We start from the raw sequence: 121,896 nt of genomic DNA, 5'->3' as shown, positions 1-121,896 counted from the left end.
GCCTTAGGAAAATAAATCCGTGGGCTCTGGGCTCACTTAAGTGGGGCCACATGTGCTTTCCACCTGAACTGTAAACTCCAAAGGGTAGGAAAGTTTCTTCAATTTTGTTCACTGCTGCATCTCCAGGATACAAACCAGTGCCGACCACACAGTGCGCTCTGAGTATTCTGGAACAAAAGCAAGGAGAGAAAGTGGAAGATACTACAGGGTTAAGGCAGTAAAAACCTGTCTTCTCTCCTTAGATTTGGGGAATGTAGCAGTATTAGTGTATATGTATAGTGTGTATGTGGGCTGCCCAGGAGGCGCTAGTGGTAAAGACCCCTCCTGCCAATGGAGGTTAGACATAAGAGATGTGAGTTCGATCCCTGGGTCAGGAAGATTCCTTGAAGGAGGGCATGGCAACCCACTCCAGTATTCTTGTCTGGAGAATCCCATGGACAGAAAAGCCTGGCAGGTGATGGCCCATACGGTCGCAAAGAGTAGGACATGACTGAGGCAACTTAGTACACATGCACAGATAATGTGTAGTTAGTAGTAGTTGTAGAGTACTCACATGTAGTACTAACACGTGTGAATACTACACAATAATACAAAGTATGTAGTACAATACTATAGTGTGATGCCAGAGCACTAAACAGTTGTAATTCAGTGAATTTAATTTAGAACCAGCATTTGTGACATCATTTGATTCTTCTTCTTTAAATTCTCAAATTAATTGCTGCCAAAATCTGAGCTCCTTCTCAAGCTTGATTCTTATGTCCTTTGTAGATTAGGACTCTATTATAGATTATTGATATTGTCATGGATTATTATTACTAATTTTATGATGTGAATAGATGGTATATAATTGATATATTAATTAACTATATTAATATTATCACAAAAGCAGAGTAAAGATGATAGGAAAGTATTTATTCTCAAACAGGTTGATAGGGTTGACAATATACTGGTTTATTTTGATAGTCATGCAAAAGACAAGTACATTGATTACTTTCAAGTAACCGCTCCATTGTACTGATCGTGAAGGAGAAAATAGATAGAGCTGGACTCCATCTTAGGCCAGGCTGCGAACATTAGGCTACACGCATGGTCACCCTCCCAATGGACTCTGAACTTTGTGCCTGGTGTCTATAGACATGGCATACCAATGGAAAACCAGACCCCCCCCCGGATAAAAGAGCCTCAGGACTTATACTTGGACTCTCTGTTGCCTAAAAGAATATGCTAATTATCTCTGTAACAGAACAAAGTGGTAGATTCCATTATGTTTATTGGGACATGACCATAGGCCTATTGATAAATATCCACTGTTTGTTTATCTAGTCTTGTGACACATGAATCATGGGTTAACTTTGATCGAATCTTTTACCTTGTCCAGACTAGTTTCAAGGAATTTGGGGAGGTGGGTTTGAGCAAGTACACTTAGGGTATATAAGGTTTTCACAAAAACTGGTCGGGGTCCTTGGCTAAGAGGAGACTCTGCCTTGGGCCCACCAGTGTAATAGACAGCACTCCACTATCTGCACTGTCCTTCTGAGTGAGTTTGTTTCCCAGAACGCATGGCTACAACAATCTAATTAAAGATTTCGGTTCTCAAAGTCTGTAATTTTATAGCTAAAAAACACTTCCTCTTCAGTGATTTGAAAATGACTAACTGTAACAAATGCTGAATTCATTACAATTCAGTGACATTGTATTCTTATTTTAAAATGTATGTAATTTTAAATTAATATAATTGTATTCTCTTGACACTTTAAAATGTATATCTATAATTAAGGAATTATGTTCGGAAGAAAATGTTGAATAGAATTCTTTGAAAATGTTTCAGTAAATAATGCAAAACATAAATGCTCAGGCACTTGGGAAGAGTTGAGGTTTGAAAATTAAATAATCATTTATTTTATCAAACATTATTAGTCCCTCTTAAAGGCTTAAATCAATACCAATGTTTGTAGAAGATGTTGACATTGTTTGAGATGCTTGACTCTGGTTTAGGGAGTTTTGCCTACGCCCCCCAGTTTCCTTTGAATAAGCAGCAAAATATTTTACTCTGAATCCCAAAGGAGAAACTTATTCCTGGCCCCTTCAGCATTAAGTGAATTAATATTTTTGAGGACTGAATTATTAAGAGGCTAAAAGAAGTCTCTATCTCCATTTCACAGAAATAGGTGAAGCTGAGAAAACATAACTGTCAGTACACTTGTCAGAACTCTACAAATCTGCACAAGCCTGTTTTCTGCGTACACTGAGAGCTTCTGCATACCTTCTCTGACCTGTCAGCAAGTGGAAGGAGAGGGAAAAGACTGTTCTATTGGAACCAACTGCAACAGAAGGAAGAAATGAAAGCCATCAGGCGTGTGCTGACAGCTGATCTAGTCATCAGTCCTTTCACAGTAAAGCTCCAGCTCACCCTACTGCCAGGGAACCGAGAAGTCTCAAGGTGTTCGGGGACCACTCTGGGAAGGCACTTTTATTAAAGTGGATCTTCTCTCCCACTAGGGCATCCTTGGTGGCTTGGATGGTAAAGAATCTGCCTACAGTGCAGGACACCAGGGCTTGATCTTTGGGTTGGGAAGATCCCCTGGAGGAGGAAATGGCAACCCACTTGAGTATTCTTGCCTGGAGAATTCCATGGACAGTGGAGCCTGGTGAGCTACAGTCCATGGGGTCACAAAGAGTCGGATGTGACTGAGTGACTAACACTTTCACTTTTTCTCTCCCACTAACACATGGTAAATTGGGCCACCCCTGGCAGCAGCGGCTTCTCCATAGTCTCCTATGGTCCCTGAAACTAGAAGCAACCTTTCCTCCATTTGGATCTCTTGGTAATTTTGCCTTTCTTACACTAATAATAACACTATTAGGAACTAACACTCATCAGGAAATGACTATGTATCAGATTCTGTGTAACACATCCTTTCCATGAATTACCTATACCTTCATAACAAGCATAGAAGGTACATTCTGTTAACATCTTTTTACAGATCAAACTAAAAGTTCAGAGAAACTAAGTAAGTGCTCCATGCCCACCTACTTAATGGTTGTGGAGCCACAATTCAACTCCCAGAATCCATGCTATGACCCCATAGATTATATTGACTGCCTAGGTTCTCTAGGGGACAGGACCCATATGCTATCCATCTCTACATCCTAAGTCTTCCTTTTCTCATGCTGCTGCAAAGATAGAGACTTGCCCAAATGTCAATACATAGTTTTGGAATTAAAACCCAGAAGTGAATTGGTCTTTGGTTTCACTCTGGGTGGGAGAACAGGCTGGCTTGTTGTGACTTCCTCATTGAGGGACATGAAGAGGTCACATAGCAATGTGAGTTAATTGAGAACAGAATTGAAGGTAGAAAGGTTTTCTCCCTATGCCTTCAGAATTATAAACTACGTGAAAGGCAAACCATGGCTGATTGTCAGGGTAACCTAGAAAGTTCCTCTTCTCCCTCACCCTGTTTAATAAACCAAATCTATTTTCACTTGGCCACCCCATTGAATACACCCAGAATTCTACCATCTTCCATAAGACAACAGTAAAGAAAGATCTTTAATACAAGTCAGCCTTTGAAAGTAGTTAGCATGGGAAAATGTGGTTTCTATGGACAAAAGGCTCAGTCCTGAGAACGTGATGGCACCCGACTATCTCCCAGAACAGAACTGAGGACACAGTATTTTCCCTGTCCTGATGTACATCTACACTACTCCACCTGTCCTTATGTCTCCTCTGCTTAATGGAGAAAAAGTAGGATGACCAGAGGTGGAGTAAAGAGAAGGATAAAATGTGCATCCAAAAAATGGGCACTGGTGAGGGGAAAAAAAAATGCTATTTTATGTTTAGGAACATGGTCCACTGTCTAAACCCCTGGAAAACAGAGAAAAACAAACACAATTCAAGTGATAGATTCTTTAGCTGTTATTAAGCCAGTTTTAATGGGATGCACTGATGTGTGTGCAGGGGGAGGGGTGGAGAGAGAGGGAGATGAGAGCTGAGAATAAAGGGAAGAAAAAAAAAATGGGGTCAGTGAATTTCCAGGCTCTGCAGCAGGGAGGTTTGGCAGCTCTGGCTCCTAAGGAAGCCAGGCCTTGTGATTCATCACAGACCAGATTCCTGCTGACTTCAAAGGGAGATGTTCAGGAGGAGAAGATGCCAGCATCCAGGAGGGAGGCAAGTCTGGCCAAGTAATTGTCATGACCCCTGAAAACGTATGCTACTCAGCTAGAGATGATACTAAACTCTGGTTTGTGTAGTAGTCATCACCCTAGCAAAGAATGGGAAAGAGAACTTAATGGTCTCAAGCTGAGGCATCTCTCTTCCTCTCTGTCCCTCTGCATTTCTTTTGTGGATGATGACATTGTTGTTTATCTTAACATGTCTCAAAGCCCTGAACTTTGGGGAAGGACAGCATGGATATAGTTCTTTTGATCTTTTTATCAAAAATCAGAGCAAAATTAAAACCTCATCAATCAGAAAAGATTATAGGTGTTTGGCCTTATAATTTGCTAGCCATCTGGTCCTGACTCCACAATCAAGTGACAGGTGAGTCTGTACTACTGCTGCTGCTGCTGCTAAGTCACTTCAGTCGTGTCTGACTCTGTGAGACCCCATAGACGGTAGCCCACTAGGCTCCCCCGTCCCTGGGATTCTCCAGGCAAGAACACTGGAGTGGGTTGCCATTTCCTCCTCCAATGCGTGAAAGTGAAAAGTGAAAGTGAAGTCGCTCAGTCGTGTCCGACTCTAGCGACCCCATGGACTGCAGCCCACCAAGGCTCCTCCGTCCATGGGATTTTCCCAGCAAGAGTACTGGAGTGGGTGTCATTGCCTTTTCTGGTGAGTCTGTACAGAAACAGCTAAAGCCATTTCCAGTGTCTGCATCTTCACCACATACCTCCTCAAATGGTAGAAAGTGCCTAGGAGACTTTGAGGGTAGACCCTGACAATATGGAATAGTAAAAGTTACACTTCCTACTTTTAAGGAGCTTCCAATCTAATTACAGACATTAACAGACAGAAGAAGCAAAACACAGCTGCAAAGTCTGTGGGTTCTGAGCACGGCCAGATGGGCCTGAAGACTAATTGTGGGCTTGTTTCCACTTGAAATTTGACTTTTTTATTTTGTTCACTGCTTTCAATTTCCTCACCTTTGTGGTCTGGATGAAAATCAAAGAGTTCAATTTTAGACAAATGAACAGTTTGAGGTGATGAGTGGAAAATGAGAAGGAATTAAAATAGTGCAATGGGAAGGTAAACCTTAGTGGGAGAAAGAGGGGGAGATCTGAAAGTCATCTGGAAAGAGGGGATGGGCAAAGCTTTAGGGCATCTTTGAGAAAGTGAGGGGAAGAAATGCTGAGGAGAGTAGCAGGAGGTCAAGCATAATCAGGGTGAAGACGGACGGCAGGGAAGGAGGAGGACCAGAAGAGAGATGTCTGGTGAACCGAAGGAGATAAGTGTTTCTCAAGCAAGGGGAGTCAGGGTTGACAATTACAATCATTCTGTAAAATCTGTTAAGGCAAGGACCACACCTGTTCAACTCACTGTTATTCCCAGGACTTAGTACAGCCCATGCCACAAAGCAGATACTCATAGATATTCATCTAATTAAGGAGATTGTTGGGATCCAGACTTAAGTTCAAAGCCTCCATTCAAACACAGGAGTAAAGGATGCCCTTCTCTCAAGTAACTTGTTTTCTGATTTAGCAATGTATCTGGTGCTAAATAAAATCAAGTCCATTTTTAAGGCAAAGGTGAATCAGGATGGGGTAGAGTTCCACGTTGATAAAGATTTATCCAAAATGTGGTTTTGTTTTGCTTTTTTTTTAAAGATGATTTTCACAGATTCCAAATATGAAACTCAATATCATTCACTCTTCAAAAGTGGTGAGAAAGTTCTATGTTCTGAAAGGTCACAGTGGGTAAAGAAAGTCAGGGAAGGCTAGAGTTTTAAATTCTGCCTTCTGTGAGAAGCGGGATTTGGTGGATCAAAGTGGAGGAACTTTCACTTTCACAGTGCAGTTAACTCTTGACTAAAGGTTAGTAATGTGTCAATCATTTGGGCTGAGAGAGGAAATACTTTTTCTGAAGAAATTGGTCAATGCTTTACCCTTTGTCATTGTGGTCTATGAACTTTCGCTATATTCACAACATGAAAAGTAGATAGGAAACTGTTTTGAAGGAGGGTTAGATTGGTATCTAAAGAAAAGAAAGAAAAATGAAGAGATGCAATCCTAGAGCGTGGGAAAGCCCCAAGGGAGGGTAAGGGAGGGACATTTCCCAATTCCCATCCAATGTCGCCATTGTTAGTAAGAACACAAAGAAGGAGACGGATGGGTGTGGCAGGCATGAGGTTACAGGAAGAGGGGACTATGAGAAAGGTCAGGTGAGATGGGGAAAAGACTAGGGAAAAGTTACGCCAGGTATTTCAGACCCTTCCAGAAAGAGCTCCAGAGCCAGAGAATATACATCCTAGTCTATGCTCTGGTATATGAAAAGGTTTCAGATTGGTGCTGTATCAAAAGAAAGCAAAAGACAAACTCTCATTCACAAAAAAAGGTAGGAAATATCAAGGTATTGGGCAAAGACAGAGCACAGACTTTAGAGTCAGACAAACCTGAATTCAGTGGACATGAACTTGAGCAAACTCCAGGAGACAGTGGAGGACAGGGAAGCTTAGCATGCTGCAATCCAAGGGATCACAGAGAGTCAGACATGACTTAGCAATTGAACAACAGACTTGAGTTCCTTACTTACCTCAGGAACTTGATCAAGGTACCTGTTTATGTGAATAAGAAAAGTTAGTCTTTCCTCATAGATGTGGGTAGGAGAATTAAATGAGATAATATATGTAAAAGGATCTAATGCATAGTGAATGCTCAACTAAGTAATCTATGCTGGTTCAGGAAGAAGGCAGCACATGGTTAAATGCAAGAAACAATTGTTTGGTTCACATCCCAGCCCTACAATTTACTTCCTGTGTGACTACAGCAAGATTTTTAACCACTTGGGGCCTCACATTATTGCATCTATATAATGGGTATGAGAAGATCTATCTCTCAGGATTTTTATGGGCATTAAATGACATGATATTTATAGCCCTTAGCATACTACCTGGCTTATATTAAATGCTCTAAATAAATGTGTTAGATACTATCATTGAAAGATAATCAAAAGCTGTACATGCACTAAGTTTAACATAAAAAAAATTCTACATGAGAGATCCACTGTGGGTTATTTATTTATTTATTTATTTTGGAGAAGGGGAAAGTAAGACATAAAAGGCAGAGTATGTGCACAGAACTGTAAGATACATGTCCCCACGACAGAAATAAAGAAGGCAGAGATTCACTGAGGGGGGAATTCATGGACATTTATGGTCACATTATTCTGATTGGCTGAGGGGATCAGCAGGCTTCTGGCCAGTTTTCTTTCCGTTCAAGGAAATAAAAGTTCAGTATGTTTGAAAATGAACTAAGTTTATTCCTCCTTATTTTTCTTGATAGGAAGGATTTATTTATGTGGTCAGAGAAGGCTCGTTTCTGCTAAGTGAAAATTTGGCCTAGGGAGTATAATAGTAAGCTAAATGGAAACTGGATAAAAATATGCTTATTATGACATTATTTAATCTGTTGATATCCCTACATTCCCTACCTAATACCATGAAATAAATTCTCAAATAATAATACAGTTGGTCAAACTGTTAAAAGTGGGGTCAGCTTGTCTGCATCTGTCTGAGCTGGATCAATGGCTAGTTTCTCTGAGCTGGTTACCTTGACAACCCAACAACTCCTCTCCAGATGTGCCATCCACATCAGGGGTGTGCATATGAGAAATGCAGAATCTCGTGCTTCTCTTCAGACCTACTGCATCAAACCCTGAATTTTAATAAAATCACCAGGTGATTTATCTCTAATATTAAGATTTGGAAAGCACTGAGAGTGTGGAGTTATGGCCACATAATCTTAATCATTACAGTCATCACTTCAATCCAATTAACATGGACAAGAGCTATGATAATTAGGAGTGAGTGGATATAAACAGCAACATTTCATACTTGATAGATTTCGCTCGGTGCAATAAAGAGTTCCCTTAGCTCATGAAATCTTAGGAAATAAACCTGAAATTTAAGAAAATAAAATGATGAAAGTATGACAGTAATCAACCAGAAACCATGTGCTCAACAGAACAACAAAACAATCAGGTTCTGTACTCCCTTAGAGTAGATTCAGCCTGGACTTTAGAACTTCACCTCAGCCACTTTATAACCAGGTGACTTTGGGTAAGTTGCTGCAACAAGTTTCTTATATCTGAAACGAGATGCTAACGGAACCTACTTCATGGACCTACAGGGTCTACTTTAAGTTACGAGGCTTAAATGAGTTAGTATGAATGCAAAGGACACAAAATGTCTGTGTCAAGATTAGTTATTATTAAGCATTAGACATTTTAATATTATTAGATATTATTATGAATAATGCCTTAGTTTTGTTGGATTTCACAGTTACCTTCTCTTTAAACAATTTTTCCCAACATGTTTCCATGGTTTAAATAAAAATAAATTTGAAGAACAATCTTAGAGTATTGATAAGCCCCTTGGATGACTTGGAATTTCCAAGACTTCACAGCCAGGTGAGTGGAAGATGCCTGCTTTGAGTCTGTGCTCAGTCCCAGCCTCTCCAAACCCCAGCAGACTCATAACCACTACAACACAGGAGTCTTCTAAAGAACCATCCTTCCCAGAGGGCAGTGTGTGTATGGGAGGAGAGGATGCTTAGAAATTTAAAACTATTTTAAATAGTTTATCTATGACATCCTCCCTTTTGGGGCATGTCTCATTACGGGTTTGAACAACTTGATCATAATCATTGAGGCACACACAAAGCAAATTACTAAGATCTTTGTTCTTCGTCAATACCCATCTGATAGACTTGAACCAGCAAATGAACTATGGATATGGCACAAACTAGGCATGTAATTTGCATTTGGTTCTTAATGAAACCTTTGGGCCAGTCTAAGTAGTCAAGTCACATATGAAGAGATCTGATCAGAGCCAACAACAGATGATCATGGGATCAAAAATCTGAGCCAATGACTTCTTTTTAGTTCTTTTCCAGAAGGTTTAAAATATACCTTCCTTTGTGGAGAAGCCATGAGGAGGGGCTGCAGGCCACACTTATGCTCCAACCTAGTGAAGAAGGAAAAGCAGTACAGGTAAGTATAAGGACGCTGATGGTGATAACTTTGGGACCAGTCTGTGTATGTTGTCATCCATAAAAGGTGCTAGCAATCCAAGAGGTTTTGAGAGGACATTTGCACAACGCGAAAGTTAAAATAAAGTTGCAAAATTCAAGACTGGCTTCCAAGCAAAGCATTATGCTGAAAGTGCTTAGGTTTACCAGGTGAGAAAACTGAGGCTGAAAGAGGTTAAAACTTCTCACAGCTGGTGAAGGAATTCATTTAAATCCATGGGCCTATCGTCCTCACTCTTCTGTATTAGTTGACGAAGGCCATCTTCTACAGAAAACCATCTACGTCCTTCTTTTCATGTGCTCTGTGCTCTAAATTAGCCTACTGTTCCCCTACCGTCTCTTTTCTAATGGCTTACTCCGCGTTCTATCTCTAGCTTTACAAGACTCTCTGTAACCCTCCTTTATCTCTCATCCGTCATCTCCCTTGAGCTCTCACTTAGCCTGTTCTAATGCGAAAGGCTTGGGCCTTTCCCAGGGCTTCCCCCAATCTCATCCCTCCAGCATTAGGTGGGGCTTAAAGGGCAATGACTGCCCCGGACTCCATACCTCTCTGACATCTCTTGATGTTGATATTATTACCCAGGTTTGCTGGTCTTTTTTCTGGTGGTCATTTTGGAGGCAGAGAGGAAGGCTAAAACAGAAAGACTTTCATGCCTTATGTCAGCCTTTTCAGTATCCTTACCACTGGTGGTTTGGGAAACATTTTTAGTGGTATGAGGGCAACTATTTTGTTTCAATAGTTATTTTTACAGATACCTTCTATCTTTGGTAATGAATGCTGATTTTCCATTTACGGTTACAATGTAATGCTCTTTTTTTTTTTTTCTATTTCTATAACATCTATTTTTTAATTTATTTTTTAATTGGAGTATAATTGCTCTACAATTTTGTGTTAGTTTCTTCTGTACAACAACGTGAATCAGCTCTCTGTACACATAAACCCCACCTTCTTGAGCGTTCCTCCCACCCCACCCCTCTTCGAGCGCCCAACTAAGCTCCATGTAAGCTTACTGTAAGCTACAGTAACTTCCCAGTAGCTATTTTGCACATGGTATTATATATATGTCAATCCCCATCTCCTAATTCATTACACACACAGACACACCCTCGCTGTGTCCAGAAGTCCATTCTCTACATCGTCCTTGTACAGAGAGACGTAAGTCAGAAAGAGAAAAACAAATACCATGTATTGACACATACATATGGAAGGTAGAAAAATTGGTACTGATGAATCTATCTGCAGGGCAGGAATACAATGTAACATGTTATTTTAAAAATAAATTGCTTAAGAAACAATGCAAGTTGACTTTATATATATATATTAGTTAAATGAAAGTACAAGTGGACCACAGAAATAGCAAAAGGTAGACTGAGGTTTAAGAAATACTGCCTCAAGATAAGCCTTAAATCTCATATGCCCCAGATTAGCTCTTCTTGAAAAGTGGCCCCTATCTTTGCATGTGTGGTTTGGAACACCTTGGATGGGCCCACTTCTGGTGTGCGGATTCATAGAAAATCTGTGCTTTCAGGGCACTCAGGGAAGGAGTGTCCAATTGGATTACAAAACCAGGACCTACAGAAGAACTGTTTTCTGCAACCACTTGCTGCTCAGAGTGCACTCTGCATCTTACCCACTACCGTCTTTAGATCGTCCCTGTTGGCTCAGTGGTGAAGAATCCATCTGCCAATGCAGGAGATGAGAGTTAAATCCCTGGGTTGGGAAGATCCCCTGGAGAAAGAAATGGCATCCCACTCCAGTATTCCTGCCTAGGAAATCCCATGGACAGAGGAACCTGGTGGGCTCTAGTTCATGGGGTCACAAAGAGTCAGATACAACTTAGCAACTGAGCATGCACACCGGGAACTAAGATCCTACAAGCTTTAGGCTCACTGAGCCTGCATGCCGCAACTACTAAGCGTTCTCTGCAGTCCGTGTGCCACAACTGGAGAAGCCTGCATGCCGCAACAAAGATCCTGTGGGCTGCAACTGAAGACCTGACTCTATCAAATCAGTCAATAAATATTAAACAAATAAATGCTCTTTAATCCATTGTCTTTTTCAAGTTCTTGCTCAAGAGGTAGGCTGATATATCAGGTTTCAAGGCAGAAGACATTGGGAGATTGAGGAACTTGCTCCATATCCCAGTGGCCAAGCTTTCCAGTCTCTGTCTGTCAGGCTCCCAAGTATTTGCCTCGGGCTGGACCTTCAGGCCACGATCACACTAATACCGGAAGTAGCACAGGAAAGCAGTTGTAAGCTACTAAACTTGTCTTTCTTTCCACCTGAACTGTGACCCCAATTAGCAACCTGTCCTGTGAACACACCTCATTTAGGAAGAGCAATGATAAAGTAGTATTTATTGAATGTGCTAGGTGCTTTGAATACATTGTGTCTTTAATCCTGGAAGAATGTTCTCATATAGATGAAAATGCCTAGATAATCAGTTCACAGATTCTCTCTCTTCTTTCCTCCATTTCCCAAGAACCCAAATATATTTTTATTTGAATGAATCGAAACCTTGTTCAAGTTGCTCCATCGTTTGGCTGATGTGGTATCTGGCACCCTCTAGTGACAGAAAGATTCTTTGGTAGAAGTGATGTTCCTAGATCTTCAGCCATCTCTACAGGCTTGTTTAAGACCCATCCTCCTTACGGAAACTCTAACAGTCTATTTGTAACAACTAATTTTGATAACAGAGAATTTCTTATACCAACTATAAGCTCTGATGACCTACTTGTTAAGGCTCTTTTTAGCTGTAAGACTGTGGCTTAAACAAACATTGAGACTGTATTGAGATGGATAACTGTGGGTAGTCTAACTTTCGATTTCAGGACTAAGTCGATTCCGGACTCAGGCGACACTATCAGGCTTGGCCCTTCGGTGTGGTTTCTTCTCATCATGGGTTGACTCTGCCTTCAGCTCTGGCAGGAGCAACCTCATCAGTTCTGTACCGCAAATATTTCCACTTCAAATAGAGTGGAAAAAAGACAAAGAAGAGCGTGTGTCCCACTGTTTCCTGGAAAGCTCACAACAGAATGTGATGTGCTGGTTGCATTAACCAAGTAGGGTTCCTTGTCCTCCTCTCCCCCGCTTTACATACACACATAGACGCTAGGATCGGTGTCACTGCTGTGGTAATGATTAATCTTATGTGTCACCTTGACTAGGCCACAGGATCCAAAGACTTGGTACTTCTCTAGGTGTTTCTTAGATGAGATTGATATTTAAATCAGGAGACTCTGAGTAAAGCAGTTGCCCTCCATAGTATGGGTGGGCCTCGTCCTATCAGTTGAAGGCCCCAAGAAAAGGACTGACCTCTCTTGAAAGACAGGGAATTTTGCCAGCAGATGGCCTTTGCAATTCTCCCTTGGGTCTCCAGCCTGCTAGCCTACCTGGCACATTTTGGAGTCGTCAGCCTACATAATCACATAAAACAATCCCTTACAACACATCTTTCTCTCTCTCTCTGTTTATATATAGGTCTATGTAAAAATAGATAGATAGATATAGTTATATAAATCTTGGTATCTATGGCTAATCTGTATGTATCCTACTGGCTTTGTTTTTCTAGAGAACCCTGACTAATGTAACCACGTCAATAGCTAAGAAGACGGAAGAGGAACAAAGGCAACTTGGAAGATGTTGTTACCAGGAAGAAGGGGAGAAGATGTAGAATAAACAATCATGAATGTGCACTACAGATGGGGGTTATTAAAATCAATTTGCTGCTATTTAGTAAGAGAAATTTTGTTGACAAAAATTTTAAAACATTAGGGGATAAGAAATAAAAAGTCTTGGTGGTAAAAGGGTATTGGGGGTTTTCTTCCTCCCAGCTTTTTAAAATAAGTAGACATATGTTTGATTGTTATTCAGAATGAAAAGTTCAATGGCAAGGATTTCTTTAGAGTAAAGCAGCAGGCTTTAACTTACACTGTATGGACTGAGTAAAATCAGGATGGTTGTCCAAAGTGTCTCCCACATCTGGTGGAGTGCCCAAAACTCTATTATTAAAATTGTATTTCTTTGCCCTTGAAGGCCTGTAAAAATGTGTTATTAAAATAAACTGTTAAAGATGTCTGAACTGTTTCTTCCAGAATACCAGCATTCATCAGGTGTTCATTCAGGAGGTGTTCCTCAAAGAACTCCATAAAGAAGACAAAGAAGGCCGTGGAGCAGTCCCATCTTAGACAGTCAGAATGCATATTAGCATATTGAGGGCTCAGAGAACTCTTAGATTAGGAGATCTGTTTAAATTAACCCAGAATTTTCTAAAATCATTTGATCATGTAACACGTCTCTTCCCACAAAGTACCTATTACTATTTCATTAAACTTAAGGGTTAGGTGTGTGTGTGGAGTGGGGGAGATTTGAGGGGAGTTAGAAAGAGCAATGACTCAGGAGCAAGAATATCTAAGTTTAATTCCTGGATCTACTATTTACTAATTAAACTGTCAATGTTGCTTAAACTTTTATGGTTACAATTCTTTATAAAGCAAATATAACAATTAGCCACCTCACTGGGCTAAAGTGGCAAACATTAGGTATGGAAGAACCATTTGTGAAATGGTTGTTTCACAACCATTTGTGAAAGTTGTTGACTTATGATTCACTCTCAAGAGATGTTGATTTTGTCAACTGTCTCGCTCTCCTCTGTTCCTTCCTCCCTCCTTTCTTGCCTTTCTTCTTATGATTTTTTTTATTTCAATAAACTTCTAATTTCAGAATAGTTTTAAACTTACAGAAAAGTTGCAAAGATAATAGAGTCTCCATATGCCAGCCCCTCTAGACCCCTCCCCCCAACCTCCCACCATTCACTTCTTTTTGTGTCTGTTTTGGGTTGGGAACTGTAGGAGCAGGACTGGTCAGCTGGGATCTTCTTCAGGGCACTAACAATCTGCTGGGCAGTGAAGCAGGGGACAGATAAATCCACACCTGTAAGACAGGGCCATGAGTGCGGAGCAGAAAACAAGGAGAGTGAAAGCAGTTAGGAGGAAAGCATTCAGCTCCTAACCTTGAGTTGGGAGTCAGGAAGATCACCCAGACGAAAATGTCTTGAAAATGTCTTCAGAGAGGGATCCGGATGGATGAGGGATGAGCCAGGCAAAGGCGGGGGGCGGGGGGGGGGGGTAAGGAGAGTGTTCCTAACGGGATACAGCCAAAGGGCAGATGGGCAACACAGCGCAGGTGCAGAGCTTCGTGGAGTATGCCGGAGAAATACTGACCATTTCACCGGTTCCCAGCTTACCACCTAATTCAGAATCACGCTCATGAAGGATGTCATTATACAAACCTTCTTCCGTAAAACTGTTGCAAAACTGGCTAACCGGAATGATCAACTTTTCCAAAACAATAGTGACTTCGAGCTGTTAACCAAAGCACTAAAGAATACTTTTTTTTTTTTTTTACTATAAAGAAAATTGGCCAGGAAATAATGAGTAACAAAGGAGGGGAAGTAATTGTAAGTTTTTAATCATATAGCGGGAGCTGTGTGATTTGTCTTAGGAGTTAGCTTTGTACTCCTCCTGAGAATAAAATATAAAGGGTCCTCCCTCTTCGGAATCCCCACAGCACAACATCTGAACCTCTGCCTTGGAGAACTGCCACTTACAGACACTCGTCCGGGGTTCCTGTGAGCCTCTAACGTCGACACCACGGCACACGGAGCCGAGCCAAGGCTGGGTCTGCTCTGAGAATCCCAGCAGTCAGCCGAGGCTCCTGCTCCGAGCAAGACGTGTGCGCTCCGCACTTCAGTCCTCCCCAGCTGAAACTGCAGAAGAGTTTAGAGAGGACACGGGGCCCATTCTCAGGATCCTCACCTGAACCCCAGCATTCCAGTCGATCGCGGAAACGCTCCCAACGGGGAATGCCCGCTTGTGCAAAAAACGCTGGCTCTTTCCCCGCTCCCCGTGCAACACCCCGGCCCTCACCCCACCCCCCACTCCAGGCTCCGGGTTGCAGAATCAAAGGCGCCCTCCCCTACCCGGGCGTTCCCCAGCTAAGCTTCCTCCTCCAACCCCCACCCCCTGGCTCCGGGGACGTTTCTTTTGGTCTTTTCAAATGAGCCACCAACAGGTGTTCAGACACGCTGCTGGAGAAAGAGGAAAGCGTCCCGAGAGTAACAGTGCGTGAGCCCCCGGGGCGGACCCGGGAGGGGCGCACTCTTCCAGGCCGGCTGGAGCGCGGGGTGGGGCCAGTCGGGGCTCACTTCTCACCGGGTGCGTAACTCGCCCTGGTGCCGGTTGGAAAGACTCCTTCACTTCGGCGATTGCTCCACAGCCATGTCCGGGAACTGGGTTCTCTTGTCACTGGTGAGTCGTCTCTGCTCGGCCACTGGGCTGGCGGGGGACGCGCTCTGGGGGCGGCCGGGGGGGTGCGCGCGTGGGCGGCGGACTTGGCCGGCTAGCTCCGCATGACTGCTAGGATTTCTCTTGAGGGCGAGGTCTCAGGAAACCAGGCTACTCGTTTTTCTTGGGGCTGGATGCGAAGCTGCGAGCCCGCGAGGCAGGCGGAACATCCCTGGGAACGCGGTTTGCGGCGCCGAGGGGGCCGGCGCCGGGGAGGTTTGGGGGTCGCTGCAGGGAGAGCCCCGTCTGAGGCAGGAAGGGGTCTTTTGGACAAGTCCTTGCAAGTCTCGCTAAGGCTGTGCTATGAACATTTGCGCCCCGGCGCGGTGAGAACTTGCACTCTCGAAATTGATAATAACAAGTTTTTCCAACACTTCCCAACTTTAGGGAATAAATCAGCCTCGAGGCAGTGGTTACACCGGAGGCTTTGGACCGCACCGTTTCTTTCTTGAAAACGTTATCTTGGGGCTGAATGCGCCTTAAAGAGACTTGTTTACCTTTTTACCGCTACACAGAAAAAGAAACTGTTTTGTTTCCCTTCCGGGAATCCCTCTCCTTGAGAGTGTGAGTCACTATCTCAGGTTTGCCCTTTTTTTTTCCCCCTCTCTCTCTCTTCCGTTTTTGTTTTTTTTTTTTAATTTTTATTTTTAAATCTTTCATTGTTTGCCGGACGGGAGGCAACCCTGGCCCCGTTGCCCAGGCGGTGGTACCTGATGCCACCGCGCACGCGCTGAGCAGCCTGTCTTTGGCCTAGAAGCCTAAGCCGCATCCACCTCTTTTGGAGAGTCCCTACTTCAGGCTTCGTGATGGTGATCGAAGAGCCTGGCCTCAAGGGGTTCGTGTGGGTTCCGAACTCTCTGAAAACCAGTGGATTCTTATTTGCTGTGCCTCATCGATGCGCCAGGCAGTGTGATAGGAATGTTTATGAGTATGATCTCAGTCATTTCTCGCAGCAGCTGCGCAGTATCTCCATCTTACATATGGCAAAATGGGGTTCAGACAGCTTACGTAAGTCGAGTCCAAACAGTAAGAGGCAGGACTGAATTTAAATCCAATTTAGATCCCTTTCCAAAGCCTGGGGGGTGGGGATGGGGGTATCGACCACACCTATGTCCAGAGGACACCAAGAGTTGGGGAAAAAAAAAAAAATCGATGTCTGGAACCGTCTTATGGTTGGAAAAAAAATTCTTCCTGGTCCTTTTGGAAGTGATGTACGATATTTGGGCTCCTTTAGAAATTTTCTTTGAGAAAATTTGAGATTCAAAGTTGGGAAACCATTTATACAGCCTCAGATCACATTCTTCCTTACACATGAACCACTGCCTTATTGCAGTCTTGGTTGCTTTGACAATCTCTTAGGTCTTGGAACAACAATTCTAACAAGTATAGCAAAATTATCAAAGCCCAGAGCTACACTTTACTTTTATAGTAATACTATAGCGTCTCTACCAGGGGTGCCTGTTTAAAGCACCAGGGAAACTGCTTTTCTGAAAGAACGCACACGTATTCATACACACATATGTGCAAATAGACAGACTTATATTTATTTGTATATGCATATTATAATATCTATGATATATATTAATCATTTATTATTGTTATATGATATAGAGCCTCAGAAGTGAATGTTTATTGAATAAAATGTGTCAATACAGATGTGTAGAAAGAAAAAAATCTGATATAACTGTATCACCTAGATAGTCCTGTTTACACTTTGTAGTATATCCTCTATTTCCCTTTTCTTGGGTTTAGTTACACAGAATCCTGCCCTGCCCCCATCAGGCCCAGCATCACGCCTCTGTTCTTAAAGTTTCCACACCATTCTGTCACCTTGTGTGTCTCCAGAAAATGCTTGCTTTTATGACTTAGCACTTAGTGGGGCTTACTTACTAGTCGCAAATAAATTAAACCAATTAAACTGAGGCGTGAGTGCTAACTACATGGAACACAGAAGCAAATTTAGTTCAGCCATGTCAGTGGACTGTAAGTGGATGGGAGGGAGCGGCCAGGCTTTCTTTTTTCTTCTTTCTTTCTCTAGTCCTCTCATCTCTAGTGTGATCTGTCATCAGCAAATAGTCCATCCTTTACCTCTTTGCTTCTCTTTCCATCTTTCTTCCCTCTTGAAGTTAGCTTTCTCTCTCTTTAGTTTCTGGGCATCGTTCAGATACAGAAGAAAAGGCACAGTTACTTTAGAAATTTGTGTAAGAAATAGCTGTGAGCACTGCTGCTGCTTCTTTTAATAGCACATAGTTCTGATAGCTTTTGTTTTGTACTATTTAGGTCTATGGTTAGGCAATTACTAGATAGCCATTTTCCTGTCCTTTATTTCTTGGAGTTTTCAAAATTATGGGCAAGGGAAAGGAGAGGGCAGCTGAAAAAGAAGCCGGTGTATTTAAAGGAGAGCTTTGAGAAGAAAATAAAGGACAGTTGTTCAATTTGTAATTTAATAATTTTCCCATAAACCAGGCTAAGAAGCAAGAAATAGGTTGCGGTGTGTTTCTGTTTATTGTTGTTTTTAGCAGGTTTTCCTTATCTCATGGTGGACTTGAAAATTCTTTTGAATAAAATAATATTATGAAATGTAATTTAAAACATTAACAACCAGGATGTAAAAACACACATTGATAAAAGATGGCAAGATTTGGAGGCAAAAATGAAATTGATATTTGAAGATCCTCAGGACTTTCACTGCTAGCTTCAATTAGATGAATGAAAACTCTTCTATTGTCCAGCTCCATAATACAATTACCACCCTTAGTGGCAAAACTAGAGTTTAATTTAGCAAAGCAGTTTTTACTCTTGCAATGAGTTTATAGAAGGAGAAAAGTGAGATAGAGGCAAAGAGGACTCAGGATTTTGATGTTGTCTCTAAGTAAGTTTCTTTGGAACACTAAACAAGTAAGTTACTTCTAAATAGTTCCTAAGAGTGGACATGTCTGCATTTCAAAGGAACCTCTCTGAAGGCTACTAGCACTATACCACAACTGCTAAGGAGTAATCACTTTCTAAGAGATGATCAAAAACCTGAATAAGGAAATCCCCCACTTGAAAACCCCTAATGAGTTAAGTGCCTTTTGGTAAATTATCTTGGGTTCCAAAAGTCCCTTAAATGAGCACATGTTTTGTAATAGGTACTAAAGACTTATTGACTTATGATGAAAAGTAACAATATAAAGGTAATAACATGTATAGCTTGTTACCAAAAAATTATTTGCAGAATCACTGTAAGTACCTTAATGGACAGTAGTGAATTCTTTTTGCTATGTGCTTGGATCTGTTTACAAAAGTGGGAAAACAGCATTTAACTACTTAATAAGTCCTTTCATTTCCTGGAAGACCTTTGCTTTGAAATGAAATAGATAAAATGAATAAACAAAAATGAAATAAAGTAGTGTATCTTTTGTTTTGTATGTAATTGGATTCCTAACACCAATTGAGTATCTTCCATTCAGTCTTAATCAGGAACAAATAATTCAAATGTACTTGCCTACTTTTATTTTCTTTGATGTGAGAGTATGAGTAGTAAGACCCAAATTAGAAAGTTGATCATTGTAAGACTGTTAACTTCACCTTCCTCAGAAGGAAACGGGCTGGTTCTCCTCTTTGATCACAGTTCCCTTCTTGATTTGGAATGAGCTTTTGTGCAACTGAGCCATCCCCATCTATGGACCAGTTAGAATCAGCAGCCATTGCTCTACTGGACACCTGGCTAGAGACCCACTATGTGGGGGGTGATAGTAACTTTTGTATGAAATTATGCATTTTGATTAAGGCTAGTCTTATAAATTAGCAGTCTGACTACAAACTCGTTCGGCGGATGTACTCAGCCCAGCAAAGCAAGCAAACCTGCTAGATGTAGGTATTGTTAAGCTGTGAACTGGGATGAACTTGGGAAATTAGAATAAACTTTTTTTGGAGTCATTAATGTCAGGCTGTCCTATAGTTGAGTGATACTGCATTGTAGATTTAGTCTCCTCTGTGTTCTGGGACACCATAAAAATATAACCTGTGAGAATCGTCAATACTTTTGATTTCTGAGATCAGAGATCTTGGGGAAAAGAGAGAGGGATAGAAAGAGAGAGAAAATGTAATCAGAACATGTGGCATAAGGTTCCCACCCCTTGCTGAGGTTTGAGCTTTGGTTTTTAGCCATCTTCACAAAAGGATCTTTGTACCTCATAGACTGTTTTTTCATATGAATGTCTGTCTTAGGCGTGATTTCAAAAATTGGGCTTACATTGCCCCAGACTATGTTTTTATTTTTTAATATTTATTTATTTGGCTGCACTGGGTCTTAGCTGCAGCATGCAAGATCTTTAGTTGGAGCATGTGGGATCTAGTTCCCTGACCAAGGATCGAACCGAGGATCCAATCCAGGCCCCTTGCATTGGGAGCATGGAGTCTTAGCCACTGGACCACGAGGGAAGTCCCCACCCCAGACTGCATTATGTCTATGCTGCACTGTCTTGACACATACAGAATGTATATAGGCAGGTATGTATTTTTAATATTAGTTGCCCCATTTAAATGTTGGAGGATGTTGGTTTCTCTTGAAAAATGAAAGGTCTGGACCCACATGCCACCTGGTCCCCACCCTCCTGGATCAGGAGGCTGCCCCTTGGGTCCAGGTGTACCTCTCCACTTTGACAGCCCTGCCTACGCTTTGTTGTCTGTTCCGCCTGGATGCTTTATTCCTGTGACCCCTCTGGGCATTTGAGATTTCTTGGGCTCTAGTTTAGGATTCGGTAATCCTCCCATTTCCTCCACCAAAGATGACTTCTCTTCCTTTCAGGCTTATTTTTAGAAGGGTCATTATTTCTCCATGAAAAGTCAAATTCTGATTGGCAAGTGCAGAGCACAGAGGCAGTTGGTCTGTAATACTCTTCTCACATGTCAATGTACTCATTTGCTAACCTCAGATTTCGCTTCCTCCAGCCTTGAAGACCTTCCCAGGTCTTCAGCTGGGAGGAGCAGCAAAATAACCAGGGTTATTAGATACTAAATAACAAGGTTGAGCATAACCATGAGGAAGCCCCATTCTCAGAGATCCTGATTCTGTAGGTCTGTGTTGGTACTGAAGCATTTCTTATTTTTAATGTATCACTGTGTATGTGTGTGCTGAGTTTTGTCCAACTCTTTGTGACCCCATGGACTGTAACCCACCAGGCTCCTCTGTCCTTGGGATTTCCCAGGCAAGAATACTGAAGTGGGTTGCCATATCCTTCTACAGGGGATCTTCCTGACCCAGGGATCGAACCCGCATCTCTGTGTCTCCTGCATTTCAGGTGGATTCTTTACCCGCTGAGCCGTTGGAGAAACCATCACTACATGATTCTAATGTTTTTCAGGGTTTTGAGGACAGTTTTTCTAACTCTAGCACAAAACCCCAAATCTAATCCCAAATAGAATTCTCTAGGTTTCCTCATTCTATTTTATTTATGACTTGATTCAGTCAGGAGTCTAACTAATCACTTAATCTACTGACTTTACTATCTCTCTCCTGGTCTTCCCAGAAACCAGCCTTAAGAATGAAGACCTTACTGGAACAAGATTACCTTGTGTGTTTTTATTTACACACAAAAAATAAGAACGAATGAAATCTTCACTTATCTCTTTAATACTGAAAATTTTTTCTGTGTTTAGAAAATTTAGAATACTTGTTTTTATTTCAGTTTTCCAATAATGCACCTACTACAAAATACCATCACTATTAATATTATCTCACTTTCTATACAAATATATTAGAGATGCATTGAACAATCAGAAATGGTGGACTATTAATGGTTTTTTAGAAGTTCTTTTTCCTAAAGTGTTGATAAGTAACTAGAAGTCTGAAAAGGGAATGACCAGTACTCATCTGTTGTTATATTTATGTCCTGGACAGTAGGGGACAGCGAGATTTCAACTTCATAGTGGAGGTCTATAAGACTGGGAAGTTCAGGTTCTTACTGGCCCCTGAGGATTCCAGTTCTGAAGACCATTTTCAGTCTCTAATCTGTTCAGCACAGTGATGGTTGAAGATGGGAAATCCTAATACTCAGCTGCAAGGGATTCCTAAATGTGTGTGCACCACGTACCTCCCTCAAATCCAGACTCAGGGAATCAAGAGGTGGTGGTGTGGGCCGATAGGCACTCATTTCCTGTGGCTGCCGTAACAAAGCACCGCAGACTTGGTGGCTTAAACAACAGAAATGTATTTTCTCTCAGTTCTGGAGGCTAGACGTCTGAGATCAAGATGTCGACAAGTTTGGCTCCTTCTGAAGACCCCGAGGTGACGATCTGTTCCATGCTTCTCTCCTTGGCTTGTGAATGGCATTCTCCCTGTGTCCTCACATCCTCTTCCCCTTGTCTCTGTGCCCAAATTTCCTCCTCTGAGAGGGACACCAGTCATATTGGGTTAGGGTGCACCCAATGACCTCATTTTAATTTCCTCTTTAAAGACCCTATCTCTAAATATGGTGACATTCTGGGTCACTTGGGATTAAGACTTAAACAGAAGAATTTGGAGGTGAGGGAGAGACAACTCAGCCCATGAGTCTGACTCTCTTGATCCAGCTGTATGACATGGACCAGTCACCCGACCGCCAGTTTGGGGCAGAGCTTCTTCTAACAGATGAAGGGCTTGGGTTGGTCATCTCTAAAACTCTTCCCCATGATTACTGGAGAGCTTGTAGTCAGTCTGAAGTATGTGCTCAGTATGAAAACTTCTCACTGACCATTCTAAGCATCTGTCTTCTTACTCTTGTCATTTGAAGGACTGTCATTTTTCACCTTCTGACACCTTTTTTTTTTCTCCTCTGCTTTTAAAAATTCTTTTCCTGTTGTTTTGAACTTCACTGAGAACAGAAAAAAAGATGATTTTTTTTTTAAACTTCCTTTTCAAACCCTGGCTCATCTCTTAGGGCTAATTGCCACACTGATTCTTTGAAGTAACCCTAATGGGATTCTCAGTTTTTTCCAGTAGTTTGTATAATTCAGTCACTGTGAGGCTACTCTATTTTTAATTGCCATGTTAGATCTTGAGTGTTTACAATTCCTGGGAAAGCATGGTGAGCTTGTCAAAGGGGAGTGATATGCCTCAAGGGTGGTCATCGATTTCTGGATCTGGCCCTTCCTTTGTTTCTTCTATGTAGTAACCAAGTTGGCTATGAAAAGTGATCTATCATATGAGGCAATTAATTAATATAAAGTCAACCGTCATCTGATACAAGGGACAAACTCTCATGTCAACCTGTTTTTGAGAGTTTCAAAGGGAGCAAACGCAAAGATCAATGGTAGGCTAGGAGGATTCCTGGTTCCTAGCTATTCATTGCAAATCCCTGCCCCCACAAGGGACTCACAGTGCCTTTGATGGCAGTGCTCAGAAACTCAGCTCCCAGATGGGAGGAAGGGAAACCCAAACTCCCCTTCTTTTCAAGACAGAGATCAGGGCTAGGAAGTTTCCCCCTCCCTGCCAGCCAGAACCCCAGCCTGGATAGCCCTGTCACAGTTTTCCCAGACTAGAGGGCTTGGGATGGACTTCTGGTTTTCAGAAGGTTCCTGCTAACTTCCTCCACCCTCAACATGCATTTGCTTTGAAGGTTCATTGTAAAACTAACACTCAGGCATCTTGCCCACAATTGTCTGAAAACAAACTGCATTGTTTGCATGCCTAAATGGAGAAAGCAATTAGGAAACTGATTTATAAACCAGAACTAGAGTCCAGATTTGCACCAGAGGTGCTGAATCTTCTCTTAGCCCGTCCTAATGGGGGTTATCCAATGAGTCATTTCACATACTCTGTTCAGCTTCCTCAGCTATAAAATAAGAAAGTAATAATTCCTCATGTGTAGGTTTATTGTGGCGATCATGAGGTGATATATATGAATGAACTTTGTAAAACCCCAGGCAAATGTCAAGGGAGAATAGGTAAATGACTCTAGGGTTTGGTTTCCTGACAACACTTTCATGAATGATTCAGAAGGACTCTATCCATTCCTCCTAATGACATTTTGGTCATAACATTCTCCTCACTTGGGATGCTAGATATGAATTGCCACTTCATTGTCAGAACTCTCAATATTCTGAATTTAATAGACTAATATTTTTATGTGCCATTTCTCAAAATGAATTTCACCAGGTTTTAGGCTTTATGCTGTTAATGCATCTACTAGGCATGCTAAATAACAAATCTTACCTTTCTTCATCATTTCATAAGAAATTTTGTGATTTGCAGAAAATATTAAAATCTTGTAGATAATGAAAGACTCAAGGAGATCCATTTTTTTAAATCTATGTAGAAGTTGAGCAGATGGCTACATGGTCCCTTTCTGCTCTGATGTTTCAGGATTCTACAGGATTGCATTATCTGTGGTTATGATTGGCTCTATCATCTCACGACACTATGTCTTTATTAGTCAACATGTTAATTACCTGTGTGGTTCAGGAGACATTGATCTTTATCTCTGTTAATAGCTAACTGCTAATAATATTTTTGCTGAGGACCTCAGGTATGTCCCCATTTGGGTTAAGCCAAGTTTCTCTGGGTGTGACTTGCCTGGAAAGCCCTTTCAGCTAATCATCTACTTGCAACAAGTCAGTTTTCTTATTCAGTGGCCTTCACAGACAAGTCTTCCTAAACGAGCACTGCCTCACACCTCAAATTCTGCATGCCCCCAAGCTTGCCTGATTCCTTTAAATAGTCTTACCCCTCCTGGTTATGTCGCCTGTTTCTTTGTTTCTTCATCATTTCCCTCCATGTGATGCCTAATATTATTTGTCTACATGACTGGACCATGGCACCCAGATATTTGTTCCAACAGTACTCTGGATAATTCTGTGATGGCTTTGTTTGTTTGCTTTGTATGAGTTGAACATTTAAAGTGCTAAACTTTGAGTAAATTAGATACCTTCTGCAATGTGTGTGAGTCTCATTCAATCAGTTGAAGGCCTTAGTAGGACGAAGACTGAGACCCCTTAAGGTAGAAAGAATTCTGCCAGACTGCCTTTGAACTTCAGCTGCTACTCCCCTCTGACTCTCCAACATACTGACCTACCCCATCAGCAGAATCTGGACTTGCCAAGCCTTTACAGTTGTATGAGCCAATTCCTGAAAATCAATCAGTCTCTGTCTCTTCATACACACACACACACACACACACACACTCACTACTGGGTCTGTTTCTCTTGAGAAGCCTGACCAATACACTTCACGTACATATAAATGCTATAAGAGCTCAGAGAAGGCAATGGACTCCACTCCAGTACTCCTGCTGGAAGATCCCATGGACGGAGGAGCCTGTTGGGCTGCAGTCCATGGGGTCGCTGGGAGTCCGGACACGACTGAGCGATTTCACTTTCACGCATTGGAGAAGGAAATGGCAACTCACTCCAGGGTTCTTGCCTGGAGAATCCCAGGGATGGGGGAGCCTGGTGGGCTGCCATCTATGGGGTCACACAGAGTCAGACACGACTGAAGCGACTTAGCAGCAGCAGCAGCTATAAGAGCTGAGTCTTTATCTGTATACTGCTCTGTTCCCGGAGTCTGTCTGGCACAGAGCAGGCACTCAACTGGAGAAGGAAATGGCAGCCCTCTCCAGTATTTTTGCCTGGAAAATCCCATATAAGGACAGAGGATCCTGGTAGGCCATAGTCCATGGGGTCACAAACAATCGGACATGGCTGAGTGACTAAACAGCAACAAAGGTACTCAGCAAAGTATTTGCTCATTTAAATAATTGATTAATGTATCAGCTAATATTATTCCCAGCAGAATCTAAAACTAGGTCCTTTTGACTTTTTAACCTTTGTTATGATGTTTAATTTTATTTCTTTTCTCCCCATGTGGTTATCATTTTCCTTAGTTTATCTGCTTTTCAAATCTTTAACTAATTTTCTGGCCTTTTCAGCTTTTTTGAAAAACAATTTTTGAGCATTCTGATCATTTAGTTCTTTGTGGGTTTCCTGCCTCGTCACAATTAAAAACACCCCAGTTTCTGCTAGGAAAGTTTGGGTTAAATCTTTGCATACTGCAAACTTGAGCTAATTTAAAAACTTAAAAAAATGCAAGCTGTGTGGAAACTGCTTACATCGTATCATGTAATAGTTGAATATGCTCTTTAGACCCATCTTTCTTTTTTTAATCCTTGACATAATTGTTTGATACTGAAGTAAGTAGGAAATGTTTCCAGAAATTGAACTCTCTGAAGCTGGTGTGATCAAATATGAGGTGAGTTTGGTGGTGCCGGTGTCTGCTTCAGGGCCAATGTGACTGTCTTTCACCGCTCTACTCCAAGATTCACATTTCTCAAATTCTGAATGTATTTTGGACAGAGACTTTTGATTTCCAGTCAAAAACTTCAAAACTGAAGCAAAATGTATTAGCAAGGACATTTCTTTCAGACAGTTCTAGAAAGTTGAGTATATGCACAGTGTTTTTAGAAATAACACTAATATAACAATTCATAAATGCAAAATGTGCTGCTCCTCTGAGCACTTGATCATTTAAACCAGGAATTGTGGACCTGCTCATAATATTGTCACATGATTATTGAATGAAATTAGCATACCAAGGAAGATGGGCCCTATAGCTGTAGGGTACACACACACACACTACTGTGCATCAACTTTGAACACCTTTGAGCTGTCAGTTTTGACTAGTCCAGTTTTGACTCAAATTTCTTTGAGTTTAAATCTGTGGCATTTTCTTCAGTTTCTGGTGAGAAACCAGAATTGAAAGAGGAGAGCAAGTGGTATCTCACTGTTAACTCCCTCTTTCCAGGCCTTGAGGTGGCTGATAACAGAAAGAAATTGTTCCTACTCAATTTGGTTGCTTAGATTCAGTTTTCCATTATCTGTTTTAAGGGGTTTACTGATTTCTTCTAGCTACAGAGATTTGTACATTTGTGCAAGAATTGTCATGTGCGGGCATTGTCTGGAGTGTTATATGGTTAGTATATTTCATTCCTGACTGTCACATAGAGCAAAGTTTGTGATAGAATGAGGATCCTAAAACATGAGTGATTTTCATTTGAAAGCCCTTCCCATCTTAACAGTGAATGCTTTGGTGTGATTTCAATCACATTATTTCCTAAAGTGTCCAATTCAGTTACTGTTCATTAGCTATTGATTCTATGATTTAGAAGAGGGACTAATATTAACAGGGTGATCTTCTGTAGAGAAGGTAAGAATTGGGGAACTGTCATCTTGAAAAGAGACATTAATACTGATAAATATCTTTAGTTCAGAGATGCTTTAGAAAAAGACCATAGGTTCAAATGTGTTTTAAAAAGTAAAAGTCAGGCAAGTAGAATGTTAAAAAAAAATTCCCAAATGATTAATATATTACAAATAACATGTCCCTGTGCAAGTCTGCTTTTGGAAACTTAACGTTCATTTTCTATTATAATCAGTGTTACACAGCTCTCTATTCACAGAACCTGGCACAGAGTATGTGCTAAAGAAATGTCTGTTGGGTTGAAAAGGCAGTGGTTTGATAGTGAAGCCAGCACACTGAGGCATAATTCCTCTGATCTGTTTACCAGCTCCAGTTATTCTCTAAATAGAATCGTTGACATAGAAAAAGTAAGCTACATTTTACGGTGAGTTGGGTGTAGCAAGAAAAACACTGTAATATGAGTAAGGTGACTTAGACAAGTCCTGGCTCTCTGCTTTTTGCTCATGAGTGACCCTGGATAAGTCAGGTATTTTCTTGATATTCTGGTGTGATTTTTCCTCCTGGAGTCTGGATGTTAGTAATGGATCTTTGTTTTTTTATTTATTTTTAAAATATTTTTCTTCCTTTCTTTGACTGACTGTGAATCTTTGTTGCTGCACACAGACTGTCTCTCTCGTTATAGCATGTGGGCTCCAGAGCTTGTGGGCTGCAGTAGTTGTGGCATGTGGGCTTCGTTGCTCCATGGCATGTGGATCTTAGTTTCTCCAACCAGGGATCGAATTCATGTCCTCTGCATTGCAAGGTGGGTTCTTAAGCACTGGACTACCAGGGAAGTCCCTGGAAATGCATTTTTAAATCAGCCATCCCAGAAGGAAAAGATGGCAACCACAACTCCTTCATCCTTCCTTCCTTGGAGGTCCCATGGTATCTTGTGACTTAGAGGGGAATGCAGGCTTTGGTGACAAAGGTGGAAGGGCTAAAAGGGAAGATTTGGGGACTCCTGTGACAGTGACTTATACACAAAGAATGTTTAGTTCCCTTAACCCAGGAGATGCCATGAAGTAGAAAAAAATAATGTATGCCATGAAAACTGTGAAAAATGACCTTGAGGGACAAAACCCTCAGAACTAGTAGTTTAAAAAATTTTGATGCTTGGCAATGAATTTACATATTCCACATAGAATGAAAGATTATTTAAATTTGTGTTTAGAGAGACACACAATAAATGTTTAGAAAACCTGAGAAAGGAATCAAATAGACATTAACCCCCAATGTTTCTATACATTTTAGGAGCTCATTTTTCTGAGGAACTCAAGCCTACAACTGACTCTAAGATAAATCTGACACAGTGTCCCTTATGGGTTTTGTCTCCCAAACAGAGGAACCAGTATTAAAAGAAGTTCATTTTTCCTGAGTAAAAGTGAAAAAAATCCTGTGGGATTTATTGTGAAAGCCACCAGGCTCTTCTGTCCATGATTGTCCAGGCAAGAATACTGGAGTGGGTTGCCATTTCCTTCGCCAGCAGATCTTCCCCACCCAGGGATTGAACTTGAGTCTTCTGCACTGTTGGCAGATTATTCACTGTCTGAGCCATCTATTAGTGCTGGTTAACCAGGAAGGATTTCATCAGCAGTGAAGATTCTGTCACTATGTATAAAAAAGGAAGAAATAGAACATGCTGTAAGCTAAGTACCAGGTTTGGGAGAAATTACCACTTTTTATCCTCACAGCCCTTCAAACAGAAAGTACTATTGTCCCTTACAGATCAGGACATTGAGGATCACTGAGGTTATCTAACTTGCCCAAAGTCAATGTCGACAGCAGAGCTACGATTCAAACCACAACTGTATTTAAATTTCATGTTTTTCCCAGTCTGCTATGTTGTCCCTTGCTGGAACTTTATGATAATGCAACAATAAAAATCATAATAATATTGTTTACCAGACACCTATTTGTGGTGTGTCTGGAATTGTGCTAAGAGCTTTAAATGCATTATTTTATTTATCACACCAAACCTGTGAAGAAGAGATTATTTCCACCTTACAGATAACAGAACAGAGACTTGGAAAAATTAAGTGACTTTTCCCTCAATCATGTGGCTGGTAAGTGGGAGCCATGACTTTTGAGGCAGGAGCTACCATCGGTGATGCTGTTTTTCTGGGGTGGTTTGGAGAACCTGAGGTTTGGACTGTTAGGCGGTTGACCTGCTCCTTGTTTGGAGATGGGTCAGTGGAAGGATGGAGCCTATGTCGATCTGTGTGCAGCAAATAAACACAGCCGTTTGGGGTGAGTTAACATCTTTTTGCCAAGTTGCTTAGTTCAAAAGTCAGTAGAATTCTCTTCATGCTTTTTTTCTACAGATATTTATCTCTGTTGCTGGACCATTGTCTAAAGGTGAAAAGGCCCAAGTGGCTGGTATCGACTCTGAGGTGCTGAAATTGACTAAGAATATTACTGAAGTGAGTTCCTGCCCAGAAGGCCTACATCGTGAGCACCAGTTTTGTTGTCTGCCTTGTCCGCCTGGTATGTTATACACACGCAAACAAAAAAATCCAGTAATCAGAGTGAAAATCAGGGTGAGGAGTAGCATGTAGTAATACTGAAGAGTGTTTTTACAGCATTTAGTTCTCCTGCATTATGGCATGACTGAGAAGAAAAAACACTATGACATTATTTTCCCAAGACTAGCTTAACTTTTACATTTATTTACTTTTTAATTGAAGGATAATTGCTTTACAGAATTTTGTTGTTTTCTGCCAAACATCAACATGAATCAGCCATAGGTGTACATATGTCCCCTCCCTCTTGAATCTCCTCCCCATCCCACCCTTCTAGCTTGTCACAGGGCCCCTGTTTGAGTTTCTTGAGATACACAGCAAATTCCTGTTGGCTATCTATTTTATACGGTAATGTAAGTTTCCATGTTACTCTCCCCATATATCTCACCTTCTCCCCCCTCTCCTCACGTCCATAAATCTATTCTCTATGTCTGTTTCTCCATTGCTGTCTTGCTAATAAATTCATCAGTACCATCTTTCTAGATTCCATATATATGCATTAGTATATGATATTTATCTTTCTCTTTTTGACTTACTTCACTCTGTATAATAGGCTCTAGGTTCATCCACCTCATTAGAACTGACTCAAATGTGTTCCTTTTTATGACTGAGTAATATTTCATTGTGTATATGTACCACAACTTCTTCATTCATTCATCTGTTGATGGGCATCTAGGTTGCTTCCATGTTCTAGCTATCGTAAATAGTGCTGCAATGAACATTGGGGTACATGTGTCTTTTTCAATTTTGGTTTCCTCAGGGTATATGCCTAGGAGTGGGACTGCTGGGTCATATGGTGGTTTTATTCCTCCAAGACTAGCTTATTTTATCTTTGTCACACTAGTTTGATGTGAGCATGAGTAAATATAATTTGTAAATGACATGTACCTCAGAAGTGAGAGGATTTATTTGTTTAGCTCCATTTTTCAATACCCAAAAAAGACTAATTTGTGGATATTAAAACTGACCACATCAGAACTGGTTAGAATGTATCATAATAATTGTGGAGCTCTAAAAGCAAGAAACTTCTACACTTAAGAGATATGTCTCAACACTTCCCTTCAATCAGAAAGTCTCTAAGAAAAATGTTTGTCCTAGCACTGAAGCCTGCAAAATGCATTTGCATTTTGCAACCGAATAACTAGATGAGCTAGAAAAGCAATGGATAAAAACCAACCATTTTTTAAAATCAGTATTTTTGAAATGAAAACCCAATTTCAGATCGGAAATCCTCTGAACACTAGCAAATTAAAAGCTAAGCGAAATGCAATTGTGCAGACTTTTATTTTCAACACGGAGTAGAGTTGACTACTATGTTATACAGACAAGCATTTCCCAGCTGCATCATGAAGGAAGACAGGAAGATAAAGGAAAACAGCACATGGGCATATGCAATAGATTAATAGAACCATAAAGGATGGTAATAGGTTTCATGTTTGGCTTTCCAGGCCTCCAGTACTTAAGCTGCTAAACAGATGTGGGCCCTGTTTATGAAGATTCTAACCGTCTTACTTGGCCTTCTCTCCAGGTTTTAACAACCCTTATGGAAAATCTGTCATAATCCAACCCATTTATATTTAGTCTTCTCCAAATGAGAATAAAGAATGGCTTCCTGGCTTTTTGTAATCTGCTGGTAAAGAATCTGCCTGCAATGCGGGATACCTGGGTTTGATCCCTGGTTTGGAAAGATCCCCTGGAAAGAAGGAAATGGCAACCCACTCCAGTACTCTTGCCTGGAAAATCCCATGGACAGAGGAGCCTGATAGGCTCCAGTCCATGGGGTTGCAAAGAGTTGGACACGACTGAGCGACTTCACGCTCACTCACAAACACCATCTACTTGTCTTATGAAGTGAGATCTTTACTCATATTTTTAAACCCTAAAATGCAAATTAAAATGAACGTAATATGCTTTGCATATCAAGCTGTTAAGGACTTTTGTTTCCTTGCTTTTTTTGTTTTGCTTTGTTTTATTTTCATTTTCAAAGTGATCTCAGTCCTAGTGAGATCCTAGTGAGTCCTAGTGAGGATCCTAAAGTCCTAGTGAGATTTCTTTTTAAGAAAGAAATTCTGATATGTGGGTCAAAAATTTGAAAATCTACTGATACTATAATAGATTTGTAGAAAAATGTCTTATGAAAATAGTTAAAAAATAAAAGAAATATATACATAACATTTCACTGTGATACCCAATGATGTGAGATTAAGTAAATTTCAAAGTATTCAAAGATGGGAAGACTCTGTATCAATCAAAATCATGTCTTCTGATATAATTCTGATATAAACCTCAATGTATATAAATTTCCTTAAGAGATTTCTAACTGATCTGCTGGCTGGATTAATTGATTCTCTCTGCTCCATCTCTAAAACATCCTGGATGGTGTTCAATATGTACTAAAAATCTTCCCACTTCTATTCCTTTTTGAAAAAAAATTTAAGCTTATCAATATCCAAATTGTTTCCAAAAATTTTTGCAATAGTAATATATAATTTAACATTACATAAATCAGTAAACAAATACACAGAAAAAACATTTAATTTTTGTGAAAATTATTTTTAATGCTTTGGAGAACTTCAGTAAAATTGAGTTACTAAAAAAATTATTAATGAATTAGGTGGAGGCAAAATACATGGGAAAAATAACGAAACTATGAAAGCCTTTCATACAGATTATTGAAGTCTTTAACTTTTCTTTCCATCAAAAAGAAAGGAAGAAGGAGAAAGAAAAAAGAAATTATAAGTGATACATTTTGGATGTGACTTAAGTGAGAAAGAAGCTGGAATTCTAATAACTTGTTTCTATATCACAAGAGTGGCAAATAATTATACAGGTATACTTTATAAACTGAATTATTTGTAGTAATTTTTCTGTGATCCCCTATGTGAACTGACATTTTTTTAATAAAAAAAGTCCTTATCACATCACCATATCCAATAAGAAGGATTCTATGGTACACTGCATACATTGCATATATGTGTTTATATATATATATATATACACACACACACATATACACATAGGTATGTATTTACTCACATGTATATATGTGTGTATTTATATGTGTAGGAATGCACCAAAATAATATCTCAGAGTGGTTGATATATAGGTGCTTTTTACACTTTCCTAAAATTTATACAGTGAGCATATGTAGTAGTATACTCAGAAACAAATATATTTTAAAATATTATTTTCAAGAAAACAACTTCTTTTTTAATATTTTGATAAATTTAGGTTTTATACATTGGAAGAAAGAAAAAACTTGTGATATTATATCCCTGTCATGCCTTAAGCATTCTGCAAGGTAATTCATTAAAGAGGTCAGTCCATTTAGAAAGCAGTATAATTCTACTAGCAAGCAATTAAAGTTGTATTTTGACTTGGTTTTCTTAAACATACTGCTGCAATGATATAGAACCCTGATACCCTGTATTTAAATTTGGTTCTGAGTTTCCACAATTTGTTTATTTTTTTCTATTGACGTATCATTGCCTTTGTTTACTAAAGTATTGTATATGTTTAAATTTCATGACTTGTTTATGTATTGAGTAGTATTTTGTTTTATCAAAAGGAATGCTGTGAAAAGAAATTATTAAGAAAGTCATGTTCCTAGGAAAGATGGTATACATAATTTTTGCTGTTCATGCGAATAGGGCAAATTAAACTTTAAAGTGCATACCAGCTATCTTCAGGAAACATCCTGGAAGATATTACTGGACACTTTACTAACATCCCATTGGCCAGAATTTAGTTACATGGCTATGCAAAGGAGGCTGGGAGATGTAGTCTTGACTCAGGACAGCCATGTCTCCTAGTAAATACTCTTTTCTTATGAGAGAAGGAAAAATGGATATTAGGTAAATCAGGGATCTCTGCAACATTGATTGGTCTTTTACAAAGTTCTAAATTAAGAAAAATGTAAAGACATTGTAATGTGTTGAACTGTGTAGTAATCACCATTTGCAGTTAGGTTTTTGGCACCTATAGTGGGCATACCAAGTAAATTGTTCCCCAGTAAAGCGATCCCAGGAAGGCAAACAAGGAAGCTTTGACTTCAGAGAGAGAGTTATGGAACAGTGTTAAGAAGGAAAAGGAAAGCAAGTGAAGAATCATGCTCTGGTACACACGTTTTCCAGTGCAGCAGATAAGCCACTGGGACTGTGAAATGAAGGCAGAGAAATAGGACAGATCCCCTGACCTGTTTTATCAGAGCCCCTGAAAAGTTTTGTCGTATTAATAGTTTGTAATATGATAGCTGACATCTTTACCAAGCAGATATTAAATTGTGTTTCAGTTTAAGTTCGGGCATCAGACACTGCTTTCAAATCCTCCGTCTGACGCTTACAGGATGATCAGCGTATTTGGGTTTGCCCAAGACTTCCCCAATTTTAGCTCTAAAAGTCTCACATCCTAAGCAAACAGGGATGATTGGTCCTCCTAGCTATTTACAAGCTTCCTGTCCTTGGGCAAGATACTTGATTTCTTTGAGTCTGGTTCTTTAACTGTAAAATGGAAGTAATAATAGTTCTGACCTTTTGTGGATTATTGTGAACAATAAATGGAATGTGTTAATAGTGTGTAGCAGAGTGCTTGGCTCAATAAGTGTTAATATTATTATTTATTGTTACCATTGTAAGAATTATAACAGGTTCATGTACATTTGAATGGGTTCATTTGAATGGATCTGATGAGTTCATGTACATTTTACCTGCATTCTTCTGAATAGAACTACATGCTATATTGGAATAAGTGAAACTGAGAGTTTGTGATGGTCCTATAACATATTGCTCATGAATGACAATGAGCTACTGTAACTGAGGAATTTTCTTTTAAAATTTAACATAAATCTCAAATGTTCCTTCTCTCACTTTCTCTGTATACTAATCCACTAATCTTTTGTTGTTGCTGCCATGGAATCTGAAATGAGAATATTTTCTGAACAATTATGTAGAGTAATTGTCTGAAATGTTAGAATAAATTAGAGTAGCACTGTCATATATACATCCTGGTTCTGGGCCCTAGCTTGAAAGAGCTGAAATCACCTAATGGAATTTTAAGTCGACAGACAAGCCAGCAACTGAGACAATCCCACCTGTACTTCAAATGGCTCCCCTGTTCTCATCTAGAGCCTGTCTACTCCAAGTATGCTTTATAAGCCAGCAAAATCCACATTACCCAGGAGTTTGTTAGAAATGCAGAATGTCAGGCTCTGCCCCAGACCTACTCAATCAGACCAATGCCAAAACCCTCACTTAGAGATTCTGATTTAATTGCTCTGAGATGGGACCTGAGTGAGAGAGTGAGTGAAAATCGCTCAGTGGTGTCCAACTCTTTGCAACCCCAGGGACTGTAGCCCACCAGGCTCTTCTGTCCATGGGATTCTCCAGGCAATAATACTGGAGTGGGTTGCCGTTTTCTCCACCAGGGGATCTTCCTGAGCCTGGGATTGAACCTGTGTCTCTTGCATCTCCTGCACTGGGAGGCGGATCCTTATGTATACATAAAGCTGATTTGCTTTGTTATATAGAAGAAACTAACACAACATTGTAAAGCAATTATACTCCAATAATAAATTTTTTTAAAAAACTAAGAAAAAGACAAATAATGCTATGAAGTTATAAAGAAAGTCATATACCTGAGAAAAACAGAATAAATTATTTTTGCCGTTCATACGAGGGGGGCAGATTAGATTTTGCCTATTCTTTTTATTTAGTGATAACAAGTTTAGTCACTACTTAGGCTTTTCTCTTAAACTTCCCTTTATATTTTCTCTTTCATCTTTCTCTGTTCCCTTGCTATTCCCCTTTAATTTTCTCTTCTTTCACTGTTCCTTTGCTATAACCTAACTTCCCCCACAGCAATTATCACCACTTGCCATCTGTATTTATTTGTGCATGGCCTGCTTCTACCTTGAAAATGTGAAGTCTTTGGAGACCAAGGACTTGTCTTCCAAGGGTATCTCCAGCTCCTAGAAAGTGCCTGGCACACAATAGGTACTAATAAACACTTCTTAAGGAAATGAATTTTCCAGAAGACAGTGTTGTATGAAAAAGAAAGTGAAAGTCGCTCAGTTGTGTCCAACTCTGTGACCCCTTGAACTATACAGTCCCTGGAATTCTCCAGGCCAGAATACTGGAGTGGGTAGCCTTTCCCTGCTCCAGGGGATCTTCCCAACCCAGGAATCAAACCAGGGTCTCCCGCATTGTAGGCAAACCAGAGTCTCCCACATTGCAGGCAGATTCTTTACCAACTGAGCTATCAGGGAAGGCCATTGTTGTATAATACTTACTAATAGCAATCCAATGATTCATTTTATTTTTAAAGTAAAGGAAAGCAAACATGAATATGATTTAAAATGTTGTGTATTAAGATAGCAAACCTGGTAATAAACTTCATTCCTACACATCATAACAAACTATGTCACTTAGTGGCAAAGGAATAGAAAGAAAGAGGAGTGAAAAGGAAACTGTGAGCACTTACTGGGCAGGTTCCTTGCAGTTCTTTTAGCTGTGCAAGTGAAGTGTGATTATCTCCATCACATGCATGAAGAAATTCGGTTCAGAGAGATTAAGCAGCTTGTTAGAGATATTATTGCTGTTAAAAATTTAACCAGTCTTTAGAACTCCAAATGTTCTTTTCCTGAAACAATACTATTCTTGCCAGGATTTGTGGACTTTGGAAAGTCAAATGAGAAGTCAGAGCAAGGAGAATTGGGTCATCTCAGTGGCCAGTGGCAGTCATCTCTTAATAAGAATATATACTTAGCAACCTTCTTCCCTCCTCCCCACAAAGCTGGTAAAGGCATCTCTTCCAGTGCTTTTGGTCATTCTGACCTCTTTTTCATATGTTCCTATTGCTAATCATCCTATAGATGTAGGCATAGGAACTTCCCTGGTGGGCCAGTGGTTAGAAATCTGCCAATGCAAGGGACGTGAGTTAGATCCCTGGTCCAGGAAGATTCCACATGCTGTTGAGCAGCTAAGCCCATGTGCCACAACTACTGAAGCCTGAGTGCCCTAGAACCTGTGCTTTACTGCAAGAGAAGCCACCGCAGTGAGAGGCCTGCACACCACAACTCGAGAGTAGCACCTCCTCGCTGCAACTAGAGAAAGCCCGCGTGCAGCAGTGAAGATCCGGCACAGCCAAAAATCAATCAGTCAATCAATAAAAATTTTTTAAAAATGAAGTAGGCATAGCTCTCAGTAACTCTTTTAGCTTTTGTCTTGGGAGAAATTCAGTCTCTTGATATGATTTTTCAACAACCTTCTCCACTAATATATTTATATTTCATTAGCTTAGACCTTCCACTCCTGTTTCAGCAGTGTTTTATTATCATCCCTGCAGACTTCCCTTGCTGTTGCATGACCACCTAAACACTTGCTCCATTTTTTCCCACGGGCAGGCAAACGGAAAACCAGTGATTGCAAACACGACGGAGGTATACCAGAATGTGTGTTCTGCTCAGAGGGGAACGAGTACACAGACACGAGCCATCATTCTGACAAATGCATAAGATGTAGTGCCTGTGATGAAGAACACGGTAAGTGTCTTAAAAAAACATTCAAAAGGGACAAATCATGGTACTGCAAGTAGCACCATGTATAATACAGTCAGAAACTGGGACCTAAGCTGGTGCTATGTCAGCATACAGGAGGGAGAGGGTGGGGCTGATGGGGATGAAGCAGGATCAGGTACTGAGTGAATGACTGGTCTAGACATTTATGGGTCAAGTCTAGGCAGTTCTTCCAGATGTAAGAGAATGACTAAATGTAAGCATGGTGAACAGGACCCGTCAGCTCTAATCAGAATTGCAGAGACTTTTTTCCCTGCCTTGATTTATGCTTGTAAAATGGCTTTTGTTCTTAGCCAGAAAGAGCTCAGAAGCCTGCAGATACAAGGACAGGGAAACCCAAGAGGTGGGTGGACTGCTCCCCCTTTCTCTGAGGATCTGGCTTGTCCTGATAATTACTGTCGAGGACCTGAATTTTCATGGATATTCCAGTCTATCTTGAGGGTTCAGATTAAAATAAAGCAGAAGTACTCCCCGTTTTGTTAGACATCAAGAACTCTCTGGACATAAAGCTTTTCTTGCCCCTGTTCAGTCTCTAAAGCAGTGTTTCTCAACCCTGACTGTATAGTAGAATCAAACAGGAAGCTATGAAAATTGCCAACATTTAGGTCCAATTTCAAGGGCTTCCTAGTGGCTCATATGGTAAAGAATTTGCCTGCAGTTCAGGAGACTCAGGTTCGATCCCTGGGCTGGGAAGATTCCCTGGAGAAAAGAATGGCTACGCACTACAGTATTGTTGCCTGGAGAATTCCTTGGACAGAGGAGCCTGGCAGGCTACAGTCCATGGGGTCACAAAGAGTTGGACACCACTGAGTGACTTTCACTCTCTCACTCAGGTCCCATCTCAGAGTAATTAAATCAGAATCTCCAAGTAAGGGTTTTGGCACTGGTCTGATTGAGTAGGTCTGGGGCAGGGCCTGACATTCTGCATTGCTAACAAGCTCCTGGGTGATGCTGATGTTACTGATCTATAAGCCATACTTTGAGTAGCCAGACTCTAGATGAGAACAGGGGAGCCATTTTAAGTACAGGTGGGATTGTCTAGGTTGATGGATTGTCTGTCTGCTTAAAACACTGCTAGATGATTTCAGCTCTTTCAACCTGGGGTTATCTATTTGGCATTTAAACACTAGTTACGTTACTAAAGGTTTAATAGTTTGACTGCTGATGTCAGCGCTGGATCTCAAAAACCCATGCTGCTCCTGCCCATCCTTTTCATTGTTCATTCATCAAATTGGTTTTCTAGGGCTAGAAGTGGAACAAAACTGTACCCGGACCCAGAATACCAAGTGCAGATGCAAATCAAACTTTTTTTGTAACAGTTCTCCGTGCGAACACTGTAACCCTTGTACCACGTAAGTTTTAGTCTTTCTCTGGTTAAAACAGTAGGCATATCTTGAGAGAAAATGATCTCCTGAAAGGGAAGCAACACTGGCTGAGAGTGAAGAATTTGGGTTTTAATCTTGCTTTGCCTCCAAGAAACTAGATAACCATTTTTTCCCCCAAACATCCTGTGTCTAAATATTTATTGAACACCTCCTGCGTGCTTGATTCTGTGCTGGCTGCTCAAGCCATTGATGTATGCAGACACATGCCTGGTCTTGAAGATCTAAGGCTAGAGGCAGAGAGTGTCAAGGAAGATGATGGTTATTATATTCAGACCATATGATAAGACTTGTGCTTCAGATTTTGAGTTATATAGGAAAACCTTTCAACTCTGGGGGATGGGTAAAGATATGACACATGGCTTGAGTCTTGAAAAAAGGAAGGAAAGACATTTACCTGGTATATATAGAGAGAAAGGACATTTCAGGCAGGGGAACAGCAACTGCAACCAGGCAAAAGGAAGCTCTGGAGAACAAAGGACCTGGCTGGAGTTTAGGAAAGACTGAGAAGGAACCAGGTCAGATCATGAAGGACCTGTCTTTCATGCTAAAGTGCTTGATTTTAACCCAAAGATAGGACACCTGATTCTAGGTTTCACTTTTCTTCCGATTAATCAGGTCATTTTGAACAGATCACTTAACCTCTCTGCACTTTGGTTTCCACACTCATTTTGTTGTTGTTCAGTCGCTAAGTCATGTCCAACTGTTTGCGACCCCATGGACTGCAGCATGCCAGGCTTCCCTGTCCTTTACTATCCCCCAGAGTTTGTTCAAACTCATGTCCATTGAATTGATGATACCATCCAACCATCTCATCCTCTGTCACCCTTTTCTCCTCCTGCCCTCAATGTTTCCCAGCATCAGGGTCTTTTCCAGTGAGCTGGCTGTTTGCATCAGGTGGCCAAACTATTAGAGCTTCATTTTCAGTATCAGTCCTTCCAATGAATATTCAGGGTTGATTTCCTTTAGGATTGACTGGTTTGATCTCTTTGCTGTCCAAGGGACTCCCAAGAGTCTTATCTAGCACCAGAGCTCAAAAGCATCAATTCTTTGGTACTCATCCTTCTTTATGGTCCAACTCTCACATCCATACATAACTAGTGGAAAAACCATAGCTTTGACTATGTGGTCCTTTGTCAGCAAAGTATTGTCTCTGCTTTTTAATACATTGTCTAGTTTTGTCATAGCTTTTCTTCCAAGGAGCAAGTGTCTTTTAATTTCATGGCTGCAGTCACCATCCACAATGATTTTGTGGCCCAAGAAAATAAAGTCTGTCACTTTCCATTTTTTTCCCCATCTATTTGCCATGAAGTGATGGGACTGGATTCCATGATCATAGTTTTTTGAATGTGGATGCAAATAATACTCACTTGTCTTATCAACATCTTTTCTGTGACAATCAGATTGGGTAATATGTGCTGTAAAAATTTGTCAAAGCTCACCTAGTTAGGGAATGGGCAGAGCCAGGTTATAATTCAGATAATTTGTCAGTATTTGGCTGTCTGAAGAAAATCCTACAGGGACTTCTTGAGTGCCCTAATCACTAGTTGATATAAAAAAGGAGGCCTTTAGGGGCTAGCTAGGTAGACTCCATAAGCAGCAGCCTGGACAGTGGGCTATTGTCTGAGCATTTTATTGCTCCATGACTGTTTTGAAACTGCTTTTGGCAATTTATGATTTTAAGTTTATTAGCTAATTAAACTTTATTTTTATGTCTATTCTTTTTTCTCACATGTTGATATTTTAATGCCTTTGTTTTTTCCTCAAGGTATTTTTAACCCATAGTCATTCTTTAGGATATTTTTCATCCAAACACCCAAATTATGTTACGAATTTGCACCAAGTAGATGCTAAAAGAAACTAAGATCGTGTCATCCAATCTCATTAGGCATGCATGCTTAGTCGCTCAGTCATGTCTGTGTCTTTGCGACCTCATGGACTGTAGCCCACCAGACTTCTCTGTCCATGGGTTTCTCCAGGCAAGAACACTGGAGTGGGTTGCCATTTCCTTCTCCAATCTGGTCCTATCACTTCATGGCAAATAGATGGGGAAAAAATGGAAACAGTGACAGACTTTATTTTCTTGGACTCCAAAAATCACTGTGGATGGTGACTGTAGCCATGAAATTAAAAGACACTTGCTCCTTGGAAGAAAAGCTATGACAAACCTAGACAGTGTTTTAAAAAACAGAGACATTACTTTGCTGACAAAGGACCATATAGTCAAAGCTATGGTTTTTCCATTAGTTATGTATGGATGTGAGAGTTGGACCACAAAGAAGGCTGGGTGCCGAAGAATTGATGCTTTCGAACTGTGGTGTTGGAGAAGACTCTTGAGAGCCACTTGGACAGCAGGGAGATCAAACCAGTCAGTCCTAAAGGAAATCAACCCTGAATATTCATTGGAAGGACTGATGCTGAAGCTGAAGCTCTGATACTTCGACTGCCTGATGTGAAGAGCCAACTCATTGCAAAAGACCCTGATGCTGGGAAAGATTGATTGCAGGAGGAGACAGGGATGACAGAGGATTAGATGGTTGGTTGGCATCACCGAATCAATGGACATGAGTTTGAGCAAACTCTGGGAGATGGTGAAGGACAGGGAAGCCTAGCGTGCTGCAGTCTATGAGGTCGCAAAGAGTTGGACACGACCAAGTGAGTGTACAACAACAACAGAAAGCTAATCTAGAAATATTTGAGGGAATATGTTTGCCCGAGATGCAAAAATGGATAAAATGTCCCTGGATTTACAGTATGTTATTGAAAATGATCAAGGACTCAGTCCATCAGACTTTTTTAATTCCCTCTATATTTTTTTCTAGGTGTGAACATGGAATCATTGAGAAATGCTCACCAACTAGCAACACCAAATGCAAAGGTTATTATTTCTTTTTATGATTATACTCTTCTTTCTCCCAAACTCACTGTAAAATATGAAGAAAAGGCAATCCATTTTGATTCTATGAGTACTTTGTTTTCATCCTTTTTTTTTAAATCTTAAGAAGTATGTACTTTCATATACCATGTACAATGTTCCTATCTACAGGATCCAGATCTCACTCAAACAGTTTATGGGCCCTGCTGATCCTCCTCATCCCAATAGTTCTAATAATATACAAAGGTAAGCTCTTCATTCAAATGGCAGGTTGAAGTGACTTGGGAAGTCATTGTTCACAAGAATTCCCTTCTGTCTTTTACTTGTAAGAAAGCTCCTACCAGGTAGCAACTCTGGTATAGAGTTAAATTCCTACTTCTAAATGCACCCCTGAGAGCTGATAAGAATAGATGATATTATCCTTCAGCTACTGTTTTTGAGCAACCATTCTGGGGCACTGATTGAGTATTCCCATCCTCCCCATGAACAAGGGTATTTTCATTTAGACAGCAGCCAAGTTGGCCAAGAATTGGAAGTAGTCCTTCACTCTACATTGAGATAATCCCCTGTATAAAGAGAACTCCAAGAGCAAAGGGATTGCAGCAGACACTTGAGAAATTCATCCCTCTCTGTGCCTCTTCTCCCTTGTCCAGACCCCATGTTTTTAAATTATTTAACCACTTTAACCTTAAAGACTGTGGCATACCTTTTATGCAAGAGTTACTTAGTAAAATCATCAGGTAAACCAAAATTTGGAATACTTGTAATTGTACTCTGGGCTTCTCAGGTGGCTCAGTGGTAAAGAATTTGTTTGCCAATGCAGAAAACACAGGTTCGATCCCTGGGTCAGGAAGATTGCCTGGAGAAGGAAATGGCAACCCGCTCTGGTATTCTTGCCTGGGAAACCCCCATAGACAGAGGAGCCTGGTGGGCTACAGTCCATGGGGTCACAAGAGTCGGACACAACTTAGCGACTAAAGCAACAGCAATAATTATTCTAACTCCCATTAGATCATTCATACAACACATAGCAGAGCCAACTTTTGCACTGATACATCCAATTTTTCTTTTCTGTTGGAACAAACCACTGTTTCTCCAGGTCAACTGAAGATAAAAAAATTATCTTGCCTTGAGAGGTTGTTCAGCTGAAAATATAAACTCAATGTTTAAACACGTTAAATGCCACTTCATGGCAAACCGATGTCAACTTTCTGTAGCCTATGGCTTCTCTGCCCTGCTGTAGCCATGTTACCCAGCTTCAAGCCAGCGAGACGGAGTGGTGATGGCCACACAATAAGGCAAAAGCCAGCTTCAGGCTAGGCCAGTGTGTGGTAACTGGATGGCTCCATTAAGATGTGGCATATCAGGACATTCCAAATGGTCCAGTGGTTAAGATTTCATCTTCCAGTGCATGGGGCATGGGGTGTAGGTTCGATCCCTGGTTGGGGAGCTAAGAGCCTACATGCCTTATGGCCAGAAAACCAAAACGTAAAATGGAAGCAATATTGTAACAAATTCAGTGTGTTTGTTAGTTGCTCAGTCGTGACCCAGCTCTTTGTGACCCTAATGGACCGTAGCTTGCTGGGCTCTTCTGTCCATGGAATTCTCCAGGCAAGAATACTGGAGTGGGTTGCCATTCTCTTCTCCAGGGGATCTTCCTGACCCAGGGATTGAACCCAGTCTCCCACATTGCAGGCATGTTCTTTACCATCTGAGCCACCAGGGAAGCCTTAACAAACCCAATAAAAGACTTTAAAAATGGTCCACATTAAAAAAATATTTTAAAAAATTTTAAAGAAAGATGTGGCATATCTCTGTACCACTTGAATCAGTGGGATGGAATTTTCAAAATCAGGACAAAATCTGCCTTTTCTGGTGCTTGGTTGCTGTAAATTTTAGTGAATGAATTTCTCCTTTCTTCTGACGCTTCTCTTAGTATGAGACTTTATTCTCTCTTGCTTCCTACAAAGCTGAGACCTGAGTCTGATAGATATTTCTTGGATCTTTCAGTGGTGAAAAGTCAACACAGGAATAAAAAGAATGATTATCACAACTCTGAAGCCTCAAATGATGTAAGTGTTGACTAGAAAAATAAGTCATTCAGCTTTTTACTTGTTACTTTTTAAAAATTAATTAATTTATTTTAATTGGAGGCTAATTACAATATTGTGGTGGTTTTTGCCATACATTGACGTGAACCAGCCATGGGTGTACATGTGTCGCCCTACTTGTTACTTTTTAAAAAGCAAACCTTTATGGTGCTTGTGTGTGCATGGATTAGAGGGACATCAAAAATGAATTAAAATATGGTGCCCAGTTTATAAGAAACTTCTATACAAATAACATACAAATAAGTTCTTATTAATAAGTTCTCACTTACACAAAGGGAGCTGACAAAAGGATATGGCCAAGCTTCCATGTTCCATGTTGGTATTATTCATGAACAGAAATGCAGAGAGATATCCTTTACTAGAGCATGGATTCAACATGCCCAAGCAAAGAGATTACTCTGAAAGCCCACACTAAAGGCCCAACTCAGCTCTCTCCAGTCACTTGTTACCTTATGTGTCACCATATCTTTTTCCAACATGGAATCAAAGCATGTCACATCTCTAAAAAAAGGAGTTCCCTGGTGGCCTAGTGGCTTTCAGTGCCGTAGCCTGGGTTCAGTCCCTATCAGGGAACTGAGATCCTGCAGGCCGTGCTCAAAGGAGAAAAAAAAACAGCCAAAGGCACACTGGGGAGAGTAACCAGCTCACCTGATGAATATTGATTTTTCTCACTTGGGGCCAGTGGGATTTAGGGTTCTTTAAATCAATATAGTACAAAATCATTTCAACTTAAACTACATTCTTGTGTCAAAAATTCAAATTGTTACAGTAAAGAAAGTGTTAGAATGATGTGTACTATGTTTATTTTCATGTGTCTATACAAAGAATGATCTCAGCACATTTCACAAATCCCTTAGGTTTCTTGCTTCTGTAAAAAATGAACCACTATTCCCTTCGTTTCTGGTTCAGCTGGAACGTTTCAGAATAAAAATTTGAATGGTGAAAAAACCCTCCTTAGTCATTTAGTCTAATTTTATACATCAAGTAAGTGTACTTCCTTGAGTATTAAGGAAGAATTAGAAGATTGCATTTGGAGTATTCTAAATATATTTTTATTTCCCTCTCTCCTTCCCTCTGTTTTTTTTTTTTTTTTCTCCCCAGGAAGGGAGGCAACTGAATTTAACAGGTAAGATTTTTATCATTTTGTTTCATAGAGATGGCTTCCTTGGGAGTAACAGGCTAATTTTACAGTTAAAATAATGTTGGGAATTTCAGTGACACATTGTGGGGTCTTGCTATTCCTTGAGGCTGCGTTTCTTCCTGCTCACTAACAAGGGTTTATTAGGCAGTGTGTTTAAATGTATAACTAATACTCATTATTAAAAATAAGTCAGGTAACATAAGATGCTCTATTCTTAAAGCTTTGTTTTCCTTCACAAGCAGTTGGGTATAGTATAGAACTCTGCCTAAACTCCTAGGTAATCTGAATTGTAGACTCAGTTGTATACTTACTCTTGGTGTATCCTAGTTCCAGTGAGTCAGTGATAAGATGGTCATAAACCCTTTGCCTGCCTTTTAGATTTGTGGATCATTGATCATCAGATCCATGAGGGCATTAGAAATGAGTTTTTCTAGCTCTCTTATTATATAGATGAGAAAAGAAGACACAGAGATGTTACGTATCGTTTCCAGGGTATAGAGCAAATTACTGGGGACGTAAGAGGAGCTGGGATAAGAACTCAAGGTTGTTTCTATTTTTATTTTTCCACAGTTGGCTCTTTAGATCTCTAGGACTTACCCATATTCATAAGTACTGTAAGAAGAGAAACAACTATGGTTTTTCAGAAGTGGGAATTTTGTTTAGAAAAACAAATTTTCAGAGACTCTTCTTTATTTTTCAGATGTTGACTTGGGTAAATATATCCCTATTATTGCTGAACTAATGAAAATAACTCAAGTTAAAGAATTTGTTCGGAAGAATGGTATAGAGGAAGCCAAAATAGATGATATCATGCATGACAATCTCCATGAAACAGCTGAACAGAAGGTCCAACTGCTCCGCAGTTGGTATCAAAGTCATGGAAAGAAAAATGCATATTGCACTTTGACTAAAAATCTCCCAAAAACTCTTGCAGAGAAAATTTGTGACATAGTCACAAAGGACATTACTAATGAACGTGAAAATGCAAACTTGCAAAATGAAAATGAAAACTTGGTTTAAAGTGAAAAACAACTAACTCAGTTCTGAGAATATACTAAATGTTCTAAATATGTTCAAATAAGTTCTGAGTAGCTATAGATATTGCTTGGCTTAGCTTTTTACTGGGTGTGTTTTCTTTTTTCATTTATTAGATTTGTAGAGCTAATATATTTGCTCAAAGCTATTTGTAGAGCTAATAGCTTTGAGCATTTCATGATTCTGCCTTCAAGGATTTTTAAAGTCTAGTTGGGTAGATGAACGCTGGTGAGAGTAAATACCCATGTTCATCTTCTTGCCTATTAAGTGTGTAAAAAAGCATGCATTCAAAGATTGAGATCATGTTCAAGTGTGTAACATATGATTCTGTCAGTGTGAATGTAATTAATGTATGTGAACACAAATGCCTATCCACAGGTTGACCCCATTCCACGAATTAGTAGATGTGATCATTGTTGCCATGTGACAATCAACTGCCTCTAAATTACCTCCCCAGCTCTACTGATAATTCTAGAGATTTTTCCATATTTACAAATTTTGTTTACACCTTTGAGAGGAGTATATTCAGGGAAAACTTGCACATATCCTCTGAATATAAAATTTAATAAGGTTCTACCTCAAAGATCTTTGCACAGATTATTGGCCTTTCATAGTGAACTATTTCCATTTTGGATTCACATAGAAAATGCAGACTCAATTATAATGCTTGAATATTTTGTATTTGTCACTGTAGATCAAATAACCTACTTCTTTCTCAGGTGTCAAACATTTTGGTCAGGAAAGAATTACTAGATCACTGTCATCTCCCTGTTTTCACCTTGATGTGCATCTAGGTAGACTGAACCCCCAGACTTGAAAGGACTTCCTAAGAAACACTGAATGATTGATGAAAAACTGGGGCTGCCCTTAGAAACATCTAGCTTGATTTGGAGAGACCAGCTGCTCTTATGGAAGGTAGCTTTGTGGCATATCATGAACCCATGTCTATCACCAAAGCTGATAAGATAGATTCTTATTTTGTCCCATCCCTCACAAAGTGCTCAGTAACTTGCCATGTATTCTCTGTTGGTGTAAAGGCAGCTTATACACAGCAGAAGTGAAATCATACTGCTGCTGCTGCTAAGTCGCTTTAGTCATGTCCGACTCTGTGCGACCCCATAGACGGCAGCCCACCAGGCTCCCCCATCCCTGGCATTCTCCAGGCAAGAACACGAGTGGGCTGCCATTTCTTTCTCCAAGGCATGAAAGTGAAAAGTGAAAGTGAAGTCACTCAGTCGTGTCCAACTCAGCGACCCCATGGACTGCAGCCCACCAGGCTCCTCCGTCCATGGGATTTTCCAGCCAAGAGTACTGGAGAAGGGTGCCACTGCCTTCTCCAGAAATCATTCTAAGTGTTAAGAATTGCCTGTTTTCTGTAGCTTCTTAGACAAGACCCTCTCCCCACTATCACTTCCTTGCTTTTACATTTAAACACTTTTGAAAGTTTGTATTAACTGTGAATGTTAATAAATACTATTTATATTTATATAGTTGTAAATGGAACACAGTTATAAGCTGAAGCAGATGCTCAGAACTACCTAAAGAGCGTCCATTGATGGAAGATGTTTTTCCCTTATGTTTGGAAATAGAAAATATAAACAAAAATATTTTATTAAAATCATGTTTTTGGTATTTCAGGTTATCTCTTTTTTGGTGGGACTTTGCTTTTTATTTTCCCTTTTTCTATTTATTACTAACTGTAACCTGTTCATTAATCTTTCATCCATTCTCTGATCTCTCAGGAGGTATCTTCTTTTTAAAGGCTTTTAGTGGTTAAATCATTTCCTCTATAGGCTGGTACTCTAAAGCATATATCTCCTAAACAACACATGATTACTTATTATGTGAGGACTTACCATGACAGGATTATATATTAGGCACTAGAAGTGTTGTATACTGACACATGTAAATGAAATCTAGCAAAATGGTACAGATGAATGTATTTGCAGAGCAGAAATAGAGATGCAGACGTAGAGAACAGACATGTAGACATAGGCAGGGAAAGGAGGGTGGGACAAATCTGGAGAGGAGCATTGATACATATGCAGTGCATGCATGCTGCGTCACTTCAGTCACGTCCAACTCTGCAACCCTGTGGACCGTCGTCTTCCAGGCTCCTCTGTCCATGAATTCTCCAGGCAAGAATACTAGAGTGAGTTGCCATTTCCTCCTCCAGGGTATCTTCCCAACCCAGGGAGCAAAGCTGCATCTCTTATGTCTCTTGCATTGACAGGCGGGTTCCTTACCACTAGCACTACCTGGGAATCCCATATTCCAGTACCATGTGTAAATAGACAGCTAGTGGGAACCTGCCACATAGCACAGGTAGCTCAGCTGAGTGCTCTGAGATGACCTAGAGGGGTGGGATGGAGGCTCATGAGGGAGGGGATACATGTGTATGTATAACTGATTTACTTTGTTATATAGCAGAAACCAACACAACATTGTAAAACAATTATATTTCAATAATAAAATTTCTTAACAATATGAATAACTGGACATACATAAGAAAAAAAAAGTAATTAGTTCAAAGGATTGGTTTTATTGGTAAGAAAGCTAAATGGGGATTTTGAAATATTCCTTCCTGCGTACTTTTTATTTCTGGCTCCATAATGACCACTGGACTATCTCTCTTTTTTAAAATTTAATTTTAACAGTACATTTTGTTTAGCCCATTATTTCCCAAATGTTATCATTTCAACATGTAAGCAATATAAAAACCATTAATGAGATCATTTGCATTCTTTTTTGTTTTCCTAGTAAAGCCTTCAAAATCTGGTTTGTATTTTAGTTACCGTTTTAAGCACATCTCAGTTTGGACTGGCTGCATTTCAAAGATTCAACAGCTGGTGGCTAGTGGCTATGGTACTAATAGTTCAGGTCTCTTTATTAGGGCAGGTGTGCAAATTTAACTCTAAAGCTGGTTTAGCCCTGCTACTAAAGTCCAGTACTTTCACCATCTTTTCAAGGGGTTCTCTTCACTCTGGTTGGTTGGAGTGTCATCTCCCACCCTCATGTCACCGCTGGGAACTGTTCTGCTTGCAGCACCCATAGCTGTCCTTTGCTGGCTCTCAGAGTCTGATCTCTGCACATGCACACAGTAACAGCCCAAAGATTTCAAAGAATCTCTGCACAGATTTCTGGAACTTTTTTTCTGTGTAACTGCCTTCTTTTCAGTACTCTGTTCTGAGAAGTCTGGCAGCCTCAGCCTCCTAAATGCTACCCTCTGCCCCTCAACTTGATAAGAAGACTATTCTCTGCTTAGAGTTCCTCCTGTACCAGGGTCTGAAAAGAGCTTGTGGGCAGAAGGTCTGAGTGATCATAGGGGTCACCTCATTAGTTTCTCTCCTCTAAGGGACAATCTGTAATCTCTATTATCTGGTTTTCTAGTTCTAGACAACAGTGGGGCAAGATGATACTAGTTCGTCTTCATGGCCAGAAGCAGAGGTCCTACAGACACATCTCAGTTTATTGTGCTTCACTTTATTGAATTTTGCAGATGTTGTGATTTTTACCAACAGGTTTTGTGGCAACCCTACATCGAGCAAGACTATTGGCGTCATATTTTTCTAACAGCATTTGCTCACTTCGTGCTCCTTTTGGTAATTCTTGCAGTATCAGTATCTTGGACTTTCTCATGATGATTATATTTATTATGGTGATCTGTGATTAGAATCAAATCCCATACCCACCAGAGATGCTCAGGGCTCAAACCAACCTTGTGCGCACCAGGACCCAGAGACTCCACAGAGACTGAGACAGAACTGTGTTTGAGTGTCTCCTGAGGAGGTATGGGTCAGCAGTGGGCTGCTGCAGGGGCAGGGGCTCTGGGTGCAGTAGACCTGGGCATGGCATAAGCCCTCTTGGAGGAGGTCACCATTAACCCCACCATAGAGCCGCCAGAACTTACACAGGACTGGGGAAACAGACTCTGGGAGGGCACAAAGAGAAACATGTGTGCATGAGGACCCAGGAGAAAGGAGCAGTGACCCCACAAGAGACTGACCCAGACTTGCCCATGAGTGTCCATATGTCTCTGGCAGAGGCGTGGGTCAGCAGTGGCCTACTGCAGAGTCGGGGGCACTGAGTGCAGCAGTGTGTGCATGGGACCTTTTGAAGGAGGTCCCATTATCTTCATTATCTCCACCATAGTTTGGCCTCAGGTCAAATAACAGGGAGGGAACACAGCCCCGCCCTTCAACAAAAAATTGGATTAAAGATTTACTGGTCATGACCCATCAGAGCAAGATCTGGTTTCCCCCTCAGTCAGTCTCTCCCATCAGGAAGCTTCCATAAGCCACTTACCCTTTTCCATCAGAAGGCAGACAGACTGAAAATCACAATCCAGGAAAACTAACCAATCTAATCACATGGATCACAGCCTTGTCTAACTCAGTGAAACTATGAGCAATGCCATGTAGGGCACCCAAGATGGATGGGTCATCGTGGAGAGTTCTGACAAAACTTCTCCAGTGGTCCACTGGAGAAGGGAATGGCAAACCATTTCATCATTCTTGCCTTGAGAACCCCATGAACAGTATGAAAAGGCAAAAAGATAGGACACTGAAAGATGAACTCCCCAGGTTGGGAGGTGCCCAATATGCTACTGGAAATCAGTGAACTAACTACAGAAAGAATGAAGAGATGGAGCCAAAGCAAAAACAACACGGAGCTGTGGATGTGACTGGTGATGGAAGTAAAGTCCGATGCTGTAAAGAACAATATTGCATAGGAACCTGGAATGTTAGGTCCATGAGTCAAGGCAAATTGGAAGTGGTCAAACGGGAAATGACAAGAGTGAACGTCGACATTTTAGCAATCAGCAAACTAAAACGGACTGGAATGGGTGAATTTAACTCAGAGGACCATTATATCTACTACTGTGGGCAAGAATCCCTTGGAAGAAATGGAGTAGCCATCATAGTCAACAGAAAAATCCAAAATGCAGTACTTGGATGCAATCACAAAAACAACAGAATGATCTCTGTTCGTTTCCAAGGCAAACCATTCGATATCACAGTAATCCAAGGCTATGCCCTGACAGTAATGCTGAAGAAGTTGAAGTTGAACGGTTCTATGAAGATCTACAAGACCTTCTAGAACTAACACCCAAAAAAAGATGTCCTTTTCATCTTAGGACTGGAATGCAAAAGTAGGAAGTCAAGAGATACCTGGAGTAACCGGAAAATTCAGCCTTGGAGTACAGAATGAAGCAGGGCAAAGGCTAATAGAGTTTTGCCAAGAGAACGCACTGGTCATAGCAAGCACCCTCTTCCAACAATACAAGAGAAGACTCTACACATGGACATCACCAGATGGTCAATACTGAAATCAGATTGATTATGCTCTTTGCAGCCAAAGATGGAAAGCTCTATAAAGTCAGCAAAATCAAGACCAGGAGCTGATTGTGTCTCAGATCATGAACTCCTTATTGCCAAATTCAGACTTAAATTGAAGAAAGTAGGGCAAACCACTAGACTATTCAGGTATGACCTAAATCAAATTCCTTATGACTATACAGTGGAAGTGAGAAATAGATTCAAGGGATTAGATCTGATAGACAGAGTGCCTGAAGAGCTATGGACGGAGGTTCATGACATTGTACAGGAGGCGGTGATCAAGACCATCCCCAGGAAAAAGAAATGCAAACAGGCAAATGGTTGTCAGAGGAGGCTTTACAAGCAGCTATGAAAAGAAAAGAAGAGAAAGGCAAAGGAGAAAAGAAAAGATATACCCATTTGAATGCAGAGTTCCAAAGAATAACAAGGAGAGATAAGAAAGCCTTCCTTGGTGATAAATGCAAAAAAATAGAGGAAAGCAATAAAATGGGAAAGACTAGAGATTTCTTCAAGAAAATGAGAGATACCAAGGGAACTTTTCATGCAAAGATGAGCACAGAAATGACAGAAATGGTATGGGCCTAACAGAAGCAGAAGATATTAAGAAGAGGTGGCAGGAATACACAGAAGAACTGCACAAAAAAGATCTTCACGACCCAGATAATCATGATGGTGTGATCACTCACCTAGAGCCAGAAATCCTGGAATGCAAAGTCAAGTGGAAGCATCACTATGAACAAAGCTAGTGGAGGTGATGGAATTCCAGTGGAGGTATTTCAAATCCTAAAAGATGATAATGGAAAAGTGCTGCACTCAATATGCCCGCAAATTTGGAAAACACATCAGTGGCCACAGGACAAAGGACAGTTTTCATTCCAATCCCAAAGAAAGGCAAAGCCAAAGAATGCTCAGACTACCACACAATTGCACTCATCTCACATGCTAGCAAAGTAATGCTCAAAATTCTCCAAACCAGGTTTCAACAGTACGTGAACTGTGAACTTCCAGATGTTCAAGCTGGACTTAGAAAAGGCAGAGGAACCAGAGATTAGATTGCCAACATTTATTGGATCATCGAAAAAGCAAGAGAGCTCCAAGAAAAACATCTACTTCTGCTTTATTGACTACACCAAAGCCTTTGACTGTGTGGATCACAATTAACACAATGGAATATATAGGAAAATTTTGAAAGAGATGGGAATACCAGACCACCTGATCTGCCTCTTGAGAAATCTGTATGCAGGTCAGGAAGCAACAGTTAGAACTGGACATGGAACAGCAGACTGGTTCCAAATCGGGAAAGGAGTACATCACGGCTGTATATTGTCATCCTGTTTATTTAACTCATATGCAGAGTACATCATGAGAAAGGCTGGGCTGGATGAAGCACAAGCTGGAATCAAGATTGCCAGGAGAATAGCAATAACCTCAGTTATGCAGATGACACCTTAAGGCAGAAAGTGAAGAAGAACCAAAGAGCCTTTTGATGAAAGTGAAAGAGGAAAGTGAAAAAGTTGGCTTAAAACTCAACATTCAGAAAACTAAGATCACAACATCTGGTCCCATCACTTCATGGCAAATAGATGGGAAAACAGTGACAGACTTTATTCTTTTGAGCTCCAAAATCACTACAGATGGTGACCACAGCCATGAAATTAAAAGACACTTGCACCTTGGAAGAAAAGTTATGACCAACCTAGACAGCTTATTAAAAAGCAGAAACATTACTTTGCCAACAAAGGTCTGTCTAGTCAAGACTATGGTTTTTCCAGTAGTCATGTATGGATGTGAGAGTTGGACTATAAAGAAAGCTGAGCACCAAAGAATTGATGCTTTTGAACTGTGGTGTTGGAGAAGACTCTTGAGAGTTCCTTGGACTGCAAGGAGATCCAACCAATCCATCCTAAAGGAAATCAGTTCTGAATATTCATTGGAAGGACTGATGCTGAAGCTGAAGCTCCAATACTTTGGCCACCTGATGTGAAGAACTGACTCATTTGAAAAGATCCTATAAATCCATGGCTGATTCATGTCAATGTATGACAAAAACCACTACAATATTGTAAAGTAATTAGCCTCCAACTAATAAGAATAAATGGGAAAAAAAAATCCTGATGCTGGGAAAGATTGAAGGCGGGAGGAGAAGGGGACGACAGGGGATGAGATGGTTGAATGGCTTCACTGACTCAATAGACATGAGTTTGAGTAAACTCCAGGACTTGATGGACAGGGAGACCTGGCATGCTGCAGGGGTTGCAAAGAGTCGGACACAACTGAGTGACTGAACTGAACTGAAATGTGATCGGTGATCTCTGATGTTGTGAAGAGTAAAAGTGAAAGTGTTAATCACTCAGTCATGTCCAACTCTTTGCGACACCATGGACTGTAAAGCCTGCCAGGCTTTTCTGTCCATGGAATTTTCCAGGCAAGCATACTATAGTGTGTTGCCATTCCCTTCACCAGGGGATCTTCCTGACTCAGGGATTAAACTTGGGTCTCCTGCATTGCAGGTCTTCCCTAATAGCTCAGTCAGTAAAGAATCTGCCTGCATTGCAGGAGACCTGGGTTCAATTCCCGGGTTGGGAAGATCCTCTGGAGAAGGAAATGGCAACCCACTCCAGCATTCTTGCCTGGAGGATCCCATGGACAAAGGAGCCTAGCAGGCTACAGTCCATGGGTTTGCAAAAGTTGGACATGACTTAGCAACTAAACCACTACCACTCCTGCATTGCAAGCAGATTCTTTACCGTCTGAGCCATCTGCTGCCTGTATATATATATACACACATTTTTTAGTAATAGAATGTTTTAAAATTAGTGTCTGTAAATTTTTTTAGACATAATGCTAATGCACACTAAATAGACTAAAGTGTAGTATAAACATAACTTTAACATGCACTGGGTGACCCCATAATTTGTGCGACTTGCCTTTTTTTGCAATATTTGCTTTATTGCAGTAATCTAAAACAGAGTCCACAATATCTCTGAGGTATGCTTTGTACTTCGCAAGGTGAACTTGAGTCATAGAACACCCTGTACACGCTCTGGTGAGCTCCAGTCAAACAATTTCAGGTTCCTTTTGGAGGACGAGGGAAGTTGAGAAGGTCTTTGGACTTGGTGACATGGCTCTTTCCCTCATAGTTGCACTTGAGTGTGACTGTTCCTAATAGTTACAACCATGTTCCAGAGTCTGAGGTGGCCCTTGGTTCAAGATCACCCTTACTGTGGTGAACATGGTCTGGTCCTCTTGGTGGTAGACATCATGGGGAAGAGTATCACTCGTGAGCTGTAGGGAAAAGGTTATTTATAGAAGGAGGTCGTAGATCACACAGTGAGACTTGCTTACACGAACAGCTTGGTCTTCCTCATTGGCTTGCACATGGAGCTCTCCTAACTGATTTGATCAGAAATTTTTAGTTATCGAATCAGTTCCTGCACAGCTGTCTAGATAAGTTATAGAATCAATACAATTAAAAATTTTTTCCACACTCGCTCCTGAATGGTATTTTATCTGAGTACAGAATTTTATGTTAGGATACTTGCAATTTTCCCTCATCTCTTTGAAAATGTTAATGTTGTCTTCTTACATTTATTGCTGCTGAGGGAATGTCTACTGTTGGTCTAAATATCATTCCTTCAAAGATAATATTTATTTTTTAACTCTGATAAGTTTTAAAGTTTCCCCTACCTTTTCCTTGGTGTTCTGCTGTTTCACTATAATGAGCTTCAATGAAGATTTAGTTTTACTTAACCTATGTAATAATCGCAAAATTTTTATCAGAAAGATAGGGCTGTAGTTTTTGTCCTATCTGGAAAATTCTCAGCTATTTTCTCTTTCATAAGAGTTTCTTTTGAAACTCTTAGTATTATCCAGTGAAGTTTCTTGAGTATCTAACTTATACTTTTTAATTTTTAATATATTTTTCTCTAAATGTTGCATTTTGGGGAAATTCCTCATCATTCTCTTTAAATTAACTATTTTTTTCTTACTAATCAGGTTGGAGTATTCTATCCACTTAGGTATATATTTTATTCTCTACATTTTTCTTTCTTAACATTTCTAAGTGCTTCTTTCACATTTTCTCTTGTACTTACCTCGTTTATACTTGATTTTCATTGATGATGTATTAGAGTTTAATAGATTTTATTCCATCATCTATCTCCTTATAGAGAAGAAGATCTTATAGTTATTTTTAAGTCTTTTTTAGAATTGCTTTGTTAAACTTTAACTGAAGCAATTTCATACTGATTTTGAAGTAAGGCAGGATTTTCTTCTTATATTTTTGAGCTCTGTAGTTTCATCTTGAATAACAGATTCCCCCCTCCCCCCTCCCATTTCTCTGCAGTCTCATCTGTCTAGTGGTTTGTGGCTTCTTTTACTAGGGCTTCCAGAGTCCTCAGTTCTGAGACTGGATTTATAGATGTGTTATGCAACTCACAGTCCTTGGTGACATTAGAGCTGTTGCATATTCAGTCAGACAGAGGAGCCTGGTATAAGCAGTCCATGAGGTCACAAAGAGTTGGACACAGCCTAGCGACTGAACAACAACAATATCCAGTCATGCATCTAGCGGCAGCTTGGCTCAGCTCCATGTCACGTGGCTGTTGTACCTAGGACTTCCTAGCTCTCAGACTCCAGAACTTCATATGAGCCATAGACCCAGGCCATGTTTGGCAGAAGTTCTGTTTAGCTTTCTTTCACCAGTCAGAAAGCTCTGCCTCATTCCCCAATTTTAAGAAGAGAGGCTGGCCCTTGTCCTCTGCCTCAAGTGGGGCATATTTATTGTTGACTAAACCCATGAGCAAACCCTGCTTTCCTTCCAGGCATTGATCTCACAAGGCTTTGGCTTGTGTCCAGGTCATTAATTATCTAGCAGTTGTTTTCCATTCTTCTAGGAAGGAAGGGTTTCTTATTCTTTAGCCTGGCCGTGCCTTTTCATTTTCCTTTTAAAGTGTGTTATGGATCACTGCTATTTGTTCAGATTGGGAGGGGGTGGCCCTCCAGAAGCGCACTTACAATTCTAGATTAACCCTAAGGCCCCAATATTGTCATTAGGTGATCAGAAACAATGCTTTGTTTTACGTTTTTAAGCTACAACTAACACTGTAGTTGCTTTCAGTTTCACAGAGTCCTTTGATAAGAATAGAAGAACAGGGACTGTAGGATTTCCCAAGTGGACCTGAGTTTTGTTATTGTGATACATCTAGAGACCTACAGATCTGGGATTAAATATTTATTTTCTCCATAAGAGTAGAAGTGCATATTTTAATGTCTTTGAGACTTAGTTTCCCCATCTATAAAATGGGAAAATTGTTTCAATATTTTGGAGTTTTATGACGAATAAATAAAACATGTATGAAGTATATGCCATGGTACCTGACTCTATACCTTGGCAGATAGCAATAAAAAAATCCAACTGAGATGCATAAGCAAAATGTAAATTGACTGGCATATTTTACTAGCAGTTCAGAGATAGGGTGAGTTTAAGCACTAATCTATTCTAGTGCCTCCAGTCATGATTTCCTATGATTCTCTTGGATTTACCATCTTCATATGGATCTACTTGTCAGACTGGTAGCGACAAGCTGCTTGGACCTATCTGTGTATCACGACATCCAGGAAGGACAACAGTTATGTAGGGAGGCAAGACGTGCTGGTTGGCTAAATCCATGGGGCTCAATCTTGAGCCTGGGGTAGGATCAGGTTTCCCTGAGTTGCCAAAGATATAGTTGGGAGGAGGACCCTTGCTAAGAGGGCAAAAGGGGGGTTCTCAGTAGGAGTGCTAGGATGTTTTGGGTACCCAACTCAAACTGACAATAGAAAAATACAGTATCAGGTTGGCCAAAAATTTCATTTGGGTTTTTCATAAAATGCTATGAACTTTTTGGCCAACCCAATACATTACAGGACAGGCAGTCCAAAGGCATGGCTCAGCGATACCATGAAGACTGCTTGGACCAGCTCACAAGCATTAATTGTTCAATACTCAGGAATTTTGTAAGACAACTGTTAAATTGTTGGCAGCTTTATATTACTGTAGTGGGAGTAATTACTTTGCTTTCTAAGTAGAAGAAATCAATCTACTATGAAACCCAGTGAATGTCAGGAGACTTGCAAGTTTTGCTTAAAAGTCCTACATTTAATTTCTAGCCACCATTCCAAGCATCTGTCTGGTAACGCTTACACTGATAAAGATAGGACCAAGCTAAAGAGTGGGACACGTCTGAGGGACTAAGCAGAGCAGAGAGAAGCTCTATCTTCTTCTCTTCCATGAGCAAGTTTGAAGGGGACTTTCCTGGTGGTCCAGTGGTTAAGAGTCTGCTCCCAATGAGGGGAGCCCAGGTTCAACCCCTGGTCAGGGAATTAGATCCCACATGCCACAATTAAGAGTTTGCATGCTGCAATGAAGAGTGAAGATCCCACATGCCACAACTCAAGACCTGGCACAGTCAAATAAATGAATAAAATAGTGTTAAAAAAAAATGTTTGAAGAGAGGGGTTAGCTTTCTGACACCAACAGTAATCCTTTTTTTAAAAATTTTTTAATGGGAGGGGACTAATCTAGTGGTAACATTAACCACCTGGTGAGACATCTCCAGTCATCAACCATCAGCTCCTATTGGAGCCACAAACCCATAAACGCGGAGACTGGGTGCCACCAGTGGCCACAGAACCAAGAAAGCAGAGCCTTCCCTTTCCTTCCTGCTCACCTCATTTTCTCAGCTTTCTCCTCTTCCCCTTCTTCTCTAGCAACAACTTGAAATCACCTCTCTCTTTCCCTTCCCTCTTCCCCATCCTTGTTCTTCTTTCCCTCCATCCCATGCTTTTGCTGTATTCTTTCCCTTCACCTTCTCTCACTTTCACATTGGATTCATCAGGAAAGTTGTGTAACCATAGCAAAAAATATTTTTAATTAAAAACAAAGCCTAAGAATCTAGAGATTCAGGATATGTTGGCCCCAGAAAACATTTTCATCAATGTACCTTGGATCTACTGTGTGTATGGCACTCATAATCTTGTGGTGTCTGTCCTCCTAGACGAATAAGCTAACTTCAGCTACGAGGGAAGAAATCTCAACTGCAAAATTAAAGACCAAAGGTCTGGTCCACTGGTCCTTCAAATGCATCTATGGTGAGTGAGGATGGCTCAGAACATTTCCATCAATGAAAGGAGCATCAGGGTCAGCAAGAGAAAATGATCAGTAAAATAACAAGGTTACACTTTGCTTTCAGGTGGCCAGAAGATGGCAGTGTCTCTCCTGGTACTAACTGCCCTGCTTGTATCAAAGACACGCCTACAGAAACAAAGCAGTCATTTTGTGTTTTAATTCATTTTTAAAAATTTTTTTCTAGTACAGGTGCAGCACAGAATGGAGTAGTAGGTCAAGTACTCAATCTGAAATCAGATAAATCCAAGTTCAGATTCTAGTTCTGCCACTAACTAACTTACAATCTTGAATTTAACATCTCCAAGTTTCCGTTCCCTTGCTCTTCTTGTGACGGAGAAGAACAAGACGAAAATACATGGGCAAGTGTAATAAATTATAATGCACTATGGAACAGGTTCTTAACCATTAATGTGCATAGAATCACCTGAGGAAATTCTTTAAATGCATATTCCCCAGGTCTTTCTCCCAGAGATGTTCAGTAAGTCCAGGGCTGTGCCTGGGAAGGTGCATATTACCAAGCATCCTTGATAAATAATCATGATGCTGAAGGCTCTTGGACCACAATTTAAGAAACTGCGTTATGCAAATATATACTAATAGAAAGAGATATTAAGGCACAGAAGTTATTAACTTCCTTTGTAATAGCACTAATTATTTTCTATTTTAAATAAAAATTTTATGAAATCCCCTTTACTCGTGGATTAATTAAATCAGAGAATTGTATTTTGTTCATCCTTTGGTGTTCACAGCAAATATTTGGAAATATTTACTGTGTGGTAGTCAGATATGGGGGAGGGGGGGAAGATCCCCTGGAGAAGGGCATGACAACCCACTCCAGTATTCTTGCCTGGAGAATTCCATGGACAAATGGGCCTGGCAGGCTACAGTTCATAGGGTCTCAAAGAGTCAGACATGACTGAAGTGACTCAGCACACATGCAGTCAGATCTAGGATAGTCTATAGAGCGTCCTTGAAGGTTTTACCTGATTTATGGGTATATTTGGGTAACAGGACTTGGCAGACTCAACAGAATCATCTTGAGCTCTGCCTCTGGACTCCCATGGGCTTCTCTTTGCTTTCAAATAAGTGACCCAGTGCCTTCTGATAGTGGCTTCACCCTGCAGAAAGAGGTAGATGTGCAGGAAGTTTAGCATTGAAGTTTCGGGAATCTCCTTAAGTTCTCTGTCACTGTGGCTATCACAGACCTCCAGGACTTTCCGACCAGTACTGGCAAATATCAAAGCAAAGATTTGCCGCCCCCAACTCTTCAGAGGGTGCTCCTCCACTGGGTTGTTGCCCCAGCAGAGAAGGTCCAGTTCAAAGCATGCAAGTGCTATGCAGTCTGGCCCCTGGGGAGCAGGGCTCGGGTAGAATAGCTCCATGTGACAACCCCAGAACCTGAACATGAGTATTTCTACTCTTATTTTAGGCATCAGAAGACAACAAAGCTTCCCAAAGGAGCTACAGAAACTTGCTTTGCTGGGACTATGTTCAGACTTCACACTAATATGGCAAGGAAGGTGCTTAATGGAATCACAGAAATTTTAGTCTTTGAGAAAATCCTTGTTGAACTATTCTTTTTGAGCCAGGCACCATTTTAAACTTGCCACTAAAATGTTAATAAAATATCCAAAGACTACTACTTGTGGAGCAAAGATTCTAGCAGCAGGAGACACATTACATAGTAAATGGACTTGATTGCAGTTGATCTTTGTAAATACCATTTGTTGAATTGGTGGAAACCTGAATCAGTAAATGAGAGGTGATCTCAATGCAGCACTTCCTTTTTTTATTTTGGTAGTTTTATTCATCCAGCTCTTGCTCTTAGCAGTTGCTTAGAAAAAAAGATTGAATACAGAAATGTGAAGATCATGGAAGAACTGTAAATCTGATTTAAATGTAGTATAGCAAATAAAGGAATGTGATACTGTCTTTGCTTGACCTAAAATGTGACTCACTAATGCAGCACTTTTTGCACCCCATCCTGCCAAGTCCTTCTTTTGCAAAGCACACTCTGTCCTTGGGCATTTTCCTGACTCCACTACTTTTTCTAGGGATGACCTATGCCTCACACCTTAGTCATCTTTTCACTGAGAAAGGACTTTCTTAAGAACATCGAATTTGGAAAGTCCCTTTCTGCACCCCTCTTTTTTTGTTTTCAACTGAGATGAAATTCACATAAGATTATCCACTTGAAAGTGTACAGTTCAGTGGCATTTAGTATATTCACAAAGTTGTGCAATCGCCATCTCTCTCTAGTTCCAAAACATTTCCATCACTCCTAAAGAAAACCCTCTATCCATGAAGGGATCATTTCTCCCCCTCCCCCACTCCAGCTCCTGGAAACCACCAATTTGCTTTCTGTCTCTAAGGGTTTAACTCTTCTGGACATTTCATATAAATGAAATCACATAATATGTAGTCTTTTGTGTCTGCTTTCTTTCATGGAACTGTATGTCTAAGAATATTCAAGTGAAGCAGCAGATTTTAATTCTGCAGTGAAAAAAGGAAATGTAATACTTGCTAGTTCTTATCTGATAGTTATAATCAGATTCTGATTGCTTCAGCTTCAGGTGACACATACAATGCTTATCAGATTTATATTTCCTAGGGCAAGTTTTCTTTGGATAAAGATACAGAATAACACCTGAAACTAACACAACATTGTAAATCAACTATACTCCAATAAAAATTTTTAAAAAAGATCCAGAACACACGTGGCAACAATAATAGCTTTGATAAGTCCTTGCGTAGTCTTTCCTCAGTTTCTGCCCTTACTGTCAATAAAAGCAAGCATTTCAATAGAGGTTTAGTGAGATTGTTTCCTGCAAGATGTGAGACTGGAGGGTCTCAGATGTGGAGAGATTTGAGGTATTCTTACTTTTTTCATTTATGGAGAAATATTTCTGGTTCTGAGTATTCATTGAAAGGATTAATGCTGAAGCTGAAGCGCCAGTACTTTGACCACCTGATGCAAAGAATTGACTCATTGGAAAAGACCCTGATCCTAGGAAAGATTGAAGTCAGGAGGAGAAGGGGACAACAGAGGACAAGATGGCTGGATGGCATCACTGACTCAATGGCCATGAGTTTGAGCAAGCTCTGGGAGTTAGCAATGGACAGGGAGGCCTGGTGTGCTGCAGTCCATGGGGTTTCGAAGAGTCAGACATGACTGAGCCACTGAACTGACTGATTGACTGATTATTGGTTCACTCAAGAATCCTTTTAAATTTTAATTCCATCAATGCACTTTATTCCCAGACTTTGAGGTAGGTATTATTACCCCCGTTTTAAGGATGAAGAAACCAAGGCTTTAAGAAGATAAAGCCTTATACATATTTATACATCTTTCAGCTGACAACTCAGACTGAGTTTTTACATTCTACAGAAAGTTCTAAAATAATGAGCAGTGTCATTTGCAGGAACTCTTATTCATACCCACATCTCACTGGTAGCCTAATGAACTTTCACTGAAAACCAACATGGGTCTGACATGAGATTTAGAGTTAGATGAAGAGGTGCCTGCCCTCACCTAGAGAAGACTGTCTCAGCTGACACTCAATAAAGATGACCAGACCAGGCTCAAACTTTGCCAGGTATCCTTTATGCCTCATACTGCTTCTCACAAACTCTGTGTATGTGTATGTGAATTTCCTATTCTGTTTTTTTTAATTGGAGGATAATTGCTTTACAGTGTTATGTTGGCATCTGCCACAAACAAGGTGAATCAGCCATAAATAAACAGGCAAACAAGCAAATATATATATATCCCTCCTTCTTGAGCATCCCTGCCTCCTCCCATACCCTACTTCTCTTGGTCATCAACTCTATTCTGTTTCAAGTCCACAAAATGTATTAGTTCCTAATGAGAGCTATAGAAGCATTCTTGTTTCTATATGATGCTTTCAAGACTGCACTTGACAAAATGTTTGAAAAGGAAGCTAACTGACTTTACAACACACACACAGACCTTTAATGTTAAACTTTGTTAATTCAATAAACATATGTTGAATATACAACAATATACTTAGCACTCAGTTAAATGCTGGGGATATAGCAATGAATGAGATAAACATTGTTCTTACCTCACTAGTAAGAACTTATTTCATAGTGGAAATATATAGCAGAAAGCATCTCCAGTAATTAACTAAATAATTTCTTCTCTAATAAGGAATATCAAGAAAAAGTACAGGTGCTATGAACTGATTTAACAGGGGAAACTATTCTAGACTGGGATGAGGGTAGAAGACTAGGGAAGAGCTTCTCAAGGACATGATATCAAACTGTATTCTTCCATATCTAAATGTATCTCTAATGCAAATGAACAGATATTCATGAAAAATTAAAACATAATTATCTCCAAGCAGTAAGCATTGGAATTATGTAGAATTATTCCTTTCAACACACACACACACACACACATACATGAAATGAGTTATTTTTAAGGTATTTCCTATGTAAAGTACATACACATTTATTGAAAGTTAGATTTAAATGTAATCAAATGAAAAACAGATAATCTCTGCTGGTTTTGTATCCTTGACTCTGCGGTTTTTACTAAATAAGGAGTTATTTGATATCCATAGAGGCACTTAGGAACTCTTAGATGTTTTGTTTTTCCAAGAATTGGATTGCAAAATACCTATTACAAACTCAAACAATGACGGTGTCTGCTGGACCCTAATGAAAGCCATTGCACGAGGCTGGTCTTTCTGTAACACCAGGCAGAGAACCTCCTTTGTGATGTGCTCGCCCAGGTCAGAGCACCTTTGCTGGATGAGTATGTCAAGGAGGCTCCTGGGCAGTTTGCATGCCGTCTTGAGGGAAAGGCAAGCCAAGCATGTAAAAGCACATTCTGAGTGTACTGAGGCTGCATCCTCTTACTCCTGCGAATAACCCAGAATGTCAGGCAGGACATGACTGGGGTCATTTAACCTCTGTGGTAGTGAATGCACATCAATCGCCTTGTGGGGTAAGTTTAAAACGAAGAGAATGTTCTCATATGCAGATTCCAATGCACAGGGGTAATAGCTGATTTTCTAACATGGTTCTCCATTAGTGAATTCCAGTGATGATCCCCTGAGAAATACAGACCTAGAGAACCTGTAGATGTGCTTCCAGGAGCCTTGAGTCCTCTAGAATTATGTATTAAATTGAGCTCGTGTGTAAATTTTTCTAGGAAACAGCCCATCCTTTTCATCAGCTTTTCTAAAATCCAGGTTGGAAATGAATTACAAATCACCTCCTTGAAGAGTATTGATTGATGTGTGCTTCTTAAGGGCTAGGTGCTCATTGGACACTTCATTTCAACAAAAGCCTGTGAACTAAGTAATTAACAAATGATAAAACTGAATCTCAGAGAAGTTATATAGTCCCTCCACCTGCCGCTTCAACAGCCCTGAATGAATTCATCTATTTAAAGTGTACAGTTCAGGAGACTTCCCTGGTGGCTCAGTGGTAAAGAATCTGCCTGCCAATGCAGGGCATACAGGTTCCATCCCTGAGCCAGGAAGATCCCACATGAGCAACCAAGCTCATGCAGTGCAACTACTGAGCCTGTGCTCTAGAGCTGGAGAACAACAGCTACTGAAGCCATGCACCCTAGAGCCCATGCTCTGCAATGAGAAGCCATGGAAATGAGAAGTCTGCACACCTAAACTAGACAGAAGTCCCCCCTCTCCACAACTAGAGAAAAGCCCATGCAGCAATGAAGAACCAGCATAGCCAAAAAGTAATTTATTAAAAAAATTAAGTGTACGGTTCAATGGTTTTTGGTATATTCAAAGAATTGTGCAGTCATCACTATAATCTAAATTTACAGCATTTTCATCACCTCACCAAAAAACTCATACTCATTAGCAATGAGTCCCCATGTCCAACTCTAGGTAGGCACTGATCTACTTTCTATCCCTGTATCCTGGACATTGGATATCAATGGAGTCATGCAATATGTTGCCTTTTGTGATTGGCTTTTTTCCACTTAGCACAGTATTTTCAAGTTTCATCCATGTTATACCATGTATAGTACTTCATTCCTTTTTGTGGATAAATACTGTATACAATTACATTGTATAGATATATCACATTTTATGTATCAGTTGATGGATATTTGGGTGGCTTACACTTCTTGGCTATTAGAAATAATGCTGTTTTGCACATTCATGTACTAGTTTTTGTGTGGACATATGTTTTCATTTCTCTTGGGTATATACCTAGAAATAGGTAGACTTGCTGGATCATATGTTAACTCTAGGGTTTACATTTTGATGAACTATCCAACTTTCCTGGGAAGTGACTACACCACTTTACATTTCCAGTAGCAATCAATGTGGGTTCCAGTTTCTCCACATTCTCCTAATACTTATTACTGTCTGTCTTTTTGATGATATTCATCTTATGGGATGTGAAATGATATTGCATTATAGTTTTGATTTTCAATTCCATAATGACTAATGATGTCTATCAAAATTTAGATCCTATTGTCTATTTGCACAACTATGGAGATATGACTATTCATATCGATTACCCACTTTTGACTTGTCTTTTTATTATTGAATTATTAATGTTCTTTATAAATTCTAGACTTAAGTCACTTATCAGATACATGATTTGCAATATTTCTCCTATTCTTTGGGTTTTCTTTTCACTTTCTTAATATCATTTGCAGTCCATAAATTTTTAATTTTAATACAGTCCGTTTTATCTATTTTCTTATCTTGTCACTTGTGCTTTTGGTATTATATCTAAGAACCCATGGTTTAAACCCAAGGTTACAAAGATTTATTCTTATGTTTTCCACTAACAATTTCATAGTTTTGTACCTTTAGGTTTATGTCTATTTTGAGATCATTTTGATATATGGTGTGTGATAGGAGCCCAGCTTGATTTATTGGTATGTGGATGTGCCCAGTTGTCCCAGAACCATTTGTTGTTCTTTCCCCATTGAGGCACCTTGGCACCCTTGTCAAAAATCAATTGACAATATAAATGTAAGGGTTTATTTATGAACTCTTAATTCTATTCTATCAATCTATGTATCTATCCTTATGGCAGTACCACACCGTCTTGATTACAGTATGTTTTGAAACAGGAAAATATGAGTGCTCTTGCTTTATTCTTTTTGCCAAAGCAAAGATTGCTTTGGCTTTTGAGGTCTCTTGGAGTTTAGTTCGGTTCAGTCGTTCAGTCGTGTCCGACTCTCTGTGATCCCATGAATCGCAGCACACCAGGCCTCCCTGTCCATCACCAATTCCTGGAGTTTATTCAAACTCATGTCCATAGCATCGGTGATGCCATCCAGCCATCCCATCCTCTGTTGTCCCCTTCTCCTCCTGCCCCCAATCCCTCCCAGCATCAGGGTCTTTTCCAATGAGTCAACTCTTCACATCAGGTGGCCAAAGTATTGGAGTTTCAGCTTCAGCATCAGTCCTTCCAATGAACACCCAGGACTGATCTCCTTTAGGATGGACTGCTTGGATCTCCTTGCAGTCCAAGGGACTCTGAAGAGTCTTCTCCAACACCACAGTTCAAAAACATCAATTTTTTGGTGCTCAGCTTTCTTCACAGTCCAACTCCTACATCCATACATGACCACTGGAAAAACCATAGCCTTGACCAGATGGATCTTTGTTGGCAAAGTAATATCTCTTGCTTTTCCACATAAATTTTAGGATCAGTTTTGTACATTTGTGAAAAAAAAATCCATGTAACTGCAAGCCACATTTTATACTTTATCTCCCTCTTCTTTCTCGATATATATTAAACTCAGAATGTATATGTTATTGGCAGACATAAATGCTATTCAATGTGCTGTGTTATTGAATAATGTTTCCATATTCAATTTTAACCAGACTGTCATCAAACATAAATCTAATTATGACTGTCAAAGAAAGAAAAACAAAATATCTGTATTATGGTCTTTCAAAGCTATTGGAGCTTAATAATTTACAAAGTGTTGTGCTTCAAAGGCTTTCACATTGTTGATGACTTGTTATGGAATAGCAAGCTGTTAAGCTTACATGCTTAAAGTCTAACATTTGAGATAAAAACTCAGGGGATTTATTGTTAAATTTTAATGATTTATTTCTGAATGATGAGATGGGCGTTGCATTCTGCTCTCAGGGAGCACTTTTTCATAAATAATATATCATAGTGAGAAAAGTATGTCTACCAACAAGAATTCATATTGTACATAATTGAGACTCTTTTTTTCTTCTAAACTATATTTTTCAGCATTCCAAAGGGACCCAGAGTCCTATGATTTTGAAAAATTACACAATAGGAAAGTTAAGGAGAAAGAATGCAAATAAAATATTTTTTCAAGTAATGGAGTGTCTTGTTTATTAAATTCATTCAAGCAGTGCTAATGGAATGCATACTTTCTGTGGCAATAAGACAGCCAGGGTCTCAACTTCATGATGTCGATGGTCAACTGCAGGAGACTTTCCTCCAAGTCTGCCACTTTAGTACTGTGGCCAAGAAATTCCTTCCAAATTGTTCTGCATTTCTAGCAGTGTGGACTTGGCCAACACATTAACCTCTCTGGATATTAATTTCCTCACATGTAAAATGTCTACAAGGTTATAATGATTAGATGATCTGAACAGAGCATCTGGTGTGCAGCAGTGACATAGTAAAGAAGAAGAGGTTATGTATGGGGCACACATCTTATACACCCTTTCATCTTCCTTCAACTCCACAGGTCTCCCAGGACCCCAGCCACTACTCCACTTGTCAAGTACACTCCCCTAAACTCTGCTTGTCCCTGTCACTCTGCTGTCTGAGGCTGCCCAGTAATTCGCGCTGAGTGCGTTGACTCAACCTTGACTACCTGCCCTGTTGGTGTTCCAAGTTCTGGTCATCGTTTTTAGATTTAGACAGAACACCATGTATCAGGGTTTGGGGCCAATCACCCCATGAGGTTACTGAAAAGACTGGATGACACAACCCAGGAGCATTTTCTCCTTGTGGGAAAAAATGCTGAATATGGCAAAACATCCACTGGGAGGAATCTGGGCAGATAAATCTTCTCTCCCTCCTCTTTCCTCAAAAGATAGTCTCTCTTTGCCATTCAGTTAGAGAACTTCCAAGTAGATAGATACTGCTCTGCTGAGCAACCCTCTGTGTCTTTTTATGACTTGTCATGGAGCAGTAGGCAGCATCATTTCTGATGGTTTCACATCCTTCCTCGCCCAAAATTCCCAGACACACACTTCAACAAAGAGTTCAAGTTTAAACTTTATTGCCATTATTTTTTTCTTGGTCTAAGAATAATTTTCATGTAGCTTTTGGGTAAGAAGCATCTAAGACATGTGACACAAACATTGATAAACTAATAGAACACTCCTGTCTTAAATAAAAGTCCTATGTTCCTGGAAGTCGCTTGGGTTTTTTTTTTTTTTTTTTTTGGTTTGTTTTTTTTTTGCAAATTAGGCTCTCTTCTCTGGAAAGTTGGAAATGATAACATAAGAAAGGAAACATGCCAATTGTTCTATCTTAATGAGAAATTATTTAAACTGGAAAACTCAAGCATCCCCGTTTTTCTCTCTCTCACTTCCCATATCCTATTTATCACTTGTGCTAGTCAATGAAATTTATTAACAATTTTAAACCATGTCCTTGGCCTTTGTCCCATTATGAACTTATTCAGACCCTAGTCACTACACTTCTAGACAAAATGCTGAGTTGCTGGTTAACTGGTCTCCAGTTTCATCCTATCTGAACCCATTTTCCAAACTGCTACCAGATCAGTCTTTCTAAAATATAAGGTAGATTGCTTTGCCCTTCTACTCACAAATCCTCAATAACTCCTTACTGTCTTTTAGAGATAGCATTGAGATTAAATTCATTTACCCACTAGTATGATGTGTTACAAGAATATGATAAATATTGAGGAGGAAAATGCTAAGTACTATGAGAACAGGGAACAGGGAGAGTGGGCAATGTTTTACAAGAGGTATTGGTATTTGAGCAATTTTTTTTCGGGAACTAGATTTAGTAAGGGTCCAAACCATTGACTCTTTCCTGTCCTTTTTCCTACAAAAGGATGTTCCCTCCGGCAGATCACAACATTGTCCAGCAAGTTCCCCACTCCTCCCTGTGAGAGGGTGATGCATGCATGCCCCAGTATGGCTGGTCATGTTGCTTCTGCTCCTTTATTTTATTTACAGCTGTGCTGGGTATCTGTTGCTTTGTATGGGCTTTCTCTAGTTGCGGTGAGTGAGGATGTGCAGGCTTCTCATTGTGGTGGCTTCTCTTTTTGCAGAACACAGTCTCTAGGCACATGAGCTTCAGTAGTTGCAGCTCATGGGCTCTAGAGCACAAGCTCAGTAGTTGAGGCACGCAGGCTATAGTTGCTCCATGGCATGTGGAATCTTCTTGGACCAGGGATTGAACTCCTGTCCTCTGCATTGGCAGGTAGATTCCTATCCACTGAACCACCAAGGAAGTCCAACTTCTGCTGTTTCTTGCAGGAGGCCATCCTTTCCTGCCCCATTTGAAATGTAATCATCTTGGCCATATGATTTGTCTAATGAAGTGTGAGTGGAAATGTATGAATCTTCCAAGTAGAAGCTGTAAGGGCCAAAGTGTAGTTACCTCATTTCCTTTTGACCCTTTGCTGTGACATCACTAAGCTGCAGATTGAGGCTGCCCTTTCATTCTGGGTCCAGAGCAAAGATTATTTGTAGTAGAACGGCAGCTGACCCACAATGGGCAAGTGATAGGAACAAGAAATAAACTTTTGATGTTATTAAGTCTCTGAGATTTGGCGGGTTGATAGTTATTGTAATTAAAGCTAGTCTAAGCTGATCCATATGTTTACTTACAAGGTGTTTCAGTTATTGCTGTTTATAATCCACCCTAAAACTAGTGGCTTAAAATGGCAATGATCATTTTGTTTGCTTACAAACCTGCAACTTAGGCAGAGCTGGGGTTGGGGAGAGTTGAAGGTAGCATCTTTCCGTTCCCTGCAGTATATATAGTGCAGCTCAGTGGCTGAGGGCTGGACCACAAGATGGCTCCCTCCCTCTCTCCTTTCCTCCTTCATGTGTCTGGCTGCCATCTGGGATCTGAGCTGGACTGTGGTCAGAACACCAACATGCAGTTTTTTCATTCCCCTTCCTCCCAGAGCGATCACTGGCTCTCACCAGCAAGCAAATCCAAAAGAAGTAAGTAGAAGCTCCATCACTTTTAAAACCTATTGCCTTAGCAATCACAGAATCACTACTACATCTATACTACACACCCCACATCCTAAACAAAACAACAACAACAAAAAGAGCAAAAAGTTGTATTAGAGTTCGCCAGAGAAACAGAGCTTATATGGTGATCTATTTGATGAGAGACAGAGTTTTGAGGTATTGGCTTACCAGACATGGGGCTGACAAGTTTGCAATCTGCAGTACAGGTAGGCAGGAATCTACACTGCAGCTTTGAGTCTAAAGGTGGTCCAGAGAAGAATTCTTTCAGATTTAAATCAGAAGTTGCAAATTCCCCAGGAGAAACATAGCTCTAGCCACATGAGAGAGATTATCAGTTCTTTTTGTGATACAATGGTAATGCTATCCGTTCATGGACACTAGTGAAAAGTGGCTATTTTACAAAAAAACCTTTATAACACAAATGGGACAGAGGAGGTATAGAAAGGACATTCAATTTAAGACACTCTGATTACCCAGTAAGAAAAATCAAATCAATTTAATGGGAAAGGAGAAATTTTCTCAGAATGTAGAGGTAAAAATGTAATTTGAGAATTAAAAGGAGAAGGTTGCAAACATTTGTCATTAAAATGACTTTAGAGTTGTGGATAGATTTAATCTAATTAATTAATAAAACAATCTAGGAAGGGATTACAGAATGTCATCGAACCATGTCATGAGACAAAAGTGAAAGAACTCAGAGGTCAAGATTTTAAATCTAATCTCATAAAATGAGTATTAACTTGGAATCTCCCACTGCCATCATAAAAACTCAAAAAGAGTGTGTGTGTGGGGGTGTGGGGGAGAGTATTAGTGCTTCTATCTAGGACTCAAGAAGATTCAAGTTAGAATTATGTAGCTTCCAGTTCTTTATACTGGTACACAATTGCATTAAAGTTATCAGTTGTCAACCCAGAAACTGAAACTTGTTGCAAATTTTGATATATTTAACAAGAAAATTGAATATAAAAATTATAAATGCAGTTAAATATTTCCATAACTACATAGTTTAATTTAAGCTTGTAAACAATTTGATATGTTTGAAATGAGGTCATCAAACATTAATCAAAGCCTCTCCTGGAAATAATAGTTCTTGTTTTATATAACATGTACTCCATTGGTAAATATATAAGATTGACAAAAGATATATAAAGACAAAGAAAATTAGATTTCTAAATTTTTGCTTTATAAATTAACTATTACAACTGGATTCAAGGTAACATCACACATTACTCAATTAAACTTTCTCAAGTTGGATAAATAGCTAAAACGTAGGACTAGCAGTATTAAGAAGACTCTCTTCTATTTCTACTTTATGCTCAATACTGAAAATGTGTTGCTGGCACAAAATTCTTCATTCCATTAATTGGTTGAAATTCCTTACCATTGTTTGAGTAAAATTTACAACAGTCCTGGGCAGAAGCGCAGCTACCCCTCGCCCAAGGTCAGGGGCGGCAACCGAGAGCGCCAGGCTGAGACAGCGCAGGAGCAGCGCAGAGGAGCTTCCCCACGTCCGAGGTCAGGGGCGGCGGCCGAGAGGAGCAACCCCATCTCCAAGGAGCCGCAGCTGCGTGGGCGCAGGAGGGCCAAGAGGAGCTACTCCACGTTCAAGGTCAGGAGGGGCGCCCGTGAGAAGATACCCCTCGTCCAAGCTAAGGAGCAGCGGCTGCGCTTTGCTGGAGCAGCCGTGAAGAGATACCCCACGTCCAAGGTAAAAGAAACCCAAGTAAGACAGTAGGTGTTGCGAGAGGGCATCAGAGGGCAGACACACTAAAACCATAATCACAGAAAACTAGCCAATCTGATCACATGGACCACAGTCTTGTCTAACTCAGTGAAACTAAGCCATGCTGTGTGGGCCCACCCAAGACTGTCGGGTCATGGTGGAGAGGTCTGACAGAATGGGGTCCACTGGAGAAGGGAATGGCAAACCACTTCGGTATTCTTGCCTTGAGAACCCCATGAACAGTATGAAAAGGCAAAATGATAGGATACTGAAAGAGGAACTCCCCAGGTCGGTCGGTGCCCAATATGCTACTGCAGATCAGTGGAGAAATAACTCCAGAAAGAATGAAGGGATAGGGCCAAAGCAAAAACAATACCCAGTTGTGGATGTGACTGGTGATAGCAGCAAGGTCCAATGCTATAAAGAGCAATATTGCATAGGAACCTGGAATGTTAGGTCCATGAATCAAGGCAAATTGGAAGTGGTCAAACAGGAGATGGCAAGAGTGAATGTCGACATTCTAGGACTCAGCAAACTAAAATGGACTGGAATGTGTGAATTTAACTCAGGTGACCATTATATCTACTGCTGTGGGCAGGAATCCCTTAGAAGAAATGGAGTAGCCATCAGAGTCAACAAGAGAGTCCGAAATGCGGTACTTGGATGCAGTCTCAAAAATGACAGAATGATCTCTTCATTTCCAAGGCAAACCATTCAATATCACAGTAATCCAAGCCTATGCTCCAACCAGTAACACTGAAGAAGCTGAACGGTTCTATGAAGACCTACAAGACCTTTTAGAACTAACACCCAAAAAAGATGTCCTTTTCATTACAGGGGACTGGAATGCAAAAGTAGGAAGTCAGGAAACACCTGGAGTAACAGGCAAATTTGGCCTTGGAGTACGGAATGAAGCAGGGCAAAGGCTAATAGAGTTTTGCCAAGAGAACACACTGGTCATAGCAAACACCCTCTTCCAACAACACAAGAAAAGACTCTACACATGGACATCACCAGATGGTCAACACCGAAATCAGATTGATTATATTCTTTGCAGCCAAAGATGGAGAAGCTCTATACAGTCAGCAAAAACAAGACCGGGAGCTGACTATGGCTCAGACCATGAACTCCTTATTGCCAAATTCAGACTTAAACTGAAGAAAGTAGGGCAAACCACTAGACCATTCAGGTATGATCTAAATCAAGTCCCTTATGACTATACAGTGGAAGTGAGAAATAGATTTAAGGGACTAGATCTAATAGAGAGCCTGATGAACTATGGATGGAGGTTCGTGACATTGTACAGAAGACAGGGATCAAGACCATCCCCATGGAAAAGAAATGCAAAAAGGCAAAATGGTTGTCTGAGGATGCCTTACAAATAGCTGTGAAAAGAAGGGAAGCAAAAAGCAAAGGAGAAAAGGAAAGATAGTCCCATTTGAATGCAGAGTTCCAAAGAATAGCCAGGAGAGATAAGAAAGCCTTCCTCAGCGATCAATGCAAAGAAATAGAGGAAAACAACAGAATGGGAAAGACTAGAGATCTCTTCAAGAAAATTAGAGATACCAAGGGGACATTTCAGGCAAAGATGGGATCGATAAAAGACAGAAATGGTATGGACCTAACAGAAGCAGAAGATATTAAGAAGCGGTGGTGGCAAGAATACACAGAAGAACTGTACAAAACAGATCTTCACAACCCAGATAATCATGATGGTGTGATCACTCACCTAGAGCCAGACATCCTGGAATGTGAAGTCAAGTGGGCCTTAGAAAAGCATCACTATGAACAAAGCTAGTGGAGGTGATGGAATTCCAGTTGAGCTATTTCAAATCCTGAAAGATGATGCTGTGAAAGTGGTGCACTCAATATGCCAGCAAATTTGGAAAACTCAGCAGTGGCCATAGGACTGGAAAAGGTCAGTTCTCATTCCAATCCCTAAGAAAGGCAATCCCAAAGAATGCTCAAACTACCGCACAATTGCATCCATCTCCCACGCTAGCAAAGTAATGCTCAAAATTCTCCAAGCCAGGCTTCAGCAATTCGTGAACCGTGAATTTCCAGATGTTCAAGCTGGTTTTAGAAAAGGCAGAGGTACCAGAGATCAAATTGCCAACATCTGCTGGATCATCAAAAAAGCAAGAGAGTTCCAGAAAAACATCTATTTCTGCTTTATAGACTATGCCAAAGCCTTTGACTGTGTGGATCACAACAACTGTGGAAAATTCTGAAAGAGATGGGAATACCAGATCACCTGACCTGCCTCTTGAGAAACCTGTGTGAAGGTCAGGAAGCAACAGTTAGAACTGGACATGGAACAACAGACTGGTTCCCAATAGGAAAAAGAGTATGTCAAGGCTATATATTGTCACCCTGCTTATTTAACTTCTATGCAGAGTACATCATAAGAAATGCTGGGCTGGAAGAAGCACAAGCTGGAATCAAGATTTCTGGGAGAAATATCAATAACCTCAGATATGCAGATGACACCACCCTCATGGCAGAAAGTGAAGAGGAACTAAAAAGCCTCTTGATGAAAGTGAAAGAGAAGAGTGAAAATGTTGGCTTAAAGCTCAACATTCAGAAAACTAAGATCATGGCATCTGGTCCCATTACTTCATGGGAAACAGATGGGGAAACAGTATCAGACTTTAATTTTTGGGACTCCAAAATCACTGCAGATGGTGATTGCCGCCATGAGATTAAAAGACACTTACTCCTTGGAAGGAAAGTTATGACCAACCTAGATAACATATTAAAAAGCAGGGACATTACTTTGTCAACAAAGATCCGTCTGGTCAAGGCTATGATTTTTCCACTGGTCATGTATGGATGTGAGAGTTGGACTGTGAAGAAAGCTGAGATCCGAAAAATTGATACTTTTGAACTATGGTGTTGGAGAAGACTGTTAAAAGAGTCCCTTGGACTGCAAGGAGATCCAAGCAGTCCATCCTAAAGGAGATCAGTCCTGGGTGTTCATCGGAAGGACTGATGCTGAAGCTGAAACTCCAATACTTTGGCCATCTCATGCGAAGAGTTGACTCATTGGAAAAGACCCTGATGCTGGGAGGGATTGAGGGGGCAGGAGGAGAAGGGGACAACAGAGGATGAGATGGTTGGATGGAATCACGGACTCGATGGGCATGAGTTTGAGTAAACTCCGGGAATTGGTGATGGACAGGGAGGCCTGGCGTGCTGCGATTCATGGGGTTGCAAAGAGTCGGACACAACTGAGCAACTGAACTCACTAACTAACTAACAACAGTCCTGGAGGGGGGAAAGTGCTGATTCTCAAATAATGGTATACCTTGTTTATTGTGCTTTGCTTTTTGTGTGTGGGGTTTTTTTTTGTTTTGTTTTGTTTTTTGTTTTTGTAAATTGAAGGTTTGTGGTAACCCTGCATTGTCAAATGATGGTTAGCATTTTTTAGAAATAAAATATTTTTAAAAATAAGGTATGTGACAATGATTTTTAGACATAATGCTATTACAAGCTTAACTGACTAAAGTATAGTATAAACATAACTTCTGTATGCACTGGGAAACCAAAAAGCTCATGTGACTTGCTTTATTGCAATATCTGTTTTCTCGTGGTGGTCTAGCACTGAACCCTACTATATCTCAGAGGTATACCTGTATCGCAGAGGTAGCTCAGGTAAGAGAAACCAGAAACATGTGCTCTAGTGCCAACTACTGAAAAACAAAAGAAAGGTCTCTAATTACTAAACTTGAATCTTTAGAATCAAGTGAAATAAGAGCTCTACCTAAAGATGAAAGGTGGTTGCTACTTCATATGCACCAGCAGAGGAACAATTCATCAAGTGCCATGTAAAACCATGGAACACAGTATCACAAAAATAAAATAATAATTCTCCAGAAGCCATACTCAAAGTTATGGAGTATTGTGATATAACTGATAGAGAATTCAAAATGACTGCTATGAAGAAACTAATGAGCTACAAGAAAATTTAGAGGCAGTTCAATGAACTCAGAAATGAAATTAATAAACAGATGGAATACTTTACCAAAGAGATTGAAACTCTAAAAAAGAACCAAATAAAAGTTATGGAGCTAAAGTATTTAATAAATGAGACAAAGAAACATTGGAAAGTATTGGAAATAGAGCAGACTGTATGGAAGAAAGAATTAGTGAGCTGGAAGATAGAAATTTAGAAATGATACAAGTAGGAGAGAAGAAACAGCTAAGATCTAAACCAATGGGACTTTCCTGGCAGTCCAATGGTTAAGACTTTGCCTTCTAATGCAGGGAGTGCAGGTTTGATTCCTGGTCAGGGAGTTAAGAGCCCATATGCCTCATGGCCAAATAATCAGAAAATAAACAACAGAAGCAATATTGTAACAAAGTCAATAAAGACTTTAAAAAAATGATCCACATCCAAAGAATCTAAAAAAATTAGAAGCTAAAATATGAAGAAATTCTATGAGGACTATCTGACTCTATGAGGAAGGGAAACATAAGGATAATGGGTATCCCAGAAAGAAAAGAGAGGGAGAAAGAAGCAGAGAGTTTATTTAAAGAAACAGTACCTGAGAACTTTCCAAATTTGGGGAAGAAACATATACAAGTCTAGGAAGCTAAGAGAACATCCAATTACCTCAACACAAAAACTTTCTTCAAAACACATTATAGTAAAATTATCAAAAGGTGATGACAAAGAAAGAATTTTGAAGACAGACAGGGAAAATAAGCAGTAACCTACAAAGGAAACCACAATAGACAATCAGCAGATTTCTCAGCAGAAACTCTACAAGGTCAGGAGAAAATGGAATGGTATACTTAAAATACTGAAAGATAATACTGAAAATTATCTTACATACTTAAAATACTTGACATACTTATAATACTGAAACTGTCTGCTGAGAATACTCTATCCAGCAAAGTTATCATTCAGATATAAAGGAGAAATATCCTTTTTTTTTTTTTGGATCTGTCTTCTCATGCAAGGGAAAAAAGCAAAAATAAGCAAATGGAACTACATCAAACTAAAAAACTTCTGCATAGTCAAGGAAACTATCAACAAAGTTGAAAAGACAATCTACTGAATGGGAGAAGATATTTGCAAATTGTATATCCGTTAGGGGATTAATATTCAAATATGGAAAGAATTCAAACAACAACACCAAAACCCCCCCAAACAACCCAACTAAAAATGGGCAGAAGATCTGAATAGACATTTTTGTAAAGAAGACACACAGATGGGAAACAGGTACATGAAAAGATGCTCGACATTGCTGTACTAGGGAACTGCAAATCAGAACTATAATTGGAATTATAAAGACTATTATCAAAAAGGATAGAAATAACAAATGTTGGAGAAAATGTAGAGAAAAAGAACACTTATATACTGTTGCTGGGGTTATAAGTTGAAGTCACTGTGGAAAACAGTATGAAGATTCCTCAAAAAATTAAGAATAGAACTATCTTATGATCCAGCCAATTAATATCCACCTTTGGGTATTTATCTGAAAAGAACAAAAACACTAGTTCAAAACAATATAGGCACCTCTATGTTCATTGCAGCATTATTAACAATAACCAAGAGATGGAGACAGCCTAAGAGTCCAAGGATAAAAGAATACAGAAGATGTGGTTGGTATACACACACACACACACACACACACACACATACAATGGAATACTACTCATTCAAAGATATCATTAAAAGATAAAATCTTGCCATTGGCAGAAACACAGATGGACCTTGAGAATATTATGCAAACTGAAAAAAATCAGAGGGAGAAAGCAAAATGCATGTGACTTCATTCACATGTGAACTATAAAACAAATAAATAATCTAACAAACAAGAACAAAAATATAGACACAGAGAACAGAGCAGTGGTTACCAGGGTGGGAGGGGAAAGGCAAAATTAGTGAAGGGAGTTGGCTGTAAGGGGAGGAGGGGAAAATGTGTACAGAAGTTGAAATATCATATTGTACACGTGAAATTTACATTATGTTATAAACCATTGTGACCTCAATAAAAAGTAGGGGAAACCAAGTGTATTATCATCTCAATGTTTTTTGTAAATCTCTAAATCTGTTCTGGAAAACAAGGTTCAATTAAAAAAATTCATTGTCTTTCAAATACAAAACTTGCAAAAATGGAAACATTTCCATCAGCTATTCTGATGGAAGTCCAGGTCCAACTAGAGAGCATGTGTGCTGCGGTCTGAGAGTGACTGGCAGGCTACAGTCCATGCGGTCTCAAGAGCCAGACACAACTTAGTGACTAAACAACACCCCAGGAAGGCTATGCCCCTAAACTATTAGGAAATGAGCCAGTCATTTCATTTCTTGAGTTTGTAAAGACTTTTCTGAGCTAGAGATGCTAAATGACTTATGTGTTTGGAAGCCTTGGAAGGATGTGTAGAGAAGAGGAATAGTGAAAAATATGGAATTATACCATTTCTTCTTTTTGTTTTCTGAGTGGTACATTTGACTTCTACCACGATTTGATTCTGTTAAACTTAAGTTAGAGGTTTTCCTTCCTTTTTATATTAAAACAGTTTTGTAACTGTCATCCCAAGTGAATCTTTTTCACTTTCCTCCTACTTACTGTGTTGGATATAAGTTATCCTGTGGTTTGCCTCATTTGTTGATGATGGATGTTGGATTGTAGCTATGAGCTATATTTGTAGTGCCAAGAATTTTGGAATATTATAATTGGGTAAAAAGTTTGTTTCTATTTTGAAAAATTTAAATATAATCTAATAGGATATATATGGCACATGGTACAATAATGAGACATTCATGTACTCACAACCAAAGTGTAACAAATATCAGCAGTTGTCATAAATGTTTCAAATATTTTAATAAAAGAAAAAAAACTTTAAAATATATGCCCCTGAAAAAAACTAAATATACACACAATTTCCATTCTAAGAATTCATTATTGTACTTTGAATCTGGCAGAAAGTTAAGAAGGACAGCCTCGGCAAAGGAACAATAAAAAGTATACTACAAAAAAAAAAAAAAAGTATAGTACAAAGCTTTGAGAAATAGGAAATTAATAGAAATCTGTACTCTTAAGAGGAAGTGGAAAACATCACATGTGTTTCCTCCTATAGTGTCAGTAAGTAATTTACTTCAAAAAGGATACAGAAGAGGGAAAAAAAGGATACAGAAAGACTAAAACACAACCTTGAATCTATCATTCCTGGAAAAATACAATCTTATACACATACACACACACAAACATGCTAATTTGCCCCCAGGCTTTTCTTTCTGGAATTTCCAAAGTCATTTAGAGGTCAAATTTACTTCAGTTCTAATTTTTTTGCCTCTTATGGTCTAAACGGCTGTCGCCATATCATTTATTATTATAGCCCTTGACTTAGAGAGTTGAATGATCCATTACATAACCTAGTACATTATTTTACATTACATAACCTAATACATTACATTACATAGTGCTGTTAGTTCTTATCACTAATTGTTTTATAATTTGATATCTTGTCTCCCCAGCTGGACTGTAAATTCTTTCATAAAAGATTGGTGCTATGATTTTGAAGTCCCAGAGCTTAGTGACTCAAAGAGTTGTGCATCTTGTAAATCTTCAATAAACACGGGTTGAACTAGTATTTTTAACGCATTTAATTAGTGGTTTTTTGCATTTTTGTAAATGCCCTCTATTCCTGATACCATCACTAAATCTGGTTAACATTTAAAAGCCCAGCTCAAGTCCATACTTCTCCAAGAAGCCTTTTCAGGTGCTCCAAACAACAAATACTGACATTTTTAATCCATATAGTTCTTATAGGCTTATAACTCTTGTTTTAGTTTATATGGTACATTGTACTTACATTTAAGTTATGCTGTAACGTACATTTATATATTTGATAACCATGCTATGGGCAATTTGACCAGAGATCACAGCAAGCGTGCCTCCTAAAATCAGAGGCCATCCACTGACTGGTTATAGGACTTAATCATCGAGGTTACATGATGCCATGCATGGAGGATGCTCCATAAACATTTGTGGAATAACTTTACTAATTCAAACCCTCCAACTCTCAGTTTTTTCATCTGTTAAACACGTGCAACTGGATCTAACCTGGAGAAATTATTGTAAGAATTAAATGAGATAATGTGTTAAATGTAACCATATAGTAAATAGAAAATGTTTATTTCAGGACATATCATTGGCATTTGCCTGTCTTTTCATTTTCCATAGACTTAGTGAGTTTTCTTTACATTTTTTCTTTTCCTTTGAAGGATAATGAACCCAGTTCACCTTTCATGCCTTCACTCACTGTACACCACTTATCTCATTCACAGCACTTATTATTTATTTATTTATTTATTTTTATTAGTTGGAGGCCATGGCGTGCCCATCACGCTATGGTCAGTATAATTCTCTAGACATCCACACATCCAATACACCCTGCATATTGTTCACCTGCATGATCTATGCATGCTTTACACTGAGCCAGACAACCCATGTGGATCTTTTTCTGTGGGTTATGGAGTCTGAGCTACATAGCACTGGTTCACCTTCAGGACAAAAAGAAACAATCTCCCTCCCACTCAACCCTTAATAATGAGATAAGAAGGATAAATTATCCTTTCCTCTGAGGGGGTGTTGGAGACACACTGGCTGGAATAGGTGGGAAATTCCTCCCCTGGGCTGGGAAGCTCATTGGCCCCTGAGCAATGTCTGTTAACTCCTTCAGGACAAAAGGACTCATTTCCTAAAGACCTTCTTAAGCAGGGATTCCTAATATTTGAGTGCATAAAAAATCACCAAAGGAATTTATTAAAAATGCTGCTGGTAAACTAGTTTGTTAGGGGTTAGGAATCTGCATGTATCAGTCACAACTCTCCTTCTTCCCATTATACCGATGCAGGTGGTTCTCTGCCCCCAATTCAGGAAGGATTGTTAGGCTACCAAAAATTCTCTTCTCCAGATTAGTCAGCATCTCCCTTGGCAGGGCCAGGTTTATCCAAAAGCCCTATATAACACCAGTTGGGTTGGTAGGATGGTATCTTTATGGCTCAGTTGGTTGCTCTGCGACATTACCTCTAATGGAACCAAAAGCAATCATTGGAGTTAGTCACTTAGATCCTCAGTGGTTTAAAAGATGAACTCAAGACCCAGAAATTCTGCCCAGTTCCAGATGATGCACTTTTATTAGGGTTATGTCCAGAAAAAGATAAAGTTGGGGAAGGGTTTAAAAACCATGACATAGGCTAAGTGGCTAAAAGACCCAAGAACTCTGAAGGCATTGGGATAGGAGCTATCTTCAGATAGCTGTAGCATGGCCATCATAATCTGGGGTGAGAAGCAATTACTGTGTGTGGCCCCAGAAGGCAAAACATATTTCTCCCTGCAGATTGTATCCTGATCTACACCCCACCTTTCAATACATTCAAAGCCATGGTTTGTCTCACATATATCCCCGGGACCATGATGACATCAATGTACAGCAAAAATTAAATTTCAGTAATGGTCAAAATTTGATTAAATCATTGAAGCTGAGAACAATATTTAGTCTCCAGTCATTGGAAATAGTCCTAGTACTTTCCTCATCCTATATCCATGTCTTTGCTCTCTCAATTTCCACTCTCTAGAGTGTGTTTTACTTCTCTGCCTGGTGACCTCATATTTATTATTAAAGTTAGACAATGCCTCTAAGAATTCCTCCTTGATTTCCAGGCAGAGCAAATTCTCCATGGGGCTCCTGTGATTTCGCACGTCTTATGAGTGAGGGATGAAGTGTCCATTTGTTTCTGGCTGTCCTTTTAAGGGTGTTTATACAGCCAGCAGGCTTGGAAGATAGAGTGTCTCTCTCTGAAGAGGAGAGAGTAGTACTTTCATACTGTAAAGAATCAAAGACTCAGGTTCCCTAAACTCAAGGCAACCTCAGCTATGATGCAAATATCCAGATGGATCTCTCCAAGTCACGTTTGTGGGAATTGCTGGGCAAGGGAAGTGACATCAACATGAAGTCCATGTTCGTGTCATGAGTAACAGAATTCTTTGTCTTCGATCCAGAAGTATGACTGATGTCTTCCCTCAGCTTCCATGAAATTGTGTTAGGCTAATTTGTTAGCTTGCAAGGAGGGTAAAAGCTCTGATCCATCACAGTTCTCTGTAAGTGACTTTCCTGTTAACTGCTTTTATCATAGTATTATTCATATCCAGTGTTAAAATAATCAGTTTATACTGTGAAGGTTTCACTGGAAGAAAGTGACCGTTTTTGTGTTTCTGCTTGTATGTATACCTCACGTGATCCAGTGAGGGTTTAAAAATAAAACAATTATCCTTAGACGAATTTGGTTGCATCAACTGAACTGAAGATTCAGTACATTGAATTGAATTCAGTTATTATTATTTGCCATCCCTCCCACTAAACACACTTGTTGAAAGTAAGAAAAATTTCTGAGAATAAAGAAGAACAGTAGAGGTGAAAGTAAGGGTGAAATTAGGAAAAAATTAAGAGCAATTTAAGGACACATATTTACATACAGGAGAAAGATTCCGCAGGGGATGAGAAATGGGTGGATTCAAGGGAACGTTATTTAAGCCCATCCACCCAAGGTGCCAACCAGAAACTCTCTGTTAATTTTTTCAACTAATTTTACCTCCACCTGTTTCCTAACGGTCATTATCACTAACCTCCTATGACTTCCCTAATCTAGCATCCTAAGCACTGAGAATATAGACTCAGAATCAGAAATATACTTCCCCCAACACACACATTCCTAATTAGTATTGATAAACCATTCTAGCATTTTTTCTTCTAAACCATGAATCTGTTTCTCCACCTAGTTCTCCAGTTATCCATTACCAATCAAGAGGAGTTGATACATGTGATACAGTTGATATATGCCATTGCAGACAACTCCCCCAGGAATGATTTTTTAAAATAGGATACAGATAATAAAAGATAAATCACTCCCAAAAGAGTAGCCCTGAATAAATGACAAGGCTCATCATTCTAGCCCTGAAGAAGGACCATCAGAAAAGTAACTTTAAGGATCAAGAAGCAAACTCCCGCAGAGATGAGCACCAGACTCTACACAAAACCAGACACAACTGACCACAGCAGTCCTACAACCCTGTGGCTTTGCCACTTCATTTGCCCTCCCTACTGCAAAGTAAGTAGGGAGAAATTGCCCGAGAAACAGACCAGAGGAATGTCTTCTAAATTCCGTCTGGGGCACTGTCTACTCCACATCTGGAGCTTCTGAGGCATTGGGAAAACGTGTTGGATATCTCTGAGGAAATTTACCAAATGTGGTTTACCATGTGACTGAGTGACGATAGGAGATGTGGGGGAGTTGGGCTGTCTGCCAGATGTTCTCAGTGGCCTCCCATGTCATGTGTTCTTGCCCTTCAACTCCTCCCATGGAGGAGTATGTGGTTTGGCTCCATCTGCTTAGAGCCCACATTTTCTGCTCCCACAATGAAACATTTTGGATAATCATCCAATAATGAGATGATCATAAGGAAGCAGTTGAATTCCCAGGTCATGCTGTCTTCCCTGGATAACCTGGTGGTGCAGCAAAGATTGCCATGTAGTGTTTAAAGATGATTTCATTCTTGTGAGGACGCCTGGCAAGAAGGGCCCCCAAAATTTCATAGGATCCTGATAGTCAAGCATAAAACAAAATATTTATTTACAAGAATGTTTGTTCCAGTAAGATTCAGAATAGAAAAAAGAATCTAAAGAAACTTGAAATTAACAATGATAAGGGTTCTGTTAAATAGTTTATTTGATGCCAGTATGTTGGAAGGGTACTATTTAAGTATTTTTAAAATCATGTTTAAATAGAAACTTATTCAAGTGAGAAAATATTTTTGAAATACTTTAGGAGATAAGTGAAAGTGAAAGTCACTCAGTCGTGTCTGACTCTTTGCGACCCCATGGACTATACAGTCCATGGAATTCTCCAGGCCAGAATACTGGAGTGGGTAGCCTTTCCCTTCTCCAGGGGATCTTCCCAACCCAGGGATTGAACCCAGGTCTCCCACATTGCAGGCAGATTCTTTACCAGCTGAGTCACAATGGGAGCACAAGGAGATAAAGGAAGACCAAAAAGACTGTATATAGTACAATCCTCATTTTATGGCATATATAGAAGATACTTATGCAAAGATATTCGCGGTGATTTTACCAGAAGGTAGAAATCATGAATGAATTATTTATTGTCCCTCTTTTTTTTGTAGTTGAATTATTTTTGTACATTGACTAATCATTATGGATGCAATCAGAAAAGATACATATTAATAACAAAATGATAAATAAAAAACAAAATCTCTGAGAAGGATGGTGTGCTCTTTTTGAGAAATGTTAAATAAGTTTGCAAGAAAGCTGAAAGCCAAATAAAATAGGTATTGAAATCATGTTAATGGATAAAACAACTTAATATTGTAAAAACATCACTTCTTCCCAAGGTGATCTATAAATTTCGGCAAATTCAATCAAATTCCAAACAAGTTTGTGTGTATGCATCTATTGTTGTTGTTCAGTCGCTAAGTCATGTCCAGCTCTTTGCAACCCCATGGACTGAAGCATGCCAGGCTTCTGTGTCCTTCACTAGTTCCCAGAGTTTGCTCAACCATGTAGAAATTAAGTGAAAGTGAAAGTCGCTCAGTCATGTCCAGCTCTTTGAGACACCATGGACTATACAGTCCATGTAATTCTCCAGGCCAGAATAGCCATTCCCTTCGCCAGGGGATCTTCCCAACCCAGGCATTGAACCCAGGTCTCCCACATTGCAGGCGGATTCTTTACCAGTTGAGCCACTAGGGAAGCTGCCTATTATTTATGTGAGAAATGAAAAAAGATCCAAGAATAAGTCAATTTTGCAGAAGAAACATAAATCTGAAAGTCTTAAAGTACTAGATACAAAGGCTTGTTATAGAGCAGTTAATCAGTTTCAGTGGGGGAATGGTGCAAGAACAGATAAACAGACCAGTGGAACAGAAAGAAGAGTCCAGAAACAAACCACATACAGTCACTTGATTACTCAGTGCAGTGGGGAAAAATTGGTCTTAATAAATGATGCAATGTCAAATGGATATCCATATGAAAAAAAATTTCACCCCTACTTCTCTGTATACACAAAATTAGTTCCAGAGAGGCAGATGTTCTGACAGATGAAATAATAAAGTTTCAAGCCTGAAGTATAGAAGAACATCTTTATGACTTGGCAAAGATTTCCTAAATAAAATACATTAGAAAGCACTAACATAAGAAGCAAACACATTGGATTATATTATAGTTTAAGATATCAGTTCATCAAAAGACATCACTAGTGAAAAGATGAGCTTCAGAATGGGAGAAGATATCTGCAAAACTGGTATCACAATAAGGTTCATATACAGAATATACATATTTTTAAAACTCATAGAAAGGAAAAAATCAAGTTGTGCAATAGGAAAAAACAGACAAAAGACACGAAAAAATGCTTCTCAAAAAGAAATATCCAAATGGCCAATCAACATAAGAAAAGGTGCTCACCTTTACAGGTTATTAAGTAAATGCTAATTAAAAACAAGTTAAATGTTAATTCACAATGACGTGAATGGCTAAAATGAAAAAGACAAGGAGAACAATAGCTCAAATATACATTGAGTAGAATGAATATATAAATTATGGTGTTTTCATACAACAACAGTAAAACAAAACATTATTGCTACATGCAACAATGCGTGATTTTCACAAATATAATACTGAATCAAAAAAGCCAGTAAATACTGCATGATTCCAGATACATATAATTAGAAAACAAGAAAAATCACCTATGTATTATATAAGGATAGTGGTCAACCTTAGAAGGATAATGCCTGGAAAGGCCATGAAGATGTTGGCAGTGTTTTATTTTTTAACTTGGATACGGATTACCTGGTATGTTCACTTATTAAAAAATCCTTAAGCTGCATACTTGTATGTGTTATACTTTAATACTGTTATAAAAATTGCTGAAGAAACAATTTTTATGTTGTAATTAAGTTATATAGTGGAAGGATATTAGAATATGACTTTTAAGAAAAAGATTAAATATAACCCGACCTGGCCTCACGTTTCTATGTGTGCTGAAGCATTGAAATTTAGGCGGGACACAAGTTCCAAACATGTTTTCCTCTTTGAGTTTCCTGAGCTCTGACTTGGTTCTTCCAGTAAATTCTTGACTTGGTTGCTATCTGATCTTTGTGAAACAGTCCTCAGCTTCCTGCCTGCCTCCAGCTTGGCTCAGCCCCATATGTGACTGCAGGTCCTCACTCCATGGACTGGATTTATTCATGTCCTATCTATGACTTCATCTCCTTGATTTTTACCACTCTATCAGCAGTCTCTGATGAGCTTTGTCACTATTGTCTGAATTTATCACTACTCAGATGAATACTGATAGGAAAAATAAAAATACTAATGATTTATTTGACAGAAATGTTTGTCACTATTTGTCTGAATTTATCACTATTCAGATGAACACTGATAGGAAAAATAAAAATTTTTTTTTATTTGACAGATATCTCCTTGATTTTAGGAAAAAAAAATTTTTTTTTTTATTTGACAGATATCTCCTTGATTTTTACCACTCTATCAGCAGTCTCTGATGAGCTTTGTCACTATTGTCTGAACTTATCACTATTCAGATGAACACTGATAGGAAAAATAAAAATACTAATGATTTATTTGACAGAAATATTTGTCACTATTTGTCTGAATTTATCACTATTCAGATGAACACTGATAGGAAAAATAAAAATACTAATGATTTATTTGACAGAAAACAATAGTTCTCTCTCTGGGTTCTAGCTTTTGTAAAGCTATGAGAAATGAAAAGCATAGAATCTTTATCACAGAAAAAAGACACTAGGGCAAGAGTTGTAAAATCAAATACTCAAATGGGCCAGGCAAATTAAAAATGATAAATTTCTGTAAATGAATTTATTTTCCTATTAAAAGAAAAACACATACTTATTTCCATTTTTTTCTAAAATTATACAGCTCTTAGTCTAAACTTGTGGTACAGGGAAATACGTATTTACTATATATTTGAAGAGTTGCTGCTGCTAAGTCACCTCAGTCGTGTCCGACTCTGTGCGACCCCATGACGGCAGCCCACCAGGCTCCCCTGTCCCTGGGATTCTCCAGGCAAGAATGCTGGAGTGGGTTGCTGTTTCCTTCTCCAGTGCATGAAAGTGAAAAGGGAAAGTAAGTCGCTCAGTGTCCAACTCCTAGCGACCCCAGGGACTGCAGCCTACCAGGCTCCTCCGTCCATGGGATTTTCCAGGCAAGAGTACTGGAGCAGGGTGCCATTGCCTTCTCCTATTTGAAGAGTAACAGCAAATAAAGTCATTAAGGGCAACTCCTCTCAGGGAAGACATGAATAGGGGTTAAGTGTAGGGCTCGTGACTTGCTGAAACAGGTAGCTGATATTCTGATCCACCTTATGATGCTGTGGGAAAAATATAGATCTACTGCAAGCAGAGTTAGAACCTATATTTTTGGGTAAAATCCCCAACTCCTAAGTTTTAATTAAAAACCTTAAAAGACTCTGAAAGTCAAACAAAAAATGTTTGGGTCTGGATTTGGCCAATGAACTGTTAGTTTGTAACCCCTGTTATGGGCTAGTTGCATATTCATTAAATTCATCCCTTTATTAAAGAATTTCAGAGGAATATTCAAGATGACAATAACCAGACATGCTGGTGCAGCATACAAGTTTTGGACCAAACGTGGAAAGGTCAGTTCAAGCACTAGTTCTCAGACCCAGAGATGGAAGCAAGGTTTAGGTAAGTAAGCCAATTCATTCATTCACTCAATGAGCAGTTATTGGGTCGCTACTCCCCAGATGTGCTTCAGTTTGGCTCAATTAGAATTATTTAATTATTCTGAAGTAAGCAACCAAATATAAGCAAGTGCACAAAACCAGGAAAACTTTTGATCAAATGACAGGCCAGGACTTAAAATTCAGAAACCTTGACCCCTCTTTGGGAAAGCTTTTTGGGATCAGCTTTTATGGTAGTTACTTAGGGGTTAGTCCTGGAGGCTAGAAGGAAATTAAAAGCCTCTTGAAGGCTGACCTTTCAAACCAAAGTCTAGCCATTGCTCAATTCACATTCAAGATAGAGAAACAGAAAATAGAGAAAAAGTTCACTAGACACACACAGTTAAATAAATTCATGCAGAATAATATTTTGAAGTGGACATGCATTTAGAGCTAAGACTGTAAGAGCTAAGGAGAGATACAAGGACAAAGTGACATATACCTAAGTCATCCTGCTACTCCACGTCCCAGTGTTTGTTTTGTTTTAAAGAAAAAGGCACAAAGAATAAAATGTCTGTCATCCCAGTAGCCTTTTTTCCCTTCTTTCTGTAATAGGAAGAGAGTTGAGGTCACTATTCTTTTTTTTTTTTTTTTTAATGTTACTGTCTCTGGGGTCTAGTTTTTCCTTACAGATACAGGCCAGTCTTTAATAAATATTTTGCTTCTCACAATACCACCCAAGGACTCAAACATTAATTATTTCAAATGACCGCAATTACTCTTTTATGTAACATCAGTTCTCCAAGCTACTCAGGGGCTTCCCAAAGATGTTGCAGCTGCCAATTCAAACCAGATTGAATGCAGAGCCGAAATGAATTCTTTCCTGGAACCAAAGGGCGTCTTTCTGAACTTTGTTTACAGAATTTAATTTCTTCTCTCTTCAGTTCCAACAGAACTTGTGACAAAGAAATATGAAAACATTCTTTAGCAATTCCAAGGTCAAGACCATAGGAGAAAAAGGGGCCCTGTGGTTTGTTCCTTCTTATCAACATTTGGTGCAGATGAAAAAGGATTGTTAAATTCCCCTGTATTAAGGTACTCAAAATCATGTCTGATTCAGGAAAAAAAAACAAACAAAAAAACTTGGATAGGATTTTGTTTACCTAGACCTCACCCTCAATAGAAAGGAATGGAAATGCTTGGCAAGTTCTGTCCGTCCATGTTCCTTCTCTGTACCTGCTTCTTCTAGCCTAACATCTGTTTATTCATTGGCATAGGATGGTGCCTTTGTCAACATAGCAAAAGGCTTCCTGTCTCCTGGATGTCTCAGCAGTAACAGTCTCTAGAATATCATCTCTGAGGATCACTAGTATGATGGAAAAGGCTTAGATTTGGAGTCGGAATTCTTGTTGAACAAGACAATTTTAATAGCCTCAGTTTCCTTATCTGTATCATGAGAATAAAGACCCAAAACCATTATCTGTAGCTACAATCAAAATTAGATGAAGAATATGAAATATCCAGAATGGTACCTTAGGCAAAGCAAGTTGAATCTGAATTCCTAAGAGAAATGCATCTTGAACATTAATCACAATGTTGTATCTTGTTCACAAAACTGTAGAATCATCGACTTGAATTATTTCTCAATATTTGTCTCTTTTATTGGTTTGAAAAAGCTGAATACTCTAGAATTTTACTAAATTAAGCACATATTATTTTTTCAGAAGAGACTCAGGCTGCAAGGTATGCTGCTAGGAATACTAGTATGCATGCATGCGTACTAAGTTGCTTCTGTCATGTCCGACTCTTTGTGAACTTGTGGATCCTGAGCCCCGCCAGGCTCCTCTGTCCGTGGGATCCTCCAGGCAAGAATACTGGAATGGGTTGCCATGCCCTCCTCCAGGGGATTTTCCTGACCCAGGGATCAAACCCATGTCTTTTACATCTCCTGCATTGTGTTCTTTACCACTAGAACCACCTGGGAAGCCTGAATACTAGTATACAACAACTCAACACATTCCCTCATGCCTCCATGGACACATAAAAGTTTAATTCCAAGTTAAACTGTCTAGAAAATTAATATGAAGGTCAAAATGGGACAGTTTTTCTAGTTGAAAACCCTGTTTATTTATTCTTTAATCCAAACATTTTACAAATCTGAAAAAGAGGTTGATTATATTTTAAATATTCACTTCAGCCTATTTGGTTCTGTTTGGTTAAAGGGTGATGGGATTTGGCCAGGCTTTTTTCCTGGAATCAAGAGTCATTCTCTGAGGAAAAGCGGACTCACTCACTGTCTTGAAACACTGATGGTCTGTACTATTCACCAGACTATGTGGGGAAACTGCATGCCTACAACTTTTTCTTTTTAATTTTTTACTAACATATAACATACCTACAGAAAAGTGTGCACATCATAAGAGAATGAAAGTGAAAGTGAAGTTACTCAGTTGTATCTGACTCTTTGCTACCCCAAGGACTGTAGCCTACCAGGCTCCTCTGTCCATGGGATTTCCCAGGCAAGAACACTGAAGAATTCTTGCCATGCCCTCTTACAAGAAAAAGTATAGTTGTAGAAGTAATTTCTAGGATCAAGAATCACACTCCCACAGAGAAGAGCTGCCTACATAATCTTCACAAAGTACAGACACATTTGACCACAGTGTAGCTGTGAGCTATTGGTCATAGCTTACAGTTTTTGAAACCAAGTCTCAGATGTATTGAAGCCACAAATAAGCTGGTTATCTTTTGACAGAGTAATACTCTTCCTGTCCAGAAGTGGCACACATAATGATTGCTAACAACTTTGTAAATAGACGTTGGCCATTTTCAAAGGAAATGAAAAAGAGTGAGTGGGTGGATCACCACAAAGCCTTCAGGGATATCAGAAAAAACTTTATAGGCTTTTCCAATGGTACCTTGATAAATTTATTATTACTTGTTACAATAATTCCTTTAATTTTATTGAGGTACTTGTTAAGCAAAGAGTCTGGAACCAAGCTGCCAGGATCTGACTCCTGATTCTCTTATTTACTAGCTGTCTTACCTTGCCCAAGCTTTTTAGTCTCTTCAGTTTCCTCATATGTAAAGTGTGGAAAATAATAGTATATGATAAGAGTTGTCACAAAGGTTACATGTGAGTTAAATGAGCTATATGAAGTGCTTAGAGTACTGCTTAGCACATGGTAGGCATTATACAAATATTTGCCTCTATTTCATAATATTATATCATGAAACTATACCCCATCACCTAAGAGAACCCTCCAATAGTCCTCAAAACCCTCCAATGGTCCTCAAAACCTGATATTATATGTGGACAGACTATGGTCAAAGGAGACATTATCAGTCTTAGGCCAAGTAGGAATCATGAATTACCAAGTCAACCATGCTGATCAGTGTGACTTCTAGGATCTCTTGCATCTGTAAGATTCTCTAATTCTGAAATGGTGCCAAGAAGTGAGTATTGAAATTAGAAATGTGGCTTAATATTTATGCTTGCTAGCTTTTTAATTTTGAAACTTCTTGCCTATTTCAAGGATGAAAGAGACCAGATAGAGAAGACTAATACCCTGAGTACCTTGGGGTACTTATCCAGAAGTCAATCAAGAAATAAACGTTAGTCTAGCTAAGAAGTTTTATTTGTTGGGTGCATTGTTGATAATAATACAAAAAAATTGCCCAATGATAAAGGGAAATTCAGTGTGTGGATAGTCAAGTTTCGGGCACATTGTTTCAGGAATGCCCTCCTCCATGCCTTAAGATGACTGCCATTAGAATCAAGGCTATGTGTTTCCTCGTTCGTATCCAAAGACAGCGAGACCACCTCTTCCCATCATCAATAAGCCAAAATCCTAGGCAGTACTACAACTCGACCAGAGAGACTGACTCAGAAGCAAAAACTATGCTGAAGAGGATAGGAATGATGTAACTGACCTAATGATGAGATGATTGGATGGCATCACCGACTCAGTGGACATGAGTGAGCAAGCTGCAGGAGTTGGTGATGGACAGGGAAGCCTGGGGTGCTGCAGTCCATGAGGTAGCAAAGAGTCAGACATGACTGAGTGACTGAACTGAACTGAATTGATCTAATACAACCATGGTACACTCTGGAGCTCGGTATAAGGTAAGCTGTGCCAAAATCTCAATGTTGCTATGTTTGGATGAGGTGTGGAATAAATATGGGGAGAGGTGGGCATAAAATGACGTCCACATAATCAGAGGAGAGCATATCATTAATTTGGATGTGGGAATTGAGAAGGGAAGGTACAATAGAATCACATTATGAAAAAGAAAGGAAAGGTCTTAGCAACAAGAAGTAAAGATAAGGGTAAGAACTGGAGTCCCCTAAAGATCATACCTGAAGCCAGTTTTATTTAACCTGCTCTTCAGAAACAAGACTGAAGAGTGGAGGAACCTCCAATCTTGCTGATTATGAACTTCATTCATTCATTTCAGTCGCTCAGTCATGTCCGACTCTTTGCGACCCCATGAAACACAGCATGCCAGGCCTCCCTGTCCATCACCAACTCCCGGAGTTTTCTCAGACTCATGTCCATCAAATTGGTGATGCCATCTAGCCATCTCATCCTCTGTCATCCCCTTCTCCTCTTGCCAACTTACTCTCATAGTAAAACATAGATTTGAGAATAAATTGTATGTAGAAAGACTGCTATATTGAGTGAGTAAAAAAATTGCAGATTTGTTTAAAAAACAGACATTGATGCTAATGCCATGCACCAACTCTAAGCACCAACACTAATCACTTTTAGAGTTAAATGTGACTCAAAGTCTCCTGAGTATGCCAGATTCTTTCTAGGCTCTCTGCCTTTATACAGGGACCTCTGTGTGTCTGGAATGCCATTCCCTCCATCTCTCCTCTTGGAAATCTCTCATGCATCCTTTAGTACCCAATTTAAATGTCATCATTGATATAAAACTCATCTTGATTTTCCCAAGAAGAAAGAGTCACTTCTGCCTCTGTTTCATAGCAATCGCTATATGTCTCTAAACTTGCACTTAATTCACTGTACTGAGATTGTTTATATAGTTGTCTCTGTGGCTTACGTTTGTACTACTAGCCATACAAGGCTACTTACGTTAAATTAATTAAAATTTGAACTTCAGCTCTTCAGTCATTCTGGTCACATTTCACATGTTCAATAGCCACGTGTCTATTGGCTATTATATCAGACAGCACAGAAGCACTATTTCCTTCACTGCAGAAAACGCTATAGGAGCACTTCTGGACTGAAAAATCCACAAGGATGCTAGTACTTTTTTTATTCATCTCTGTCTACACAAGCTTAGCACTACATCTTGCACGTGGCATATCCTGAATACATCTGATTAACTAATTGATAATGAACATAAAGATATTAGTTAATATTGTCAAGTACTAACTATATATCTTGCCAGATGGCTCAGAGGTAAAGAATCTGCCTACCATGCAGGAGACTTGGGTTTGATCTCTGGGTCGGAAACATCCCCTAGAGAAGGAAATGGCAACCCACTCCAGTTTTCTTGCCTGGGAAATCCCATGGACAGCGGAGCCTGGTAGGCTATAATGCAAGGGGTCTCAAGGAGTCAGACAAGACTTAGCAACCAAGTAGCAGCAATTAGCTATATGCTAGACACTCTGATAGACTTAGAAAAGCAAGCTTTTATTTTGAAAAGATCAAGTCTAAGAACAATATGACTTTGGTTCAAAACCATAGTGGAAAAAAATATTTTTAAAAAGAATGTATATATATGAATAATTGAATCACTTGGCTGTACAGCAGGAATTAACACAACATTGTAAATCAACAATACTTCAATTTTAAAAAAAGTTAGGAAATGGATAGTGAAGAGACTCTATTTCACTAAATAAGGTTCAAATATTAGTCCAAGGCAGTGTGAAATCAGAATTTCAAAGAATTAGTCATGGCAATGCTGTGCACCAAAAAAACAGATGAAAGAATATGGTTGATTCAGTTGAAATTAGCCATGTTGTTAGATAAATCACTTAGGCCCTTTAGGAGAATTAGACATTTTTTACAAGATATAATACTTCCTAGTCATTTGGGATGAACAATACAAAAGTCTGTTGTACTCAAGGGATAAAAGATGAAATAAAATGAGAAACAAGGAGTGAATTAATGAATAAATTGTTGTTGTTTAGTCACTAAGTCACGTCTGACTCTTTGCAGGCCAATGAACTGTAGCTCTCCTGGCTCCTCTGTCCACTGGATTCCCAGGCAAGAATACTAAAGTGGGTTGCCATTTCCTTCTCCAGGAGATCTTCCTGACCCAGGGACTGAACCCACATCTTCTGCTTGGCAGGTGGATTCTTTACCACTGAGCCACCTGGGAAGCCACTAATAAATAAGTAAATAGGTTTAAAAGTATAAATACATTCAAAAATCACCCTTGGAATGTTGGAAAGTCTGGAACATCCATTGTACTTAGTATCTGGTCTGCATTTAGGACTGGATGAATCAATGCTTTCAACCATTGTGACACTTCTTTTTCTCTTTTCCTTTCTTTTCCTTTTCTTTCTTTCTCTCTTTTTGTCTTTGTATATTTAACATAAGGCATGTTAATTTATTTATGTTAATTTATTTGACTTACAATATTATATATTAGTTTCAGGTGTACTAATATTTCGAAATATTTTTAAGAGATTACACACCTTACAAAGTTATTACACTTTTATTGACCATATTCCTTGTGCTTTATGTCACACCCCTGTGACTTATCTATTTTACAGTGTTAGTTTGTACTCCTTAATCCCCTTCACCTATTTGGTCCACCCCCTCCCCCTTGGTGACCACTAGTTTGCTCTCTGTATCTGTGAGCCTATTTCTATTTTTTTTAATTTGTTTTTTTGTTTTGTGTTTTAGGATCCACCTTTAAGTGAAAATATACAGTATTTGTCTTTCTCAGTCTGACTTATTTCACTTAGCATAATACTCCCTAGGTCCATCCATTGTGTCATTTCTTTCGATTAGTTTCAATTTGACCATTTAGAAGCTATGTGACTTCAGTCCCTTTACCTGTAAATGATTGCTATAGTACCTACTTCACTGGGCTACGAGGATTAAACATGAGTGCTATGAATGATTAAAACAATAGTTTAGTTTTGTAGGTAAGGAAAAATCAATAATCTGAGTAGACTGTCTGTTAGACATGCATAGAAATAATGTCCTAAAGTCAGCTTTGAATCCAAGCCTCAGAAAAGACAAATAATTTGCACAAGGAAAAGCTCTTTGAAATGGTCAGAGAATGTAGCTTCAACACCAGCCTGGAAATTTGAAATGCCCAACTTTAGAAAGGTTGGCCCCCACATGACAGAAAGCTGATGAATTAGCATGAACCCATTCTTAGTCTAACAAAGACGGATTTGATTCTCATCAGATATTGTTGTTCAACTGAGAGAGACTATTTCTGAATATTTGATAATAATTCTATAACCTCACAAAGATTTTCTCCTTTTGCAAATAAAACCTCTAAATAATTCTGGAACCCTGCCCCTTCTTTAAGTCTGTATCTGGTCAATTGTTTTTGTTGCTGCATGCACACACACACACACACACACACAAATACATCAATTTCTATCATAAATGATTCTAAAAAAAATCTGTTCATACCTTCTTACTCTTAATTTTCTGGTATACTACATGAAAGAAGCTTGATAAGTCTGATTAGCAGATAATCCTAAAAGTGTGAAATAGGTGCCTCTCATGCAGTATTTTAAGGAAAAATTTCCTGTTACTTATTGAAAGAGATTCCTTCAAACATGTCTGAATTTTTAGAATGCACAAGCAATGGGACTTCCCTGTGGGAAACTCAATAATTCACTTGTAATTTGTAAGTTCACTGAAGGTAAATTTGCTGAATGAAATTGAAAGTGCCACCATTTCAATAGGAGGCTGTTTGTGGCAGTGATTAAACAGATGAACTTATTAAATCTAACACTGAGTGATTTAACCAATGTATCTATTGCAACAGTTAAAAGACCAGTTGTACACTCCATGCAGCATAGCTGCTTAAACAGCTATAGTTCCTCAATGGTTATTTTCAAACCAGATTGCTTACATTTTAGTCTTCTTCATAAACCATTTCAAGGTCTCAATTTGTATTAAAGACAACACTCATTCTATTTAGTACTTTAGCCAATGGAATATACTGCAAGAATAGACTCAATTTCAGTTAAAAGGGCTTTAATTATTACATAAGGAATGACCATGTTGAGTGTACAAATTAGGTTTGAATTTTATAGCCAAAGTTCCATGAAAATTATGGGCAATATTAAAGCTGCAAATAAATGCCAACTTTTCTTTATTGAGCCAATATGCAAAGTTTGTTTTGAAGGCATCCATGTTTTGTTTTAAGCAGCACTTCATCTGTCTTTGCAGCTGTTAATACAAAATCTAATTCATGGTAAGATCACCTTGGACCACTGTTCTCTCCATCCTTTCTCTTCTTTCCCATAACCCCTGGATTACTGCTCTTTCCATCTTTTCTCTTCTTTCCCATATTTTTCTCCTACTGTCTCCTTACCAACGCTCATAGCTTTTCTCATCTTCAATACATGGGATAGGTCCTACTTATTAGCATTTTCAAATCAATTAAAATAAAAGCCATCTGTATTTCAAACCCACTCTGTTATAAACTGTCCACTCTAAAAGACTATGTTCAGGAAATGGAATGTTAGCTAAAATACATTTTCATTAATATACTATTCTTCATAGTTAAGATGAGGGCTTGGACTCTGGCCAGAATGTAAGCTCCCATGAGAACAAGGAGTTATTTCTTACTATTTAATGGATATTTGAATTTTTTCTTACAATTCAGATACTATTACTATGAACTTTAATGACTGTACAGCAAACATCTTTACATTTCTCAACATTAACAAGTCATTCTAGAATATTTTATCTGCCAGGAAACACATATGGCAGCTGCAAAATTGCAATTATAATCCCTTTATGAGTAGAGGGACAAATCCCAATATAAAGTTGGGGGTTGGCCCAGGTATAAAGAAAACAAAAGTTTGAGGGGATATGGTGGTAAATTTAAATTGGGTAAGTATTTTCAAATTCACAAAGGAAAATATGGAACAACCTTAAAGGGCTGATACAAATGTGAACAATTTGAATTTATCAGTGATGAACATAATGCATCTCCAAGCAGTAAGCAAATCCAAGGCGAGCTGGGTAAGGTTCCAAGGTTGGAGGATGCAGTATTAAGAACCAGTAAAGATCTGCCTGCAATGCAGGAGAAACAGGAGACAAGGTTTGATCCCTGGGTTGGGAAGATCCCCTGGAGGAGGGCATGGCAACCCACTCCAGTGTTCCTGCCTAGAAAAGCCCACGGACAGAGGAGCCTGATGGGCTAGAGCCCACAGTGTTGCAAAGAGTCAGACATGACTGTAGTGACTGAGCAAAGATATTGTAGAAAACCAAGGAGTAGGAAATAAAGGAGCAAGAGGCCCATTTTCTTAGATGGCTCTTTCTGAAAGGCTTCTCAAAGCTAACTCAATCTCCTGCTTCAGACTTCAGGCTTCGACCAACTTTGCAGTCTGAGTGACTCTCTCTCCCCTCCCCCTGTTCATCTTTGTCCTGTCACACTCTGCACATCAGCCATAGCACTTACCATGATGTGAATTTACTATAATATGTCTTTTACTTCTCCACACTGACGGAAGCTCCATGAGGTCAGCACTGTGTCAATCTTTTTCATCACTGTAATCCTCAGGGAAGTGCCCAGCACATAACTGTTGAATGATAGATTGATTAATTGACTGAAAAAATGAAAAACTGAAAGAACTGATTTGCTTCGGGGGAGAAGCAATAAACCTAATGGATGAGATAGCAGATGGAAAGATTAGTATATCAAATTCGGGCTTGGAACAAGTACTGGCTATATGTGATCAAGCAATTCGAGGTCTCTGCCTCTCCATTGCCTCATTTATAATTTGGGTAATATTTCTTACCCTTCTCTGTGGTTGTGAAGACAAAGGAGGTATTTTATGAGACAAGATTTAGCATAGTATTTGTATTAGTTATCCACTGTGTTGTTGTTGTTTAGTCACTCAGTTGCATTTGACTCTTTGTGATGCCGTGGATTGTGGCCTGCCAGGCTCCTCTGGCCATGTGGTTTCCCAGGCAAGAATACTGGAGTGAGTTGCCATTTCCTTCTCCAAGATGTCTATTGCTGTGTAACAAATTGTGGTTGACCCTTGAATAACATGAGCTTGAACTGAATGAGTCCACTTACACATGGATTTTTTTTTCCATTAAGTATATACTACAGCACCACATGATCTGAGAATAGGGAGGAACCATGGATAAGAAGGGCCAAATATAAGTTATAATCAGATTTTCCAGTGACCAGAGGATAGGTGCCACTAGTGATGTGCAGGGTCAACTGTACCCCAAAACATGAAAACGGGAAACAAAGAACATTTATTATCTCACCAGTTCCATGGGTCAGGAATCTGGGAGGTGCTAAGCCAGGTCTCTCACAAGGCTGCAATTGAGATGTTAGCTGAGGCTGAAGCCACCTCAAGGCATCTTGGAGGATCCGCTTCCAAGTTCACCCATGAGCCTCTCCGAGGACTGTCTCACAACATAGCAGCTGAAATCCCCCACAGTGAGCACTCTAAGAGAAAGCTGAGAAGCTCAGGACAAATCAGTCATTATAATCTGATCTCAGAAGTGATATCCCACCACTTAGTCATGTTCTGTTTGTTCAAAGTGAGTTACTGGGCTGCCTCACACTCAAGAGGAGGAGTTTCATCAGGGCAGGGGAGGCAGGTATCAATGCAGCCATCTTAGAGGCTGCCTACCACAATGCCTGAACAATAATAACAATAAGCTAACATTAAACATGGTTTACTGCCTGCCAGCAAAAGTACTTTATGTGTATTATCTATTTAATTCTCATACACTGCTGTGAAGGAGGTAGAATTGTTAGCCTCACTTAATGGATGAAGAAACTGTGGTAAGCCCCAATGTTACTAGTAGCATCCTCAGGCTTTAAAACACAATAATCTGACCCCAGGATCATGGTCTTAACCTCATTGCTAAACTTCCTCCCAGAGAAGAGTTTAATAAGTGGCAGCTGTTGCTATTAAATTCAAGGACCATGAGTGTAAAAGATGATTCAAGGAGCAGAGGCAAGCAAAGACCCAGAAGATAGATAGCTGGATTCAAGAAACTGAAAGAAAGAGATGAAATGTCACATCCAGGAGAAAACACAATTTCTTGTGGATTAAGACAGGGATTAAGGTTATCAGGGGAGAGAATCTTGGTGGTTAAATGATACATGACTAACTCAAATATAAAAGAGCCTTGGTGAAGACAGAATCATAGCTTTATGATACAGAACAGCATCGTAGGCATGGATCCCTGGGCAAGATTTTTAGAGCCTTAATTTGCCACAATATAATAATAAAATATTATAATTTTTTTCTAGTGTAGGGGCATTCAGGGTAAAAGTTTTGGAACTCCCAGACTAAGTTATTGTTTGTGGCTAGAGGGGGGAAAAATGAATATTTACTGAAATGGCATGTACCCTTTCATCTGTTTCCCTAAATATACAAATATGTTTCAAAAAAAAGTCCATGATTCAAGAGCCAAGTTTGCATCACATTCCTGGACAGGAAATAAGGACCCTGCACATGACACCTGGCAAACTGTCTCGCTATTCAAGACCTTCGGAACACTTGCTATGATCCTGGCAAAAGTGAATTATTGAAGAGAGAAACAGCAGCTTCTCCCTTCTAAGCTAAACAAATGGTCAAAACATTTGGTTAGAGGACAGGAAACAGCAGATAAAGGTAATTTCATCTGAACTCATGCTGGCTAGCTACATCCAAAATGTTTCAAAGGAAGCCACAGCTGGTGTTCAGAAAATTATCCAATAGTGCTAACAAAGCCATAGAAGAAACTGACATGGACCACTGAATTTTTTAAGGAAAGAGGGAAAAGAAATGATTCCTTGAACTTTCTAACTGAGCACCAGAATGTGAAGCAGAGAAATATGAATAACATGTAACAATTTCTTTTTTTTTCAAAGTATGACTTCACTTTAAGAAATGTAGTGTGGAATTTTTAAGTTGGAGAATAAATCATTTTGAGGGTGACTACTGCATTCATAAGTATTGTTTAATTTAGGAAAGGATTCTGGTAAGACTTGAGAGTTTCTATTTTTCAGAAGTTTGCTTGGAATTGTGACATTGCAAATTTTTGGAGCTGGAGAGAACGTTGGAGGTCAGAGTAGATCTGAAAAGTGTTGTCTGAGGAAAAAGGATGAGGGAAGGAGATCAAAATGCTGCTAGTAAAATAAAATTTTACCTTATATTTCTGACTGGTCAGAAATGAGATTAGGACAAGGATAGCTGGATGTATCATGGAATTTGCTTCTTTCCCTAATAAGTTTTTACACATGACTAAGAAGCAGGGGCTGTTCTTCAGGATTCATTATCCAAGGAGTTTACCAGTAGCCAGCACTTCAGGTTCTTGCCCCATTAGCCCAGTTAAAATGAACTGTCTTTTTTTTCCCCTTAATTTATTGGCTGAGCTGAGTTTTTTCTAGTTGCAGCGAGCAGGGGCTACTATCTAGATGTGGTTCTTATTTAGGTGGCTTCTTATTTAGGTGGCTTCTCTTGTTGTGGAGCACAGACTCTGTAGTGAGGGCTTGGTGGCTCAGACAGTAAAGTATCTGCCTGCAATGCGGGAGACCTGGGTTCAATCCCTGGTTTAGGAAGATCCCCTGGAGAAGGAAATGAAAACCCACTCCAACACTCTTGCCTGGAAAATCCCGTGGACGTGGGAGCCTGATAGGCTACAGTCCACGGGGTCGCAGAGTCAGACACGACTGAGCGACTTCACTTTCCTAATAAGTAGTTGTGGCTTAGAATAAAGACGCACAGGAAAAACCTCTTTCAGGAATCCTCATGTTGTATTTATTACATTTCCCTTGTCCCAAAGCAGTTTCGATGAAACTTTTTGTACATGAAGAGATTTTCATGTTGAAATTCTCATAAAGGAGTGGGATCTCAGAGCTGTTGAAAACTACAGAACTCTATGATATTCTTTGAGTACTCCTATAGCACTAGTTTATACTTCACCATCAAAGTCAATATAAAACATTTAAATAGAAACCCTTTGAAGGCAGCGTTCAGTCTACCTCATCTTTGTCTTCCGTGCTCCACCCAAGGTGCGCAGTGAGTGTCTATGAACATTGAATGGTGATTGATAACACTACTTAGTGTAGCAGCAGTGAAGGCTCCAATTGGCATGTCCACCTCCAGATACCTACACCCTCTATGTCTCACAACCTGAGCAAATCACACCCACATTCAGGGGTCAGAAGCATCCACAGAAGTTTCTTTGGGAGTCCTGACTGATTCATGAAAGCACATGTCTATTATTTAGTTAATTTGTTTGTTGAGCATCTTCATGTTGGTCAGTGTCCCAGGTGCTGCGGATCAAAAGATAAACAAAACACAGCAGCTTTGCGAAAAAAGGGGCATATTTCTCTTACACTAAAAACATGACTCATTTTATAACATTTCTGTGTACATTCAACTTGCCAGAAATATATCTGTTACTTACAGCTCTGTTTATCTAGAGTCAAACAAACAAAAAGTACTCAAAAATCTATCACTTACCTATATAGTACATCTCATCTTTGCAAAAGAAGTTGAGCACACATAAATAAGCAGCTGTAGCAAAGCTGAAATGATAAATACTGCCACTTTTCCAAAAATGACTGAAGTTCCAGATCTATTTTATCACTTGCCAGGCACATAAACTTGCACAAGTCATCTGTAAAAGGGGTGAATGAAATTTGTCCCACATTTCTATAGTCCCAGCATTCAGCCTATAGTAAATACATAATAAATATTTAAGTAAATCACTAAATAAACATGTATCTTATCTATGTTATAAAACATCTTATTTTCTTAGAATATAAAAAACCCTGGGAGATCATCCTTTGGAACAGAAGGCTGAAAGTGTGAAATCACTTTCATTCAACAAATACATTTTGAACACTTAATCAGTTCAATCACTCAGTCATGTCCGACTCTTTGCAACCCCATGAACCGCAGCACATCAGGCCTCCCTGTCCATCACCAACTCCTGGAGTCCACCCAAACTCATGTCCATCGAGTCAGTGATGTCATCCAACCATTTCATCCTGTCGTCCCCTTCTCCTCCTGCCCCCAATCCCTCCCAGCATCAGGGTCTTTTCCAATGAGTCAGCTCTTCGCATCAGGTGGCCAAAGTATTGGAGTTTCAGCTTCAACATCAGTCCTTCCAATGAACACCCAGGACTGATCTCCTTTAGAATGGACTGCTTGGATCTCCTTGCAGTCCAAGGGACTCTCAAGAGTCTTCTCCAACACCACAGTTCAAAAGCATCAATTCTTCAGCACTCAGTTTTCTTTATAGTCCAACTCTCACATACATACATGACCACTGGAAAAACCATAGCCTTGACTAAACGGACCTTTGTTGACAAAGTAATGTCTCTGCTTTTTAATATGTTGTCTAGGTTGGTCATAACTTTCCTTCCAAGGAGCGAGTGTCTTTTAATTTCTGGCTGCAATCACCATCTGCAGTGATTTTGGAGCCCAGAAAAATAAAGTCTGACACTGTTTCCACTGTCTCCCCATCTATTTGCTATGAAGTGATGGGACCAGATGCCATGATCTTAGTTTCTGAATGTTAAGCTTTAAGCCAACTTTTTCACTCTCCTCTTTCACTTTCATCGAGAGGCTTTTTAGTTCCTCTTCACTTTCTGCCATGAGGGTGGTGTCATCTGCATATCTGAGGTTATTGATATTTCTCCCCACAATCTTGATTCCAGCTTGTGCTTCTTCCAGCCCTGCATTTCTCATGATGTACTCTGCATATAAGTTAAATAAGTAGGGTGACAATAGTTAAATAAGTTAAATAAGTAGGGTGACAGCCTTGACGTACTCCTTTTCCTATTTGGAGCCAGTCTGTTGTTCCATGTACAGTTCTAACTGTTGCTTCCTGACCTAGTCTTAACATAACACACATAATACATGCCAGAGCCTGTGCTGAGCTCCATGGATCAAGTGATGAGCAGACAGACTCATGCTGGAGGAAGGCAAATTACGAGATTATTTCAGAAATGCAAGTAATATCTAGAGTATTGTCATTTACTTTAAAAAGAATACAAATGATATGCAGTCTTCTGAAATTGCATCATTTTTGCTCATGAGTGGCAACTGGTGAGAGTGCCAACTTTGAAAATGATCCTGTTTTCATCTATAGTAATTTTGCTTTTCTCATTCTTCTAATCCTCTTTGTATTTTATCTCTCTATATATTTTTGGTCAAGCCATGTGCATTGAAATAATTCTTATCAAGGATAACTTTCAAATATGTTCTGTAACCAGCAGTTCAGGCAGCATCCTGGCACAGGTTATGGTGCTGAAGCCCAGGTCTGGGTGTCCCTTGTTATTCTGCACGTTACCTCTTTAGACACGAAGAGATCATGAAGAGATTCTGAGAAAGGTCCTGAGGAGGGGCTGCAGTGGCAGATGATGGAAGGATTTGGGTTCAGGATAGTATCGACCTATCCAAGCTATAAGGGAGTATTTCAACACCATAAATGGCACTGCCATGTCAGATGCGAAATAAAGCATCTACATAGTTAGTGTCTGGCTACGGCAGAGCTTCATGTAATGCGAAGCTTTCAGAATGTTTGCTCTGCTTCCACATACTCTGCAAAATGAAAACAATCACCATTAGGACCCATATTTCAAAGGAGCCATGCATGGACTTGCATATAAACTCCTGGCTTTTTATTAAAATGACAGCTTCTAGTTTGTGTTATACATAAAGTTGGGTAGAAATCACAGACTCTTTGTTGTTTCCTATTCTCCCTGGAAATAGTGTTTTAAACTTTCTATGCCTATTTTCATACTGTTTACACCCATGGACCTAGTCCCGTGTATTTCCCCAAACGGCAAGTGGTGCACTAAAAGTCCTAAGAAGCTAACATTTAAGTTATGATTATATCCTGTTTATGTGAATTGTTACTTATTTAAAAAAAATAGTCTGGGTTACTTCTGGTTGTTTGGAGTAGGAGGAAGAATGAAGGAAAACAGGAATAACTTTGTTTGCCTGAGGTTCCAAAGGGGACCCTCGTTTCACTATAAAGGATTGGGTAATACTGGAGGAGTCAAGGGGAGGCCCCCTTGGAAGGTGGTGTTCCTGAGACTTAGAGAAATGAGAACAGCAAGGCAAGAAGGCTTCTCTGTGAAAACAGGCAGCCTGGTGGGCGGTGGAGGGAAAGTCCACTGAGCACTCATCTGTGAATGGCCAGGAGGACAAGAAATAATTCTGAGGAAAGATAAGACAGAAAATGATCCTGACTCACTTGCACTTCTGGTTTTGTCCCATATTAATGGCCATTGTAATCTTGATTCATTAAGTGCAATGAAAAGATTTTTGTGTTGCTGACAAAATGAAGAAAATGGGAATTTGACCTATTGAAATAGAGTGATTGTTCCTTTCTTTCTCCCTTCTCCCTTCCCTGTTGTTTTCTTCCCTTTCTTCCCACTTTCTCCCATCCTTCTTCCTTTCCTTTTTCCCTCTTCTTCTCCCTCCTCTCTCTTTCCTCTGAGAGAAGGAAAGGGCTGTGTTCATTTGACTTTCATGAGGCTTAACTCACAAGTCCATCTGGTTTCTCCAGAAATTAAATCTCATTAGGAGCCAAAGTCAGAGAAGGCAATGACACCCCACTCCAGTACTCTTGACTGGAAAATCCCATGAATGGAGGAACCTGGTAGGCTGTGGTCCATGGGGTCGGACTCAACTGAGCGACTTCACTTTCCCTTTTCACTTTCACGCATTGGAGAGGGAAATGGCAACCCACTCCAGTGTTCTTGCCTGGAGAATCCCAGGGATGGGGGAGCCTGGTGGGCTGCCGTTTATGGGGTCGCAGAGAGTCGGACACGACTGAAGCGACTTTGCAGCAGCCGCGGCAGGAGCCAATGTGTCTCTACCACAGATAACTAATCCCTTGAACAGACCTTTCCAAAACGGCAATATTTGGAAAGACTTTCCCATTTGTCAGCCCTACTCATGCCTCTCTCCCCAACCCCTACCCAAACACACACATGAAGATGACCTTCGGGTATAAAGCTAAGCTAAGAAGAAATCCATGACCTGCTCTTTTTTAGAATAGAACAGACCATCAATGCTCTCACCACTGTTTTCACATTTTCTAATGTAATACCTATCATAAAAGAGGCATCCAGAGAAAAAGCATTCTTGAATAAATTATGGCAAACTCATAAATGTAGTCTAAATACAGAGAGTCTAAATATCGGCTTTCTTCAGTGTCACATTTCCATGGAACAGCTTCAGTTTCCTGGGTAGTTTCACAACAAAATTAATTGCCTTTTTCAAGTTTTATCATTTTTACAACAGACGTTTATTCATTGACAAGTGCTAGTAGGGATAAGTAGTGAGCAGAGAGTCAGATTCATTCATTTTCTTTTCAGCAAGCATTTATCATGTCAAACACTGTGTGCCAGATACAACTGTAACCAAGATAGAATTTGTTGGTGCCCTGGAAGAGCTTACCTTCTATTGGATTACTTAAGCGGCTCAGATTGGGAATGGGCCAGACTCTCCAGAGCTAAGTGATTCTCTCCAATGTATTATTCAAAATTTTCATTACTACACATTGTGGACAGCCACTGACTCTAGCTGAAAACTGCAGAAGTGAAAGTCATGAACACTAAACTTAGACTGCAAATACATCGAAGCAACTAGCACCTCTAAAGCAGCTAGGAAGGTGGTTTTACTTTCCAGAATCCGTGTCACTTCCTTATATTGGGGAAGTGATATTGCTTTAATGTGCATCTTTTTAGCCCCTAAAAAAATAATTTGGAGCTTAAAATTTACTCCTTTCCCCCCCAATAGCAATAATTAAAGAAAACCGTAAAGCTTGAACAACTGACACATAGTCAGTAGTATGCATGTTATGACTCATTTTTCCCAGGAGTAAGCATAAATTTGAACTGTTTTTACCACATTCATAGGTCCAGTTTTCTCTGTTAAACAATGGCTAACGTGTGAAAATCAGTTCATAGGTGTGGTTCATGGCCTGGAACATGGTCAAGGAGCTGTCCCCACGGGACTGGCAGTTATTTGTGGTGAGTCTGGAATCACAGTGCAATCTGTTCCTGGGCCCACACCAGGACAGGCCTTGCCCAAGGAATTGTCTGTGTGTGCAACACACGGGAAGGAATTAAGACAGGCTGGGAGCTCGGACCTGGAACCCTTTGCTGTAAAGCTTGCACCTGGACAAACATCTCCTCAAACTACAAAATACAAAGAAACTACAAGTGACTAAAAATACTCGTGTGCCTGTGCAGTTGGGGCAATTTCTGAACAAAAGATACAAAAAGACCAAAAAGTCCAACTGCCAATTCTGAAGAGCCAGTAGATTAAGCAGGGTACTGCACATGCCCTTTGCACTCAATACCACCCAGAAGTGAAGTGAAGTGAAGTGAATTCGCTCAGTCATGTCCGACACTTTGTGACCCCATGGACTGTAGCCCACCAGGCTCCTCTGTCCATGGAATTTTCCAGGCAATAGTCCTGGAGTGGATTGCCATTCCCTTCTCCAGGGGATCTTCCCGACCCAGGAATCGAACCTGTGTCTCCCACATTATAGACAGATGCTTTACCGTCTGAGCCACCAGGGAAGTAAGAAAAGACCTAACCTACCCACCCCCACTCACCTCCTGGACACACCTCTACCCTCACCCTGTAAAGGAACCAGCTTGCCCCTCCCTCAGGGAGTGAGCAAGGGAATCTGTTGCATTTTTTTTCTCTGGGAGAGAGATTCCCTTGGTTCCTTTACAGGGTGAGGAGGGGTGTGTCCAGCTGCAGGGTCCCCTAAGGCCTTGCCTGAGTTTCTTGTCTGGCTTCTAGTCAATTTCTACTGATTGTGGAAGGTCAAGAATCCTGGTTGGTATCAGAATGGCTTCAGATCAGACCAAAACAAACAAACTATTAAAAACCACTATGGCTAGAGTTTTTTATGAAATTATTAAACCAAAATAGAACATCCAAGGTCAAGAAGCTGGGACAGTTGAGGCCAAAAATTTTAAATAAATAAATAATAAGGGGATGAGGGTACAAGGGAAAGTCAGTAATCCAATACCAGAGTTAGGTACCAATCCTGCCAACCAAAAGTGGTCCAGGTGTACGGATGCACAGTTAGATGTGCAAAGGTCTAAGAATGGGTTTGTGAACATCGAGCATGTTCTAAACTTCTTGTGCCCTGACACAAATGGTACATCATAGCCGTATGTAGAAAGAATGGTACCAAAACAGTGTAGACAGTTTGGAAGGATTATTTGACTTTTCTGGGGGAAAATTGGCACTCAGTATCCCAATCTTAATTGCTGAACTTCCGAGTTCCTATCTTCTCCCCTTCCTAGAGTAAGTTATAACCACTGTAATCATGAAGAAGGCTCTTAATCCATTTTTGTCCCTCTTTTTTGAGCTCTGAATATCGTTTGAAATGGTGGTAAAAGGACAGAATAACCTAAATAATTGTGACTATCTGGAGGTCAATAGTGCTCTCAATCATTCAGTTGCGTACATAAATCTAGATTTTATTTTCCAGGCCAAGAACATATCAAGATGATTTAGTGTAATTTCCCTCTGTGTGTGTGGAATCATGTGTGTGTCAAATCAAACGTTGTTTGACCACATTAATCAAATTCTTTTTAAAGAAATGGAAAATAATGTATCCCTCTTTATCAAGATTCCCAAGTTGTCTAACCCCTAGGAATAATTTTAAATTTAACTTTAATTTACAAGTTCCCAAGGAAAAATCTCCTCCAAGTAAATTTGTTCAAAACATGTCTTCTGACATTCCATCCATTTAGAGAGGCTAATCGTGATGGTGTGATCACTCACCTAGAGCCAGACATCCTGGAATGTGAAGTCAAGTGGGCTTTAGAAAGCATCACTATGAACAAAGCTAGTGGAGGTGATAAAATTCCGGTTGAGCTGTTTCAAATACTGAAAGATGATGCTGTGAAAGTGCTGCACTCAGTATGCCAGCAAATTTGGAAAACTCAGCAGTGGCCACAGGACTGGAAAAGGTCAGTTTTCCTTCCAGTCCCAAAGAAAGGCAATGCCAAAGAATGCTCAAACTACTGCACAATTGCACTCATCTCACATGCTAGTAAAGTAATGCTCAAAATTCCCCAAGCCAGACTTCAGCAATACATGAACCGTGAACTTCCAGATGTTCAAGCTGGTTTTAGAAAAGGCAGAGGAACCAAGATCAAATTGCCAACATCCGCTGGATCATCGAAAAAGCAAGAGAGTTCCAGAAAAAATCTGTTCCTGCTTTATTGACTATGCCAAAGCCTTTGACTGTGTGGATCACAATAAACTGTGGAAAATTCTGAAAGACATGGGAATACCAGACCACCTTACCTGCCTCCTGAGAAACCTGTAGGCAGGTCAGGAAGCAACAGTTAGAACTGGACATGGAACAAAAGACTGGTTCCAAATAGGAAAAGGAGTACATCAAGGCTGTATATTGTCACCCTGCTTATTTAACTTCTATGCAGAGTACATCATGAGAAACGCTGGGTTGGAAGAAGTACAGCTGGAGTCAAGATTGCCGGGAGAAATATCAATAACCTCAGATATGCAGATGACACCACCCTCATGGTAGAAAGTGAAGAGGAACTAAAAAGCCTCTTGATGAAAGTGAAAGAGGAGAGTGAAAAAGTTGGCTTAAAGCTTAACATTCAGAAAACTAAGATCATGGCATCTGGTCCCATCACTTCATAGCAAATAGATGGGGAAACAGTGGAAACAGTGTCAGACTTTATTTTTCTGGGCTCCAAAATCACTGCAGATGGTGACTGCAGCCATGAAATTAAAAGACACTTGCTCCTTGGAAGGAAAGTTATGACCAACCTAGATAGCATATTAAAAAGCAGAGACATTACTTTGTCAACAAAGGTCTGTCTAGTCAAGGCTATGGTTTTTCCAGTGGTCATGTATGGATGTAAGAGTTGGACTGTGAAGAAAGCTGAGCACAAAAAATTGATGCTTTTGAACTGTGGTGTTGGAGAAGACTCTTGAGAGTCCCTTGGACTGCAAGGAGATCCAACCAGTCCATCCTAAAGGAGATCAGTCCTGGGTGTTCATTGGAAGGACTGATGCTGAAGCTGAAACTCCAATACTTTGGCCACCTGATGTGAAGAGTTGACTCATTGGAAAAGACCCTGATGCTGGGAGGGATTGGGGGCAGGAGAAGACGGGGACAACAGGATGAGATGGCTGGATGGAATCACCGACTCAATGGACATGAGTTTGAGTAAACTCCAGGAGTTGGTGATGGACAGGGAGGTATGGCGTGCTGCGATTCATGGGGTCACAAAGAGTCGGACATGACTGAGCGGCTGAACTGACTGCCTGACTGATGAGGAAGCTTGATTGAGCAAGCTTTAGCTAGATAAGGCATCTTCATTCTCTGATAAAGACCCAAATCAACAAACCACCAAATAAATAAAAAGGAAGATAAAGCTGTGTTAGATGAATCAGCAGCCCCTAGTCTTACTGTTGAATGTGCCTCTAGTCTTACACTTGAATATGCCTTAAGACTTAAGTTGAAAGCATCATTATAAATGTTTCCTGGCTGCTTCAGTTACATTCCAACTGTGTTTCTCCCATGACTTTGTTACAGCACACACCACTTTGTCATATAACTCTTTGCACATGTGGCAGAAATTTATTCCAAAGTACTCATAGCTGTATTCTCCACTTCCAATAGCTCGTCTCCTTCAAAGTCTGAGACTGGCCTGGCCCTTTCCTTGTTCAGGAAACCATTTGCGGGTCAACCAATGGTTGAGGGGAAGGTCTTAGGGAAAAACCACAAAAGAAGCATCTCTGGACTATGAATTTAAAAACTGAGAGGATAGGCTAAAACTGAAAGATTTGCGAGATAGATGAATTGCTTTCTCCTTCCCCTATTATCTGTCAGACCAAGAAAATACTCTGTGGACCGGGGAAAGAGAAGAAAGATATGCCAGGAAATGAGAATAAAGGAATAAGCAGGGAAGAGTGAAGTCAGCATGAAGATATGATCCACCTTCATATGGGGAGGAAAGACCCTGGCAGAGGGACTAGAAATCACGAGTAAAGTGGTGTTGTGTGAGTCAAGGAGTGGAAGGAAAAGGAGACTGTGATCAGAGAATGGTTCACTCATTTTTCTGCCGTAGAACATTCCCAATAGGTGCAAAGAGCAGGTATGGCCACAGGTACATAGAGGAAAATGAAAACAAAGGCCACTGCATAGAGAATATCAAGGAATACTGACATGAGGGAACAACCTGGGTAATTGCACTACCATCTTATTTACACAGCAAAAGGGTCTCCAGCCTGCCTGTGAGTGGGATGCCAGTTATCCACTGGTGGCACAGCAGGGCAGAAAGGACTTGCCTCATTGAAACAGACACTGTCCTCCCCATAAAACAATAAAGTGATGCAATGTAAAGAAAGTAGAGTGAGACGCGACAGCGAGTGAATCTTCTAGCCTCATGAGGAAAGTTAATGATGCAATCAGGGATGGGGGTAGAGCAGCTGGGGGACAGCTGAGGGCAGAGAAGTGAGTCATGGTAACTCTTCATGAAAGGCCAACAGGCTCTCACCACCTGCCCTCAGCCAGGGCTGGCCAAGGTTCTAAAAATGTCCAAGAAAGCGACCCAGTTCCAAAGACCATATCACTTGTGACAAACTGCAGCCTCCCTCCCTAAGTGTTTCTGGAAGTGTGGGAACAAACGTTGTCTCTGGCCTCCGGAAGAACGTGCTAAGGCTGAATTGCTTTCAGTCTTGGAAGATGCTGGTGTCAGAGACTCTTATTTTCTGCAGTCATTAGAGTGTATTCAAATAAGGGCATGCCTTTTTGCTCAGCTTTTCCAGTTTCCTCAAACGTAGGCAATCAAACCCCTCCCACACATCTGTCTCCACTCAACTCTGCCAGGCAGCCTCAGGAGGCGGATGATGTCAGTTCCCGTTTGTTAGCATCAATACTCATCAGCAATATTTTTTTTGTCGCACACTCTAATTTATTCACATGTCCCAGGGATTGGGGCATGACATCTTGGGGTGGGGCAGACATTTTTTTGTCTAGCACATTCAGCTTCCTTTATCTGTAAAGTGAGAGTAATACTACTACCTACCTTGCAGAGTTAATAGACACACATTGCTTTGGACAGTGTTTGGCCTTCTCTTAAAGTTATAGCTTTTTGTGGCAGAGTTGTACCCAGGTGAGATCCAGGAGGAGGGAGAGGATGGGGGAAAGGACTGTGTTTTACAGCTCTGTGCAAAGAAAATGCTGTGAAGCTCAGAGCTAGGTCAATCTGAATTTGAATCCTTGCTTCACCACTGATAGCTTTATCACCTTAGAAAATGAACATTTTTTGAGCCTCAATTTCTTCATCTGGAAAAAGGAGACAGTAAAATTCACCTTACAGAGTTTATAACTTCCCTGGTAGCTCAGATGGTAAAGAATTTGCCTGTAATACAGGAGACCCATGTTCGATCCCTGGGTCAGGAAGATACCCTGGAGAAGGGAATGGCTACCCACTCCAGTATTCTTGCCTGGCGAATTTCATGCACACAGGAGTCTAGTGAGCTACAGTCCATGGGGTTGCAAAGAGTCAGACACGACTGAGAGCCTAACACTTGGCACAGTCTATGGCAAGATTAATCATGACAACATGTATAAAATGCCTGGTAAATAACAGTACATGATCAGGTAATAAGTCCACTTGTCCCCCCCTTATCACTTTTTTTTCTTATACTTATATAAGTGCCATGTCCTGGGGTCTGTGACAGTGCAGAAGATAATGTGTCATCTTATATTCTACTATGAAATTATTAAGATTACAATAGACTCATGATTTTTTTCCTGCAAGTTGACTTTTAATGTTTCACTGTTACTTTTTCCCAAAGAGTTCTACTTCCTTGCATTATTTTGGTTTCCATCTCCATTCATTAGATAATATGGAAAGAGAAATTCTTGGGAATACTAGATTATGGAACCCCTGATAAGAATGCTAAATATTAGCAAGGTCAAACCCATACACTGTGCACCCAAGTGTTTTTGAATCATTCACTGTTTTGAAATTACCCTTCACACATATAAATTAACTCAATACAAATACAGATAGATAAAAGGCTGGTTCCTGGAAAGATCATGTAATCTTGTTTCTTTAGAAATCCAAGCATCATATACCCAAAGATATTTACTTATTATGATTGATTATCTTCCTCATATCCCTCATGTATGTATTAAAAATCTAGTAAGACAGTAGTTCTCAAATTTTGCTATCCATTGGAATCACTTGGGAGTCTTAAAAAAAATACAGGTTTTTCTTTACCACTTTCAGAGAGTGCAACTTAATTGATACAGGATTTGACCTGAGCATAGCATTTTTCCCAGATGATTTTAATGTTCAGCAAAGTTTGGAAACTGCTGTCTGAAGCTAGTACCTACCCAGGAGTCATTACAAAAAAGACATATATTTATGTTATTCAGCTTGAGTTTAACCAATTCATTCAATAAATATTTGTATACTGAGAGATACTGCATTGTTAAAATGTATTATTTTTAGTAGTACTAATTCATCGGATGTGACTGAAGCAACTTAGCATGCAATTCACCTGTATTTTCTTTTATAATTAAGAAGGGTGCGTCCCCTCAAGGTGGAGCATAGAATTTGTTAAATCAAATGAACTATCTTTTGGTAAAAGGTAAACATTACAAACTATATGACAGAATAGCTTGTATCTCTTTTGTTTTTCTCTCTTAGGACACTCTGCTTTTAGCCACATACCAAAGTACAAAAGCAAGCCAAGTGGAGGGTCATATGCATGTGTGTGTGTGTTCACACATGTATATGTGTACATATTTCTGTCCAGGGACAGCCAGGCTTACTTGGGGCTTGTTAAAAACACAATGACACAATTCTGTATCACATTCGCCTCATCTGCTACTAACCTCAATCCCCTTTTACCTTTCATTTCTCTCTCCTTATCCCTACTCTTTGTGGAAATAGAGCATCCATCACACAGTGGGTTATGGAATAGGTGCCCACATTTTTCAGATTTATTTATTTGACTGGGCATGGAGGCAGAATATGGTTGGAATACATTTAATATGGAGCCAAAAGGACCTGCTAATATAAATATTTGCCTTTAGCATTAGCTGGCTACCTGGCTACGTAGGGGAATCATTGGAAGAACTCAAAAAACAAAACACTAATGCCAATGCCAGAGTCCCATCTAAACAAATAGATTCTGTTTCCATTGTTTTGAGCGGAGTCCAAATTTAGGGCATTCATATTTTGCTGTATTCTTCTTCTTCTTTCCTCCCTTCCTCCTCCTCCTCTCTCTCCTCTCCTCACTTTTTCCTCAAAGCTCCTTAGGTAACATTAATATAGAACTTGATATCAGAGCTGGAAGGAAAAAGTAATATATTTCTAGGCAATGATGGTCAAGGAAGGAAACATTACCACCTATATATGAATGCAATAACCTGCACAGATACAGCATAAAACTAATGAAAGTGCATTCATTAGATTAAATCATATGAGGTCATTGCTTCTGTGTGATCAGTTTAAATTAAGTGTTATTGGGTCAGCATCTACTATGCACCTGGGTGATGCAACAAAGGTCTGTCTAGTCAAGGCTATGGTTTTTCCAGTAGTCATGTATGGATGTGAGAGTTGGACTAGAAAGAGGGCTGAGCACAGAAGAATTGATGCTTTTGAACTGTGGTGTTGGAGAAGACTCTTGAGAGTCCTTTGGACTGCAAGAAGAACCAGTCCATCCTAAGGGAAATCGGTCCTGGGTGTTCATTGGAAGGACTGATGTTAAAACCGAAACTCCAATACTTTGGCTGCCTGATGTGAAGAACTGACTCATTGGAAAAGACCCTAATGTTGGGAAAGATTGAAGGCAGGAGGAGAAGGGGACGACAGAGGATGAGATGGTTAGATGGCATCACTGACTCAATGGACATGAGTTTGGGTAAACTCCGGGAGTTGGTGATGGACAGGGAGGCCTGGCGTACTGCAGATGGGTTCACAAAGAGTCGGACACACCTGAGCGACTGAACTGAACTGAACTGATGCTACATGGGTCTTTGCTAATGTCTCCAATCTAGCAGTCCACTCAGTCAATTGTAAATCTTTCCCAACATGTCTGCTATTCCCATGATGGGGAATTTTTGATCCAGACATACCCAGCTCTTTTTGTGTGCTCTCAGGGGTTGACCAATAGTGTCTCACACGTAGTTGGCACTCATTGACTCTTTATGGGTTGACTGTAGAAGTGAGCAATTAAATTAAATGCTGAGAGTCATGAAATATGCAGGAAAAGACACAGTCTAACTCCCACATTCATGGAATTTATAATCTCATGTGAGAGTCACATGAAAAATATATCCATGGCTTCCCAGGTGGTCTCCAATGTGGGAGACTTAAGAATCATGGGTCCAATCCCTGGACTTGGAAAATTCCCTGGAGGAGAGCTTGGAAACTCACTCCAGTCCTCTTGCCTGGAGAATCCCATGGACAGAGGAGCCTGGCAGGTTACAGCCAATAGGGTCGCAAAGAGTCGGACAGGATTGAAGCGATTTTGTTGTTCTTGTTCAGTCACTCAGTCATGTCCGACTCTTTGCGACCCCATGGACTGTGGCATGCCAGACTTCCTTGTCCTTCACCATCTCCCAGAGTTTGCTCAAACCCATGTTCATTGAGTTGGTGATACCACCCAACCATCTGGTCCTCTGTCATCCCCCTTTCCTCCTACTTTCAATCTTTCCCGTCATCAGGGTCTTTTCCAATGAGTCAGCTCTTCTCATCAGGTGGCAAAAGTATTGTAGCTTCAGCTTCAGCATGAGTCCTTCCAATGAATATTCACAGTTGGCCTCCTTTAGGATGGACTGGTTTGATCTCCTTTCTTTCCAAGGGACTCGCAAGAGTCTTCTCCAAGACCCTGAGCCAGAGAACACTCAGAAGGTGCAAACAAAACTCTGTGTGCTCCAAGACCCAGGAAAAGGAGCAGTGATCTCCACAAGAGATTGAGGCAGACCTGCCTTTGAGTGTTTGAATGTCTCCTGGGGACAGACAGGTCAGCAGTGGCCTGCCACAGGGACTGGGGCTCTGGCAGCAGCAATCCTGGGAGGCGCAGCATGTGACAGAAGTCCTCTTGGAGGAGGTCACCATTAACCCCACCTTAGAGCCATCAAGCGGGTGACCCACAAACTGCATAATAATTATACCAAAGAAGTTCTCGCACTGTTGTGAAAGTTCTGGTGCCCACAACAGATTTCCCAACCTGGGGATCCAACAAAAGGACTGAGAACCCGCAGGGAATTTGACTTTGAAGGTCAACAGGATTTGGTTACAGAACATACACAGGACTGAGGAAACAGAGATGGTTTGAGGGTACAAACAAAATCTTTTTGCACCAGGGCCCTGGAGAAAGGAGCAGTGACCCCACAAGAGACTGAGCCAGACTTGCCTGTGAGTGTTCAGGAGACTCCAATAGAGGCGTGGGTCAACAGCAGCCTGCCACAGGGTCAGGGACACTGACTGCAGCAGTCCTGGGAGGCATGCATGCTGACATAAGTCCTTTTGCAGGTCGCCATTACCACCATTACCCCTACCATAGTTTGGCCTCAGGTCAAACTACAGGGAGGGAACACAGCCCCACTCATCAGCAGAAAATTAGCTCAAAGATTTACTAAGCATGGCCTTGCCCACCAGGGCAAGATCCAGGTTCCCCCACAGCCATCCCTCCCATTAGGAAGCTTCCACAAGCCTCTTATCCTTATCCATCAGAGGGCAGACAGAATGAAAACCACAATCACAAAAACTAACCATAACCAAACTGATTACATGGATCACAGCCTTGTCTAACTCAGTGAAAATATGAGCCAAGCCATGTAGGCCCACCCAAGATGGAAGGGGGTCATGGTGGAGAGTTCTGACAAAATGTGGTCCACTGGAGAAGGGAATGACAAACCACTTCCTCATTCTTGCCTTGAGAATCCTGTGAATAGTATGAAGTGATTTAGCATGCAAAATTAGAAAGTAACATGGGACATCCTCCCCCCAAAAAATTTGCTAAAGCAATTGAGGGCAAGATCTCTGGTCAAGAAGGGGAAAAATAATATGTATTATCATAGCTGATTTGCACTGTTGTACAGCAGAAAACATCACAACATTGTAAGGCAATTTTCCTCCAATTAAAAAATAAATTTAAAAAAAAAATAAGGGGAAAAATAATCATGGGACTAAGGAGTTAAGGAGGAAGGCTTTGAGAAGGAAATGAAACTTAAACTCAGTATGGAAGTTGTGGCAGAATTTGAAGGATTAGAATAGTAGCAGGCATTGTGTAAAGTGAGAATTACAATGTGGAAATGATAGCAATGGATGCCCCGTGTAACATGTGAGTAAGGATCTTGTTGTCTATACAGTTGACAAGAGCAACATATATTAAAAAAAAAAAAAAAGTAACAATAAACTCTCAATGAGTGGGATTTGTTCACAAGTGCATTCTTAGTTCCTAGAAATGTGTGGTGTATAGTGGGCTCCTAATAAATATTTGTTGAATAAATGACCAACTGTATAAACAACTAAATGAAAAATGAAGGAAGGCATGAAGAATCAGTATTAATCAGGTATTTATTTATTGCTCAACATTTATAAAGTACCTACTGTTTACCTGGTTATATGCTAGAAATTAGAGACACAAAGATGAATATAATTGTAGTCTCTATTGTCACATTCAGTGGTTCTCAAATTTTCATTGGCCTAAGAATCACCTAAGGAGTTTAGTAAAAATGAGGGTTCTTGGGATTTACTCCCTAGATATCTCAGAGATTCTGACTGAAAATGCTGGGGGTGGGGCTTAGGAATATATATTTTCATAATTTTTCTTCCCCTGGATACCAAGTACTCTGAGGATTATACTTGGAGAAATTCTTGTCTAGGAGAAAAGATCTAACATGCACCTCACCAAAGAAATCTCCCAATAACTGTGAATATCAGGTAAAAGGTGCTATAATAGAGACTCTCTCAGGGAATGACAGTGGTAGTATTATTGAACTGAGTCCTGAGTACTGAGTCGGCTTCTAGAGAGTCAGCATGAAAAGAAAGAAGGAGCAGCAGGGAGGTGTGAAAAAAACAAAACATTCAGGAAACGGCAGTTGGCTTGGTACAAAGACTTGATGTATCTTGGGATGCACCAATTTCTGTCAATAATCTTAATAGATAGTATTTTGGCTGCTTGACCTAACATTGTTGGGAAATAAAGGACAAGCAATGCTTAAATCAGAAGAACCAGTTAAAAACCTGGGAGCATTATAAAACAGAGAGACCACCACCATGTGACTGTGATCATGCTTCTGCAAGTCTAGCTGTAGCCCACTGTTGATGTTAAGTTCACAGATTAGGACGATTAGTCGGATGTTTACTTCTCTAATTATAGGAACTTTGGTTCTCCAGTGTTGGAAAAATTGAGCTTGAAAAAGCAGAACAAAACACTTTCTTGGTACTGACTTCCTCTGTACCAAGAATGTTCTTTTGTTTAACCAAGAAAATGTGACCTTTCACTTTAATTATCAAGAAAGGAACACATTTCCAACTAAATACAGATCATTCGGATATACTTCTTAAAAGAGGAATTTGGGCTGTTTATAAAAGACAGTTGAACACATCCTTTGGTACATCCATGTAAATCTGTAGGCTAATCTACAATTTTACTGTCTGAAAAGAATACAGAACATGATTCCAACATCTAGTTGTTTTTCCTCATATTGATGCTCCTGATTCTCCTTTTGACATCAAACCCATGGGAAGAGAATTTTGTGAGTTATCCAAGAAGAGAGAAGCAAGTTGACAGAAAACTACAATTTAGTCTGAGTCTATTGAGTATTATGTAATTCAAGACTCATCCTCCTGCATAATTTAGATGCTTCAGCTCAGACAGGCTTGGTCATTCCTCAAATATGAGACATGCTTAAGAAAAAGACTGTCAATCATAAATTGGGGAGATTGTAGGGACAAAACTCCCAGGCTACCCATCTCTGAAAATAATTATTAATTTAAAACACAGTCATCATCTTCTGGGACTTCTACAAGCGCAGAACGTTTGGAGGGGCTGTTTTCTTAGGCCTGTGGCTTGGATGTGAGGACACTATCTCTTCGGTTTCCTGTAGTGGATCATCACCTTTCTAGCCTAGCCGCGCACAGGCTGACATCACCAGTACATGTTAGTAAGGGCCTTCAGAGGCTGGGGGATGGGAAGTTGTTATTTCATCAATCACAGTAGAAGAGGTTCCCAAGTGACCAAAAGGTAGGTTTCTTTCTTTTTTCAGGTTGAATTTCTTCTGCCACATTTAGTCAAGGCTACACCCCAGGTCACTGACCTCCTATCTGAAAGAAGCATCATTTAGGGGTTGCCCTCCATACCTCAGCTGCTCCCTCCAAGCTTTCTCTCTCATGTGGGTGCAGTTACTTCAGTCCCCTGCAGCATTTCATGGCTATTTTTTGTGGGACAAAATGGTTTCTTTCACATATACAACATGCCACAAGATGCTATTCCTTTTAATAATCAGAACAGTTGAGTGTTTCTACCTCATTGAATGCTCTTTTTTTTCTCTTGAACTGTCTTCTGTTTCCACACCAAACATATTGGGTTTCATTGTGCTAGACGGTGGAAGTGAAAAGTGTTAGTCACTCAGTCATGTCCGATACTTTGTGAACCCATGGACTGGACTCAAGCCCGCCAGGCTCCTCTGTCCATGGGATTCTCCAGGCAAGAATACTGGAGTGGGTTGCCACATCCTTCTTCAGGGGGTTTTCCCAAGCCAGGGATTGAACCTGGGTCTCCCTCATTGCAGGCAGATTCTTTACCATCTGAGCCACCAGTGCACTGTTCCTTCTTATCCTTTTGAATTTAGAAGCAAATTAAAAGCTGAAGTTCTGACTTATTTTGGTGCCTGTGACCAAAAGTAGGAGCTTCATCTCCCATCACTAGGACCCTATTTATGGATGCTTTAACTTGAAGAGCTGAGTCATACTTAAGGAGCTTCATTTCATTGGATTGATATAGGCATCTCTGAACCTGACTTCTTTCTTGGGTCTTGTTCTCTATCATTGCTTCATTTACCCTCTTCTCTTCCTCTTGAAGTATTTTTATGTATAATCAAATCAGTGGGAACTTAAAGGGAGAAGAAGACATATGATCCTTTCAATGCCAGTTGGGTCTGATTTCCCAAATTGCACCTCAAAGCATTTTGTGGTATGTTTCTTGGCGAAAGTCTAAACAATTATATAAGGCTTTCCTCTTCCTGTATATGTGTGGTCACCATACAAATCCAGTAACTATATATATCACCAGTCACCAACAACCTTTGCAGTACTACTAGGTTTTGTCCCCAAATGGCAGTTATTTAAACTTTCATGATGACATAAATCTTAAGGCTGGCCCTGAAAAGTCATGGAGTAATTGACAGCCTTTGTTTCTTGATCTCCAAGGCCAGGTACCCTATGGCAGATGCTGTTTGTACATTGATCCCCATGAAGGATCCCTGCAGACAGTTTCCATTCAGGGCAATGGCTTCCTGCAGCTTTTTACCTAAGAGCATCTGTTCACCTTATATTTAGCCTATGCATAGAACAGCAAGAAAAGTCAAATAGTAAGGTGTCAGGAAGGAGCCTTGCCTGTTGAGGAAGAAAAGATTTCGTGTCCCTCTTGGGACAATTCTGAAGTGTGTTCGGCACAGTTTTTCAGAGAGTGCCCAGTGGGATTGAATTCCAGTGAAGCTCAGCCATCATCTGATGATGAACTTACCCTTCACTGGTTCTGCCCTGTCTCCCTTCCTCCTGCCGTTGGCATGCTTTGTGGGATTACCTTCAAAATAAATTTACAGTGAAAACCTTATCTCTGGGTTTTTTCTAAGTAGTACCCAAATGAATACAGATCCCAAGCAAGTATGGGACCTGTCTTAACCACCACCCAAATCATTCTCCTTAGAATCAGGAACTATAATACACAATGATTTATGGTTTCTTGCAGCATATTGCCTTGACTGAACAATGAACAATTGATAGCACTCCCCATACTAATGTTTCATGCTATCACCAGGGATTCCTATGTTGGCAGGCAAAACAAAGAGACCATGAACCAAATGAGTGTACCTGCCTTCCCCCAAGAAAGGCTCCAGGTCTTTAATAAAAGGTTTGTACAAAAAGGCTGGGATGAATGCTAGTTTCTGGCCTTTTCTTGCAAGTTTCTTAGGCATTTTTATTACACCCATACAAGGTTATTTATTCCTTCTTCTTCATCAGGAGCATCAGCTCTTGAATGATCTTTCTCCCAGGGTTGTACTGCCTAGTGCAGAATATTTTCCACAACTTCTGCCCAACACTAATGAGGTGTTTGGGGAATCCAGCCAGAGAAGAAAATCCCACGTGTGGTCCTTCAGGTCTCAGATGATTATGAGCCTTGGATAGCAGGCCTCCTGGAGGTAGTTGCCCTTCCCACCCCACACAAGGTGCTCAGCCAAGGCACTGCAGTTTTCTGGAGAGAGCTGCAGTCAAAGCTCAGGCCTCACCCCTCAGTACCAGGCCAACCATGCTTATACTCACACCTGCATCCCTAACCCAGATACCTCCTTCTGGTGTTTCAGCCGAGGCACTTCCTAGCTGTCTTCCTTATCCAGAATCTTGGCTAAGGCACTTTTCTCCACTCTGATTCAGTACTTTCTCTACTCCTAGCCCGTTCTCCTTTTCCTACCCCCAGACTACTAGATTCATAACGAGAAGGACCCCTTATTTATTTATGGGGTCTCCTTCTACAGTGAGACCACTCTTCCCATCTGTACTGCATGTCACGTCTGATCCTAGCTGGGTGCTGTTCCATGGGAAAAGTTGGAACACTGGGAAGCCAGTGCTTTTCCTTCGGGCCTCTTGCTTGTGCAGTCACAGTAAGTGATTAAAGGCTTGATTGTCACTTTCAGTTTGGCTCATCGCCCTAAGTGACCACTTTGACAGCTAGAAGCTCAACAACAATCTGCTGACCATCACGGCCCATGTTGGACACTTGGTTCACAGTGACCCGAGTTGGACACTTCGCTGTCACAGTAAAGGCATATACTTGGTTGGATTCTGGGGGAGGAAATATCACCACAGACATGGCAAGGAAAGGCTCCTGCCTTTAAGTATCAGAGTCATGATTCCAAAAGGTAACCCCTAGATCTCCTGAGATCTCCTTAGCCTTTGGTGTTTGTTTTTTTTCAAACTTGACTCCAATCCCCAGTGTCTTAGTCTGGGTTTTTCTAGCACCCTCCTAATGATGTCTATAAATTCTTGATCTTACTTCCTCATGGCCCTTTTTCTCCTATGCTGACATGGGGCAAATGCACTTTTGATCTAGATGCAAATTTCTTTTTGCCAAAATCTGCCAGAAATGCTGTCTCACCAAGCATACTGTGATTTTTGGCTTCACTAATATTTTGCGGGGTCACATTTCTCTAGGGTAAAAATTCCACTATGCACAACCCAGGGCTTCCCTGGTAGCTCAGCTGGTAATGAATCCATCTGCAATGTAGGAGACCCCAGTTCCATTCCTGGGTCAGGAAGATCCCCTGGAGAAGGGACAGGCTAAGCACTCCAGTATTCTTGCATTTCCCTGATGGTTCAGATGGTAAAGAATCCACCTGCAACAATCCCTGGGTTCAATCCCTGGGTTGGGAAGATCCCCTGGAGGAGGACATGGCAACCCACTCTAGTATCCTTGCCTGGAGAATCCCCATGGACAGAGGAGCCCAGTGTGCTACAGTCCATTGGGTCGCAAAGAGTCAGGCATGACTGAGTGACTAAGCGCATGCACAATCCTGGGATATTTTCTAGCTGCTCACTCCAGGGAGTTCTCTCCTGGGAGTAGCTGTGACTGGGCAACATGTAGTTTCCAGCTCTCCTAGGAATTCTGTGAGGGTAAAAATGGCTTTTTTCAAAACCATGAGAGTGATTCTCACTTCCTTCCACCTCCAGTTTCCCCTCATACCACAGATTCTTCCATTTCTCTTCCTTTAAACTCCTGAACTATTGCTCCCATATCAGAGTTAGCATGAACTTCTCCCTCTCCACATTTCCCAGATGTCAGAGAAAGGAACTAAAGAGGCAAATACTGAAGTGGGTTAGTTTGACGAGGCTATGGCAAAATCTTGGAACACTTGCAAGTGAAGGATCTGTGCCCTCGTACAACTATAAATGTAGTAAATGAGTCCACACTCCTTATCTATAAAGTAAGTATAAAGTAGGCATGGTTTTCTCATTTTACAGACAAAAGCATGGGTTTAGAGAGAGGTGATGCAAATTTCCCATTATCAAATACCTTGGAAGTTGTGGAGTTGAGATTTAAACTCCTGTTGTGGTCTTCACACCAGTGCAACTCTTCCAGTTAATCGATTTATTTGCTCATCATTTTGATGAAGAGTTGTATTGATGTCGAGACCAAAACAGGAGTTTAAATCTCAACTCCACAACTTCCAAGGGGTTTGATAATGGGAAATTTAAATCACCTCTACTTACTTTATAGTTCATTTCAGTCGCTCAGTGGTGTCTGACTCTTTGTGACCCCATGGACTGCAGCACGCCAGGCTTCCCTGTCCATCACCAACTCCCCAAGTTTACCCAAACTCATGTCCATTGAGTTGGTGATACCATCCAACCAAGTCATCCTCAGTCATCCCCTTCTCCTCCTGCCTTCAATCTTTCCCAACATTAGGGTCTTTTCCAAGGAGTCAGTTCTTCACATCAGGTGGTCAAACTATTGGAGTTTCAGCTTCAACATCAGTCCTTCCAATGAATATTCAGGACTGATTTCCTTTAGGATGGACTGGTTGGATCTCCTTGCAGTCCAAGGGACTCTCAACAGTCTTCTCCAACACCACAGTTCAAAAGCATCAATTTTTCGGTGCTCAGCTTTCTTTATAGTCCAATCATCACATTCATACATGACTACTGGAAAAACCATCTAGCTTTGACTAGATGGACCTTTGCTGGCAAAGTAATGTCTCTGCTTTTTAATACACTGTCTAGGTTGGTCATAGCTTTTTTTCCAAGGAGTAAGCATCTTTTAATTTCATGGCTGCAGTCACCATTTGCAGTGATTTTGGAACCCGAGAAAATAAAGTCTCTTACT

At 40.1% G+C, this 121,896-nt stretch overlaps 1 protein-coding gene and 1 long non-coding RNA gene across 4 annotated transcripts; one reads left to right on the top strand and one right to left on the bottom strand.

The window, feature by feature from the left end:
• Positions 1–14,697: 14,697 nt before the first annotated feature.
• Positions 14,698–15,830, bottom strand: LOC122446182. Its single transcript, XR_006270804.1, has 2 exons — positions 15,457–15,830; positions 14,698–15,011 (listed from the first exon to the last, which is right to left on the bottom strand). It is a non-coding gene; the product is annotated as an uncharacterized LOC122446182 (long non-coding RNA).
• Positions 15,280–59,870, top strand: FAS (Fas cell surface death receptor). 3 transcript variants are annotated; one of them, XM_043476082.1, is made up of 9 exons: positions 15,280–15,552; positions 29,104–29,266; positions 36,701–36,838; positions 38,115–38,223; positions 41,076–41,131; positions 41,285–41,374; positions 43,139–43,200; positions 44,341–44,365; positions 59,352–59,870. In XM_043476082.1, the coding sequence occupies exons 1-9, from the start codon at positions 15,523–15,525 to the stop codon at positions 59,468–59,470; spliced, it is 792 nt and encodes a 263-aa protein (XP_043332017.1). In that variant the 5' UTR covers positions 15,280–15,522; the 3' UTR covers positions 59,471–59,870. The 3 variants fall into 3 exon arrangements, with proteins under 3 accessions (XP_043332017.1, XP_043332016.1, XP_043332015.1); XM_043476081.1 differs by lacking the exon at positions 59,352–59,870 and adding an exon at positions 45,081–47,047 and having other exon boundaries at positions 41,300–41,374; XM_043476080.1 differs by lacking the exon at positions 59,352–59,870 and adding an exon at positions 45,081–47,047.
• Positions 59,871–121,896: the final 62,026 nt, after the last annotated feature.

The sequence above is a fragment of the Cervus canadensis genome, chromosome 8 (assembly GCF_019320065.1).
Source record: "Cervus canadensis isolate Bull #8, Minnesota chromosome 8, ASM1932006v1, whole genome shotgun sequence".
NCBI lineage: Eukaryota > Metazoa > Chordata > Mammalia > Artiodactyla > Cervidae > Cervus > Cervus canadensis.
Note: the sequence above shows the minus strand (reverse complement) of the source record. Positions and strands in the feature narration are given on the sequence as shown.

Bases quoted from the DNA above. Each gene is read 5' to 3' on its own strand.
- FAS (XM_043476080.1), top strand. From the start codon at position 15,523: ATGTCCGGGAACTGGGTTCTCTTGTCACTG. The intron at 41,132-41,284 runs GTTATTATTTCT...TACCATGTACAA, and splicing joins TAGCAACACCAAATGCAAAG to TGTTCCTATCTACAGGATCC. The intron at 41,375-43,138 runs GTAAGCTCTTCA...TGGATCTTTCAG, and splicing joins AGTTCTAATAATATACAAAG to TGGTGAAAAGTCAACACAGG.